The 144,179-nt window shown below is 46.8% G+C and overlaps 1 protein-coding gene across 1 annotated transcript; it reads right to left on the minus strand.

The window, feature by feature from the left end:
* Positions 1-34,377: 34,377 nt before the first annotated feature.
* LOC141219299 (uncharacterized) lies at positions 34,378-98,228 on the minus strand. Its single transcript, XM_073666067.1, has 5 exons — positions 98,147-98,228; positions 93,484-95,351; positions 90,998-91,141; positions 87,299-87,344; positions 34,378-35,750 (listed from the first exon to the last, which is right to left on the minus strand). Exons 1-5 carry the CDS (start codon positions 98,226-98,228, stop codon positions 34,378-34,380), a joined length of 3,513 nt encoding a protein of 1,170 aa, XP_073522168.1.
* Positions 98,229-144,179: the final 45,951 nt, after the last annotated feature.

The raw sequence follows: 144,179 nt of genomic DNA on the forward strand, positions 1-144,179 counted from the left end.
TGGCGAAATCTAAGCCACATGCTAATCTATTTGTTTTTTTATTGTTACTTTTGTATTCTTTGGTGTACTTATGTTTTTTCATTTATGTTCTGCAGTGTACTGATGAAGGTCTGTTGGACCGAAACGTTTTGTTAATTTATGGACTGCATTAAAATTATACTTCTTTGAACAAATCCGAGTGCCGAGGTTATTCTATAGTATTGTATGGGTTCGGCCCCTACTCGAGCACCACTGTCCAGCTGTGCAGCGATTTTCTTTCTACTATGAAAATTGTACATTCACACTGAAGGCATCAAAACTATGAATTAACACATGTGGAATTATATACTTAACAAAAAAGTGTGAAACAACTGAAAATATGTCTTATATTCTAGGTTCTTCAAAGTAGCCACCTTTTGCTTTGATGACTGCTTTGCACACTCTTGGTATTCTCTTGATGAGCTTCAAGTGGTAATTCATAGTTTTGATGCCTTCAGTGTGAATGTACAATTTTCATAGTCATGAAAATACAGAAAAATCTTTAAATGAGAAGGTGTGTCCAAACTTTTGGTCTGTACTATATATATATATATATATATATATATATATATATATATGGATTAGAATGTATATAAGTGGATTACATGAAGTGATAACATTCTATAATATATATACACAGTATAGACACATATATATATAATTAAATCCTCTTCTATTTAGTGAAATACTTTTCCACAATTAGACGTCAGAAGCAGAAGCCGTTGTATCATTTCAGTTTCTATTGTTCTTCTCTTTATGACTCTTTACATTCTTATCGGCATATATGTATCAGTACATTACAGCTGGAGATGATTTATTGCCGTTCATGTGATACAAATTAGGCAATGTCTGGAATCCCACTAATGGTTGGACTAGGACGGCCATTATATTAGTGGTCTGCAGGTTCTGAGCCTATAACTCAGATACAACCAGGGGGGAGTACGGGATTTCCAGGAGGGCCGCAGGCAGAACACTTGTATTTCTTATAATATATGATAAACTGTTCTCCGCTGTTTCAGCGCAGTAATAGCCGGGTATTATAGAAACCGACTGCTGACTGACACACAAGGTGACATCAATGGTCTCAAGGATTGAAAGTTGATCGCTCCATTCTCAGGGGGTCTTGTGTGTAAGGCTATGTTCACACATCATGTTTTTTTCTGCAGCAAAACCTGATCTCTTGCCAGATGTTTGTTCAGGATTTTTCTTGCTGTTTTGCTTATTTTTTGGTGCATTTTTGCTGCGTTTTTTTCACTGTCCTTTTGTCTCTTAGATGTTTGTACATAACGTTCAGTGAAAAAAAAGATAAAAATTTCTGGTTTTGGCGCAAAAAACGCTGAAAAAAAACATTGAAAAACCTGACACCTGCATTTTTGGTGCGTTTTTTCAGCGTTTTTTTCACCACCCATTACTTCAATGGGTAAAAAAACACTGAAAAAAACGCTGAAAGAAGTGACATGCTCTATTTTGCAAAAAAAACCATGATGTGTGCATGAGATTTCTGGAATCTCATAGACTTTGCGGGTACTGCAAAACGCAGCTGAAAATTAGCATAAAAAAACGCATTAAAAAAAAAACACTGAAAAAAAACATGATGTGTGAACATAGCCTAAAGGTTGGTAAACCCTTAAAACATAATGCAATGAAGACTGGTCTGATCCTCACAGTCCTCTACTTCTGAGATTTGTAGAATCTCATTCACACCTTCACTCAAGTGTAGGTACAAAACAGGGATCCAGGTCTCTAATAAATCCACACCTCATCCACCATGAAACTCCAGCTGCCTTCCGTCCAGCGCCGGACTGGGGTGTCTGGGGCCCACCAGGGACATTGACTCCAGGGGCCCACCCACCCGGGCCCACCCTTCAGCTATTTGCAGATACCTGTTAGCCGTTATCCCCATTATATTGGCGGCTCCGGCCCATCACTGTGCGCTCACCAGAAATGCCATGTACAATTACTGGAGTTTGCATTAAAGGGTTTTTATTGGTGAAGTTCTCAGCGATGCACAGGTTGGGAAGGGGGTCACTTATTTATTGGTGGAATCCGCGCTGTCAGGAGATTGTGGCACTTTGAGTATTTGGTGAGATTTTCACCTCTGTATTTATTAAGACAAATCCAGGAGTGGAGCGATCCGAGGTCATGGTTTATGCATTTCTCACCCACTCCTGGTTTTGTCTTATAAATACAGAGGTGAAAATCTCACCAAATGCCAACTTGCTTTCTCTGGTGAACCTCTGTAACTACATCTCTGCTGCTGTGTAATAGTCACAGGACAGGGAGGGGTTAAACATCCAAGTATTTAATATCTATTGGAAATAAAGAGGTTTCCCCTTATTGATATCAGATAAAACAAATGATCAACCACAATCCACTCTACCAAGACCAATATTACCAGATAGAAGGCAGAAATACCACCACACCGTGACCAGATCACATATTACCACCACATAGTGCCCAAATAATGCCACATACAAGGCACAAATAACGCCACACCATGACCAAAGCACATAATACCACCACATAGTGATCAAATGCTACCAGATACAAGGTATAAATACTGACACACCATGAGACCACATATTACCACCACATAGTGACCGAATAATACCACATAGAAGGGACAAATATCGTCATGTCATGACCAAAGTACATAATGCCACCACATAGTGACAAATAATACTAAAATAATAAAAATGTAAAAAAGCTCTGTATATTGGGTCAGTGTACAGGTTATACAGTGATCACCAGTGACATTATACACAGGAGCTCTGTATGTAGTGTCAGTGTACAGGTAATGCAATGATCACCATTGATATTATACACAGGAGCTCTGTATATAGTGTACAGGTTATACAGTGATCACCAGTGACATTATACACAGGAGCTCTGTATATGGTGTATAGTGTACAGGTAATACAGTGATCACCAGTGACATTATACACAAGAGCTCTGTATGTAGTGTCAGTGTACAGGTAATACAGTGATCACCATTGATATTATACACAGGAGCTCTGTATATAGTGTCAGTGTACAGGTAATGCAATGATCACCATTGATATTATACACAGGAGCTCTGTATATAGTGACAGTGTGGAGGTAATACAGTGATCACCAGTGACATTATACACAGGAGCTCTGTATATAGTGTATAGTGTACAGGTAATACAGTGATCACCAGTGACATTATACACAAGAGCTCTGTATGTAGTGTCAGTGTACAGGTAATACAGTGATCACCATTGATATTATACACAGGAGCTCTGTATATAGTGTCAGTGTACAGGTAATGCAATGATCACCATTGATATTATACACAGGAGCTCTGTATATCGTGACAGTGTGGAGGTAATACAGTGATCACCAGTGACATTATACACAGGAGCTCTGTATATAGTGTATAGTGTACAGGTAATACAGTGATCACCAGTGACATTATACACAGGAGCTCTGTATATAGTGTCAGTGTACAGGTAATGCAATGATCACCATTGATATTATACACAGGAGCTCTGTATATGGTGTCACTGTGCATGTATAGGTAATACACATACTCACAAGTTCTTTATCTGCCGCAGACCTATATATCACATCTTCTATGCAGGACTTATCTCTGCAGAAAATAACATAGTTAGCTATAACTGATCACTTCCAGAGCACAATCCACACTATTCCCAAGATTTCTACACTACATGAAATGACAAAAAAGCAACATAGTGCGACACTACACAGTAACAGAGCTCCAGCGTCATTCTGTGCCGGCTCATCTGTCAGCAGACATACTCATCTGATGGCAAAGATGTAGCAGAGCTGAAGACAGAAGACCTATGGATTACGTTGGAGTGAGGATTTTTCTTTATTAAAGATGGAGTCCCTAAATGTGTTTTATTTTTAATAAAAAAAAAAGCTGTCTTTTTTTTTTTCTGTTTACTAGAAATTCATGGTGGCCATGTCTAATTGGGCGTGACACCATGAATTTCGGGCTTAGTACCAGCTGATAATACAAAGCTGGCCTGGTACTAACCCTATTATTACCCAGGGTGCCACTCACCACCAGGGCCGCTGGAAGAGCCGGGTAAAGCACCTGGAAATGGTGCTATGTTGAATGCGCCATTTTCAGGGGTGGCTGCGGGCTGCAGTCTTCAGCGTGGGGGCCAAGAACGCTTGGGCCTTACCATGCTGTGAATCCCAGCCCCCAGCTGCCTTGTTTTATCTGGCTGGCGATCAGCATATGGCGGGAGCCCACGCATTTAAAAAAAAATAAATGTTAAATAAGTTTAAAACAAATATTCGTCTTCTCTGTCTTGTGATCGCCAGCCAAGGTAAAGCCAGGCAGTGGGGGGGGGCAGGCCGTAGCTGTCTGCTTTATCTGCGGTGAGAATCAGAAATTCTGTGGAGTGCTACATCGTTTTAAACATTTCTTTTCACACTTCTATATGTGACAGACCCAACAGCCAATCGCAGATGCTGTCAAAGTGGATGAGCGTCTGTGATTGGCTGTTCGAGTAATGTACAATTAGCCCATATATTCTAGTATGCTACTATGTATGGGCTGCTTTCAGGTTACTCAAGCAGCCAATCACAGACGCCCATTCTCTGTGTCAGCGTCTGTGATTGGCTGTTGGGACTGTCACACATATAGAAGTGTGAAAATAAATAAATAATAAAACAAAAATGACATAGCGCTCCGCAGAATTTTTGATTCTCAGCGCAGCTAAAGCAGACAGCTACGGGCTGCCACCTCCAGCTGCCTGGCTTTACCGTGGCTGCTGATCAAAAGTCAGGAAAGCCCTAAGGTTTTTTTTTTATTTAAAAAAATAATTTAAAAAAAATGCATGGGCTCCCGCCATGTTTTGATCGCCAGCCAGGCAAAACCAGGCAGCTGGGGGCTAGGATTCGCGTCCAGATGAGCTGCAGGCCTGCGCTGCCTGGGGCGACGCCGGGTCCGTCCTCCACAGTGCGCAGAGGAAGCAGTCCCAGGGCGATGACCCCATCACCCTGAGACTGACCTCCTGCGCACGTGTGGCGCCCCTGAGGGTTCGGTCGCCACAGAGGTATTGCACCTCAACCAGAGGTGTGGTATCTCACTCTCAGGTAAGGAAGGAGTACAGCCCAGGACCCTAACACTATATCCACTACACCACATTTACGGGGGACAGGGCGAGATTGCTCCTACGGGAGAGCACAGTCCCTGATCCCTGTCTGGAGTGGGGAGGAACCACTTAGAGAGGGGGAACTATGTAGTGGATGGGTGGAGGACGTAGATCCTGGGAGCACTGTGGTAGGAGGTATAATAGGAAGGAACCATCTTGGTTCAGTCAGTCAGTGGGGAAGTTCCAGTCAGTCAGACTGAGGTGCAGGCAGGGGGCAGAGCCTCTGTATGAGCTCTGCTCCATAGGCAGGCCCTGCCAAGAGGCCTGAGCCTGGAAAGAGAGAAGAGAGGAAAGGGGAGCAGGAAGGCTCCAGGAACGAGGAGAGAAGGGACCCTAGGGGTACAGGCCATGAAGCAAGCCACCCGTACGCCCGCTGCTGCCAGGAGGTAGGGGGGTCAGGCCAAAGAAGTGGAACCGGGTCCCCCAACCAGCAGAGACAACAAGGCTCAACTGGGAACCGGAGGCTGCAGCACTTCAAGTACAGCAGGCCGCCCACACCAGCCACCAGGAAAGTAGCCACATAGGGCCAGGGGATGGAACACAAGTCGCCCGCCAAGGCCCGAGGACACTGGACAGAGGTGCCGCTAGGTGTGAGGTTCAAGGAGAGAGGCCAGAGAGGACACACAGAAGGGGGTCCTGCTAAGTGCTCCAGAGCTACCTGGGAGTCGACTGAGCCCCTCACTCGGTGAACACAGGACGACGCGGGAAGTTATAAACCTGCAGTGATAACGTGGAGTGAAAGAACTGTGAGTAAAGACCCTGAGACTGCATTGCAAAGACTCCGCGTTGTCACTACTGATTCCCTGCACTATCTCCACCATCATCTCTACACGCTGCCCTGAAGCTACACTCCACCTGTGGGGAGTCACATCACCTAGCTGCACATACCACCAGCCTCAGCGGACTACCAATAACCGCAATCCACAGGTGGCGTAGTCGGACATTGACATTAGTGCACATAGACTACTACCCTGGTTTGACCGCCCTGGGTCACGGACCGGGTCACCACCATGGTGACTACAACCCCCAGCATCTACAAGGCCCGGCTCCGGGTGTGCCCAAGGCCCAGGGGGCGCATCACACGCGCCGGCAGTATCGTGCTGCACAGAGGAGGCAGAGGGGCACTGCAGCAGCAGGCAGAGCAGGGAGATCGCTCTCCCTGCTTTGCCGCTGCAGAGGGCCCATCACTAATCATATCAGCAGTGCTGCCGATATGATTAGCGAACCGGGGGTGCCCTCTGTTCTCTGTACAGGTCCCAGGGGGGTAGGGGGTGGGGCTTGGGGGCGTGACCATTTGGACCCGGGGCCCACTGGGGGTTTTTCCGATCCTCCGGTGGGCCAGTCCGCCCCTGCTTCCGTCTCACCTACCACAAAATGATATAGCAGGAAGACATGTGCTCCCAATAGTGAAGCTCTGTGGAAAGCTTCTCTTATACTTACAGAATAAAGCCTTTTTTACCTAGCCTACTAGAACTCCTGTTTTGCAATGAGGGTCAAATACCCTAAGATATGTGTTATTTCATCAAATCAAGGAGTGTAAGTATAAAATGATGTCATATTAAGATTCAATTGATTCTTTAATAAGTTATTTCTAGAGTACCTCTGTTTAATATATTCATGAATTTATTTAATTTCTATTTATACTTCTTAATTCTATTAGTTTTATTACAATTTTTGAATGAGATTCCTATGACTGAAGTAGTGGCGGAATTTTTTTTTTAAAATAATATTTTTTATTGATTTTAACATATAACATAAGTATGTAAATGTACATTCCAATGCATTATTCTTAGCTTAAGTATTCATCATTTCAGTTTTGATTATCACCTTACTAATTGTATGGTCTAAGTACAAAGTAAACATTGAAGAAAAAAAACAAAACCCCTCCCCATTGCCGTCCCTCTTCCCCAACATGCAGGAAACACTTGTATATTTCTTGTGTGCACCTCTCCTTTCTTTTCGTCTTCTTCTTAATCCCTTAAACATTATTGAATATTTAGTCTGTATCCATATTTTATACTACGTCTTAACCTGTATCCCTTCCACCTTTTCCATCAACATTCAGATCAACTATTTTCCACTTCCCCAATGTTCCACCCAAGTCTTCCAGTATGGACCAACTGGTCTGTTCAAAGGGTTTCATAATTCCCTGAAGTTCTTGGTTTGTGTAATGTCTAAGTAAGAAGCTTTTCCATTTCATTATGAGCGATTTTATACTCTTTTCCTTGTTACGCTCGGCTTCCAACCATTCTAAGTGAAACAAAGTTTTGATTTGTGCCATTATAACTTTCCGATTTGGAAAGGAATCGCTCAACCAATCCTTTAATAGGCTTCTTTTGGCTATCATACAAATTAAGTGGAACATTGGAGTTAATGTGTCCTTTCCTTTTTGTTGTGGGGCTTCTTCTCCTTTCCAGTAATGGAAGAGGAACGGTAATGGGTGCAATGATATGTTCCCAATACCTATATTTTCCATCATATGTTTTATATCTTCCCAGAATTCCTGTACTTTAGGGCATCCCCAGAGTCCATATAACAGATCAGATTTTCCGAGTTTGCATTTTGGACAATGTACCAGACGATCCCTCATTGTTCTAGATACTGGTATGTTGAAGGCCAGTACAGCTCTGTGCAAAATCCTAAATTGTGTGTCTCTCCAGACCTCACTTAAGATGTTTTTCCGTACTGCCTGCCAACCCGCCAGCATTTTTTTCCCGATTTCCTCACCCTCTATTTGTTTGGCCCAGGATCTGAATGTTTTCTCTATGTCTATTTTTCCAAGGATGCCTTTCAGATTTCTGTATATTGCGGATATATTGCATGTACCTGTTCGGTCAAATAATAGATTATCCATTGCATTCCTTCTCGTCTCTTCACTCACATTTAGCAAATGCGTCATAATTGTCCCTTTTATTTGTCCGAATTGTAGGAATTGTTGTTCACTTAGCTTGAATTTTAATATTACCTCTTCCCTACTCAGCCACCTATTTTCTTCTTCATGTAGTAGATTAGCTATTTTATGGATCCCCCTCACCCTCCATTCCTGAAATAGTTTGTTCTCTGCTATTTGTTGGAACACAGGATTTCCCCCTATGGGTAAATCTCTCGATATTCTCCATGAGAATTTAAGTTTTCTCCTAAGTTCCTTCCATGTAGCTATTGTATCCCGAAACACTATTGAGTTTTTTATTTTTTTAGGCATTAGGCTTTGTGGCGTGTGTAATAAGGCGATTAAGTTCCACGGGTACGCATACGATTTTTCCAGGACCGTATCAGAGAACCCACTAGTGTCTTTAAACCAATCTACTATGTGACGGGAAATACACGCTAGATTATATCCTCTTATGTCTGGCAAGTTTACCCCTCCCTCTTCCCTGGAAGCCATCAGTGTATTCAGTTTTATACGAGGTCTTCGACCTCTCCATATAAATTTCCTAATAGCCGAGTATACTTTCTGCACATCTACATGTTTTAGGAGAACAGGAATGGTCTGCAGTGGATACATGAGTTTCGGAAAACTCATCATTTTTAAAAGGTGAATCCTGCCCAATAGACTCAAAGGCAAATTTTGCCACCGTTCTAATTCCTGTTGAATTTTGGAGATGACTGGAGGAAAGTTTAAGTTATATATCGACTCTGGTTTTCTCCCCAGCTTGATACCCAGATATGTTATATGTGTTTTGGATATTGGAATACTGCACATTTCCTTTTCCACCATACTACTTCTGCCTCTATTTGTTAAGTGGAGAATTTCGCATTTGCTTTTATTTAGAGTGAATCCCGAATACCTACCAAAATTTTCCATAAGATCCAGGACCCCTGGCAGATCTCTTGCCACCTCAGCCATGTAAAGTATGATATCGTCTGCGAAATACGAGGCCTTAAGCTTCATGCCCCCTATTGGTATCCCTTCATACACTTCATGTTGTTCTAGGTATCGCGCAAGGGGTTCTAATGCCAGATCAAACATTAGCGGGGACAAAGGACATCCCTGACGTGTTCCCTTTTCAAGAGGGAAATTTGCCGATAAATGACCTGGGGTTTGAATTCTTGCTGCGGGGTTAGCATATAGGGCTTTTATAACATTTCTGAAGTTTCCCACAAGCCCAATTTGTCCAAAACTTGACCTACCCAGCTCCACTTCACCTTATCAAAGGCCTTCTCTGCGTCTAGTGTAACCAGAGCCGGCTTACCTCGACTGTTTTCTTCTTTATTTATTGCATCTATGGCTAACAATGTACGTCTTACATTTGTAACTGCACTCCTACCTTTCACAAAGCCCACCTGTGCGGGTGTTACTAATGTTGGGAGTATCTCTGCTAATCTGTTTGCCATGAGTTTGGATATTATTTTAACATCTTGATTTATCAAGGATATAGGTCTATAAGATGCTGGGTCCTCCACATTTTCCCCTTCTTTTGGTATTAAGCTAATATGAGCCACATTAGTGCCCACCAACAGATCCCCCCCTGTAACAATTCGTTATACCATGCAGTCAAAGTAGGGGTTATTTGTTGGGACATGACCTTATAAACATCGCCCGTGAACCCATCCGGCCCAGGTGCTTTTCCAGCTGGCAATCCCCCAATGGTACTCTTCACCTCCCCCTCTGTAATGGGAGCATTTAGCATATTTAACTGTGGCTCTGAGACACAAGGTATGTTCATTTTTTTTAGAAAGTCCTCACCCTACTTGTGCCCTTGGCCTCTTCTAAATATAACTTATCATAATACTCCCGCAGGGTTGAGTTTATTTCCCTAGGGTTATCCACCATTAAACCATCTCTTGTCTTAAGCTTTAAGATATTACTCTTTCCCTTCTTGCCCTTTGCCAAGTTTGCTAATCGCTTTCCTGCTTTATCTCCAAATCTCCTCAACTCTATTTCCATTTGCGTCTTTCTAAATAATTCTTTTTTTTCCGCCCATATGTCAAAATCCCTTTTGGCCTCCCTCCATTCATCCCTATTTTAGCTGTTTTTTGTTGTTGAAAGTACAAGCATTTCTCCCTTAATTTCCTACTAAATTCCTCATATTTAGTGTTTGTTGGTTTTTGTAATGTATGCACATACGCTATTAGTTGCCCTCTCAGGATCGCCTTTCCTGCTTCCCAGTATGTTTGTGGTTTCAGACCATCCACCGAATTGTGGTAAGAATACTCCTCCCACCATTGCTGTAATATCACTTTAAACCGCTCGTCTCCAAGAAGAAACGATGGGAATCTCCATATGTAGTCCGTTCCCCTTGGATATTGCTCAATTAAATTTAGAGAGATTGGCGCATGATCCGAAATCACCATTTCCTCAATTTTTGACTTTTTGCATCTGTCTAGTAGCCCTCTACTCACCAATATATAGTCAATTCTAGACCAAGTTTGATGTGGGTGGGAAAAGTGTGTAAATTCTCGTTCATTGGGTGATTCCAACCTCCAAATATCCGACAAATCTGTGTCCTCTATGAACTCTGCCAATAGAGTTGATTTCCCACTAGCTTTTCCCCTCTTGTCCTCACGTGACTCAGTCGATCTTCCTCTATAGACTGTGTGTTGTTGTAATCTCCTCCTACTATCATGTTCTTTGTTGTGTTTTGTAATATCTTAAAACGTAGTTGTTCAAAAAAAGTTTTTTGCTCTGTGTTGGGCGCATATATATTGATTCCACCAATTTCTTCCTCATTTCTTTCTAGCTTTAGCATTATGTACCTTCCATCTGTATCCCGTTCTACCTGCGTTACTTTGTACGGTAGATTTTTGTGCAGCCATATTAGAACACCTGCCTTTCTTCCCACCCCCTCTGAACCATACACGTCTCCCACCCACAATTTTTTCATCCTAAACATATCTTCATTTCTCAAATGCGTTTCTGCAATAATGCAATATCTGCTTCTAGTTTCTTTACATGTCGCAGAACCATCATTCTTTTAGTCAGGGCTCTAAGCCCCTTTACACTCCATGATACAATGTGCATACTATGATATTTTCATTTTTGATTATATGTTGGCTGCTCACACCAAATAATCACAATTTTGTTCTGACTTACATTGTGTTCCTGCATGTCTCCCCTTTGAACAAAAAACAAGTTAACAACCAACAACAAACAATCACTCAATAGCATTTTTCTGTGACTTCCTTTTTCTGGCTTATTCCCCCACAAGCTTCTCCCCGGCAATATTTCTTTCGTTAAACCACCTCTAAGTTCTTTAAGTGGTCACCCCCTCAAGTGACTACAAATAGGAGAGTCCTTGGGTCGCCAGTCTTATTAAAGTGTCCTTCTCCCTGCTTCATCCCCTCCATAGTGTATTACTTATAACGCGCCCCCTGGGCCAGTGCTGTTTGGGGGATTACCCGGAGCCGGATCAGATGGGGGTTGTAGTCTCCGAGCGGCTGTGACCCGGTCCGTGCCCAGGGTGTCAAGCTCAGTGTGTGGCAGTCCTACAGATGTTGCTGGATGTTCTTTAGTGTCGACTACGCCACCCGTTGATTTGCGGTCAATACGGCCGCCGCTGCAGAAGGGTCCGCTGAGGCTGGTGGTGTTTGTGCAGCTCTGGTAGTATAACCCCCAACGGGAGGGGTATAGCCTCAGGGGGTCAGGTGTAGAGGATGGTGGTTGTGGTGGTGCAATGTGGACGGTAAGAAGACTCAGAGTCGGGCTGTGCAGTTCAGGGTTTTTACTTACTGCTGTTGTGCTGGTCACTCCGGCCTTGAGTGACCGCCCGAGCCGTGCTGCGTCCACCAGGTCCTGGACTCGGCCAACCCCCAAGCAAGTCTGGAGCGTGGTCCTGAGCTCCCTTTCTCACTGTCCTTACTACAGCCTTCCCCACCAGGGATCCACTTATATCCGGCTCCCTTGGGCCTCTTGTTGGGTAACCTTTTCTCTGGGTTCCCTGACCCTATACTCGGTTTGCCTTCTGAGTGGATTTAGTGAGGGGCTGCTCCACTGGTAATGTTGCAGCCTCCGGTTCTTAGTCGAGGGTAGTTTCTCTCCTCCACTAATTTGGGATCCGGTTCCCTTGCGTGCCAACCCTTCACCCTTCTGCTTTTATTCTGGGCTCTTGGGGTTCCTTCTTCTCCCCCTCTGGGTCCTCCTTTTCTCCTCTCTCTCTTGGCCTTGGAGCTGGCTGACTGTTGACTGTCCTTCCCTCTACAAAAGACCCTGTCTCTAGATGGTGCCCACCTTATATACTCCCTCTATGTGTGAGCTCAGGTGACCAGCACCCAATGAGCTCCTAGCGTTACCCAGACTGCTCCCCCTATCTGCCCCTACACTACTGGGATGTTCCACCCCCCTCCCACTCCAGCCAGGGACAGACACTGTCGTACCTGCACATATATCTAGTGGGAGTACCATCGATCTGTCCCCCGGAAATGGGATGTGTGTAGTGCATGCAGCCTACTGAGCTCAGTTCCACACTCCATCCTTACCCGGGAGTGGAATACCACACCTCTGGCTTGAGGTGTAATACCCCTGTAGCAGCCGAATCCTCAGGGTGCTACACTTATCTGCTTCAATATCCACTTCCTGGATTATCTTGTGATGTCTGGGTGTTCTTTGCCTTTGGATCTGTGGGCTCAACCTCCAATTTTCGGATTCCTCTTCTCTCTCTGTACTTTGTTCTGCTTTTCTCCCCTGCTTCGGCGATGTTCCGACCTCTGTTTCATCTTGTCCGTTTTTCCTCAGCAGCTTCGATATGTACTCTTCTGCATCCTTCGGATTTTGAAGGCTTTTTGTTGAGCCATCTGTGTGCCTTACTTTCAATATGGCCGGGTACAGTAATTGGAACTGTATATGATTTTTAAATAGTCTAGAACCACAGTCACTGAACATTCTGCGCCGTTTATTAACCTCCACAGAATAGTCATTGAAAATGATAATTTTGTGTCCTTGAAAAGTTAACGGCTCTCTTCGACGTCTAAACGCTCGCAGAATGTTTTCCTTATCGTTAAAGTCCAAGTACTTGGCTATTGCTTGCCTTGGTCTCTGGTTTGTCTCTGGCGTATTGTTCGGTCTTTGAGGGCCTATTCGGTGCGCCCTTTCTACCCTCCTGTGAGAGGTTATTCCCAGAGCCTCTGGTAAATCATCTTCAAATATTCTCTGAAGTTGTCTGGGCTTGATAGTCTCCCGGAGTCCAACGACCCTTAAATTATTCCTACGTGATCTGTTTTCAAGATCTTCAATGCGATCTACCAAAATATGAACTTTCTTCTGCAGTAAACTGATGTCTTTATCAGCCTGTTCATTTATATCCTCCAGGCGCCCAATTCTGCCTTCTGCCTCCTCTATTCTCACTTCATGTTGTGAGATGTCTTCTTTAAGACCCATCAGCTTCTGTTTCATTACATTCTCAAGGGAAACTCTTATCTGTGGGGTGAGGTGTTCGATTACTGATTCAGTAAGTTCTTTGTAGTTTATACTGCTGAAGTCTGCCTGCATCTCTCCCATTAGCTGGCCAGACTCTCTCTGTCCTCTCCCATCTTCTCTCACCCCCATCTCCTGCTGGGAGTCTGTACACAATTCCTCCCCTCTTGGCTTCTGTGCTGGCGTCTGTGATAACGGCAAGGCACACTGAGAATCTTCATTGTTGGCCATTTTGGATGTCTCCTGAATCTCCCCTGTCATACCACTCACCGGGGTTTTACTGCTGCGGAGGAGATAACGTTCCATCGGCTGGTTAATCTGCTTCTCACTGTTCTGTGCTTTTGATCCTATGTTTTCTTAACAGGTTTTACTGCTTTGAGGGGGTGAAATCTGCCAGGGCTGCGGAGCTATTTCTTCTTATCGCCTCTCAGTCAGGGCCTGACCCGGAAGTCAAAGTCGAGTTATATTTTATCGTCCACCGGTTTTCGCATGGATCCGGCAAAAATTCAGGAGGTACTGGATCGGAAGCATCCTGAGGATTTAAAGGCGTTACAAAGGTTTTTAGGTTTCGCCAACTACTACCGCAAGTTCATCAAAAACTTTTCTGTAGTAGCCAAACCTCTGACGGATATGACCAGGAAAGGGACAGACTATTCTAAATGGTCCAGTCCAGCCAGGGAGACATTTAATACCCTAAAGGAGTGTTTTGCATCTGCGACGATTCTCATACGACCTGACGTCACTCAGCCATTCATTGTAGAAGTTGACGCGTCTGAAGTGGTGGTGGGGGCTGTTTTGTCGCAGGGTGCGTGTCCTGGTAAATGACGTCGCCCACTGAGAGAAATTATGACATTGGTAACAGAGAACTGTTGGCAATCAAGTGGGCTTTTGAGGAGTGGCGTCATTTTTTGGAGGGGACATTTCATCCGGTTATGGTAATCACGGATCATAAAAATCTGGTATATCTAGGGTCTGCAAAACGTCTAACGCCCAGACAAGCAAGATGGGCGTTATTCTTTACCAGGTTTAACTTTTTTGTCACTGTCACGTAAAGGCTGGGGAACAAGGGCATTAAGGCGGATGCCTTATCTCGCTGTTTTCCTGGAGGTGGAGATAATTGTGAACCGGTTCCTATACTTCAAAAAGGGGTTGTGGTTGCATCTACAGGTGCTTCTCACAAAATTAGAATATCATCAAAAAGTAAATTTATTTCAGTTCTTCAATACAAAAAGTAAAACTCATATATTATATATAGTCATTACAAACAGAGTGATCTATTTCAAGCATTTATTTCTATTAATGTTGATGATTATGGCTTACAGCCAATGAAAACACAAAAGTCATTATCTCAATAAATTAAAATAATTAACAAAAAACACCTGCAAAGGTTTCCTAAGCGTATAAAATGTCCCTTAGTCTGTTTCAGTAGGCTCCACAATCATGGGGAAGACTGCTGACTTGACAGATGTCCAGAAGGCAGTCATTGACACACTCAAGGAGGGTAAGCCACAAAAAGTCATTGCTAAAGAAGCTGGCTGTTCAATGATCATAGAGTGCTGTATCCAAGCATATTAATGGAAAGTTGAGTGGAAGGAAAAAGTGTGGTAGGAAAAGGTGCACAAGCAACCGGGATAACCGCAGCCTTGAAATGACTGTTAAGAAAAGGCCATTCAAAAATGTGGGGGAGATTCACAAGGAGTGGACTGCTGCTGCAGTCATTGCTTCAAGAGCCACCACACACAGAGGTATCCAGGACATGGGTTACAAGTGTCGCATTCCTTGTGTCATGCCACTCATGACCAATAGACAACTCCAGAAGCGTCTTACCTGAGCCAAGGAGAAAAAGACCTGGACTGTTCTCAGTGGTCCAACGTGTTGTTTTCAGATGAAAGTAAATTTTGCATTTTATTTGGAAATCAATGTCCCAGAGTCTGGAGGAAGAGTGGAGAGGCCACAATCCAAGCTGCAGGAGGTCTAGTGTGAAGTCTCCACAATCAGTGATGGTTTGGGGGGCCATGTCATCTGTCGGTGTAGGTCCACTGTGTTTTATCAAGACCAAAGTCAGCGCAGCCGTCTACCAGGACATTTTACAGCCCTTCATGCTTCCCTCTGCCGACAAGCTTTTTGGAGATGGAAATTTCATTCTCCAGCAGGACTTGGCCCCTGTCCACACGGCCAAAAGTACCAATACCTGGTTTACACACAACAGTATCACTGTGCTTGATTGGCAGCAACATCGCCTGACCTTAACCCCATAAAGAATCTATGGGGTATTATCAAGAGGAAGATGAGAGACACCAGAGCCAACAATGCAGACGAGCTGAAGGCTGCTATCAAAGCCACCTGGGCTTCCATAACACCTCAGCAGGGCCATAGGCTGATCCCTCCATGCCACAGGCTGATCGCCTCCATGCCACATTGCCGCATTGATGCACAAGGAGCCCCGACCAAGTATTGAGGGCATTTGCTGAACATACATTTCAGTAGGACAACATTTCGGATTTTAAAATCATTTTTCAAGCTGTTGTTATAAAGTATTCTAATTTACTGAGATAATGACTTTTGTGTTTTCATTGGCTGTAAGCCATAATCATCAACATTAACAGAAATAAACACGTGAAATAGATCACTCTGTGTGTAATGACTCTATATAATATATGAGTTTCACTTTTGTATTGAAGAACTGAAATAAATTACCATATTTTTCGGACTATAAGACGCACTTTTTTCCTCCAGAATTTTGGAGGAAAGTGGGGGGATGCGTCTTATAGTCCGATATACATAAATACTGTTGCTGTGGGTGGTGGGGTATGTAGGGGAAGCGACAGCGGCGGAGTAGCGAGGCACAGGAGGCAGCAGCCTGCAGCAGCCTACACTGTGCCTGTAGTGCGACTCCTGGTATGTATGGCCCCCCTCATCGTGGTATGCTTGGCACCCCCTGATCCTCGTAGCACTTCACAGAAAGAAAATAAACAATTACACTCACCTCCTCTCTCCTCCAGCGCTGTGTCCCACTCTGTGCCGGAATAGTCACTGCTCCCCATGAGAGAATATTTTGTGTGCCTGGAGTTTTCTGTTTATCCCTGTCTGTGCTGCCCTGTTTGTCGGGTGGGTGTACTTCGGTGCACAGTAGTGCCCCTCTTCCCCGAGTGGGGGAGAACAAGCAGAGGGTTAACTCAGGAGTTAGAGCGAGGGTGGAGGCCTCGGCATCCTCACCTTCAGAGGTATCCCGGGGAATAGGGTGAGCTAGGGTGCCCCCTAGTGTTAGGGTCAGAATAGGAGCCCCTGATCCCTGGTCACCTGACAGCTGTGTCGTGAAATGGATCCTTTAACTAAGGCTCTGATCACATCGACAAAATGACACCAACCACGACCGATGGATCCTGTAACTAAGGCTCCGATCACATCTACAAGATGTCACCAACCACGACCGATGGATCCTGTCACTAAGGCTCCGATCACATCTACAAGACGTCACCGACCACGACCGATGGATCCTGTAACTAAGGCTCAGATCACATCTACAAGACATCACCGACCACGACCGATGGATCTTGTCACTAAGGCTCTGATCACATCTACAAGACGTCACCGGCTACGACCGATGGATCCTGTCACTAAGGCTCTGATCACATCTACAAGACGTCACCGACCACGACCGATGGATCCTGTAACTAAGGCTCCAATCACATCTACAAGACGTCACTGACCATGACCAATGGATCCTGTAACTAAGGCTCCGATCACATCTACAAGACGTCACCGACCATGACCGATGGGCCTGTAACTAAGGCTCCGATCACATCTACAAGATGGCACCAATCATGACCGATGGATCCTGTAACTAAGGCTCCGATCACATCTACAAGACGTCACCGACCACGATCGATGGATCCTGTAACTAAGGCTCCGATCACATCTACAAGACGTCACCGACCACGAGCGATGGATCCTGTAACTAAGGCTCTGATCACATCTACAAGACGTCACCGGCCACGACCGATGGATCCTGTCACTAAGGCTCTGATCACATCTACAAGACGTCACCGACCACGACCGATGGATCCTGTAACTAAAGCTCCAATCACATCTACAAGACGTCACCGACCATGACCGATGGATCCTGTAACTAAGGCTCCAATCACATCTACAAGACGTCACCGACCACTACCGATGGATCCTGTAACTAAGGCTCCGATCACATCTACAAGACATCACCGACCACGAGCGATGGATCCTGTAACTAAGGCTCTGATTACATCTACAAGACGTCACTGGCCACGACCGATGGATCCTGTCACTAAGGCTCTGATAACATCTACAAGACGTCACCGACCACGACCGATGGATCCTGTAACTAAGGCTCCAATCACATCTACAAGACGTCACCGACCATGACCGATGGATCCTGTAACTAAGGCTCCAATCACATCTACAAGACGTCACCGACCACGACCGATGGATCCTGTAACTAAGGCTTCGATCACATCTACAAGATGGCACCAATCACGACCGATGGATCCTGTAACTAAGGCTCCGATCACATCTACAAGACGTCACCGACCATGACCGATGGATCCTGTAACTAAGGCTCCGATCACATCTACAAGACGTCACCGACCACGACCGATGGATCCTGTAACTAAGGCTCCGATCACATCTACAAGACGTCACCGACCACGAGCGATGGATCCTGTAACTAAAGCTCCGATCACATCTACAAGACGTCACCGACCATGACCGATGGATCCTGTAACTAAAGCTCCGATCACATCTACAAGACGTCACCGACCATGACCGATGGATCCTGTAACTAAGGCTCTGATCACATCTACAAGACGTCACCGACCACGACCGATGGATCCTGTAACTAAGGCTCCGATCACATCTACAAGACGTCACCGACCATGACCGATGGATCCTGTAACTAAGGCTCCGATCACATCTACAAGACGTCACCGACCATGACCGATGGATCCTGTAACTAAGGCTCCGATCACATCTACAAGACGTCACCGACCACGACCGATGGATCCTGTAACGAAGACTCTGATCACATCTACTAGACATCATAAAATCACTAGATTACACCTCGGAAGTGACATCATATGTAAAACAAAAAAACGCTTACTCAATAAAATTCTTTATGCATAAATCTCGTATAACATAATTCAAAAAATACATAAAACAAAACTATATACATATATATGTATATACATATACATGTATATTTTTATATTATTCACAGCTACATAGACATTATTGCATTAAATACAATTAATCAAAGCTATATTGATGAATCATATACTGCTATACAGAAAGGTTTTTTCCTTAGAATATAATAGTGCATCAAATCTATTCTATTAGTTCTTTTTAAATGAATCCTCCTCTATTAGATAAAATTTCATATAATGCCATAAGTCCCCACAGTCCCTCTTCATATCTACTCAACTCTCCTCCTCCAAAACCAGCTTCTCCACCATCACAGAAGATCAACTTTCCTCTCCAAGTAACATCTCACCACCTGTGAACTTGACCCAATCCCGTTCCACCTCATCCCAAACCTGCAGTCTTCATCCCAACCCTAACCCACCTCTTCAACCTATCACTAGCAACCGGTGTCTTCCCCTCATGCTCCAAACATGCCTCGATCACACCCATCCTCAAAAATCCATCCCTTGACCCATCCTCTCTGTCTAGCTATCTCCCCATATCACTTCTCCCCTTTGCCTTAAAACCACTGGAACAACACGTCCATCTTGAGGTGTCCTCCCACCTCTCCTCCTGCTCCCTCTTTCACCGCCTCCAATCTGGCTTCTGACCGCACCATTCTACTGAAACGGCCCTGACTAAAGTCACCAACGACCTACTGACCACTAAATCCAAGCGACACTACTCTGCCCTTCTCTTTCTGGACCTGCCATCTTCCTTTGACACAGTAGACCATTCCCTCCTACCAGGGGTGGATTAAGAGTAGTCAGGACCCCGGGCAATTTAGAAGGCGTGGGCCCCCCCGGGCACCTGATGTATCACGTGACATGTCACATGATCCCCTTTGATAGATCATGTGATAGGTCATGTGAGTAACACACAGATGCTTTGATCACATCTGTAGACGGAAAATTACGGAATTTTTTTCCATTATTTACAGCACTATACATAACATAGCGCTATACATAATAGAGCAGCGGTGGTAGATTATTTTTCCCAAGGGGCCACAAGAGAGACCATGACTGTTGTGGAAGCCGAACCAATAGGCTGAAATTAATTCTGCTCCATATTAATAATATTAATAAAATAATAAAAAATAATATTAATTGTATGACATAATACTGAGCAGTTTTAAGTATGCTGACATCCCCCTATATACTGTATGAGCCCCCATATAGCTTCCTAGATACAGTATGAGCCCCTACACAGCCGTATACATACATTTTGAGCCAACACGCAGCCCCCTACACATAGTATGAGCCCCCGTACTGCCACCTACATACAGTATGAGCCCCCACATAGCCTCCTAGATACAGTATGAGCCCCCACATAGCCCTCTATATACAGTAAGAGCCCGTACATAGCTCCCTATATACAGTGAGAGCCCGCACATAGCTCCCTTTATACAGTATGAGCCCCCACATAGCTCCCTATATACAATAGGAGCCCGCACATAGCTCCCTTTATACAGTATGAGCCCCCACATAGCTCCCTATATACAGTAAGAGCCCATACATAGCTCCCTATATACAGTAAGAGCCTGTACATAGCTCCCTATATACAATAGGAGCCTGCACATAGTTCCCTATATACAATAGGAGCCCGCACATAGCTCCCTATATACAATAAGTGCCCGCACATAGCTCCCTTTATACAGTATGAGCTCCCACATAGCTCCCTATATACAGTAAGAGCCCATACATAGCTCCCTATATACAGTAAGAGCCCGCACATAGCTCCCTATATACAGTAAGTGCCCGCACATAGCTCTCTTTATACAGTATGAGCCCCCACATAGCTCCCTATATACAGTAAGAGCCCATACATAGCTCCCTATATACAGTAAGAGCCCGCACATAGCTCCCTATATACAATAAGAGCCTGCACATAGCTCCCTATATACAATAAGAGCCCCCACATAGCTCCCTATATACAGTAAGAGCCCATACATAGCTCCCTATATACAGTAAGAGCCCGCACATAGCTCCCTATATACAATAAGAGCCCGCACATAGCTCCCTATATACAATAAGAGCCTGCACATAGCTCCCTATATACAATAAGTGCCCGCACATAGCTCCCTATATACAGTAAGAGCCCGTACATAGCTCCCTATATACAATAAGAGCCCACACATAGCTCCCTATATACAGTAAGTGCCCGCACATAGCTCCCTTTATACAGTATGAGCCCCCACATAGCTTCCTATATACAGTAAGAGCCCATACATAGCTCCCTATATACAGTAAGAGTCCGCACATAGCTCCCTATATACAATAAGTGCCCGCACATAGCTCCCTATATACAATAAGTGCCCGCACATAGCTCCCTATATACAATAAGTGCCCGCACATAGCTCCCTTTATACAGTATGAGCCCCCACATAGCTCCCTTTATACAGTATGAGCCCCCACATAGCTCCCTATATACAGTATGAGCCCGTACATAGCTCCCTACTCTGATCGACTGTCGGTTCCACAGCCAGCTCAGAGAATGGTCGAATGCAAAATGCAGCTGCCTGGGAGACACCTCTGACCATCGCATGAGGTGGCCCGAAGGCGCCCCCCTGACGAATGTACCCAGGTCACGTGCCCCCCCCGATTCCCCTAGGTATGGCCCTGTACAGTCTATATGACAATACATGACTGGTATCTATAGTACAATCAGGGAAGTTTCCTTCTGTCAGAAGCCTCTATAGACTGCGCCAGTGCAATACCTGCACAGTCCGGCCGCAGACAGAAAGACGCATCCACATCCCAGACAGGGATGAGGAGTGCGGAGCCAGAGATCGCGGTATGCATAAGCACTGAGCGCATACCGCGATCTCCAGCACCATAAACACATACTTTTTCGGTCCGGTCATCTCTGGAGAGGCCGGGGGAAGAGTGTGGCGCCAAAATCGGCGCCTGCGCATAGCGCGATTTTTGGCGGCATTTTAGTGAAGACAAATATGCACAGTGTCTTCAACAAAATGGACAGCGTGGCATGCGCATGCGCGTAGTCTGGTGGCATTTTGTTGAATACACTCTGCACAATCGTATTCATTATAATTAAAATGGATATCGCGCTATGAGTGAGTGCCGATTCCGGCGCAATTGTTAGTGAAATAACGCAGGCGATGCGCTGCAGTGGAGAGGTGGAAAAGCAAGTAGGAGTCTTTTTTTTTTTTAATTAATTTATGGATGGGGTAGTATATACCAGGATGGAGGAGTATATACCAGGATGGGGAGGGGGGCATAGACCAGGATGGGGTAGTATATACCAGGATGGGGGAGCATATACCAGGATGGGGGGGGAGCATGGACCAGAATGGGGGAGCATATACCAGGATGAGGAAGCATACACTAGACTGGAGGAGTATATACCAGGATGGGGGAGCAGGCTTGGGGAGCATACACCAGGATGGGGTACCAGGATAAGGGGGAGCCATGGACCAGGATGGGGTCATATATACCAGGATGGAGGAGTATATACCAGGATGGGGAAGGGGGCATGGACCAGGATGGGGTAGTATATACCAGGATGGGGGAGTATATACCAAGATGGGGGACCAAGATGGAGGAGCATATACCAATAAAAAAGCTTGCCACCCGGGCGTAGAACGGGTTCAATAGCTAGTATGATATACTGTGATACAGACATCAGATATTATATACTATACACATTGTTATATCCCATCTGATGTCTGTACCACAGTATACCATACACTAATCTGCATACTGGATGACATTTTTTGTACGGGGATATACACTGTACTGATCACACCTGGACCTGCACACAGGACCTCACATATTATATATGGAGCAGTATAGTATGTGATGTCCTGTAGGTTCAGGGTTGATCAGTCAGTGCAGGATCCTATATGGATGTCTGTGGATGCTCAAATGGGGCTCAGTGTGATTTATTGCAGGACTGGTGACGCTTGAGCCAATGACTCAGAGTGACCTGATCTGCAGCAAAGGTCAGACTCCAGCAATAAGTCACACAGAGCCCCAGCAGAGCGTCTGCAGACCTGACACTAAGGGATCTGTGTGAACTCATCAAGAGAAGAGCAGCGTCCTGCAGCCCCCTCCTCAATCCTCATATTTACCGCCATCCACTGAGGTCTCCTGCATGAGCTCCTCTCCGGCAGGCTGATGCTCCTCTCCGGCAGGCTGATGCTCCTCTCCGGCAGGCTCATGAGCTCCAGGCGCCGCTGTGTAATGTCAGCTCTGGAGACGCAGCACACAGCGTGCAGGGGGCGTGTCTGTCTCCCTGATGCGGCTGGCGTCTAAGGCACAGTGCGGTCCCCCTCTGCCGAAAACATTATAATGAGGGCAAATTGGCCATGGGCCCCCTGGAGGCCCAGGCCCAGGGCGGTAGCCCAGATTGCCCTTATTATAATCCACCTATGCCTCCTACTACAGACTCTCTCATCTCTTGGCATCACAAACTTGGCCCTATCTTGTATCTCCTTATATCTAACAGACTGGACATTCAGCGTCTCCCACTCCCACACCACCTCCTCACCTCGCCCCCTATCTGTCAGTGTTCCCCAAGGCTCAGTTCTAAGACCCCTGCTCTTCTCCATCTACACCTTCGGCCTGGGACAGCTCATAGAGTCTCACGGCTTTCAGTATCACCTCTATGCCGATGACACACAGATCTACCTCTCTGGACCTGATATCACCTACTTACTAACCAGAATCCCCCAATGTCTGTCTGCTATTTCATCTTTCTTCTCCAGATTTCTAAAACTTAATATGGATAAAACTGAATTTATCATCTTTCCACCATCTCGCTCAACCCCCCATCTATCAAAGTCAATGGCTGCCCACTCTCCCCAGTCCCGCAAGCTCGCTGCCTCGGGGTAACCCTTGACTATGATCTCTCCTTCAAACCTCATATCCAAGCCCTTTCCACTTCCTGCCGACTCCAGCTCAAAAATATTTCCCAGATCCGCACATTCCTGAACGACGAATCTGCAAAAACACCCGTGCATGCCCTCATCATCTCCCGCCTCGACTACTGCAACCTCCTGCTCTGTAGCCTCCCTTCTGCCACTCTAATCTATCCTAAACTCTGCTGCCCGACTAATCCACCTGTCCCCCCACTATTCCCCGGCCTCTCCTCTCTGTCAATCCCTTCACTGGCTCCCCATTGCCCAGAGACTCCAGTTCAAAACCCTAACCATGGCATACAAAGCCATCCACAACCTGTCTCCTCCATATATCTCTGACCTAGTCTCCCGGTACTTACCTGCACGCAACCTCTGATCCTCACAAGATCTCCTTCTCTACTCCCCTCTCATCTCCTCTTCCCACAATCGCATACAAGATTTCTCCCGTGTATCCCCCCTACTCTGGAACTCTCTACCCCAACACATCAGACTCTCGTCGACCGTGGAAACCTTCAAAAGGAGCCTGAAGACCTACCTGTTCCAACAAGACTACAACCTGCAGTAACCCTTGCTCCACCACACTGCTGCACGATCAGCTCTACCCTCACCTATTGTATCCTCACCCATCCCTTGTAGATTGTGAGCCCTCGCGGGCAGGGTCCTCTCTCCTCCTGTACCAGTCGCTGACTTGTTTTTGTTCCAATTATTGTACTTGTTGTTTGCTATGTATATCCCTTTTAAACATGTAAAGTGCCATGAAATTAAGGGTGCTATAATAATAAATAATAATAATGCGACTTATCTAATCTAATCTAATTTAATATAAACTAGTGATTGTATGATGACTGCATTGTTGAAAAAAGCCTGGGACAGGCTGAAACATCCTTTGGAATTGGCAATGAAATAAAAGAGCAATTATTCACTGAACACGTGAGTGCCGGGAATTACTTCCTTTCTGCATATTCTACTCCACGTGCACCACCACCACCGATCCACCATCCCTGTATTCATATTGGGATACGAGCACACATTTTTCACCATCGCTGCAACAAGTCGGATTTTCAATTAGGAAGAAGCCGCTAGAATTATGGCGCAATCCACAATATCAACAGATTTCCTGAAAATCCCAACAAGTGAGTTCAAAAGACGGGACTTTGAGAGGGGAAACTAAGAGGTTGATTTCATACGAGTTGCATGCTGAAACACTTGTAGAATATTATCGAGAAAAGAAAATACAGCAGGACTTAAGGGTTTAACCTACGCTCGACGCTGTTTTCAGAAGATAATATATTCTGCGATGATTTTGAGCAAGTGCTTAATAAATGCTCTATGGATTTGATGTTACTAACTATTGACAGATTGCATAAAGCCATCGCTGACCTTAAAGTTCAGAGTGCTAATATTGAAGAGCAATTAACCTCCTGTTTGAAATCTGATAAACTTTCCATTATGAAGGAATCTTTGTAATTGTGTTCAGGATATTCATTGAAAGGATTTACAAGAGAGAGAAAGAAGGAAATTTACTCGTGACACTGAAGACTATCTTTCTAATAAAGTCTATAGATGGCGAGAGCAAACTTTAAATAGGATTAGAAATCCCAGACAATGTTTTAGGAATGATTTTTATTCATCTGATTCTAGCAGCGAGTTCTCAGGATCCTGGAGGAATCCACGTCCTTTTTCCGCGAGAACAAAGAAGCAGAACATCACAAGAAGAGGAGGAGAACAGGTCGCCATCACCGACACAGCTACACCTGCGATGCAAACAAGATCTCGGTAGAGAGGAGTCCCTTGCTATAAACATTTCATCAAAAACTTTTTCTGCAATTCAGATGCAGGTATTGCAGAAAGGACTTTCATTTGTTGTTATGTCCAAACTTAATACATTTCAACTTGATTTGGACATTAAGTTTCTCCGTAATGTCAGATTAAAACGTATTTTTCAAATGTGATTACACCTGCGCGCACTTTACCTGTATTACAGTTGAAATGCTTTACTGCATCTGAACTGGGATTAAAACAAAGAAGCTTTTTCTCTCCACCCAAAATTCACGTATGCAGATAGACAAAGTGGTCCTTATCCAAGAATGAATTTGGGTTTTAGAGAGAGACAAGCATTGACTTCTTTAACGCATGACGATTCGATCGAAATTAAACCGGCAGCCAAGGGTGGTTCAGTGGTGGTAATGGATCGTTACCAATATAATAAAAAGAAATCTTGCGACAATTGTCAGATCAGACGACCTATGTACCACTGAGCCATGATCCCTTGCCCAAAATTCAGAGGAAAATTTCCAACATGATTGATAAATATAAAAACCTGGGTATTATTGATGATAAATTAGCGGAGTTTTTGGTGAAGACGGATCCCCTTACACCTGTATTTTATATACTGCCAAAGGTGCATACAACCTTAATTGATCCTCCGGGCAAGGCCAATTGTGGCATCAACTAACTCGGTATTATCCCCGTTTATCAATCATGTTGGAAAGGATCCTCCTCACACTTTTAATAAAAAAAAAACAAAAGCATTTCTTCTGGATACTAAAGACTTTTTTGAAAAAAATTAAAATGATTGATGATAGTGGAGATGATACTATATTAGTTACCATTGATGGAGCTAATTTATACACTTCTAGAGAACATCACAAGGGACTTGAGGCGATCCATTGGATTTTGAATTGAAATGAATTTACACACTTCCAAATTGATTGCATTATCGGGTTTTTTTTTATTCTAGTCCTCAATGAGAACTATTTCCTCTTTCAGGACACTTTCTATTGTCAACGGAGGGGTTTGGCGATGGGTGCTAATGTGGCCCCCCCATATGCAAATGCATATATGGCATTCTTTGAAGAACGATTTATATACAAACATACTTTATTTCAAACACACGTGAAAACATGGCATAGATATATTGACGATGTCATTTGCATATGGGAGGGGCCACACTAGAGGCAATGCAAGATTTTGAAAAATATCTGAATAATATTTGGGATGAATTAAAATTTACCACGACACACGATTTGGGAAGAATAAATTTTTTTAGATACATCAATTATTAAAAATGGTAATAGTCTGGATACAGATTTATATAGAAAAAAAATACAGACAAAAATAGTGTTTTATACTTTGAAAGTGCGCACTCTTATTCTCTTAAGAGGGCTATCCCTAAATCACAGTTACAAAGGATACGCAGAATTGTGTCCGAACCATCTCTTTGTGAACAGAGACTTACTGAAATGCGACATGATTTTATGGCGAGAGGTTATCCACGCCACCTGTTAGAGAAAGTTAAAGAGGATTCTCTGTCTAATAAAAGATCTAGAAGTGCATTATCACACAGGATACCTTTTGTCAGGGATTATCATCCAATCAATTTAAAAGTTGATCATATTGTTAAAAAACATCGGCATATCTGACATCATGCGTATCCTCAGATATCACAGTTTGAGAATCTCCCATTGATTTGTAACAAAAAGTTGACTAATATTAAAGATAAATTAGTGCGTGCGGACCTAGGTAGTGAAAAGAGAGAATCTAAACAAACCTTTATTTCTAGTAGGAAAAAACGGTACATATCCATGTTTGGGATGTTTCCAATGTAATAATGTTGCTAAAGGAGAATTTTTTTTTTTTATGACTCTCAAACCGGAAAACCACGAAAAAGAAAAGTTTTTTTTTACTTACCTCTCCAATAACGTGATTTATATGATAAAATGTCCCTGTGGTTTAGCTTATAGTGGAGAAACCCCGCAATCAGTTGGTACAAAGATTAATAAGCACAAATCCACAATAAGGTGCGGAGATATTACCTTTATTGGTATTGCCATTACCTCTTCCAGCACATTTTCAGGAAAAAAAAACACACACATACTATCGCACAATTAAAATACCAAGTGCTGGAACAGGTGATAATTCCTAGAATTCCTAGGAGGGGTGGTAATATAAAGACAATGCTCCTCCGAAGTGAGGCGTATTGGATACATAATGTAAAAACGTAATCCCCGAATGTATTAATAAAGGTTATGAAATGAGTCGCAATATATGAAATTTTATCTTTTATTTTTACCTTAAATTTGTTTGTGATTAAAAAATATACCGTATTTTTTCGGACTATAAGACGCACTTTTTTCCTCCAAAATTTTGGAGGAAAGTGGGGGTGTCTTATAGTCCGAACTGTGCCCCGTACTATATATCTATGGCTGTGGGTGGTGAGGGGTGTGGGGGGAGCGGCGGCGGGGCACAAGAGGCAGGAGCCGCCTGCTGCAGCCTACACTGTGCCCGCTGCTAAAGAAAATGAATATTCACTGCTCCGCACGCCCATGGGCGTGGAGAACAATGAATATTAATTTTCCTCAAAAGCGCACACTGTAGCCGCAGTGCGGCTCCTGCTGCCTCTGTCCGGTTTGTGTTCCCGCTATTAAAGACCATGAATATTCACCAAAATCCACTCCCATGGGTTGTAGTGAATATTCATGGTCTTTAATAGTGGGCACAAAGACCGCCGTCCGCAGCAGGAGCTGTACTGCAGGTACCGTGTGAGTTAATGGTCACTGCTCCACACACACACAGTTCTGGCGCAGGGAGCAGTAACTATTCTAGAACAGCATCTCACACTGTGAGGGCACATGGCAGGGACGCCATGCACGCCTTTAATAGTGAGTGTCGACAGCAGAGTGGGACGTAGCGCTGGAGGAGAGAGGAGGTGATTATAATTGTTTATTTTTGTGTGTGCAGCGTGATGGGGATCAGGGGGTGGCCTTGTATACTAGGATGAGGGGTGCCATGCATACCAGGATGAGGGGTGCCATGCATACTGTTACGGATCCGGATGGTGGAACCTCTGTGCTGCGGAACAAGGAGGGACCCAGAGGGGCGTAACTAAGTATCAACTCGGACCGACCAAGGTCGTACGGCGGCTAACGACTCCGTGACCAGGGAGGGACCGAGCAGAGGGACCAGGTGCTACTCTGGGGACGACCTTGTAAGAGAGCAGGTGACTCCAACGCGTCAGATGGCTGAGACCGACCGATACTGCAGATGGGCACAGCAGGCAGGCTGATGAGAGATCCGGGTAGATGAAGTGGCAGAGACAGCAGGCGACAGGCGGGAGCCTCCAGGTAGGCTGTCAGGTGGTCACGGCAAGTGAGAGGCAGGAGCCTCTAGGTAGGCTGTCAGGTGGTCACGGCAAGTGACAGGCGGAAGCCTCTAGGTAGGCTGTCAGGTGGTCATGGCAAGTGACGGGCAGGAGCCTCCAGGTAGGCAGACAGGTGGTCACGGCAAGTGACGGGCAGGAGCCTCCAGGTAGGCTGACAGGTAACAGGCAGGTGCTTCCAGGTAAGCAGGTGGGCAAAGCCCATAGACAGACTGGCGGACTGGACGGAAGACAGACTGTCGGGCTGGAGAGTAGTCAGGCTGGCGGACTGGACTGATAGTCGGGCTGGCGGGCAGGACTAGTAGTCAGGCTAGCAGCGGGACCTGAGGGCTGAAGCAGAGGTAAGTACACTGTGCATCAATTATTGCTCGGGCACCTCCATTTTGGAGGAGGTGCTTTATATATGGGAGGACCTCCGGCAATTGGCCGGGGACTCCTTAGGGCGGCGCTCGCGGCCCCTTTAAGAGGGGGGGAGCGCGCGCGCCCTAAGCACAGTGCCCGGGAAGCTGCGCACGCCGGCAGAAGCAGGAAGAGGAGCGCTGGAGGACGCCGGGCAGGGAGCGCGGCGGTGAGAGGGACGGCGTCTCTACCTGGCAGGGAGCAGAGACGCCGATGCTACACATACCAGGATGAGGGGTGTCATGCATACCAGGAAGAGGGATGAGGGGTGCCATGCATACCAAGATGAGGGGGACCATGCATAACAGGATGAGGGGTGCCATGCCTACCAGGATGAGGGATGCCTAGCATATCAGGATGGGGATCAAGGGGTGCCATGCATACCAGGATAGGAGATTGGGGTGCCATGCATACAAAGATGGGGGATTGGGGTGCCATGCAGACCAGGATGGGGATGAGGGGTGCCACGCATATCAGGATGGGGTTGAGGGGTGCCATGCATATCCGGATGGTGATGAGGGCCACGTATAACAGGAAGGAGGGGGCCATACAGACCAAGATGGGGAATATTAACAGAATTGGGGGACATTACCCCTATAACAGTGTCAGCAGCCGACCCCCTCCCCCTTAACAGGCCATCATGACCACATTTTTTGCTTACATTTTTTTTTCTATTTTCTTCCTCTAAAACCTAGGTGCATCTTATAGTCCGAAAAATACGGTATTTCTTTGTTTTAGACAACATTGTTGCGCTGATTAAATATTGATGAATCCCTACTTGATGTAATTTCAATGATGATACTCGACACAGTCCAAGTGGAAGTTATTTTCATAAGATAATTTACGTATGATATAATAATAATAATAATAATATAATGAGATAATCATGTTTCAACTTCATATTAGTAAATTGAATAGAAATAAATCTAATAGAGGATTAATTTAAAAATAACTAATAGAATAGATTTGATACACTATAATGTTCTAAGGAATAAACCTTCTGTATAGCATATGATTCCTCAATATAGCTTTGATTAATTATATTTAATGTAATAACGTCTACGTAGCCGTGAATAATATAATAATTCAAAAAATACATAAAATAAAAAATAAATTATGTTATACGGGATTCATGCATAAAGAATTATATCGGGTAGGTGGTTTTTTGTTTTACATCTGATGTCACTTCTGAGGTGTAATCCTTTATAAACTAGTGATTGTATGATGACTGCATTGCTGAAAAAAGCCTGGGACGGGCTGAAATGTCCACTGGAATTGGCAATGAAATAAAAGATGTGACAAAGTCACTGGTAAAGTGCTGGAGGGGAGATATGTTTTCCTGAGGCAATTAGCTTTAGTGAAATAAAGCCGTTAAGTTTCCTTCAGCATGTTATTTGCTGAGAAGGGTTAAGTCGCCACTTGTAAAATGTATGTCTTTATAAGAACAACCATAGAGCGGGGGGAGGTTGTTCTCCATATCTCCACCTGAAGGTGCGGTCTGGGGTCTAAATACAAGGTCTGCTGAGGCATTACTTGTTCAGTTAGTCTGGGGAGGCAAACTCCAGACATGTTTGTGTTGAGCTGACCTGAACCTTGTGCAGTTGCTAGACTCTGAGCAGGTGGACCCCTGCTAACACAAGGACTGTGTTTTGCGTGACCATTTTATTTTTTTGTTTTCCCGTTTTGCCCAAAGGGCTGTTTTATTTTCATTGACTCAATGTTGGTTTATGCCACATTCTAATAAACCAACAAGAGATTTAAAGAAAGCGTACCTGTGTCTACCTCCGTGTGCAGCTGAGTGAGCGATCTAGTGAGCAATTATTCACTGAATACGTGAGTGCCGGGAATTACTTCCTTTCTGCATATTCTACTCCACGTGCACCACGCTAACGGAGTGTCGATCCACCATCCCTGTATGCAGGGTTCTAGTGATCTGCCTACCGTCAGGAAATAGTCTAAGTATGGAATTATTATGGTGTTCTGTTCACAAAGATTCGCTGTCATCTCCACTATGATCTTTGTAAATACTCTCGGAGCCATGGACAGACCAAAAGGCCGGGGCCCTGAACTGAAAATGTCTGATTCTCTAGTTTATGGATAAGGCCACTCTCAGGAATTTTTCAGCTTCTGCATGGATTGAAACATGGTAGTATGCATCTTTTCTCATTAAGACATACCACAGAAGAGTCCGCATAATCACGCAGCTAATACACCACCACAACGGGGAGACTAATGGACGATTAACGAGAGGGCATCGCAAAAACAACTGAGAAAAATGACCAAGGAAAAAATAGCGACATAAAGCCCATAAACATTACTTAGATGTAAAAAATATATAAATCTCTATTGAATATATCTTAGCTAAAAGTCAATTAGATTACATAAGGAGTAGTAAACACCAATGACCATGTACAGAAAAGAGAACAGACATATCACACAGCCAGCCCTTATGGCCCGACAATATTATCGATGATTAAATAAATATGCTCCAATCCATAACACTGCTCTAATATTCCCATCCATCTAGGGTAGTTTATAAGTCATGATTCCGTATGAAGATAAAATATATAGCTACCTTGGATACAGGAAGCCAGGAGCGTACCAACGGCCGGGTAGTGTACATCCACCCCAACGCGCGTTTCGGCGAACCTTCGTCAGGGAGTATGTGTCAGTGTCAATGTGATCCCTTTTAAATGTGCCCACGCCAATCACCACGTGTGTAAAAAACCGGATGTCCATAGTCTGATCGATAGGTTTGAGGACCTTTGATGATGCATACCGCGTCATGATAGGCGGGGCGGCCCGCAGCGTCGGCATCACGTGGCACCCGCGTCACAGTCAGCTATAGTTCTGAAAGTGCCATCCAGATTCTTTATCAAGAAAGGGGGGGAATATAATCCCTTTCCTTATTCTTCTATGGGTACCACCAAGAGGACCAAAAACTCTGCCTCCAGGACTAACTATTGCTTGGAAGACCTTCAGAGATCGTGTCACCATGAAGGTTCGCAGGGGTGGAAGGATAGTCTGGAATTCCAATTTTAGGTCTGCTTCCACTATCCCTAGAATCCAGACATGGGATGAATTTTATTCGTACGCATGGAGGAAGAGGGAAAGCATTCCTCCTTCCGGGGGAATGACATCACTGGGAAGACTTCCTTCCCCCTGAAGGCGACCCCCCAAACATGAAACCTTTTTTTTAGTCTTCTGACTTCCTATTTTCCCTGATTCCCTAGGAGGTATTTTCCGGCTGTATCTTCTATTCCAAAAGGAACTCATGTATTCTGGGATAGACAAACTTGGGAATCCTTTCTTTTTATCTCCAGCTTTGTCCAAGATGTCATCCAGAACTTGACCAAAAAGAAAGCCCCCATCACATGGGATTGAACACAGTTTGGTCTTTGACTGGACATCCCCAGGCCAACTTTTTACCCATAGCGCCCTACGAGTGGCAATAAAGAGGCCCGCTAACCTGGCTGCCAGCCTCACTGAGTCTGTTGAGGCATCTGCAATAAAAGCTGCTGCTCCCTGCATCAGCCAGGATCTTTTCCCTTGGGACATTATCCTTCGGTTGACCTTCTAGTTGTTGCAACCAGATAATCATAGATCTGGCTGTACAGGTCGTAGAGACCGCTGGCTTCAGGGCACCCACCGAGGACTCCCAGGTGTGTCTTAAGTAACCATCTGCTTTTCTATCCAGATGGTCTTTCAGAATACCCACATCCTCAAAAGGCAAGGTAGATTTTCTGGATGAATTGGCCACTGCTACGTCTATCTTTGGGATCTTATTCCACGAGTCTTGTTTTGGCATCTTCTCTTAGAAGATGATGGTAGTGAACCCTTTCTCTTCATTTTTTCCTCTTAATGAGAGCCTGAATCTTTTCATTAATTATAAATATGCGCCTCTTTTTTTTGCCCTAATCCACAAAACATGAACTCTTGTATGGATTTGGGGGTCTTAGGATCTGAGATGCCCATGGTAGCTCTCACAGCCTTAATCAACCTATCTGCGACTTTTATAGGAAAGCATGGCCTACCCCCTGTATCGCCATTAAAGAATGAAAAGGAACAAGAATCCAATCCACATTCACCTTCTGACTTTATAGATTCATCTAAATCAGGTGATAATTTTTTGGACCCCTTCCTTCCCTTTCTATTCCTTTTTTTATGAATAAGGGTCTCAAGGGAATCCTTAACTTGTGCCCTGATCACGGATCTCAAATCCATGAAGTTAGTGGATTCTTCACATGCGGTTTTCTGTATACAATCTGCACAGTCTTTTCTGCCACAAGTCAGGTAACTTATCCCTACAAAGGGTTCACTCCTTATTCTTTTGTGCCACATTTCTTAAGCCGTTCCTAGTAATTAGAGACAAGAAAAAGGGACTTAATTACCATGGTGAAATTTCACAAAGATCAGTCAGCATTCTGGAGTTTAATAAGGGTACCAGATTCAGAGGCTGGATCAAATCACACCATTATTCGTGGTAGGTTGTACTGTCACTTCTGCAACTCATGAGACTGCCATTGCTGCGTGAACTCTGATCCTGGCACTGACGTTCCTCCATATCACGTGGGGAAGGAGATCCAGAGCAAACCCACTCTTTTGGCAGTCAGGCGTGATTTTAAAAGAGGGACCAGCCACAGCAACTCCCCCACCCCCTTGTGCATGCCTTCTCCAGACCCCCTGGAAGTGAAATCCAACACTTCAGGTCAGAAGTCTCTGGCATGCTCTTCATCAGGGCGCACCAATCCCAGGGCGTCCTGCACATGCGCAAGCCTGGGACTTTGTTGGGGCCAGCAGGCATCCAAAAGGACTTCGGCGCTCGCATCTACATGAGCCCTCAAGTGACCAGCGGTGGCGCTTCCAGGACCCGACACCAGCACTATATACAAGGAGCCTTTCTTCCAGGCAAGGCCTGGGTAAGTTTCTCCTTTAACTTTCCTCTCCTGATTCTTCAGCTTCAGGTTCCCTCATGGACAGGAAACAAAAATGATGCGGGGTAGAGGTGCAGCCCTCTTATTCAGTACGCTTCCTGTCCTTATTGGGTGAATTCCCTCTCTCGTGTGGCACTGGTCATGGGGGAAAGGAAAATTTTAGAAATTGTTCTGGTATTCAGTGAGATATTAATGACAATCTTATTTATCAAAGGAAGTGTACTCATTATTCTGAGCAATTTTATTAAAAATTTTAAAACACACAGTGTACATGATTACAGTTTCTTTCCTGTATGACTTCCCTCATGTCTAACAAGATACGATTTATTTACAAAAGATTTCCCACATAGTGAACATGAATACGGCTTCTCCCCAGTGTGACTTCTCTCGTGCATCACAAGACTTTTTTTACTTGTGAAGGCCTTCCCACATTCCAAACATGAAAATGGCTTTATTCCTGTGTGAATTCTCTCATGTCTAACACATTTTGATTTCTCTGTAAAGCATTTTCCACATTCTGAACATGAATACGGCTTCTCTCCTGTGTGAATTCTCTGATGTTTTATAAGACTCCCTTTATCTGTGAAGGACTTCCCACATTCTGAACATGAATATGGCTTCTCACCTGTGTGAATTCTCTGATGTGTAATAAGACTCCCTTTATCTGTGAAGGACTTCTCACATTCCGAACATGAAAATGGCTTTTCTCCCATGTGAATTCTCTCATGTGTAACACATTTTGATTTATCTGTAAAGCATTTCCCACATTCTGAACATGAAAATGGCTTTTCTCCTGTGTGAATTCTCTCATGTCTAACACATTTTGATTTATCTGTAAAGCATTTCCCACATTCTGAACATGAAAATGGCTTCTCTCCTGTGTGAATTCTCTGATGTATAATAAATCTTGACTTAGCTGGAAAGCATTTCCCACATTCTGAACATGAATACGGCTTCTCTCCTGTGTGAAATGTCTGATGTCTAATAAGACTCCCTTTATATCCAAAGCATTTCCCACATTCTGAACATGAATATGGCTTCTCTCCTGTGTGAGTTTTCTGATGTCTAATAAGAGTCCTTTTATCATTAAAGCATTTCCCACATACTGAACATGAAAATGGTTTTTCTCCTGTGTGAATTCTCTGATGTATAATGAATCTTGATTTATCTGTAAAGCATTTCCCACATTCTGAACATGAATACGGCTTCTTCCCAGTGTGACTTCTCTTGTGCAACACAAGACTTAATTTACTTGTGAAGGCCTTCCCACATTCTGAACATGAAAATGGCTTCTCTCCTGTGTGACTTCTCTGATGTATAACAAGTTTTGTTTTATATGTAAAGCATTTCCCACATTCTGAACAGGAGTATGGCTTTTCTCCTTTGTGTTTTCTTTGTGTCTGAGCTGAGCTTTTAGTAAGTTGCTTGTCACACTGAAATCTTGTATCCACTGTGTCACCTGGACTTTTGGTAATAATGTGAGATTGCTCAGGAGATGATTCCTCATGATCAGGAGGATTATAAGAAAGTGAAGTGCTGTGAAGTCCAGGAGGTGCAGGAAGGGTGATGAGGTTTTCTCCATTAGAGTGCTTCCTGATATCTTCTTTTTTATAATTTAGTGATAAACCTTTATTCTCACAAGTATTTCCTATAAGAATGAAAGATAGATTTGTGTTGTTAAAAAAATCATATCCAAAGAGATTTACACATTTATTTTCTGGATCTCACAATGAAGACCCTCGTCAGTGAAAGTACCGGTAATAAGGAGGACAACTACATGTCATAACATTAACACAATGACAGGTAAAGTGAATAACACTTATAATCTGGTGATATTGGCACAAGTCAGGGGTGGCAGAGATTAGACGGCAAATAAACAGTTCTTAAAGGGAACCTGTCATCAGGATTTAACCCCTTAATGTACCACCAGTGCCATTTCACTCTCTCAAGCTTCCCATCATGCTCTTAGTGTAGAAAAGTGTCCACACAATTAAAAATTGATTTTAATCTTACATTACCGCATGCAAATGAGATCGACTAATCATAAAGGTGGGCCTCATAAAGGTGGCCGCCGTAATCATGTCCACAGTATGCCTAAGGACTAGTGTTGAGCGAGTATGTTCTATCAACCCTTTCGCCGAGTATGCTCGGGCCGAGCACCGAGTATTTATAGCTGCTCGGTGATATGGTTGAATCCCTCCCGTGTGCATGATTTGCGACTGTTTGACAGCTTTATTACATGGGAGAAATGTCTATTTCTTACACATTCCTCACATGTAATAAAACTGTCAAACAGTTGCAAATCATGCACCCGGGAGCGATCTAACCTTATCACCGAGCAGCTGTAAATACTCGGAGCTCGGCCCGAGCATACTTGGACAGAACATACTCGCTCAACCCTACTAAGGACATGATAAGAACCCTTATAAGAATGAAATAGCACCGAAGTCATATTACAGGGTTAAATCCTAATTACCGGACCCAGGGGAGTCCTTCTTCCAATGTCTGAGAAGAAAAATCTACAGTGGTAGAAAGAGGAACGATTCCAGTATGTGAGCAACCTGTAGTGCAAATGGGCCTCCATGTCTCCTCTGGAGCCTCCTTATTCCATTAACCACCCTACACCACGGAGCCTCTTATCCCCTGGAGCCTCCCTACACCACGGATCCTCCTTACCACCTGGAGCCCCTACACCACGGATCCTCATCATCCCCTGGAGCCTCCCTACACCACGGATCCTCCTTATCCCCTGGAGCCTCCCTACACCACGGATCCTCCTTATCCCCTGGAGCCTCCCTACACCACGGATCCTCCTTATCCCCTGGAGACTCCCTACACCATGGATCCTCCTTACCCCCTGGAGCCTCCATACACCACGGATCCTCCTCATCCCCCGGAGCCTTCCTACACCACAGAGCCTGCTTATCCCCTGGAGCCTCCCTACACCACAGAGCCTACTTATCCCCTGGAGTCTCCCTACACCACGGATCCTCCTTATCCCCTGGAGTCTCCCTACACCACGGATCCTCCTTATCCCCTGGAGCCTCCCTACACCACGGATCCTCCTTATCCCCTGGAGCCTCCCTACACCACGGATCCTCCTTATCCCCTGGAGCCTCCCTACACCACCGATCCTCATCATCCCCTGGAGCCTCCCTACACCACGGATCCTCCTTATCCCCTGGAGCCTCCCTACACCATGGATGCTCCTTATCCCCTGGAGCCTCCCTACACCACGGATCCTCATCATCCCCTGGAGCCTCCCTACACCATGGATCCTCCTTATCCCCTGGAGCCTCCCTACACCACGGATCCTCCTTATCCCCTGGAGCCTCCCTACACCACGGATCCGCCTTATCCCCTGGAGCCTCCCTACACCATGGCTCCTCCTTATCCCCTGGAGCCTCCCTACACCATGGATCCTCCTTATCCCCTGGAGCCTCCCTACACCACGGATCCTCCTTATCCCCTGGAGCCTCCCTACACCACGGATCCTCCTTATCCCCTGGAGCCTCCCTACACCACAGAGCCTGCTTATCCCCTGGAGCCTCCCTACACCACAGAGCCTGCTTATCCCCTGGAGCCTCCTTACACCACAGAGCCTGCTTATCCCCTGGAGCCTCCCTACACCACGGATCCTCCTTATCCCCTGGAGCCTCCCTACACCACGGATCCTCCTCATCCCCTGGAGCCTCCCTACACCACAGAGCCTCCTTATCCCCTGGAGCCCCCCTACACCACAGAGCCTCCTTATCCCCTGGAGCCTGCCTACACCACGGATCCTCCTTATCCCCTGGAGCCTCCCTACACCATGGATCCTCCTTATCCCCTGGAGCCTCCCTACACCACGGATCCTCCTTATCCCCTGGTGCCTCCCTACACCATGGATCATCCTTACCCCCTGGAGCCTCCCTACATTACTTGGTCTATATGCAGCTGAACCTACTGCACATGTGATACATCCGCCCCTGCCCAAAACACTAAATATATGTCCTTAAAAATTATGTTTAAAGGGAAACTGTCCGTTCCCTGTGCCCCCAGAACCCGCAGCAGATGTGTCTGCAGATATAAACTCTCCGCCTAACATCTCTATTACATTAAACACACAAACAGATCTTTAGAAAAAGTTTTCTATTTCTAAAGTTTATGATATGTAAATGAGGCCTTTGACTTGTCGATGAGGCGTTCGTGACCCCAGAGTAGTCGCCCCACTTAGCATGTCATCACGGCTTTGGGGGCTTGAGAACATGACAAACCTACCGCATGCGCGCGGCTTCTCCTCCTCACTGCATTGAGCCTCTGACGCCGGGTGTACGCGTCCCATTACTGAGATAGGAGAGGACAGTCACTACTGGTCAGAGTCCATGTAGATGGGAGGAGCTCGGCCTCTAGCCCCGCCCTCCTCTCCCCTCCCCCTACACAGAATCTTATCAGGAGCGGCCGTCACCTCCGATCTCAGTGATGGAACAATGTTTCCTAACTGAATAGAGATTTTACCCCGGAACCGAGAATCCTGAGACGGAAGAAGAAATACGCAGATTTCTGTGGAGACTCCGGGGAGAAAGTTTCCTGTTTCCATCTCGTCTATTCTTACAATTCATGAAGTTTATTCCTCTTATTCTTGTGTAATAAAGACTGATCAGGACGTTGTGTATATTATATGGGAACAATGAGGAATACTGTCACCATGTAACAATACATCGCTTATGGTTTATGGCCGCCAGGATTTGGTAACACAAAAATGTCTGACAAGAAACAAAGTATTTATTGTAGAAAAGTCCTAAAAGAAAATGAAATAAATATATTGTTATTGGCTTAGATTAGTTGTATTACCGCAGTTACAGCGACCCTCCACCCCGGGACTGAACACTACACATTTCCCTGTACAGTCCCCTATGGGGTCCTCTGCCCTCCGCTGCCCCCTCAGCTCAGATCGGTGGTCCCTTCCCCCGGCTTCCAGGACGGCCAGTGCAGTGGTATGGGGAGGGCAGTACTACGTCTACCCCACCCTCCCCTGCCTTCCTGTGCTGTGACCTATGGGGCAGCGCCACATCCTATTAATCTCCCAGCAGTCTGCGGGGCGTCACCAGTTACAGATGTATTCTGCACCTGCTTTCATTGCTCCTGTTTGTCTTTGGTAACCTTGTCTGGCTTCCATAATACCCCGGGATGACTTAGGTCTCCATCTACAGGACCATTCTTACTCGGCTTCCTGATTCTGACCTCGTCCCGCTTCTTGATTGTCTAGCACCTGCCATCTTTGGGTCAGATCTGACATGTCGACCTTCTTCTGCCAGCTCGCTCTACCAGCCAGCACTACTATGTGGAGCCGCCCCGGTGTCTGTGCTGTAAGTCCAGATCACTGTACAGTGGTAAAAAGATGGAAGCCGGGAAACCTCTGGGACCGGCTGTATGGAGACTGTCTGTAAGCGCCTTATTATTAGGACCTGCCAGGTTTCCTCCTTCGGTTCACCATTACAGGAGGCAAATGGAGGACACAAGGAAGGGAGTCTATATATGATAACCGTATAGTCACTTCTCAGTCTCAGGGCGGACGGTCGTTTTATCACTCAACTTGTGCAGCTCATGAAGAGAGAAAAATTCTAAAAAATAACAGCAGAATAAAGATGATAAAGTAACAAGATGAGAAATACAACTCATCCCCCACAAAAAAGCTCCTCATACAGCGAGGTCAGTAATGAGAAATAAACGATCAAGAATGGAAGAAACAATCCAACAGAGGCCGGACAGACATCTGTCTGAGATGGTGAGTCCTGCATTGGTGAGTTCTGCATTTATTGGTAAAAAACAAAAACAAAAAAACTTAAAACTTTCGGAACCTGGATGAGGACGTCTTCTTACCTTCTTTTGGTAATTTATGTATTTTACTGTTGGAAAGAGAATTATTTATTCACGTTAGAGGCTCAGATGGGGGGACGATTCCTAGACGACATCTTGTTTGTCTGGAGAGACCGAGAGTGAAGATTCTTCTAAAGGGACGTTCCCAAAATCACAATGTGCTCTTATAATAAAGTACACCCTGGTTATTGTGAATATAACCCCTGTATAACATCTGGCCTGTCCTGCACATATCACCCCCTGAGTATGCCCCCCAGGATCTATATACCCAGCAGTTGAAATTGTAACCAATACATACCGAGGAGCCACATGTTATATACTGGGGGGTGGGACAGGGCTGGATGTTATACACCGGGGGGGACAACAGGGCCTGAAGGAGAAGCCTGAATGCAGTGATTAATGCGGGTGGCCCAATACTATTCTCCATATAGTGAATCTCTCCATATTACAAGATTCACCATAAATGAGACGCTGACAGGGGATATAATCCGTGCATGGTAAAGGGCGCCCCCTCTGGGCAGTATTTAGTCTCCATGTTTATACGTTGGTTGAACCAGAACTCAAAAACCGACATGATGTAAGATAACGACAACTCTAGATGCGGCCATCGCAGCTGTTTGTAGATACGAGCTCCTAATCCCTTTTATGATGAAGCAATTCTCCACCCGGCACAGAGGACTAAACATCTGTCATGTACTGTCACCTACCTGGTGGCCTCCGCTTGCCTCTGACTGAGACCGGTGTTCTGGTCCTCCTACATCCAAGATGGCCTCCATAGTGGCAGAGGGACGACAGCAGTATGTCTGACCCACACCTCCATAGCACGGCACTTACTGACTTACCATAGGGGTCTTCATGCCACCGGGCGGCCGGCCTGGATGAGGAGGGACCAGAAAGCCGGCCTCAATGTCGGAGGCAGTGGGAGGCAAACAGAGGCGACAGGTAGGACGACTCTACATGTGACATGTGTCGTCACTCGTCAGCACCAGGCAGAGGCTGCTACATCCCCGAGATCCATAGGACGGGAAGATTCATCACCTGGAGCACAAGCTCAGTCATTTATATGGCAGCAGGGACTTGTGGAAGAAAAATATGGACGTAAAGGATGGAAAGAATATTATAGAAGGTAAAGGAAAACTAATATGTGATTCCTAAATCATAAAGAATAGGTGTGAAGGCGGCCCCGTTATTCATCGGTGCACAGCCGGACTCTACAGGAGCAGCCGCGCCATCACCGGACGCTTCTGCTGTGATGAGGACAGCGGATAAAGCTTCACTGCACCGGAGACTCCACACGATATCACACACCGGTCATCATCATCATCACACGCCGGTCATCATCATCATCATACGCCGGTCATTATTACATACCTGTGGAAACATCTACCGGAATCTCCTCCTTCCCGTCACTCACACACGGCTGATCCCCCCTCGTCATCGCTTCTTCTTCTGTCTCGTCCTTCACTTTATTCTTAGTTGGATCTTCCTCCTGATATATCAGATGTAACAATCAGCACAATACAAGAAACCACCAAAATCTGTGACATCTATGACCTCAATCAGAAATGTCCCCCCATATACAGATCCGGTACAGGGCTCAGCGCCGTCTACCTGATGACTCTCCGGGACATTGTGATTCTCCTCTGGACAGTCCTGGGGATACAGAGGACGGGGACATCTCTCTGGTGGATTTCTCCTCCTGAATCCATCTGTAGGAAACACAGAGTAACAGAATAGATTGTGTCATGTGTGGCAAAGTCACTGGTAAAGTGATAGAGGGAAGATATATTTCATGGAGGCTATTAGCTTCTGTGAATTGAAACCATGAAATTTGCTCCAACATGTTACTTGCTTAAAGAGGTTAAACTTCCATGTTAAAAGGGAGTGTTTTTTGTGAATGATCATTGTGAAGGGTGGGAGGTCATTCACCATATCTCCATCTCAGAGTGTGGTCTTTGATTTAAATACAAGTCCTACTGAGGCATTCAGTGTTCAGTGTCTGGAGAAGCTAGCTCCAGAGAGGATCTTGTGTTTGTTTTTCCTGAACCATGTGGAGTTGCTGAACTCTCAGCAGGTTGATCCCTGCTATCACAAAGACTGTGCTTTTGTGTTACCATTTTGCTTTGTTTCCTGTTTTGGCCAAAGGGCCGTGATTTCTTTTATGGACTCAGTGTTGGTTTATGCTGCACTTTAATAAACCAACGAGAACTTTTTGGCCAAAGGGCCGTGATTTCTTTTATGGACTCAGTGTTGGTTTATGCTGCATCTTAATAAACCAACGAGAAGTTTTTAAAGAAACAGTGTACCTGTGTCTACCTCCGTGTGAGCGATCTACCACACATGTTATGATGAAATTACGGGAGTAGTAGTAGGTGACCACAGAACAGACATGACAGTCTCCCCTCCTCACCCTGCTGATCGGCCCATATTGCGATCGCCTCTTGTGCTCCTTGTATAACCTCAACCTTAATATCAACCAGATCTTCACCCTAAAAATAAAAATGTAAGATGAGCTCAGGTCCCATCACTTCATGGTCAGATGTTGTGGGGACTTCAGTGTCATCTACCTGATGATCCTCCGGGATGTTGTGATTCTCCTCTGGACAGTCCTGGGGATACAGAGGACGGGGACATCTCTCTGGTGAATTTCTCCTCCTGGATCCATCTGTGGAGACATAGAGACTGAATACATGACCTGCCGTGTATCTGTCTATATATGAGACTCGTCTCTCAGAACCAGTAATTCTATGTTTATGTATCAGGGAATAAATTACATTGTTGTGATCCTCACCACCGGTACCGAGGTCCCAGCACATTGTGGGCCTCAAGTATGAAGTGATAATCAGCGAGGCCAAAGCCTAATGCTCTGCACTCGGAGGATGAGGACCCTGAGGAGAGGGACAGAGAAGACCCTCGTCAGTCAGATGGAGGAGCCGTACTAAGAAACACAACTTCTCCAAGTTTCGTCTCCAGGGATGGAACCACAGAGGAGCTGGAGCAAGCTCCACATTTCTATCCATCGGTTTCTTCTCTCCTAATTCACCATTATGGAGATTGGGGGAAGGACGGTGACCATTTACCAGTGATTGTTTTTTGAGAGCTCATGATGTCATCATGAGGACACGGCCTCCCTCCTGGACAGGATCCTCTGGGATCACTCTAAGAGGAGAGAGCCTTCCGTTCTATTAAAAGATGAGTTACCGCTTTCTTATTCTTCTTTAAATAGAGATAAATCTCCACATCCGCCTCCATAAAAACACTAAAATAGGCAGCAAGCGCTGAAAAGTTCTTCGTTTGTCTCTGAAGGAGGAAAAAAGGGCACATGTAAGGCTGACGGATGAAGTCACAGAACCCGGAAGGACGGTGTTGTGGGGAGCACCCGGTACGCAGCGGTCAGTACCTATCAATGTGTAGAAAGGACAACTAGAGAGCCGGCACCGGGGTCATGGGCGCTTACTGATGCACACGGGGAGCCAAGGAGAGATTGTCTGGTCAGACTCCACAGAAAAGCTCCATAATACATATTCTTCTGACAAACATCCCTTTAACCCCGTCACTCTCGCGTCTGTTTTCACCTTCCTGACCGGGCCAATTTTTTACAGTTCTGACCTCTGTCACTTTATGGAGGTAATAACTCTGGAGCTTCAACGGATCCCGCTGATTCTGAAACTGTTTTTTCGTGACACATTGTGCTTTATGTTAGTGGTAAATTTAGGATTTGGCCTTTTTTTTTGCCTTTATTTATGAAAATATCGAAAATTTTACAAAAAAAATGTTGGACTTTTAATTTTTATGCCTTTTAACCAGATATGTATTAACTATTTTGTATGGTATAACTAACATTTACCACATGTCTACTTCACATCAGATTTATTTTTTTTATTTTTTTTGTTAAAAGTTTAATCAGCAATTTCTTATTTTTCAAACAAAATTTACAAAACCAATTTTAAGTTTCCTCCTTTCTCCCCCTTTTGCATTTTAAGTCTGCAGTCCTGCTCCCCAATACTTATATCTATGGCCAGTTTGACGTCAATCAGCCGTTACTAACATGTCGCATTTAAGGGATCGCACTCATCGGGTGAAATAAAATTGGTCGGATCTTCCTGAACAGTAGGATGATTGTCTTGCGAGTACGATGCGACTTCTCTCACCTGTCTCGCATCTGTATGACATCCGTATCAAACGCGTTTATAACATCAGCTTTTACAGACGGTCATTCTCTGACATTTCAGGGTAATTTTCTAACTAATAAAACATTTTTTATAGATCTAGAAAGATAGAAATGAGTCAGTGAGATATATCATCAGTGCAGGGCGTGTGGAGCTGCTGTACATGGATTTAGCTAATAATTAAAGAATTTAAAGTAAAAAAAGCAAAGGGGGAAAGCGGACAGCTGATGCTTATAGTCTGGGAAGCGGGTAATAAACATTAATTAACAAAGATCTTCCCAGGGGATTAATATTAACATCTGCGTAGCCTTTACTGGTTATTAACAAGGGGTGACCCCCTCCCAAAAAATGATGTGGGGGCCCCTTCTATTTTTAATAACCAGAAAAGGCTAGGCAGACAGCTGCAGGCTGGTATTAATAGCCTAGGAAGGGGCCATGCATATTGTACCCCCTCCCAAACTAATAACATCAGCCTGCAGCCGCCCAAAAAATGGCGCATCCATTAGCCTCGGCTCTTCCCACTTTCCCTGGTGCAGTGGCAAATGGGGTAATAATATTGGGGTTGATGTCAGCTTTGTAATGTCAGCTGATCTCAAGCCCAAGGTTAGTAATGGAGAGGCGTCTACAAGACACCCACATTACTAACCCCCATCATTTTAAGTAAAAAACACACACACAGAGCAAAGTCCTTTATTTGAACAAAACACTTCCCGACCCTTTTACCCATTTAATAATATCCAAAGAAAAATTTTAAAAAATCAAAGTCATCCTCAACTGTCGGCAGATAATCCATACTGATGATGTCCCGTGACGAAGTCCAGCTCTGCTACATCTGTATGGTGTGTTGAGCGATGGCTCAGCACGCCAGCCAGGACACACTGGTCAGTGCAGCGAGCAGTGACGTCAGTAAGGTGACCAGAGCTCATCGGCTATGAACTCCGGTGACCTTAGTCAGAGCAGCGCTAGACACTGCAGGAGCATTCTCACGCTACTGGCTTGCTGAGCGGTCACATCAAACAATCCAGATGTAGCACGGCTGGGGATTTTTGTTGGACAGCATCACATAAGGATTATCTGCGGACAGGTGAGGATTATTTTGTATTTTAATTTGATCTTTATAAAGGGTAAAAGAGGGTCTGGGAGTGTTCATTTCAATTAAAGGACTTTGCTTTGTGTGTGTGCTTTTTTAACTAAACTTACGGGGTTAGTAATGGGGGTGTCTTATAGACGCCTCTCCATTACTAACCCCTGGGCTCGATGTCAGCAAACATTACAAAGCTAACATCAACCCCAATAGTATTACCCCACTCGCCACCGCACCAGGGCAAGTGGAAAGAGCCGAGACTAGGCGCCAGAAATGGTGCATCTTATGGATGCACCAATTCTTGGGCAGCTGAGTGCTGATGTTCTTGCACTGGGAGGGGGACAATATCCAATTCCCAGGCTATTAATATCAGCCGGCAGCTGTCTGTTTAGCCTTTGCTGGTTGGGTCCCTGGTTTCCTGCACTGCTGGTAACATTACCATTATGTCTATCTATTGTGTCCTATTGCACTTGGTCTGTTGATGCTTATTTGTATCACCTTTGCCCAGCATACTGACTGAACCTATCACTTTATATGTTTATTACTATATCCTTTATGTCTATGAGGTATAATGTTTACTTGTGATAGTGTTTCTCTAGTCAGAAACTTTTTCATTCTAATGATATAAATAACTGATATTATATATTACTTATGTGATGTATGCTATGGACCTTTACGCATTAGTATACTCTCTAACATATAATTGGACCCATATTTAGTATATACTTAATAGGATAATTTCACCTTTGGTCGGGGCCTTAGATGTAGCAGTGCAGTACACCAAGTGTTATATCCAGGTATACCACCATTGTTCTTCCTGAACTTGTACCTCACTTTTCGTATATATTGTATTTGTATATGAATACATATGGTATTCCTCTATATGTTTTTTTTTTATTTGTTAATAATAAAGATATATTTTTAGCCCTTTGAAGAAAACGCTTCATCTCTTTAGTGACAGTAATTAACAGAGGCTGAAGTTACAGTTCTATCCAAAGGCTTAACCTTCTCCCCGACAATTGAGTTTGACGTTCATAGAACTTTATTAGATGTGAATAAATTTGTGAGAACTTTCACTTTGCGTTGTCATTTCATGGTCAATGAACAGAATGAGAACATGGAGAACTCGTTACAAGAAGTTTCTCATGATGATGTTCCCAATAGAACTGGAACTTTTGATGAAGAGTTCACTTCTTGATCATAAAACTCCAGCGATTCACCACAACAGACAGTTACTTTCAATCGTTTGTTATAAAAAAATCTCCATTACTATCCGGTCAAGTCTCGTCCACCAGTCTTGGATGTTTTCTAGGAAATGATTGAAGATGAACTACTTACATTAAAAAGGAACACAAAATTTCAAGGACAGAAATATCATAATCTAATGATATCAGAGCAACGAGCTCTGAAAGAACTTAACGAGAACTCTGACCTCCTCATAAGGAAAGCAAAGGACGATCCGCTGTTATATTGAATGTGGGACTTTATGAAAAATTCCATTGGGAAATCTGCAGACAAAATGTGACCGATGCTCTAAGGAAGGAGAAAGATTCTGAAAGAAGCCGCCGAGGACGAAGACTCAAGACTGATGAAGACGACAGCGGAGAAACCACGACTCACAGATCAGAAGAGAAGAATCAGGGAATGAAAGCTGTGAGAAAATGTAGAGAAAACCAGAGCAAGTCTGGAGAAAAATCATCTATTATAGGACGAGGCCGAGAGACGTCATCACATCCACCGGAGCCAACAAGAGTCTCCTCTCACCTGGTGATGTCAGAGGCCGGAGCTCCTCCATCATCACCTCCTGGTACCGATCCTGGTGTCCTTCTAGATACTCCCACTCCTCCATGGAGAGATAGACAGCGACGTCCTGACACCTTATAGGAACCTGACAACAACGACACCGTCATCACCCAGAATCCTCCAGTGCTGTCCTGTATAATGTCCCAGCAGTCACCTCTCCGCTCATCACCCAGAATCCTCCAGTGCTGTCCTGTATAATGTCCCAGCAGTCACCTCCAGTCATCACCCAGAATCCTCCAGTGCTGTCCTGTATAATGTCCCAGCAGTCACCTCCAGTCATCACCCAGAATCCTCCAGTGCTCTCCTGTATAATGTCCCAGCAGTCCCCTCTAAGCTCATCACCCAGAATCCTCCAGTGCTGTCCTGTATAATGTCCCAGCAGTCACCTATAAGGTCACCACCCAGAATCCTCCAGTGCCGTCCTGTAAAATGTCCCAGCAGTCACCTCTCCGATCATCAACCAGAATCCTCCAGTGCCGTCCTGTATAATGTCCCAGCAGTCACCTCTCCTTTCATCACCCAGAATCCTCCAGTGCCGTCTTGCATAATGTCCCAGCAGTCACCTCTACGGTCATCACCCAGAATCCTCCAGTGCTGCCCTGTATAATGTCCCAGCAGTCACCTCTCCGCTCATCACCCAGAATCCTCCAGTGCTGTCCTGTATAATGTCCCAGCAGTCACCTCTCCGCTCATAACCTAGAATCCTCCAGTGCTGTCCTGTATAATGTCCCAGCAGTCACCTCTCCGGTCATCACCCAGAATCCTCCGGTGCTGTCCTGTATAATGTCCCAGCAGTCACCTCTCCGCTCATCACCCAGAATCCTCAAGTGCTGTCCTGTATAATGTCCCAGCAGTCACCTCTCCGGTCATCACCCAGAATCCTCCAGTGCTGTCCTGTATAATGTCCCAGCAGTCACCTATAAGGTCACCACCCAGAATCCTCCAGTGCCGTCCTGTAAAATGTCCCAGCAGTCACCTCTCCGATCATCAACCAGAATCCTCCAGTGCCGTCCTGTATAATGTCCCAGCAGTCACCTCTCCTTTCATCACCCAGAATCCTTCAGTGCCGTCTTGCATAATGTCCCAGCAGTCACCTCTACGGTCATCACCCAGAATCCTCCAGTGCCGCCCTGTATAATGTCCCAGCAGTCACCTCTCCGCTCATCACCCAGAATCCTCCAGTGCTGTCCTGTATAATGTCCCAGCAGTCACCTCTCCGCTCATCGCCCAGAATCCTCCAGTGCTGCCCTGTATAATGTCCCAGCAGTCACCTCTCCGCTCATCACCCTGAATCCTCAAGAGCTGTCCAGTATAATGTCCCAGCAGTCACCTATCTGCTCATCACCCAGAATCCTCCAGTGCTGTACTGTATAATGTCTCAGCAGTCACCTCTCCGCTCATCACCCAGAATCCTCCAGTGCTGTCCTGTATAATGTCCCAGCAGTCACCTCTCCGCTCATCACCCAGAATCCTCCAGTGCTGTCCTGTATAATGTCCCAGCAGTCACCGCTCCGCTCATCACCCAGAATCCTCCAGTGCTGTCCTGTATAATGTCCCAGCAGTCACCTCTGCGCTCATCACCCAGAATCCTCCAGTGCTGTCCTGTATAATGTCCCAGCAGTCACCTCTCCGGTCATCACCCAGAATCCTCCAGTGCCGTCCTGTATAATGTCCCAGCAGTCACCTCTCCGCTCATCCCCCAGAATCCTCCAGTGCCGTCCTGTATAATATCCCAGCAGTCACCTCTCCTGTCATCCCCCAGAATCCTCCAGTGCTGTCCTGTATAATGTCCCAGCAGTCACCTCTCCTGTCATCCCCCAGAATCCTACAGTGCTGTCCTGTATAATGTCCCAGCAGTCACCTCTCCTGTCATCCCCCAGAATCCTCCAGTGCTGTCCTGTATAATGTCCCAGCAGTCACCTCTCCTGTCATCCCCCAGAATCCTCCAGTGCTGTCCTGTATAATGTCCCAGCAGTCACCTCTCCGCTCATCACCCAGAATCCTCCAGTGCTGTACTGTATAATGTCCCAGCAGTCACCTCTCCGCTCATCACCCAGAATCCTCCAGTGCCGTACTGTATAATGTTCCAGCATTCACCTCTCCGGTCATCACCCAGAATCCTCCAGTGCTGTCCTGTATAATGTCCCAGCAGTCACCTCTCCGCTCATCACCCAGAATCCTCCAGTGCTGTCCTGTATAATGTCCCAGCAGTCACCTCTCCGCTCATCACCCAGAATCCTCCAGTGCTGTCCTGTATAATGTCCCAGCAGTCACCTATCTGCTCATCACCCAGAATCCTCCAGTGCTGTCCTGTATAATGTCCCAGCAGTCACCTCTCCGGTCATCACCCAGAATCCTCCAGTGCTGTCCTGTATAATGTCCCCGCAGTCACCTCTCCGGTCATCACCCAGAATCCTCCAGTGCTGTCCTGTATAATGTCCCAGCAGTCACCTCTCTGCTCATCACCCAGAATCCTAAAGTGCTGTCCTGTATAATGTCCCAGCAGTCACCTCTCCGGTCATCACCCAGAATCCTCCAGTGCTGTCCTGTATAATGTCCCAGCAGTCACCTCTCCAGTCATCACCCAGTATCCTCCAGTGCTGTCCTGTATAATGTCCCAGCAGTCACCTCTCCGCTCACCACCCAGAATCCTCCAGTGCTGTCCTGTATAATGTCCCAGCAGTCACCTCTCCGCTCACCACCCAGAATCCTCCAGTGCTGTCCTGTATAATGTCCCAGCAGTCACCGCTCCGCTCATCACCCAGAATCCTCCAGTGCCGTCCTGTATAATGTCCCAGCAGTCACCGCTCCGCTCATCACCCAGAATCCTCCAGTGCTGTCCTGTATAATGTCCCAGCAGTCACCGCTCCGCTCATCACCCAGAATCCTCCAGTGCTGTCCTGTATAATGTCCCAGCAGTCACCTCTCCGCTCAGCAGCTCAATCATCTTGTTGCTGAGCTCTAGGATCTTCTTCTTCCTCTCATGCATCGGGGGGTGCGGGGGAGGCTCTGTGATGGGGCCCGGGCTCCGCCCTCCTGACTCCTGGAGATGGATGATGGGAGTCACACCCTCCCCCGGTGTCTTCCTCACTATTGTGTAATCCTGTGTATGGAGAAAAGTGGTAAAACACAAAACCCCAGAGAGATAATGAAATAGTTGTGGTTTTCTAACCCAAAACCTAATTACAGGTTCCTATTAACACTTTCACCCACGAGACTGTTTTCACCTTTCTGATTAGGCCAATTTTTTCAATTCTTATTAGTTTGACTTTAATTTTGATCAAAATTACTCAGTGACCCTATTTGGGCCATGTGTGAACACGCTCTTGCGTGCTGCATGTACTCATTTATATTCCAGTTAATTTCTTTAGTTTTTTTTCAGTTAAAGGGGTCCTCCCATCTCCAAGATCCCATCCCAATATGTAGTAGGTGTAATAATAATAATAATATTAGCAAATACCTTCAATTAGAAATGTAGTATAGTATTTTTGGTTCGCTAGCTCTCTTACCCCATGTGCAGAGTATCGCAGGACCTCAGGTATCCATGGTTACGACCACTAGCAGCTAGCCAACTAACTGTGATTTTATCAGTGGACGTAACCATGGATACCTAAGGTCCTGCGATGCTCTGCACATGAGGTAAGTGGCGAATCAAAAATACTATACTACATTCCTAATTAGAGGCATTTGCTAATATTACTATTATTACACCTACTACATATTGGGATAGGATCTTGGAGATGGGAGTACCCCTTTAAGTGTGCACAAGTGTGGTAATCTCATGTGGTGTATGGCAGGGGGCTGCACTCCTCGCAGTATACAATGTATCTCGCTGTGGACAGTTTTCTGTCAGGAGAAGAGTCCTCTCGTCTCAAATTAAACTCCACAATATAATATTTTTCCAGTAAATGCCTCCAGGTAGAGGGTGAAGATGGTGGTAGTAGTCTGTGTGACGCGCCCCCTGGGACATATTCCTTTTTGAGGGGAATACCCGGCACCGGATCAGATGGGGGGGGTTGTAGTCTCCGAGCGGCTGTGACCCGGCCCGTGCCCAGGGCGTCAAACTCAGTGTTATGTGGCAGTCCTACAGATGTTATTAACAGTTCTTTTGTGTCGACTACGCCACCCGTTGTGATGCGGTCACTGTGGCCGCCGCTGCAGCAGGGTCCGCTGAGGCTGATGGTGGGTGCGCAGCTTGGTGGGATAACCCCCAACGGGAGGGGTATAGCCTCAGAGGGGACAGGTGCAGAGGATGGGGGTTGTGGTGGTGCAGTGCAGACGGCAGTGAAGACAGAGTCGGGTTGTGCAGTTAAGGGTGTTTACTTACTGCAGATGTTGTACTGGTCACTCCAGCTTCGAGTGACCACCCGAGCCGTGCTGCGTCCACCAGGTCCTGGATCCAGCCAACCCCCAAACAAGTCCGGAGCGTGGCCCTGAGCTCTCCTTCTGTCCCGTTCTCTGGCCGTCCCCACCAGTGATCCACCTAGGTCCAGCTCCCTCGGGCCTTCTGTTGGGACACCCTTGGCCCTGGGTTCCCTGACCCTTCATGTGGTGTGCTTTCGGGGTGGATGTGGTGGGTGACCGTGGCAAACGCTGCCCACGGTCTCCGGTCTCTGGCTGGGGAATGTTTTTACCCCCACCAGCTTGGGTTCCGGTACCCTGATGCCGACTCTTCACCCGGGGATTTTAGTTGGGATCTTGGAGTCCTTTCTGCTTTCCCCTCTGGGTACTCCTTCTCTGCTCCTCTCTCACTCAGGGTCTCTCTTCTCCTCTGCTCCTGACTTGTTCTCTGCATCTGACTGACCCTGTTCTTAGTTGGTGCCCACCTTATATACACCCTCTATGTGTGAGCTCAGGTGACCAGCACCCAATGAGCTCCTAACTTTACCCAGGCTGCTCCCCCTATCTGCCCCTACACTACTTGGGATGTACCACCCCCCCTCCCACTCCAGCCAGGAACAGACTCGGTCGTACCTGCACATTTCTAAGTGGGAGTACCGTCGGCCTGTTCCTCGGGAATGGGATGTGTGTAGTGCATGCAGCCTACCGAGCTCAGATCCACACTCCTTCCTTACCCGAGAGTGGAATATCACACCTCTGGCTTGAGGTGCAATACCCCTGTAGCAGCCGAATCCTCAGGGTGCTACATGTGCACCCGAGCCCCAGTCATAAAGAAGCCTAAAGAACTTAAACAGAAGTCCCTTTACTGGGGATAATGGGTCAAATTCTTAGGCTGTGTGCCCACGATGCGTTTTTGAAGCGTTTCTGCAGCAGCAAAAACGCTGCAGAAACGCTTCAAAAACGCTTGGTAGAAGGTCCGCCATGTCCCCCAATGATAATCCGCGTGTGCTCTGCACATGCTGCTCTAATTTCCACTTCCGTTTTTTCATGGTGAAAAAAACGCAGCACCACCAATTATTTTGCAGAAGCGCTGCGTTTTCGCCGCCATTGACTTGCATTGAAACGCTTCAAATCTGCAAATATGTAAAACTACTTGCAGAATTAAAGCGCATTTGCTGCGATTTTGGAACACAAGACTGCAGCAAATGGGAAGTGACCTCATGCGGGGGCGTTCCAGCCATCCCATAAATCCAGGAAGACGAGAATCCCATACCATTCCTGTCTTCCTGGATCATGGCTGAGCACCTGGGGTGGTACAAGATGGACCTGAATGTCCCGGTCATGATTGGTGTCTGCGCTGGAAACCTGCGCGGTGTCAGCATGGGCTCTGTGCGGTGTCTGCTGTTGTCAGCGGGTGTCTGCATGCAGGCAGACATAGGTCTATGTGACACTACAACTCCCTTCGGCCTATGTCTGTCCCCCGTCCACTAGTGGCAGCAGGATCAGCTCGATGGGAGCAGTAGTTCCCATCAGCCTGATCCTGCTGTTAAAATTGCCCTAATGTGTCCGTAAAACTGCCCCATATGTTATTTTTGGCCCCCATAGGTTTATATTTTTGCCCCTATACATTTTTTATTTTTTGTATGCCCCCATTTTTTTTTTTTTTGGCAACCTATTTTGTTTTATTAATTTAAAGTCCCCATTTTTTTTTGTTTGGTCCCCAATTAATTTTAAAAATACATTTCATTGGTGGCCAGTGGTTGCCTAAAGAAATTTAGTTTATACATTACCTGTTCCCGCCGATCGCCACCTAAAATAAAGTAAAAAATAAAAAAAATACACCTATACTCACCTATACACCTAATTCCCCGAAGCCCTCAATCTCCTGTAATAAAATATAAAATAAAAAAACACAATTTTATCCTTACCCCTCCGTAGTAATCCACGAGTGTCCCATGAAGATCTCCAGTTTAGAGCAGCCACATAAAATGTGACCGCTCTAAACCGCTGCCACCGCTACAATGACGGGGCTGTAAAGCAGCCCCGTCATTGCATAAGTGAGTTCACTGGATTTCAGGCAGCGCTGCTCTGGTGAGCTCCTTTACGGCCCCGCTGACCGTGAGAAATTCCCACGGTACAGCAGGGCCGTAAGGGGGGTCACCGGAGCTGCGCTGACTGAATGCACTCTGGTGACCTCAGTCAGTGCCTCACACTGCCGGGAGCGGACGTGTTCCCAGCAGTGTGAGCTTACAGCAGCCATGACAGCTGTCACATCTCCAGATGTGACAGCTGTGCATTGGAGATCATCGCAGGAGCATGGACAGGTAATTATTTTTTTTTAGTAAATTAATAATTAAATAAAATTGTGTGTTTTATTTCAAATAAATAATTCTTTTCTGGGTGTAGTGTGTGTTTTTTCTTTTTAACTCTTTGTAGGTTAGTAATGGGGGTGTCTTATAGACGCCCCTCATTACTAACCTGGGCTTTATGGCAGCTGGTGCTGACATGAACCCCACTACTATTACCCCCTGCCACCGCACCAGGGCAGCGTGGAAGAGCGAGGCTAAGCGTCAGATTTGGCGCAAAAATATGATGCGCAAAATCTGGGGCGGCTGAGGGCTGGTATTATAGCCTGGGAGGGGGCCTATAACCTTGGCCCCTTTCTAGGCTATTAATATCAGGTCACAGCTGTCCGCAGAGCCTTTGCTGGCTCCAATTTATAGGGGAACACTATGTCATTTTTTTTTTTTGGGTCCCCCTGTAGAATGGACAGTAAAGGCTAAGCTAACTGCTGCGGCCTGATATTAATAGCAAGGGAAGGGGCCATGATCCCTGGCTACTTCCCAGACTATATCAGCCCTCAGCCGTCTGCTTTCCCTCTGCTGGTTATTAAAAATACACGTGAACCCACCCATTTTTTTTTTTAAATACATTGAAATGTAAGATTATTGTACAGCGTATGCGTGACCAAGCATACATTGAAATGGGTCTGTGTGTGTTTCCGGTATGTGTGGAAAAAGTCATCACCATTCGTACCGGAGATTCTGACGTGTGAAAGAGCCGTAATTGGATACTGGGTGAGGAGTGTGTGTGGGGGGGGGGGGTTTGTGCCCATGTATACACACGCGTACATATCTGCATTGAGTATGTATGTGTATATATATTTTTTATATTAATTACAGGGGCTGCAGTTCTTGTGGCATCCTGAATACTTCCAAAATGATGAATAGGGGTTTGACTAGGAAATTACATTATTGGCCTTTTTTTTTTCCACTAACTTTATTTGGCTTCAAAAACGCTTAAAAAACGTTTACAAAACGCATCAAAAAAGCGTCAAAAACGCATCAAAAACGCACATAGAATCTGCATGAATTTTTCTGGCAAGGAGATGCAGAAATGGTCAGGAAAATTTCTGCTTCATTTCTGCATCGTGGGCACAATGCCTTATTCACAAACGGTAGGGAGCTGAGGTACAGGATGATACTCAGGCTGAGTTCACACGATGCGTTTTTAATGCGTTTAAGCTGCGTTTTTGCAGCTGCGTAAACGCATTAAAAACGCATGGTAGAAGGGCAGCAATGTTCCCCAATTGAAATGCGCATGTGCTGTGCCCATGATGCGGATTTTTCCGCAGCGTAAACGCTGCGCTCAAAAATCCGCAGCATGTCCATTAATTTTGCGGAAACGCTGCGTTTTCGCCGCCATTGACTTGCATTAGAACGCGCCAATTCCGCAAGACTGCATCTGTACTTGCGTAATTGGCGCGTTCTAATGTGCGGATGGTACCCGGGTGTGGAGGAGAGGAGAGTCTCATCAGCACCCAGGTACCATTAAAAAATCTGTAAAAAAAAGGATAAAATAAAAAATAAATGTATATTTACCTTCTGTCGGCCCGCGCACCGCTCCTGCTTGGTTCTCGGCACTTTGCAGTGAGTTGAAGGACCTGCGCTGACGTCAGAGTCATGTGACGGGTCACGTGACGCTGATGTCGGCAGGTCTTTCAATTCAAAGTGGCCGGCGAGGGAGAACGGAATGAGCGGGACACCGAGGGCCATCAGAGGGTAAAGTATACATTTATTTTTTATTTTTACCACTCTCTCGGTTCACACTATATAAATCCATGCCGGTTGCATGGATTTATATAGAGTGACCTAGTTGTCAAGCACTTTCCAAGTGATGCTAAAATCGCCTGGAAAGCGCTTGTCAATCCACATGCAGAAACGCATGGGGGAACGCATGTGAATCCGCATGTATTCTGCAGGAAAAACGCATGCACAATCCGCATGCATTTTTCTGGCAAGGAGATGCAGAAATGGTCAGGAAAATTTCTGCTTCATTTCTGCATCGTGGGCACATAGCCTTATTCACAAGCGGTAGGGAGCTGAGGTACAGGCTGACACTCATGGTTGAATATTGTTGTGCACCTGCAGACAGGCAGATCCTGGAAACCTCTGGTTTCATCAAATCTGAATATTTCTTCCTCAGCGCTGTGCTCTGTTTCTGCCCTGAGGTAATTCTTCCTAATATGAAGACTATCAGCTCCCCTTATTGTGTCTGTCCCCTTTTTAAGCGCAGCAGTCAGGGAGAAGGTAGGTAACTCCTTCACCTACAAAATGGCTTCCTCTTCTCAAAATGTCTGACCACCAACTGCCTCTTCAATCCTTAACTACCTCACAGGATTTAACTCCTCCCACTCTCATGTGACTGTTAGAGCTGCAGTCATTGGCTGACTGCCCAAAGGTGTTTTTCCAGAAGCTTCTGCATATTAAACAGAGCTGGATCACATGATCAAGCCTGTTAGAGGAAGATTAACCCTTTTTGTGCTGCCTGTCAGCAGGTCTCACCATTTATATAAAATGCACAGTTTACACAAAAAAACACAGCATTTATATGAAACACACTATATATCCGGTATCCCATAGGGATAGGATCTTGGATATGGGAATACCCCTTTAATTCTTCTGAATATTAAGTTATATCATTAATATTAACTCCCTTTACCCCCGAGGGTGGTTTGCACGTTAATGACCAGGCCAATTTTTTCAATTCTGACCACTGTCACTTTATGAGGTAATTACTCTGGAACGCTTCAACGGATTCCCCTGATTCTGAGACTGTTTTTTCGTGACACATTGTTCTTCATGATTGTGGTAAAATTTCTTCGATATCACTTGCGTTTATTTGTGAAAAAAAATGGAAATTTGGCGAAAATTTGGAAAATTTTGCAATTTTCAAAATTTGAATTTTTATGCCCTTAAATCAGAGAGATATGTCACACAAAAGAGTTAATAAATAACATTTCCCACATGTCTACTTTACATCAGCACAATTTTGGAACCAAAATTTTTTTGTTAGGGAGCTATAAGGGTTAAAAGTTGACCAGCGATTTCTCATTTTTACAACAAAATTTATAAAACCATTTTTTTAGGGACCACATCACATTTGAAGTGACTTTGAGGGGCCTTTATGACAGAAAATATCCAAAAAGAGACACCATTCTAAAAACTGCACCCCTCAAGGTGCTCAAAACCACATTCAAGAACTTTATTAACCCTTCAGGTGCTTCACAGGAATTTTTGGAATGTGGAAGAAAAAAATTAACATTTAACTTTTTTAACAAAAATGTTACTTTAGACCTAATTTTTTTTTTTTTCGCAGGGGTAACAGGAAAAAATGGACCCCAAAATTTGTTGTGCAATTTCCCCTGAGCACGCAGATACCCCATATGTGAGGAAAAACCACTGTTTGGGCGCACTGCAGGGCTCGGAAGGGAAGGAGCGCCATTTGACTTTTTGAATGTAAAATTTGCTTGAATAATTAGCGGACGCCATGTTGCGTTTGGAGAGCCCCTGATGTGCCTAAACAGTGGAAACCCCCCACAAGTGACCCCATTTTGGAAACTAGACCCCTCAAGGATTTTATTAAGGGGTATAGTGAACATTTTGAACCCAGAGGTACGACACAGAATTTGATAATATTAGGTCATCATATTGAATAAGTTGTCATTAGTGCTCGCTACATGATTTTGCAGCAGGTACTCGGGTATGCACCATGTATCGCGAGTGCTCGAGTCCCCGCTCGCATGTTTCATGGTTATTAGACACCCAAAAAAAACCATGCGGGGATCGCTCGTGCATGGCAGGCAATCCCCGTGAGGTTTTTTTGGCCACAATGCATATGGGGCGGAGACTCGAGCACCCGCTATACTCGGTGCATACCGGAGCACCCGATGCAAACTCAGGTAGCAAGCACTTGCGCTCGACATTAGTCGCCATATCGTCATCTTTTTTTTTTTTACTTTTGAAAAAAATCCCAACCCCATCACAACCCTAACCCCAAACCCAGCCCTAACCCCATCACAACCCTAACCCTAGAGTTTATTTTTTACGCTGTCCCTCATGCGGTATAAGTGATTAGACGACTTTATTCTTCGGGTCGGTGCGATTACAGTGATACCAGAATGATATCGGGTTTTTATGATTGACAGCTGTCACACACTAAAAGACGTATTTTTTTTTTTAAATCTAGTTTTTGCATCGCCATATTTTGAGAGCTATAATTTTTCCATATTTTGGCCGACAGAGTCATGTGACAGCTTGTTTTTTGCGGGACGAGTTGACGTTTTTATTGGTGCCATTTTCAGGCACGTGACATTTTTTGATCACTTTCTATTCCAATTTTTGGGAGGCAGAATAAACAAAAAACAGAACTTCCAGAATTTTTTTTTATGTTTTTTTTTTTATTGTGTTCCGCGTGTGGTAAAATTGATAAGGCAGCTTTATTCTTTGGGTCAGTACGTTTACAGCGGTACCACATTAATATCATTTTTCTATGTTTTGGCGCTTTTACACAATAAAAGCAATTTTATAGAAAACAATTTTTTTTTGCATCGCTTTATTCTGAGAGCTATAACTTTTTTATTTTTCGGCTGATGGAGCTGTATCGTGGCTTGTGTTTTTGCGGGACAAGATGGTGTTTTCAGCGATACCATTTTTATTTACATTCGCCTTTTTGATCGCGTGTTATTACCTTTTTTGCTTGGCGCTATGGTGATAAAGCATTGTTTTTTGCTTCGTTTTTTTTTTTTTTTTTTTACCGTGTTCACTGAAGGGGTTAACTAGTGGGACAGTTTTATAGATCGGGTCGTTCCGGACACAGCAATACCAAAAGTGTACTTTATTTATTTTTATGTAAATATGTGTATTTAATTAATAATTTTTCCTTTCTTTGTTGTTGTTTACCTTGTCTCTGGACGGGACATCAACTTTTCCTGCCCGGATCGCTGATCTAATACTCTGGATTGCTTGCATCAGGTGCTGTATGTACGGTGAATGTCATGAAGAGGTTAAATGGAATCTGTCACCAAGTTATTGCCACTGACTGGCAGCTTTCTGCCTATGCACAGTGTACAGAGAGCGGCCAATCAGGGCTGTGGGTGGAGCTATACAGAGCTCAGAGCACTACTAGAGCTACAGCAAAAAAAACAGGGATTTCATCAGAACTGCAGAGAGCAGCCCAGTAAGCGACCGATCACTGGAATCAGGGTCTCTGCCCCCACATCATGCTGCTCTCAGATCAGATAGCAAAACCTGATGTCGGACTTGTTACATAACACAATAAAGCTGATAGAAATGTAGAGGAGTTACCTCTCCGCTCAGCAGGGAGATGATCTCCAGGGTGAAGTGTAATAATCTTCTGGTGGTCTCGTCCTCGTCCATCCTCGGGGTCATTCAGGAGAAGGAGGGATGAACACTGGATCAGCTGGAGGGATCTCGTCCTGCCGGCTGATAACAGAGAGCAAGAGCTGCACACAACTAGGACGGAGATCTGCACTGAGAGCTAGAGGACCTGTGGTGACATCACTGCCATGTGATCAGGGGGCGGGGCTCAGGAGAGAAGTGAAGGACCTGTGATAATGATGATGTCACCACAGCTCCTCCCCCTCAGTGCAGCAGACGCTTCATACTTATTCTGCATCTCTGTTCTCTCTGTTATCAGCCATTATACAGAGACCTGCGCCCAGGAGACATTATATACAGAGCAGAGAACATTCCCCGCAGATTATATTCCTGGAGACAGAACAGGATCTGTGTGACGTCAGCACTGAGGGGATTCCAGGAGGAGACCAGAGGCCGAGAGACCGGATCCATCAGTGATCGGAGCCTTAGTTACAGGATCCATCGGTCGTGGTTGGTGACGTCTTGTAGATGTGATCGGAGCCTTAGTTACAGGATCCATCGGTCGTGGTCGGTGACGTCTTGTAGATGTGATCGGAGCCTTAGTTACAGGATCCATCGGTCGTGGTCGGTGACGTCTTGTAGATGTGATCGGAGCCTTAGTTACAGGATCCATCGGTCGTGGTCGGTGACGTCTTGTAGATGTGATCGGAGCCTTAGTTACAGGATCCATCGGTCGTGATCGATGACGTCTTGTAGATGTGATCAGAGCCTTAGTTACAGGATCCATCGCTCGTGGTCGGTGACGTCTTGTAGATGTGATCGGAGCCTTAGTTACAGGATCCATCGGTCGTGGTCAGTGACGTCTTGTAGATGTGATCGGAGCCTTAGTTACAGGATCCATCGGTCGTGGTCGGTGACGTCTTGTAGATGTGATCGGAGCCTTAGTTACAGGATCCATCGGTCGTGGTCGGTGACGTCTTGTAGATGTGATCGGAGCCTTAGTTACAGGATCCATCGGTCGTGGTCGGTGATGTCTTGTAGATGTGATCGGAGCCTTAGTTACAGGATCCATCGGTCGTGGTCGGTGACGTCTTGAAGATGTGATCGGAGCCTTAGTTACAGGATCCATCGGTCGTGGTCGGTGATGTCTTGTAGATGTGATCGGAGCCTTTGTTACAGGATCCATCGGTCATGGTCGGTGATGTCTTGTAGATGTGATCGGAGCCTTAGTTACAGGATCCATCGGTCGTGGTCGGTGACGTCTTGTAGATGTGATCGGAGCCTTTGTTACAGGATCCATCGGTCGTGGTTGGTGACGTCTTGTAGATGTGATCGAACCGACCACGACCGATGCTGAAATCACATGTCCTCTCTATATTAAAAGCAGCCATTTTCTCTCAGTGCCATTTTATGCATGTCACTCATGATAAACATTACTCCTGCACCCAGCTCCTGTTTAATGGGAGATATTCGCAAGATAGATGGAAGCTTGTTTGGAAGTCAGATAGTGTAGTGTCTGCTTTATACCTGTGAAATCAATCTTGCAGCACATTTTTCTTTTTTTTTGTGCAATTGCTGAGATTCAGACAGAAACAGCAGGGCCCATGGCATAGAACTGTGTTGTGCACTGCTTGTATTGTGCTGTATGCACCCGTATGCCTTAAATCTATTTTTTCACTTGCTAATATGATCAAGCAAGCCCTTGTAGCCCACCTTTTGATTTTGTGGGGTTGAAATTCTGCTGTATGCAGACTCTGCAGAGCTTCTCAGTGCAGAGCACAAAAACCTCTTTTTTTTTCATTTGCCAATGTGATAGTGCAAGCTGTGTTAACCTACTTTGACATTTTTTGGTGAGTGAAATTCAGCTGTATGCACAGTAAAAAATATATATTTTTTGTGTTGCTAGGCAGAGTCCACAAAAAAAAATTTTGTGTCGGAAACGTGATACACTTTGCTAAAAGCCACCTACTATTTTTTTGGCGTTGAACTTCAGCTGTTTTCAGAGTAAAAATAATGGATTTTTTGTCTTGCTAGGCAGAATACAAAAAATATTTTTTTCTCTGACAAACATGATACACTCTGCTATAAGCCAGCTATTAATTTAAAGGCAGGGGACTTGAGCTGTTTTCAGAGTAAAAAAAAATATTTTCTCTGTTGCTAGCCAGACTACAAAAAGTATTTTTATCTGTCGCAAACATGATACACTCTTCTAAAAGCCACCTACTACTTTAGTGACATTGAGCTTCAGCTGCTTTCAGAGTAAAAATAATAGATTTTTTCTGTTGCTAGCCAGGGAACACAAAATAGTTTGTTCTCTCGCAAATGTGTTATACTCTGCTATAAGCCACCTAGTCCTTTATTGGCAGAGAAATTCAGCTGTATGCAGAGTAAAAAAAAACTATTTTTTGCTGTTCCTAACGTGATACAGCAGGCTAGATCCGAGTTTGAAATATCTTGGCGCATATATTCTATGTTATACAGGCCTCATCCACAGTAAAAAAAAATATTTTCTTCTGTTCCTAACGTGATGCAGCAAGGGACATCTCAGTTTGAAATTGTTTGGAGAATATCTCATATGTTATACAGGCCTCATCGACACTAAAAAAAATACTTTGTTTGGTTCCTAACTTTATACAGCAGGGGACATCTCAGCTTGAAATTGTTTGGAGAATATCTTGTACGTTATACAGGACTCATCGACACTAAAAAAATACTTTGTTTGGTTACTAACATTATACAGCAGGAGACATCTCAGCTTGAAATAGTTTGGAGAATATCTCATATGTTATACATGCCTCATCGACACTAAAAAATACTTTCTTCTGTTAGTAACGTTCTACAGCAAGCCATATCTTACCTTGTCATTTAGTGCCGCTGAAATTCAGGTGTGTGCAGAGCTGTTGCAAAGGAAAAAAATCTAATTTTGTTTTGCTAATAGCGTGCTCCTACCACAGTATCTGAACAACATTAGTGGGAAAAAGAGAGGTCGTGGTGGAAGGGGGAATAGGCTTGGTGTTAAGGGGACGGTTACAAACAACTTTATTAAATATTGGAACGCAACCGAACCCGGAGTCCGTAATGCAGCCTGGAGGACTGCGGCCGAACACCTTCCGGGTAGAAGGAAAAAACAACCAACTAATATATATCAGTCCCTCTCGTGTTACAGCACACCGGGACGGGAATAGGGATTCGCACTATCTCCGTTAACAGCACGAGAGATGTGCGACAGGTAATGTAGCTGTAGCCCTGTTAACTGCACAGGGGTTACGCAGTAGGGGCTACGCAGTAGGCGCTAGGATGCGTGTGTGATACACGCCGGCGTATACGTGCTCCCAGCCGGCGTGCTACCGGACTGAGGAGTAACTCTCCACGTGGCTTACAGGCGCTTCCGGGGATACGGCGTCTGCAGACGGCTCGGGGTGTATGGCGACCCCTTTGTCGGAGCCAGACTGCCAGACGAAGCTACCTGCCTCCCTCCATCTAAGGCTGCCTATTCCCCGCTAAACCTGCCTAACCGAAGCTAAGGCACACTTGGAGCCCAAACGACCAAGCATCCACACAACAACACCATCACAGCTCAATGATCAGAGCACGCCACCATGTTTGTGGGCCGGCTATTTAAAGATTAAGCCCTGCCCACCATCGCACTATTGGAGACGTCACCCGCAACCAATCAGGCGGTGCCAGGTCACCGGATCAGCTGACTCCCAAACTACCAATCACGGTCCGCCATGTCACGGGCATGCTCAGTGCAGTGAATCCTGGACTTAGGCTGTAACAGCCCTGTTTCCCTCCGCAACCTTCACTTCATGTTGCTAGGAACAAAGACCCAGAAGACAACTTGTCCATCTCGTGCACCAGCTAGGTGTTAGGACTGATGACGATGCTGAGCAGCATCAGCCCTGGCTGGACCAGAATGAGAAACCACAAAATCCACTGATGGTTCTGAACCCATTTCGAATCCAGCAAACGCCCGACGCCTAAGACTTGGTGTGCAAGGTATATGTGGGGTTGGTGGTAATGTTATTGAAAGCACTAGTGAACCAACACCATCATGTCCTATCCAAAGACAACTGACAACTCCTGTTACTGGATGGCCTACTCCACTTGAAAGTAGGGAGGGACTGTTTGAATGCGATGAAGTGCTCATTGGAGTAGGACCTTTTCTGTCTACGCTCAGCAACCCTGGAGGCCTGTCACAGTTCCTTGGTTAGGCTGGTGTGCCAGGGTTGCCTGTTCATTGTGCAAGCTTTGGTATGTGTGAGGGGGGTGACCGAATTGAGAGCTGCAGCTGTTGTGGTGTTATATAATGTGGCAGCAACATCTGCATCATGTAAGGAACTGATGTCTGTAAGAGGGAGGAGAGTGAGTGTAGGTCAAGGTGTTTGAGGTTTCTGTGAGGGTATGCTAGTTTGTGGAGTGGGGATTGTTGCCCTGGAGAGGAGATGGTAGAGAATGTAAGTAGGTTGTGGTCAGAAAGAGGGAGGGGTGAGTTAGAGAGGTTAGACAGGGAACAGAGATGGGTGAAGATGAGTTCCAGAGTGTGGCCATCTTTGTGAGTGGCTGTGGAAGACCACTGAGTAAGGCTGAAGGAGGAAGTGAGGGATAGGAGCTTAGAGGCACCTGAGAGAGAAGTGTTAATGGGGATGTTGAAGTTGCCCATGATGATAGTGGAGATGTCAGCAGAAAGGAAATGAAGTAGCCAGGTGGTGAAATGGTCTAGGAAGGTGGTGGCTGGTCCTGGGGGGTAGTAAATGACAGCCAGTTGGAGGTTGGTGGGGGAGTAGATGCGCACACAGTGCACTTCAAAAGAGGGGAGAGTAATAGAGGGTGGCAGTGGGATTAGGGTGAAGGAGCAGTTATCTGGCAGGAGAAAGCCAACTCCTCCACCATGCTTGCCAACGGGGCAGGGGTGTATGGGAAAGGTGGAATCCACCATATGAAAGTGCAGCTGGAGAGGCTGTGTCCGAGGGGGTGAGCCAGGTTTCGGTGATGCCGAGGAAGGATAATTTGCTAGTTATGAAGTTATCATGGATGTAGGAAAGTTTTTTGCAGAAGGAGCGAGCGTTCCAGAGAGCTCCTGTTAGTGGGATTGGGGAAGTGGGGGCTGGGCGGATGTGTATGAAGTTAGAAGGGTTGTGAGAGTTTGTGATAGATCGTGGATAGGAGGTAGAAGTGACTGTGGGGATGTGGTGAGGAGGGCAAGGATTTGGGAGATTGCCAGCAGTGAGCAGGAGCAGAGAAAGTGTTAGTAGGTGGGAGCAGGAGGGAGCATCAGGTGGCTGTCTGTGCTTAGAGACACAGAATTGAAATGTTGAGGAATAGTTCAGAGGAAGAGGTGAAATGAATAGGGAGGATGGAGGGAGAGATGAAGAGTTCATTACTAGGTGTAGGGATTAGTGGTGGTTGTAAGAAGTGAAGGATTAAGGGGGTGAGAGAGAAGACAAACACAAACATTGTTTACAGTGTCCAAGTATCCAGTTACCTTCAGTTCCTTTCAGGTTCAATTCAGGTATAATTCATATCTCACACTTAAGCAATACACTTAAGGCAATGCACTGCAGACACGTCTATGGCAGACTCCTTGTCTATGTGCTATAGAATGCAGTCAGGTGTGAACCAGAGTGGAGTGTTCTGTGCTCATTTTGATCAGCTGATTAAGACTAAGCCAGATGCAGGGTATTCAAGGGCCAAGGAAATATAGTCATAAATAAGAGTGGTGTGTAGTAGTTAGTTGACAAACATACCATGTGTATATAGAAGCAGAGGAAGGGAGAAGTCAGGATGGGAAAGCTGGGTCATGTACCATGTGTATATAGAAGCAGAGGAAGGGAGAAGTCAGGATGGGAAAGATGGGTCACGTACCTGTAGGAGGAATGGATAAACAGAGATGCTAATTAGTGTGCTAATCAAATGCTTGAAATGTTGCCTTTTAGGCTCGTGTAGATGGAATCTTTCCGCAACCTGATGGTGGTGGCCATCCCTTGGTATTCGGTCCCCAGCTGCCACTATTTCTCCCGGTGTGCCGTTCCCGCATTACACAAGTATGTGTCCCAGAAGATTACCCGTGCCCTCAACAACGCAGTTACTGGGAAGATCCGCCTAACCATGGACACGTGGACAAGTGCTTATGGGCAGGGACTGTACATCTCACTGACGGCACACTGGGTTAATATAGTGGAAGCCGGGACCCAGTCAGACCTTGGGACTGACCACGTCCTCCCGCCGCCGAGGATTGCGGACCCTGGGTCAATCAGGGTTGCCCTCACATTCTACAGCTCCTGCACCTCCTCAGCCTCCACATGACCACATCAGTCGGAAGCTTGAATCACTGCACCACTGCCTCGACCAAGTGGCAACAGGCCAAGCGTCAACGGTTTCTCAAAACCTACCCGGATATGCCTGAGCTGCTTGTCAAACTACACGGTGTGTGTGCCCATTTTCGAAAGTCACCTACAGCTTACGCCGCCCTCGCCGTGTTTCAGCAGCATTTGCAGCTTTCAGCTTACCAACTGGTATGCGATGTCACCATGTGTTGGAACTCGACGTTGCATTTGTTGGGAAGGATTTGTGAGCAGCAGAGGGCAGTTTTTGAGTACCAGCTTCAACACGCCCATCGTTATTCAGGTCAGCATCATAAGAGCTGATGAGTGGGCATGGATGTCAGACATCTGTGCCATCCTCCAAAACTTTGAGGACCCCACAAAGATGGTGAGTGGCAAAGACCCCATAATTAGCGTCACCATCCTGCTTCTCTGTCTACTGAAACGCTTGCTGCTCACAATTAAAGAGGATGCATTGCAGGCGGAGCACGATGAGATGGAGAAGGAACCATACAGGGTGATGCCACACAGCCCAGTCTCATCTCGTCCCAATGTGGATTGGGTGATAATGAGGAAGAGGAGGAGGAACAGGAGTTGCTTTCCTGCGCTATAGACGGTACTACACACACGACATTCATACCGTCTGTTCAGCATGGATGGTCTGAGGAGAGGGAGAACGAGGAGGAGGAGAGCATGTGACGTGCCCCCAGGGCCGTGTGTGCACGTGTGTGGGTTACCCGGAGCCGGGTCTCTGGGGTTTGTAGTCTCCGTGGCGGCGACCCGGTCCCGTGGCTCAGGGTGGTCAAACAGTGGCAGTCTTTTATAGGGGTTTTAAGGTTTAATGTCCGACTACGCCACCCGTGGATTGCGGTCAGGGTGTACCGCCGCTGCGAGGCAGACCGCTGAGGCTGGTGTGGTGTGCGCAGCAAAGGAAGGGATAACTCCCCACGGGAGGAGTATAGCCTCAGGGCAGAGAGTGTGGATGATGGGAGTGATGGTGCACGGGTGAAGCAGGAACGACTCAGAGTCTTCGCAATGCAGTTTAGGGTCTTTACTGATGATAATAAGGCAGACCCTCCCGGGAGTACTGGCTAGCATAAGGGGCCTGGTCAGTCTGTGAACAAGCAGGAGCTCCCCTGGCCAGGTGGAGTTGTAGGCCTCCCCGTCTGACTGCACTCTTCCTGGCTACCTTGCTGTAAGCGAGTGGAAGTAGCCCAAGTCCCTGAATATACCGTGTGGTGCTCACCCGTATGGGTGGTGACTTGGGGCCTCCTGATAGCCTCTGCTCCTCGATGCCGGTGCTGGTCCCTTGCTCGTGACTGAGCCTCCGGGCTTCTATGGCCAGAGGACCTGAAATCCCCTGCCGTCGGGTTTCTGTTGCTGGGTATATATAAGTCCCCACAGCCTCGGACTCCTGTGTCCGGATCTTGGCGTCTTCTGCCAGGATGAACTCCGCTTAGCTCAAGTCCATGGTCTTCAGCTCCTGCTCCTACAGAGCTCCTCGCTGTTACTCTCCCTGTGTCTGGAACAAACTCCAGGCTCTGACTCCCTAACCCCGCCCCCGATCCAGTTTATATAGGGCAGGTTCCTCCCCTATCTGGTCTGGGACAGAAGGTGTTGCATGTTTAAGGGCTCCTGACCAGGGAACCTCCCACTTGCTCTCAGACGTGATATTTCTATCACTGTGGCAACCAGACCCCTGGAGTGCCACACATGGACAGTCATTCTCTTGTTCGCAGTCTGGCACACATGGCTGACTTTATGTTCCTTTGTCTTTCCTGTGGCCCTCACGTTATACACATTTTGGCTGACAGTAATTACTGGTTGGTCACACTTCTAGACCCACGCTACAAGGAGAACTTTATATCTCTCCTTCCAGTGGCGGAGAGGTCTAATAAAATTTTGCAGTGCCAGAAGGCCCTTTTTGTGGAATTATTAAAAAAATTCCCATCTGAAAATGCTGGCGGCAGAGGTCACAGTTCTTGGACAACCAAGGAGTATGGGGATGGAGACAAATGCGATGCAGCAGAGGCAGGGGAACACTGTTAAAGGAGTGGAACAGTTTTCTCAGACCCTCCCTGCGCCCAGGCCCTGATGCGCTGGGCACTCTGACAAGGAGGGAAAAGTTTTGGAAGATGCTGAAGGACTACCTTGCCGACCGTACCAATGTCCTCCGTGATTCCTCTGTGCCTTATAACTATTAGGTATCCAACTGGACATGTGGCATGAACTGGCTCTCTACGCCTTGGAGGTCCTGGCTTGCCCTGCCGTTAGAGTTTTGTCAGAGTGGGTTTTTAGTGCCGCCGGTGGCATTATAACTGATATGTGCATCCGCCTGTCAACTGAAAATGCTGACAGGCTGACTCTTATAAAAATGAACAAGGGCCGGATGGGGCCAGACTTCTTAACACCACTGAATGATAGCAGCGGAACATAAAGTCAAATCCAGTGGCTTTTTTGGGAGGTCTATTCCCATGCACCTCTTCACACCCAGACATGGATATACGCTTCCCGATTTTGTCTATTTTCTGTTGTCCTCCTCCTTCTCATCCTCCGCCACCATATCACCAGGATGACCGTGATGCAACACCCACATCATTTTTTTTAAGGGTGTTTCTTTATGATGCTTGCAGGAAATTTTTTTAGTGGCCTACCTCTAACATTCTGTATGTCACACAGTATGTTCATGTAAATGTTTTTCAGCCCATGCATTACCACTATAAGAGACCCACTCCTTTATAATGGGAACATTTTTTTTACTAAGGCTTTCCTTTCTCTTCAAAGGGTTATTGGGGTGCGTCCAAATTTTTGGCAGCCCTTGCAGTCACTGTATATGCAATAACAGTATAGGAGACCCATTCCTTTATAATGGGAACATTTTTTTAAACTGAGAACCTCCTCTATGTCTCTGCAAAGGTGTATTGTTTTTTTTCTCAAAATTTTCGGCAGGCCTTGCAGTCACTGCATACGCAATAACAGTATAGGGAACACGCTCCTTAATAATGGGAACAACAAAGCACAGCCAGCTAATGGCCCTCTAACAATAGTGAGGGCTGACTGCTGGCCCTTTAACAATGCTAAGGGCCGCCAAATGGCCCTATAAAAATAGGCTTTGTGACTTTCAGAGTCCCTCCTTCATAAATGAAACAGGATGTGTCTGATCATGTCTCACATACAACATGGGCAGATAAGTTAGTAAAATGTTAAAATGATATTTACCGGTGAATGTATTTTTCACCATGGAAAGCGATGCAAAAGTACAAAAATGCATGTGAATATAGCCCAAGGTATGGAGGAGCACTTTTTTGTGTGGTTTTTTTTGCCTTGTATGCAAGCCATTACCCTAGAAAGAATGTCCTTAACGTTTTTTTTCCGGGAAAATCCATTTTGGCTTTGTTTTTGTATGTTTTATTGTGAGTCCGTAAAAGTGGCGTAATACTCTGACAACATTGTTCACAGCAGTGACCTGGGATTCAGAGATGCTTCCAGGGGTTTTCCCATGTAATTTGAGCACTGTTCCCATCGATTTGGGCAATTTTTAGGCCCCCTGCAGACCTCCGAGTTGGGGGCCGCCAGAAGAATGCTCGAGGTTCCCATTGACTTAGATTGGGCTCATTGCTCTAGTCGAGCACCCGAGCATTACGATTTACTCGACCCGAGCAATGAGCACTTCCAGCATTTTAGAGCTTGCTCATCACTAGTAACAAGCTAATTTAGTAATAGAGAGCAAACTCTCCTAAATATTCAGACAGAGCTTTGGGGAAGGATTTATGCAGGGGCGGGGAGCATTTATGTACATTTTGTCCAAGTGCCATTTTTTCAAAATGCCTGGCCATTTAACATAGCAGAAATCGTAGGAGACAGGTAAGACATTCACAGAAACCTACTTCCAGATCATTTGCACTGCAACAAGTACTCACCATATTTACTTGTATAATTTCTATTCTGGCAACTGCACTCACATCCACAGTCCTTGCACACACTATTTGCACTCCATCCATATCAGCCCTTCTCTCCCTTCCTATGTACTGTACTCACACTCTTTTCACAATTCTAAACTGCACAAATACATTTACTCCCACCATACAACACAAGAGACATTCTCACAAATCACTTAACCATCTGCTCACTTTCTTTATCCTGCTTCTCCTTGTCTCCTGGCCCTTCTTGTAGTAGTAAGTTGAACCCCTCCCCACTACATTCAAACACCCTGCAAATCTCATTAATATTGTTTGAATGCCTTCTGTCTCTTTTAACTGTACCCTCTGGAATTCACAGTCTTCGTGTAATAAGCTCTCCTACATCCATAACTTTTTCCTTTTAAATTCCCTTAACCTTCTGGCTCTTGCTGAAGCATGGATCCAGCAGTCGGAAACCACCGCCGCTGCTACTTCCTCGTATGGTGGCCTACATTTTTCACATACCTACAGACCTGAGAGCAGGCAAGGTGCAGGTGTTGATCTGCTCCTATCAGTCAAATATACTTTTCAGCTTATCCCCCCAGCACCCTCACTTATGTTCCCTTCTTTGGAGGTCCACACTGTAAGACTCTACAGACCCTGGTTGTACATTGATTCAACGTGTTTTAAGTTATACCGGCGTGGTGGCTCAAACTTAAACATTAAGTCATTACATATTCATGTGAACTAACAAAGAGGGATAATAAATAAAAAACAAGAAAAGAAGTTAAAACTAAAAAGGGTAAGGGTAACATCAGAGAGGCTCCTGAAATATAGACTTAGCTCTCCACTATAAGGTCAAGGTAATCAGCGGAAGATTTAAACTCTAGCCAGTAGTACCATGTTTTATAAAATTCATTATGGGACTTATTGATCGTGGAGGTGAGCTCCTCTCAAAATGATAATAATAATCTTTATTTTTATATAGCGCTAACATATTCCGCAGCTCTTTACATACATTATCATCGCTGGCCACATTGGGGCTCACAATCTAAATTCCCTATCAGTATGTCTTTAGAGTGTGGGAAGAAACCGGAGAACCTGGAGGAAACCCACGCAAACACGGGGAGAACATACAAACTCCTTGCAGATGTTGTCCTTGGTGGGATTTGAACCCAGGAGCCCAGCGCTGCAATGCTGCAGTGCTAACCTCTGAGCCGTCGTGCTCATTTATTTTGGAGAATCATAGTGAGATTGTTGGGATAGTGTTATTTTTCTATAGCAAGGTAATACATGCTCTAGCAGATGTGATCAAATATCTCAGTATCGAGTTTTTATATGTTTTTAAAGTAATGTCACTGTGATGGAGAAGGACGAGAGCTGGGTCAAAGTCTGAAATAAGATCAGTAAATTCATGAATCACTAGTTGTACTTTTCCCCAAAAAGGAGAAAGGAGTTTACAGGTCCAGAAAATATGTAGTAGGTCACCCTCCTCCTCCACACATCTCCAACACATTGGACTAGCATCTGGAAATATAGCGTGTAGGGGAGTTGGGGCGAGGTGCACATCGCTGGAGCCATGATCAGGCTCTAATGTTGTCACACTGTCACAGAATACTGGAGGTAGGGGGCCTAAGCTGACCCTAAGCTGGGGCCCTGACTAATCCCTCATCCTGGAGGTACTGTTAAAGGTACAGAGGTCCAGGCCGCCAGCGTAACCCCTACCTCCTGAGGATCCCTGCACCACAGTAATCTAGTCCTGAGAAGGACCCCGATCACAACAATAGGGAACCAGCAATAATATGCCCACACACAGTATTTAGACGAACGAGACAGTACAAGGGAAAAACCAAAACCACCTTGCATACAACTTCAACAAAACTACAACAGAGGGAACACCAACGGGAAAGGAGATAAATGATAAAGCGAGGAAAGGGAAATAACACTTTCAAATACACTTATCTCAGCAACTCCAAACACCACGATCCGCTCTGTAAGTCTGAATGAAAAGCTTTCACCGACACCTCACAAACAGACCTGCAGGAATATAAAGGAGTCTCACTAACGAAGCATTGATTGCAGCTGGGCGAGGCTGGACCTCAGCTAGCCCAGAGAGAGAGAGAATTAACTCCTTCACTGCCGAGAAAACACAAAGCACCAACAAGTCAGCTGCGAGAAGTCAGGCTGTGTACTCGTGACGATCTTCGTGGCAACACACCCGTGACAAATGTCCCTGCTGAGGGCATACTGGTCGTGACTTAAAAGCAATACATCAACTTTATCACACAATACACTTTATCACACAATACAGTTGCGATACATTGTCTTGCTGTGGTCACATTATGTAAACCCAGAAGAAGAAAGCTACTCAGTGATATAGTAATTGTCGCTTGATGTTTCTTATGTATGAATTCTGCCCATTGCCTTCCATTATGTTCCACGCTAACCTTGAACGAGATGACAAGGCTTTACACTCCGATTCTCTATTATTAGTTGTATTATATTACAAACTGAGTAGATGTATCCATGATTATACACCGATAATAATATGTTTCTACATAACTTGTTCTTATAATTTCTGATTGGTGGCCAATTGCGGAGTGCTGTTCGTGATCGGCCACATCAACGTGACGTTTTCCCAAATTACCTTTGTGGTTATAAAGGAAGCCGTCTATTTTGGTTAAACTTTCTTATACTTATGACATTTGTCCGAGTGCTTATGTCGTCTTCACTGGACAGAGTGTAATAGGTCTGGGAGGTGGAACCTCTGAGCTACTATACAAAGGGCAGTCCTTGTAAGGAAGCGGGTGGCTCCCAGGGAAGGCGGGTAGGTAGACACGGCAAGTGACAAGGACAGTCTCAGGGTAGAAGGGCAGGGCGGTCACAGCAAGTGACGGGGACAGTCTCTTGACAGGCGGGTGGTCACGGCAAGTGACAACAGGGTAAGAGTCTCTAGGCAGGCAGGGGGTCACGGCAAGTGACGGCAGAGCCTCCAGGTAGGCTAGCAGACAGGTAGCAGGTGAGCGCTCCCAGGTGAGCGAGTAAGAGTCTCTGGACAGGCAGGTGGTCACAGCAAGTGACGGCTAAGCCTCCAGGTAGGCTAGTAGGTGGGTAGCAGGTATCAGGCAGGTATCTGGCAGGTACTTCCTGGTCCGCAGGCGGACTGATCCATAGACAGACTGGCAGGTGCTGGTAGGCAGACTATCGGACCACAGGATTGCAAGCAGGTAGACAGAAATCAGGCAGGTATCAGGCAGGTATCAGGCAACGGGACCTGAGGGCTGAAGCAGAGTTGAAAAGCTTTGCAACAACATTGCTCGGGCACCTCCATTTTGGAGGAGGTGCCTTATATATAGTGAGGTACTCCGGCCATTGGCCGGGGACTCCTTAGGACGGCGGCCCCTTTAAGAGAGAGGGAGCAACACTTTCCTGGCTCCAGACCAGCAAGGGGAGTTTCTCCCCTTGGCAACTGGGATCTGGAGGCGGGGTTAGTTAGTCTTAGTGTGAGGAGTTGAAGTCAGGACGTCGAGGAGAGAGGAGCTGGGGACTAGAGCTGCGCAGCAGCTCACCCCAGAAGAACCAGCACAGAGGAACTGGACACCGGAGTCCGAGGCTGTGGTGGCACCGAAGGCCCAGCAGCAGAAACCGGAGGGCAGGAGACTGCAGGTCTCCTAGCCCCATCAGACGCCCGGAAGCTCAGCAGCACCGCAGGGCCCAGCGCCGCCACGTGGGAGCGACGCATCAGCAAGGCCCGAGCTGCCTGCCATACGGGTGAGCACAAAGACGCGGGGACGAGGGCCACCGCACAGCTACAAGCAGCAGGGTCAAATAGTTTAGTGGAAAGGGAAGGCCTCCAACTTCACCTGGCAACGAGGATTCTTTACTTGCTTCCAGGCTGCCCGGACTTCCACTTCTAGCCAGTACCCTAGTCCCGGCTTGTGTAATCACCACCAGTAAAGCTATGAGGAAACCGCCATTAAGTTGTAGACTGATTATTGCTGCGCCATCAACCCCTGCACTACAACGCCCAGCATAACCCATAACATCTACACTGCCCTGGAGCTAAGCTCTACCTGTGGAGAGCCACACCATCCCTGCTGCAGTAACATCAGCTCCAGAGGACCTGCTCCGCAGCGGCGGCTCCCTTAGCCGCATACCACAGGTTGCATCACAAACTTTATACAATCACTATAAATCCCCTATCAATAACCCCTTTTTATTGACCGCCCTGGGTCACGGACTGGGTCACCGCCACTGTGACATCCCCCCAGCATCTACCGGCCTGGCACCAGGTACCCCAGGGCCCAGGGGGCGCGTCAACTTGGCGTCACAAACAGGATTCACGAAGCCCGGTATAACCAGGTCCTGTGTGCCATAGACTTTATTGAACTGTATTATCACATGGTTTGCCGCCCGCCGAGGGCAAACAAGAGGCCCCGATCCGGAACCGCCGGGTAAGAGATCCTTCCGCCTGCAGAGCAGCATACTGGTGCGTGAGGAGATGCCCAGGACCTGGCTAAGGTTCACTAGGGGGGAGGAAGATGCCCAACATGGAGGATTCAGCCGCAGGCGCGGCCGCCGCCACTGTAATGCCGTTATCAGTGCCGTACATACCGGGGGCGGCGTGGTTGCCCCAGTACTCAGGGGAGTCGCACACCCTGAACGACTTTGAGGAGAGACTGCGCAGTTTGTTTAAAGTGTACCCCCTGTCTGAGGAGCAAAAAGTCAGCATCCTCATAGGACAGCTAATCGGTGCAGCCCAGAGAGAGGTGAAGTCCTGGCCAGGCAGAGATAAAGGCACTGTAAAAGAAAATTAAACATTGACAAATCCCCCGGCCCAGATGACACACCAACCACAACCGATGGATCCAGTAACTAAGGCTCCAATCACATCTACAAGACTACAGTGACTAGGACCAATGGATCCTGTAACTAAGGCTCAGATCACATCTACAAGACGTCACCGACCACGACCAATGGATCCTGTAACTAAGGCTCAGATCACATCTACAAGATGACACTGACCACGACCGATGGATCCTGTAACTAAGGACCCGATCACATCTACAAGACGTCACCGACCACGACCGATGGATCCTGTAACTAAGGCTCCAATCACATCTACAAGACGTCACCGACCACGACCAATGGATCCTGTAACTAAGGCTCCAATCACATCTACAAGACAGACACCAACCATGACAGATAGATCCTGTAACTAAGGCTCAGATCACATCTACAAGACAACACCAACCACGAACTATGGATCCTGTAACTAAGGCTCAGATCACATCTACAAGACAACACCAACCACGAACTATTGATCCTGTAACTAAGGCTCCAATCCCATCTCATTGACGGCACCAACCACAACCGATGAATCCTGTAACTAAAACTCAGATCAAATCTACAAGACATCACCAACCATGACCCATGCATCCTGTAACTAAGGCTCTGATCACATCTACAAGACGTCACCAACCGCGACCAATGGATCCTGCAACTAAGGCTCTGATCACATCTACAAGATGATAACAACCAAGAATGATGGATCCTGTAACTAAGGCTCTGATCACAGCTGTTAGACATCACCAACCACGACCGATGGATCCTGTAACTAATGCTATTTCTCCATTTTAGTTTATTCCCCCTACCTTCACACCCCGGTGCTTCCCTCTGCTATTTGTGAAAGAATATTTTGTGTGCCTGGAGTTTTCTGTTTATCCCTGAAGAAGAAGTGGAGGGCTAACTCAGGAGTTAGGGTGAGGGTGGCGGCCTCGGCATCCTCATCTTCAGAGGTATCCCGGGGAATAGGGTGAGCAGACTTACGCACTGTAGTTTTTCAGAACCCTAACACGTCAGGTTTGGGGACCGTTACTTCCAGGCAACCCCTAGTAGAGGCCAAGATTGTTCTCTGGGGGGTGTGACAGGGTTGTAGTTTTCAGGGAGGCCTGTAAGCTTTACTTCCGGTTACTTCCTACCTCCGCAAGTACCGAGGAGCAACAGGTGGGGATAGTAATCGCGCTCCTTTAAGGTGACCCCCAAGCATGGGCTTTTTCTCTCCCGCCGGACTCCCAGTCTCTCTGGACAGTGGAGGAATTTTTTCTTACCCTGGGTCTAATATACGTCGACGCCGACCGTGTCTCCCTGGCTGAATCCATGCTACGTCAGCTGCAGCAGGGAGACCGGCCGGCAGAGGAGTATTGCTCTGAGTTTCGGAGTTGGTCCACGTACACTAAGTGGAATGACCCCGCACTCCATAGCCAATTTTGTCAAGGGCTGTCTGCATGGTTAATGGATACCCTTGCATTATATGAGACTCCAGTCTCCCTTGAAGTGGCCGTGTCTCTGGCGATCCAGGTTGATCGCCGTCTTCGCCAGAGACACAAAAGGACACCCCAATGTGCGGGAGATCCAGGGCTAAGGGAACCCTGGTCTGAGTCATCTGAGAAGCCCATGCAGTTGGGTGGGGCAACTCATTCTAGGGATCAAACTGGAGTTTGGGCATAAAGGGGCTGTGTGTGATTTTACTGTGGAGGGAGGTGTCATTACATAGGTGCTTGTCCTTCCTTACCTCGCCGTAAAACAGCCGCCGGAAAACCAATGAACTCGGGTTGCGGGGAGGTTGGCAACCCAGGTGTACGTGTCGCCTCCGTGAGTGGTTCTCAATTCTTCCTACCGGCCGAGATCCATCTGGGCAAAAATAAAGTGACCATTTCAGCCTTTCTGGACAGTGGGCGGGGTTTAATTTGATTGACGCTGAGTTCGTCCAGGCCCAGGGCCTCAAACCGCAAACACTGTCCAGACACATACCCTTGAGCCGGGGGTATTTTTCTCAAGTAATCCGAGGGTTACATTTACAGGTTGGGGCCATACACTCAGAATGTATTGACTGTTTTGTGCTAGAGGGCCTGCCCTCTCCTGTGGTTCTGGGACTACTGGGGCTCACACTGCACAACCCTGTAGTAGACTGGCAGACGCAGGAGGTGGTTAAATGGAGCAAGTATTGTCATGGTCACTGTTTTGGCACTCGGCTGGCTAGGGTGGATACCCAGTCCGTGCCTAAATACCTGTTAGACTTTGAGGATGTGTTCTCGGAACAGGGGTGTCAAAAACTCCCTCCCCATCGTTCTTATGACTGCGCTGTTAATCTGGTTCCTGGAGCCAAGCTGCCAAAGAGCAGACTGTATAGCATCTCGGGTCCGGAGAGGCACTATATTGTGGAAATTTTGGCTAAGGTCATATCAGACCATCCTCATCCCCTGTTGCTGCAGAGTTTTTCTTTGTTAAGAAGAAAGATGGGGGGTTATGCCCCTGCTTATATTTCCGCAAACTCAATCTGATCACGGTCTGGGATTCATATCCGCTCCCTCTCATCCCGGACCTATTTAATCAGATTGTGGGTGCAAAATGGTTTTCTAAACTGGATCTCAGGGGGGCATATAACCTCATTCGTATTAAAGAGGGGAACGAGTGGACGACGGCCTTCAACACGCCTGAGGGTCCTTATGAAAACCTTGTGATGCCCTTCGGGTTAACTAATGCTCCAGCTGTTTTTCAGCATTTTGTTAATGACACCTGGCAGGAAGATTTGTGGTGATCTATCTTGATGACATATTAATTTATTCACTTGACCTTGAGTCACATCAGGTACATGTCAGGCAGGTCCTTCAGATACTCAGAGACAATAAATTATTTGTCAAGCCAGAGAAATACATGATTTTGGTTGAGGAAATCCCTTTTTTGGGTTATATTTTATCGTCCACCAGTTTTCGCATGGATTCGGCAAAAATTCAGGAGGTACTGGATAGGGAGCGTCCTGAGGATTTAAAGGCGTTACAAAGGTTTTTGGGTTTCGCTAACTACTACCGCAAGTTCATCAAAAACTTTTCTGTAGTAGCCAAACCTCTGACGGATAGGACCAGGAAAGGGACAGACTATTCTAAATGGTCCAGTCCAGCCAGGGAGGCATTTAATACCCTAAAGGAGTGTTTTGCATCTGCGCCGATTCTCATACGGCCTGACGTCACTCAGCCATTCATTGTAGAAGTTGACGCGTCTGAAGTGGTGGTGGGGGCTGTTTTGTCGCAGGGTGCGTGTCCTGGTAAATGACATCCGTGTGCATACTTTTCTAAAAAGCTGTCGCCCGCTGAGAGAAATTATGACATTGGTAACAGAGAACTGTTGGCAATCAAGTGGGCTTTTGAGGAGTGGCGTCATTTTTTGGAGGGGGCATTTCATCCGGTTATGGTAATCACGGATCATAAGAATCTGGTATATCTAGGGTCTTCAAAACGTCTAACGCCCAGACAAGCAAGATGGGCGTTATTCTTTACCAGGTTTAACTTTTTTGTCACTGTCACGTATAGGCTGGGGAACAAGGGCATTAAGGCGGATGCCTTATCTCGCTGTTTTCCTGGAGGTGGAGATAATTGTGAACCGGTTCCTATACTTCAAAAAGGGGTTGTGGTTGCATCTACAGGTGCTTCTTATAAAATTAGAATATCATCAAAAAGTAAATTTATTTCAGTTCTTCAATACAAAAAGTACAACTCATATATTATATAGAGTCATTACAAACAGAGTGATCTATTTCAAGCGTTTATTTCTATTAATGTTGATAATTATGGCTTACAGCCAATGAAAACACAAAAGTCATTATCTCAATAAATTAGAATAATTAACAAAAAACACCTGCAAAGGTTTCCTAAGCATATAAAATGTCCCTTAGTCTGTTTCAGTAGGTTCCACAGTCATGGGGAAGACTGCTGACTTGACAGATGTCCAGAAGGCAGTCACTGACACACTCAAGGAGGGTAAGCCACAAAAAGTCATTGGTATAGAAGTTGACTGTTCAATGTTTATAGAGTGCTGTATCCAAGCATATTAATGGAAAGTTGAGTGGAAGGAAAAAGTGTGGTAGGAAAAGGTGCACAAGCAACCGGGATAACTGCAGCCTTGAAATGACTGTTAAGAAAAGGCCATTCAAAGATTTGGGGGAGATTCACAAGGAGTGGACTGCTGCTGGAGTCATTGCTTCAAGAGCCACCACACACAGAGGTATCCAGGACATGGGCTACAAGTGTCGCATTCCTTGTGTCAGGCCACTCATAACCAATAGACAACACCAGAAGCGTCTTACCTGGGCCAAGGAGAAGAAGACCTGGACTGTGGCTCAGTGGTCCAACGTGTTGTTTTCAGATGAAAGTAAATTTTGCATTTTAGTTGGAAATCAAGGCCCCAGAGTCTGGAGGAAGAGTGGAGAGGCCACAATTCAAGCTGCTGGAGGTCTAGTGTGAAGTTTCCACAATCACTGATGGTTTGGGGGCCATGTCATCTGCTGGTGTAGGTCCACTGTGTTTTATCAAGACCAAAGTCACCGCAGCCGTCTACCAGGACATTGTAGAGCACTTCATGCTTCCCTCTGCCGACAAGCAGGGTAGTTTATAAGTCATGATTCCGTATGAAGATTAAATATATAGCTACCTTGGGTACAGGAAGCCAGGAGCGTACCAACGGCTGGATGGTGTACATCCACCCCAACACGCGTTTCGGCGAACCTTAGTCAAGGAGTATGTGTCAGTGTCAATGTGATCCCTTTTAAATGTGCCCACGCCAATCACCAAGTGTGTAAAAAACCGGATGTCCATAGTCTGATCGATAGGTTTGAGGACCTTTGATGACGCATACCGCGTCATGATAGGCGGGGCGGCCCGTGGCGTCGGCATCACGTGGCACCCGCATCACAGTCAGCTGACCGCGGCGCAGGTCGTCACGATGTAGCAACCTAGAAACAGAAGTTTTACAGCCGATTGTTTTGACTTCATCTTGAAGGGTTGATACACCAGAAATCTGTTCAGACCTCTCAAATTTACTATAGTTCTGAAAGTGCCATCCAGCTTCTTTATCAAGAAAAGGGGGGAATATAATCCCTTTCCTTATTCTTCTATGGGTACCTCCAAGAGGACCAAAAACTCTGCCTCCAGGACTAACTATTGCTTGGAAGACCTTCTGAGAGGTGTCACCATGAAGGTTCGCAGGGGTGGAAGGATAGTCTGGAATTCCAATTTTAGGTCTGCTTCCACTATCCCTAGAATCCTGACATGGGATGAATTTTATTCGTACGCATGGAGGAAGAGGGAAAGCATTCCTCCTTCCGGGGGAATGACATCACTGGGAAGACTTCCTTCCCCCTGAAGGCGGCCCTGCAAACATGAAACCTTTTTTTTAGTCTTCTGACTTCCTATTTTCCCTGATCCCTAGGAGGTCTTTTCCGGCTGTATCTTCTATTCCAAAAAGTACTCCTGTATTCTGGGATAGACAAACTGGGGAATCCTTTCTTTTTATCTCCAGCTTTGTCCAAGATGTCATCCAGAACTTGACCAAAAAGAAAGCCCCCATCACATGGGATAGAACACAGTTTGGTCTTTGACTGGACATCCCCAGGCCAACTTTTTACCCATAGCGCCCTACGAGTGGCAATAAAGAGGCCCGCTAACCTGGCTGCCAGCCTCACTGAGTCTGTTGAGGCATCTGCAATAAAAGCTGCTGCTCCCTGCATCAGCCAGGATCTTTTCCCTTGGGACATTATCCTTCGGTTGACCTTCTAGTTGTTGCAACCAGATAATCATAGATCTGGCTGTACAGGTCGTAGAGACCGCTGGCTTCAGGGCACCCACCGAGGACTCCCAGGTGTGTTTTAAGTAACCATCTGCCTTTCTATCCAGATAGTCTTTCAGAATACCCACATCCTCAAAAGGCAAGGTAGATTTTCTGGATGAATTGGCCACTGCTACGTCTATCTTTGGGATCTTATTCCACGAGTCTTGTTTTGGCATCTTCTCTTAGAAGATGATGGTAGTGAACCCTTTCTCTTCGTTTTTTTCTCTTAATGAGAGCCTGAATCGTTTCATTAATTAGAAATATGCACCTCTTTTTTTTTTTGCTCTAATTCACAAAACATGAACTCTTGTATGGATTTGGGGGTCTTAGCATCCGAGATGCCCATGGTAGCTCTCACAGCCTTAATCAACCTATCTGTGACTTTTATAGGAAAGCATGGCCTACCCCCTGTATCGCCATTAAAGAATGAAAAGGAACAAGAATCCAATCCACATTCACCTTCCGACTTTATAGATTCATCTAAATCAGGTGATAGTTTTTTGGACCCTTTCCTTCCCTTTCTATTCCTTTTTTTATGAATAAGGGTCTCAAGGGAATTCTTAACTTGTGCCCTGATCACTGATCTCAAATCCATGAAGTTAGTGGATTCTTCACATGTGGTTTTCTGTATACAATCTGCACAGTCTTTTCTGCCACAAGTCAGGTAACTTATCCCTACAAAGGGTTCACTACTTATTCTTTTGTGCCACATTTCTTAAGCCGTTCCAAGTAATTAGAGACAAGAAAAAGGGACTTAATTACCATGGTGAAATTTCACAAACATCAGTCAGCATTCTGGAGTTTAATAAGGGTACCAGACTCAGAGGCTGGATCAAATCACACCATTATTCATGGTTGGTGGTACTGTCACTTCTGCAACTCATGAGACTGCCATTGCTGTGTGAACTCTGATCCTGGCACTGCCGTTCCTCCATATCACGTGGGGAAGGAGAGCCAGAGCAAACCCACTCTTTTGGCAGTCAGGCGTGATTTTAAAAGAGGGACCAGCCACAGCAACTCCCCCACACCCTTGTGCATGCCTTCTCCAGACCCCCTGGAAGTGAAATCCAACACTTCAGGTCAGAAGTCTCCGGCATGCTCTTCATCAGGGCACACCAATCCCAGGGCGTCCTGCACATGCGCAAGCCTGGGACATTGTTGGAGCCAGCAGGCTTCAAAAAGGACTTCGGTGCTCGCATCTACATGAGCCCTCAAGTGACCAGCGGTGGCGCTTCCAGGACCTGACACCGGCACTATAGCCAAGGAGCCTTTCTTCCAGGCAAGGCCTGGGTAAGTTTCTCCTTTAACTTTCCTCTCCTGATTCTTCAGCTTCAGGTTCCCTCATGGACAGAAAACCAAAATGATGCGGGGTAGAGGTGCAGCCCTCTTATTCAGTACGCTTCCTGTCCTTATTGGGTGAATTCCCTCTCTCGTGTGGCGCTGGTCATGGGGGAAAGGAAAATTTTAGAAATTGTTCTGGTATTCAGTGAGATTAATGACAATCTTACTTATCAAAGGGGGTGTACTCATTATTCTGAGCAATTTTATTAAAAATTTTAAAACACACAGTGTACATGATTACAGTTTCTTTCCTGTATGACTTCTCTCATGTCTAACAAGATACGATTTCTTTACAAAAGATTTCCCACATAGTGAACATGAATACGGCTTCTCCCCAGTGTGACTTCTCTCGTGCATCACAAGACTTAATTTACCTGTGAAGGCCTTCCCACATTCCAAACATGAAAATGGCTTTTCTCCTGTGTGAATTTTCTGATGTTTAATAAGAGTCCCTTTATCTGTAAAGCATTTCCCACATTCCAAACATGAAAATGGCTTTTCTCCTGTGTGATTTCTGAGGCTGGTGACTCGGATAAACTTATCCTCAGAAGCAGAGGTGACTCTTGGTCTTCCTTTCCTGGGGCTGTCCTCATGTAAGCCAGTTTCTTTGTAGCGCTTGATGGTTTTTGCAGCTGCACTTGGGGACACTTTCAAAGTTTGCCCAATTTTTCGCACTGACTGGCCTTCATTTCTTAAAGTAATGATGGCCACTCATTTTTCTTTACTTAGCTGCTTTTTTCTTGCCAGAATACAAATTCTAACAGTCTATTCGGTAGGACTATCCGCTGTGTATCCATCTGACTTCTGCACAACACAACTGATGGTCCCAACCCCATTTATAAGGCAAGAAATCCCACTTATTAAACCTGACAGGGCACACCTGTGAAGTGAAAACCATTTCCGGTGACTGCCACTTGAAGCTCATCAAGAGAATGCCAAGAGTGTGCAAAGAAGACATCAAAGCAAAAGGTGGCTACTTTGAAGAACCTAGAATATAAGACATATTTTCAGTTGTTTCACAGTTTTTTTGTTAAGTATATAATTCCACATGTGTTAATTCATAGTTTTGATGCCTTCAGTGTGAAGGTACAATTTTCATAGTCATGAAAATACAGAAAAATCTTTAAATGAGAAGGTGTGTCCAAACTTTTGGTCTGTACTGTATATTTTTTATATTATTCACAGCTACATAGACATTATTGCATTAAATACAATTAATCAAAGCTATATTGATGAATCATATACTATTATACAGAAAGTTTTTTTCCTTAGAATATAATAGTGCATCAAATCTATTCTATTAGTTCTTTTTAAATTAATCCTCCTCTATTAGATAAAATTTCATATAATGCCATAAGTCCCCACAGTCCCTCTTCATATCTACTCAACTCTCCTCCTCCAAAACCAGCTTCTCCGCCATCACAGAAGATCAACTTTTCTCTCCAAGTAACATCTCACCACCTGTGAACTTGACCCAATCCCGTTCCACCTCATCCCAAACCTGCAGTCTTCATCCCAACCCTAACCCACCTCTGCAACCTGTCACTAGCAACTGGTATCTTTCCCTCATGCTCCAAACATGCCTCGATCACACCCATCCTCAAAAATCCATCCCTTGACCCATCCTCTTTGACTAGCTATCACCCTATATTGCTTCTCCCCTATGCCTCAAAACTACTGGAACAACACGTCCATCTTGAGCTGTTCTCCCACCTCTCCTCCTGCTCCCTCTTTCACCGCCTCCAATCTGGCGTCCGACCGCACCATTCTTCTGAAACTGCCCTGACTAAAGACACCAACGACCTACTGACCGCCAAATCCAAGCGACACCACTCTGCCCTTCTCTTTCTGGACCTGTCATCTGCCTTTGACACAGTAGACCATCATCTCTTGGCATCACAAACTTGGCCCTATCTTGGATCTCTTCATACCTAACAGACCGGACATTCAGCGTCTCCCACTCACACACCACCTCCTCACCTCGCCCCGTATCTGTCAGTGTTCCCCAAGGCTCAGTTAAAAGACCCCTGCTCTTCTCCATCTACACCTTCGGCCTGGGACAGCTCATAGAGTCTCACAGCTTTCAGTATCAGCTCTATGCCGATGACACACAGATCTACCTCTCTGGACCTGATATCACCTCCTTACTAACCAAAATCCCACAATGTCTGTCTGCTATTTCATCTTTCTTCTCTAGATTTCTAAAACTTAATATGGATAAAACTGAATTCATCATCTTTCCACCATCTCGCTCAACCCCCCATCTATCAAAGTCAATGGCTGTCCACTCTCCCGAGTCCCGCAAGCTCGCTGCCTCGGGGTGACCCTTGACTCTGATCTCTCCTTCAAACCTCATATCCAAGCCCTTTCCACTTCCTGCCGACTCCAACTCAAAAATATTTCCCGGATCCGCATATTCCTGAACCACGAATCTGCAAAAACACTAGTGCATACACTCATCATCTCCCGCCTCGACTACTGCAACCTCCTGCTCTGTGGCCTCCCTTCTAACACTCTAATCTATCCTAAACTCTGCTGCCCGACTAATCCACCTGTCCCCCCGCTATTCCCCGGCCTCTTCTCTCTGTCAATCCCTTCACTGGCTCCCCATTGCCCAGAGACTCCAGTTCAAAACCCTAACCATGGCATAAAAAGCCATCCACAGTCTGTCTCCTTCATATATCTGTGACCTAGTCTCCCGGTACATACCTGCACGCAACCTCTGATCCTCACAAGATCTCCTTCTCTACTTTCCTCTTATCTCCTCTTCCCACAATCGCATACAAGATTTCTCCCGTGCATCCCCCCTACTCTGGAACTCTCTACCCCAACACATCAGACTCTCGTCGACCGTGGAAACCTTCAAAAGGAGCCTGAAGACCTACCTGTTCCGACAAGACTACAACCTGCAGTAACCACCGCTCCACCACACTGCTGCACGATCAGCTCTACCCTCACCTACTGTATCCTCACCCATCCCTTGTAGATTGTGAGCCCTCGCGGGCAGGGTCCTCTCTCCTCCTGTACCAGTCGCTGACTTGTTTTTCTTCAAATTATTGTACTTGTTGTTTGCTATGTATACCCCTTTTAAACATGTAAAGCACCATGGAATTAATGGTGCTATAATAATAAATAATAATAATAATGCGACTTATCTAATCTAATCTAGTTTAATATAAACTAGTGATTGTATGATGAGTGCATTGTTGAAAAAAGCCTGGGACAGGCTGAAACATCCTTTGGAATTGGCAATGAAATAAAAGAGCAATTATTCACTGAACACGTGAGTGCCGGGAATTACTTCCTTTCTGCATATTCTACTCCACGTGCACCACCACCACCGATCCACCATCCCTGTATTCATATTGGGATACGAGCACACATTTTTCACCATCGCTGCAACAAGCCGGATTTTCAATTAGGAAGAAGCCGCTAGAATTATGGCGCAATCCACAATATCAACAGATTTCCTGACAATCCCAACAAGTGAGTTCAAAAGACGGGACTTTGAGAGGGGAAACTAAGAGGTTGATTTCATACGAGTTGCATGCTGAAACACTTGTAGAATATTATCGAGAAAAGAAAATACAGCAGGACTTAAGGGTTTAACCTACGCTCGACGCTGTTTTCAGAAGATAATATATTCTGCGATGATTTTGAGCAAGTGCTTAATAAATGCTCTATGGATTTGATGTTACTAACAATTGCAGATTGCATAAAGCCATCGCTGACCTTAAAGTTCAGAGTGCTAATATTGAAGAGCAATTAACCTCCTGTTTGAAATCTGATGAACTTTCCATTGTGAAGGAATCTTTGTAATTCTGTTCTGGATATTCATTGAAAGGATTTACAAGAGAGAAAAAGAAGGAAATTTACTCGTGACACTGAAGACTATCTAAATAATAAAGTTTATAGATGGCGAGAGCAAACTTCCAATAGGATTAGAAATCCCAGACAATGTTTTAGGAATGATTTTTATTCATCTGATTCTAGCAGCGAGTTCTTAGGATCCTGGAGGAATCCACGTCCTTTTTCCTCGCGAACAAAGAAGCAGAACATCACAAGAAGAGGAGGAGAGCAGGTCGCCATCACCGACACAGCTACACCTGCGATGCAAACAAGATCTCGGTAGAGAGGAGTCCCTTGTTATAAACTTTTCATCAAAAACTTTTTTTGCAATTCAGATGCAAGTATTGCAGAAAGGACTTTCATTTGTTGTTATGTCCAAACTTAATACATTTCAACTTGATTTGGACATTAAGTTTCTCCGTAATGTCAGATTAAAACGTATTTTTCAAATGTGATTACACCTGCGCGCACTTTACCTGTATTACAGTTGAAATGATTTACTGCATCTGAACTGGGATTAAGACAAAGAAGCTTTTTCTCTCCACCCAAAATTCACGTATGCAGATAGACAAAGTGGTCCTTATCCAAGAATGAATTTGGGTTTTAGAAAGAGACAAGCATTGACTTCTTTAAGGCATGACGATTCGATCGAAATTAAACCGGCAGCCAAGGGTGGTTCAGTGGTGGTAATGGATCATTACAAATATAAAAAAAAGAAATCCTGCGACAATTGTCAGATCAGACGACCTATGTACCACTGAGCCATGATCCCTTGCCCAAAATTCAGAGGAAAATTTCCAACATGATTGATAAATATAAAAACCTGGGTATTATTGATGATAAATTAGCGGAGTTTTTGGTGAAGACGGATCCCCTTACACCTGTATTTTATATACTGCCAAAGGTGCATACAACCTTAATTGATCCTCCGGGCAAGGCCAATTGTGGCATCAACTAACTCGGTATTATCCCCGTTATCAATCATGTTGGTAGGATCCTCCTCACACTTTTAATCAAAAAAAACCCAAAAGCATTTCTTCTGGATACTAAAGATTTTTTTGACAAAAATTAAAATGATTGATGATAGTGGAGATGATACTATATTAGTTACCATTGATGGAGCTAATTTATACACTTCTAGAGAACATCACAAGGGACTTGAGGCGATCCATTGGATTTTGAATTTAAATGAATTTACACACTTCCAAATTGATTGCATTATCGTTTTTTTACTCTAGTCCTCAATGAGAACTATTTTCTCTTTCAAGACACTTTCTATTGTCAACGGAGGGGTTTGGCGATGGGTGCTAATGTGGCCCCCCCATATGCTAATGCATATATGGCATTCTTTGAAGAACGATTTATATACAAACATACTTTATTTCAAACACACGTGAAAACGTGGTATAGATATATTGACGATGTCATTTGCATATGGGAGGGGCCACACTAGAGGCAATGCAAGATTTTGAAAAATATCTGAATAATATTTGGGATGAATTAAAATTTACCACGACAAACGATTTGCGCAGAATTAAATTTTTTTAGATACATCAATTATTAAAAATTATAATAGTCTGGATACAGATTTATATAGAAAAAAAAATACGGACAAAAATAGTGTTTTATACTTTGAAAGTGCGCACTCTTATTCTCTTAAGAGGGCTATCCCTAAATCACAGTTACAAAGGATACGCAGAATTGTGTCCGAACCATCTCTTTGAGAACAGAAACTTACTGAAATGCGACATGATTTTATGGCGAGAGGTTATCCACGCCACCTGTTAGAGAAAGTTAAAGAGGATTCTCTGTCTAATAAAAGATCTAGAAGTGCATTATCACACAGGATACCTTTTGTCAGGGATTATCATCCAATCAATTTAAAAGTTGCTCATATTGTTAAAAAACATCGGCATATCTGACATCATGCGTATCCTCAGATATCACAGTTTGAGAATCTCCCATTGATTTGTAACAAAAAGTTGACTAATATTAAAGATAAATTAGTGCGTGCGGACCTAGGTAGTGAAAAGAGAGAATCTAAACAAACCTTTATTTCTAGTAGAAAAAAACGGTACATATCCATGTTTGGGATGTTTCCAATGTAATAATGTTGCTAAAGGAGAATTTTTTTTTTTATGACTCTCAAACTGGAAAACCACGAAAAAGAAAAGTTTTTTTACTTACCTCTCCAATAACGTGATTTATATGATAAAATGTCCCTGTGGTTTAGCTTATAGTGGAGAAACCACGCAATCAGTTGGTACAAAGATTAATAAGCACAAATCCACAATAAGGTGCGGAGATATTACCTTTATTGGTATTGCCATTACCTCTTCCACCACATTTTCAGGGAAAAAAAAACACATATTATCGCACAATTAAAATACCAAGAGCTGGAACAGGTGATAATTCCTATAATTCCTAGGAGGGGTGGTAATATAAAGACAATGCTCCTCCGAAGTGAGGCGTATTGGATACATAATGTAAAAACGTTATCCCCGAATGTATTAATAAAGGTTATGAAATGAGTCGCAATATATTCAATTTTATCTTTTATTTTTACCTTAAATTTGTTTGTGATTAAAAAATATACCGTATTTTTTCGGACTATAAGACGCACTTTTTTCCTCCAAAATTTTTATAGTCCGAACTGTGCCCCGTACTATATACCTATGGCTGTGGGTGGTGAGGGGAGCGGCGGCGGGGCACAAGAGGCAGGAGCCGCCTGCTGCAGCCTACACTGTGCCCGCTGCTAAAGAAAATGAATATTCACTGCTCCGCACGCCCATGGGCGTGGAGAACAATGATTCATTTTCCTCAAAAACGCGCACACTGTAGCCGCAGTGCGGCTCCGGCTGCCGCTGTTCGGTTTATGTTCCCGCTATTAAAGACCATGAATATTCACTACAATCCTCTCCCATGGGTTGTAGTGAATATTCATGGTCTTTAATAGTGGGCACAAAGACTGCCGTCCGCAGCAGGAGCTGTGCTGCAGGTACTGTGTGAGTTAATGGTCACTGCTCCACACACACACAGTTCTGGCGCAGGGAGCAGTAACTATTTCAGAACAGCATCTCACACTGTGAGGGCGCATGGCAGGGACGCCATGCGCGCCTTTCATAGTGAGTGTCGACAGCAGAGTGGGACGTAGCGCTGGAGGAGAGAGGAGGTGATTATAATTGTTTATTTTTGTGTGTGCAGTATGATGGGGATCAGGGGATGGCCTTGTATACTAGGATGAGGGGTGCCATGCATACCAGGATGAGGGGTGCCATGCATACCAGGATGAGGGGTGCCATGCATACCAGGATGAGGGGTGTCATGAATACCAAGAAGAGGGATGAGGGGTGCCATGCATACCAAGATGAGGGGAACCATGCATACCAGGATGAGGGGTGCCATGCCTACCAGGATGAGGTGTGCCTAGCATATCAGGATGGGGATCAAGGGGTGCCATGCATACCAGGATAGGAGATTGGGGTGCCATGTATACAAAGATGGGGGATTGGGGTGCCATGCAGACCAGGATGGGGATGAGGGGTGCCATGCATATCAGGATGGTGATGAGGGCCACGTATAACAGGAAGGAGGGGGCCATACAGACCAGGATGGGGAATATTAACAGAATTGGGGGACATTACCCCTATAACAGTGTTAGCAGCAGACCCCCTCCCCCTTAACAGGGCATCATGACCACATTTTTTGCTTACATTTTTTTTTCTATTTTCTTCCTCTAAAACCTAGGTGCATCTTATAGTCCGAAAAATACGGTATTTCTTTGTTTTAGACAACATTGTTGCGCTGATTTAATATTGATGAATCCCTACTTGATGTAATTTCAATGATGATACTCGACACAGTCCAAGTGGAAGTTATTTTCATAAGATAATTTACGTATGATATAATAATAATAATAATATAATGAGATAATCATGTTTCAACTTCATATTAGTAAATTGAATAGAAATAAATCTAATAGAGGATTAATTTAAAAATAACTAATAGAATAGATTTGATACACTATAATATTCTAAGGAATAAACTTTCTGTATAGCATATGATTCCTCAATATAGCTTTGATTAATTATATTTAATGCAATAATGTCTATGTAGCCGTGAATAATATAATAATTCAAAAAATACATAAAATAAAAAATAAATTATGTTATACGGGATTCATGCATGAAGAATTATATCGGGTAGGTGTTTTTTTGTTTTACATCTGATGTCACTTCTGAGGTGTAATCCTTTATAAACTAGTGATTGTATGATGACTGCATTGCTGAAAAAAGCCTGGGACGGGCTGAAATGTCCACTGGAATTGGCAATGAAATAAAAGATGTGACAAAGTCACTGGTAAAGTGCTGGAGGGGAGATATGTTTTCCTGAGGCCATTAGCTTTAGTGAAATAAAGTCGTTAAGTTTCCTTCAGCATATTATTTGCTGAGAAGGGTTAAGTCGCCACTTGTAAAATGTATGTCTTTATAAGAACAACCATAGAGCGGGCGGGAGGTTGTTCTCCATATCTCCACCTGAAGGTGCGGTCTGGGGTCTAAATACAAGGTCTGCTGAGGCATTACTTGTTCAGTAGGTCTGGGGAGGCAAACTCCAGACATGTTTGTGTTGAGCTGACCTGAACCTTGTGGAGTTGCTAGACTCTGAGCAGGTGGACCCCTGCTAACACAAGGACTGTGTTTTGCGTGACCATTTTATTTTTTTGTTTTCCCGTTTTGCCCAAAGGGCTGTTTTATTTTCATTGACTCAATGTTGGTTTATGCCACATTCTAATAAACCAACAAGAGATATAAAGAAAGCGTACCTGTGTCTACCTCCGTGTGCAGCTGAGTGAGCGATCTAGTGAGCAATTATTCATACGTGAGTGCCGGGAATTACTTCCTTTCTGCATATTCTACTCCACGTGCACCACGCTAACGGAGTGCCGATCCACCATCTCTGTATGCAGAGTTCTAGTGATCTGCCTACCATCAGGAAATAGTCTAAGTATGGAATTATTAGGGTGTTCTGTTCACAAAGATTCGCTGTCATCTCCACTATGATCTTTGTAAATACTCTTGGAGCCATGGACAGACCAAAAGGCCGCGGCCCTGAACTGAAAATGTCTGATTCTCTAGTTTATGGATAGGGCCACTCTCGGGAATTTTTCAGCTTCTGAATGGATTGAAACATGGTAGTATGCATCTTTTCTCATTAAGACATACCACAGAAGAGTCCGCATAATCACGCAGCTAATACACCACCACAACGGGGAGACTCATGGACGATTAACGAGAGGGCATCGCAAAAACAACTGAGAAAAATGACCAAGGTAAAAATAGCGACATAAAGCCCATAAACATTACTTAGATGTAAAAAAATATATAAATCTTTACTGAATATATCTTAGTTAAAAGTCAATTAGATTACAAAAGGAGTAGTAAACACCAATGACCATGTACAGAAAAGAGAACGGACATATCACACAGCCAGCCCTTATGGCCTGACAATATTATCGATGATTAAATAAATATGCTCAAATCCATAACACTGCTCTAATATTCCCATCCATCTAGGGTAGTTTATAAGTCATGATTCCGTATGCAGATAAAATACATAGCTACCTTGGGTACAGGAAGCCAGGAGCGTACCAACGGCTGGGTGGTGTACATCCACCCCAACGCGCGTTTCGGTGAACCTTCGTCAGGGGGTATGTGTCAGTGTCAATGTGATCCCTTTTAAATGTGCCCACGCCAATCACCACGTGTGTAAAAAAACGGATGTCCATAGTCTGATTGATAGGTTTGTGGACCTTTGATGACGCATACCGCGTCATGATAGGCGGGGTGGCGTCGGCATCACATGGCACCCGTGTCACAGTCAGCTTACCGCGGCGCAGGTCCTCACGATGTAGCAACCTAGAAACAGAAGTTTTACAGCCGATTGTTTTGACTTCATCTTGAAGGGTTGATACACCAGAAATCTGTTCAGACCTCTCAAATTTACTATAGTTCTGAAAGTGCCATCCAGCTTCTTTATCAAGAAAAGGGGGGAATATAATCCCTTTCCTTATTCTTCTATGGGTACCTCCAAGAGGACCAAAAACTCTGCCTCCAGGACTAACTATTGCTTGGAAGACCTTCGGAGAGGTGTCACCATGACGGTTCGCAGGGGTGGAAGGATAGTCTGGAATTCCAATTTTAGGTCTGCTTCCACTATCCCTAGAATCCAGACATGGGATGAATTTTATTCGTACGCATGGAGGAAGAGGGAAAGCATTCCTCCTTCCGGGGGAATGACATCACTGGGAAGACTTCCTTCCCCCTGAAGGCGGCCCCCCAAACATGAAACCTTTTTTTTAGTCTTCTGACTTCCTATTTCCCTGATCCCTAGAAGGTCTTTTCCGGCCTTATCTTCTATTCCAAAAGGTACTCCTGTATTCTGGGATAGACAAACTGGGGAATCCTTTCTTTTTATCTCCAGCTTTGTCCAAGATGTCATCCAAAACTTGACCAAAAAGAAAGCCCCATCACATGGGATTGAACACAGTTTGGTCTTTGACTGGACATCCCCAGGCCAACTTTTTACCGATAGCGCCCTACGAGTGGCAATAAAGAGGCCCGCTAACCTGGCTGCCAGCCTCACTGAGTCTGTTGAGGCATCTGCAATAAAAGCTGCTGCTCCCTGCATCAGCCAGGATCTTTTCCTTTGGGACATTATCCTTCAGTTGACCTTCTAGTTGTTGCAACCAGATAATCATAGATCTGGCTGTACAGGTCGTAGAGACCGCTGGCTTCAGGGCACCCACCGAGGACTCCAGGTGTGTCTTAAGTAACCATCTGCCTTTCTATCCAGATGGTCTTTCAGAATACCCACATCCTCAAAAGGCAAGGTAGATTTTCTGGATGAATTGGCCACTGCTACGTCTATCTTTGGGATCTTATTCCATGAGTCTTGTTTTGGCATCTTCTCTTAGAAGATGATGGTAGTGAACCCTTTCTCTTCATTTTTTTCTCTTAATGAGAGCCTGAATCTTTTCATTAATTAGAAATATGCGCCTCTTTTTTTTTGCTCTAATCCACAAAACATGAACTCTTGTATGGATTTGGGGGTCTTAGGATCCGAGATGCCCATGGTAGCTCTCACAGCCTTAATCAACCTATCTGCGACTTTTATAGGAAAGCATGGCCTACCCCCTGTATCGCCATTAAAGAATGAAAAGGAACAAGAATCCAATCCACATTCACCTTCCGACTTTATAGATTCATCTAAATCAGGTGATAGTTTTTTGGACCCTTTCCTTCCCTTTCTATTCCTTTTTTTATGAATAAGGGTCTCAAGGGAATTCTTAACTTGTGCCCTGATCACTGATCTCAAATCCATGAAGTTAGTGGATTCTTCACATGTGGTTTTCTGTATACAATCTGCACAGTCTTTTCTGCCACAAGTCAGGTAACTTATCCCTACAAAGGGTTCACTACTTATTCTTTTGTGCCACATTTCTTAAGCCGTTCCAAGTAATTAGAGACAAGAAAAAGGGACTTAATTACCATGGTGAAATTTCACAAACATCAGTCAGCATTCTGGAGTTTAATAAGGGTACCAGACTCAGAGGCTGGATCAAATCACACCATTATTCATGGTTGGTGGTACTGTCACTTCTGCAACTCATGAGACTGCCATTGCTGTGTGAACTCTGATCCTGGCACTGCCGTTCCTCCATATCACGTGGGGAAGGAGAGCCAGAGCAAACCCACTCTTTTGGCAGTCAGGCGTGATTTTAAAAGAGGGACCAGCCATAGCAACTCCCCCACACCCTTGTGCATGCCTTCTCCAGACCCCCTGGAAGTGAAATCCAACACTTCAGGTCAGAAGTCTCCGGCATGCTCTTCATCAGGGCACACCAATCCCAGGGCGTCCTGCACATGCGCAAGCCTGGGACATTGTTGGAGCCAGCAGGCTTCAAAAAGGACTTCGGTGCTCGCATCTACATGAGCCCTCAAGTGACCAGCGGTGGCGCTTCCAGGACCTGACACCGGCACTATAGCCAAGGAGCCTTTCTTCCAGGCAAGGCCTGGGTAAGTTTCTCCTTTAACTTTCCTCTCCTGATTCTTCAGCTTCAGGTTCCCTCATGGACAGAAAACCAAAATGATGCGGGGTAGAGGTGCAGCCCTCTTATTCAGTACGCTTCCTGTCCTTATTGGGTGAATTCCCTCTCTCGTGTGGCGCTGGTCATGGGGGAAAGGAAAATTTTAGAAATTGTTCTGGTATTCAGTGAGATTAATGACAATCTTACTTATCAAAGGGGGTGTACTCATTATTCTGAGCAATTTTATTAAAAATTTTAAAACACACAGTGTACATGATTACAGTTTCTTTCCTGTATGACTTCTCTCATGTCTAACAAGATACGATTTCTTTACAAAAGATTTCCCACATAGTGAACATGAATACGGCTTCTCCCCAGTGTGACTTCTCTCGTGCATCACAAGACTTAATTTACCTGTGAAGGCCTTCCCACATTCCAAACATGAAAATGGCTTTTCTCCTGTGTGAATTTTCTGATGTTTAATAAGAGTCCCTTTATCTGTAAAGCATTTCCCACATTCCAAACATGAAAATGGCTTTTCTCCTGTGTGAATTCTCTCATGTCTAACACATTTTGATTTCTCTGTAAAGCATTTCCCACATTCTGAACAGGAATATGGCTTCTCTCCTGTGTGAGTTTTCTGATGTCTAATAAGAGTCTTTTTATCAATAAAGCATTTCCCACATACTGAACATGAAAATGGCTTCTCTCCTGTGTGAATTCTCTGATGTATAATAAATCTTGATTTAGCTGGAAAGCATTTCCCACATTCTGAACATGAATACGGCTTCTCTCCTGTGTGAGTTTTCTGATGTCTAATAAGAGTCTTTTTATCAATAAAGCATTTCCCACATAGTGAACATGAAAATGGTTTTTCTCCTGTGTGAATTCTCTGATGTATAATAAATCTTGATTTAGTTGGAAAGCATTTCCCACATTCTGAACATGAATACAGCTTCTCCCCAGTGTGAATTCTCTCATGCATCACAAGACTTAATTTACTTGTGAAGGCCTTCCCACATTCCGAACATGAAAATGGCTTTTCTCCTATGTGAATTCTCTCATGTATAACACATTTTGATTTATATGTAAAGCATTTCCCACATTCTGAACAGGAATATGGCTTCTCTCCTGTGTGAGTTTTCTGATGTCTAATAAGAGTCCTTTTATCTGTAAAGCATTTCCCACATACTGAACACGAAAATGGTTTTTCTCCTGTGTGAATTCTCTGATGTATAATAAATCTTGATTTATATGTAAAGCATTTCCCACATTCTGAACATGAATACAGCTTCTCCAAAGTGTGACTTCTCTTATGCATCACAAGACTTAATTTACCTATGAAGACCTTCCCACATTCCGAACATGAAAATGTCTTTTCTCCTGTGTGAATTCTCTCATGTATAACACATTTTGATTTATATGTAAAGCATTTCCCACATTCTGAACAGGAATATGGCTTCTCTCCTGTGTGAGTTTTCTGATGTCTAATAAGAGTCCCTTTATCTGTAAAGCATTTCCCACATACTGAACATGAAAATGGTTTTTCTCCTGTGTGAATTCTCTGATGTATAATAAATCTTGATTTACATGTAAAGCATTTCCCACATTCTGAACATGAATACGGCTTCTCTCCTGTGTGAATTCTCTGATGTTTAACAAGATTCCCTTTATCGGTAAAGCATTTCCCACATTCTGAACATGAATATGGCTTCTCTCCTGTGTGAATTCTCTGATGTCTAATAAGATTCCCTTTATCTGTAAAGCATTTCCCACATTCTGAACATGAATATGGCTTCTCTCCTGTGTGACTTCTCTGATGTATAACAAATTTTGTTTGATTTGTAAAGCATTTCCCACATTCTGAACAGGAGTATGGCTTTTCTCCTTTGTGTTTTCTTTGTGTCTGAGCTGAGCATTTAGTAAATTGCTTGTCACACTGAAATCTTGTATCCACTGTGTCACCTGGAATTGTGGTAATAATGCGAGATTGCTCAGGAAATGATTCCTCATGATCAGGAGGATTATAAGAAGGTGAAGTGCTGTGAAGTCCAGGAGGTGCAGGAAGGGTGATGAGGTTTCCTCCATTAGAGTGCTTCCAGATATCTTCTTTTTTACAATTTAGTGATGAACCGTTATTCCCACAAGGATTTCCTGTAGGGATGAAAGATAGAAAAAAAATCACATCTAATCTACAACACAAAAGGGATTTCTATTCTAAATGTATTTTCTGGATCTCACAATAAAGACCCTCGTCAGTGAAAGTACCGGTAATAAGGAAGACAACTACATGCCATAACATTAACACAATGACGGGTAAAGTGAATGACACTTATAATCTGGTGACATTGGCACAAGTCAGGGGTACCAGAGATTAGACAGCAAATAGACAGTTCTTAAAGGGAACCTGTCATCAGGATTTACCCCCTTAATGTACCACCAGTGCCATTTCACTCTCTCAAGCTTCCCATCATGCCCTCAGTGTAGAAAAGTGTCCACGCAATTAAAAATTGAGTTTTAATCTTACATTACCGTATGCAAATGAGATTGACTAATCAGAAAGGTGGACCTCATAAAGGTGGCCACCGTAATCATGTCCACAGTATGCCTAAGGACTAGTGTTGAGCAAGTATGTTCTATTAACCCTCTCGCTGAGTATGCTCGGGCCGAGCACCGAGTACCGAGTATTTATAGCTGCTCAGTGATAAGGTTGAATCCCTCCCATGTGCATGATTTGCGACTGTTTGACAGCTTTATTACATGTGAGGAATGTCTAGTTCTTACACATTCCTCACATGTAATAAAACTGTCAAACAGTTGCAAATCATGCACCCGGGAGCGATTTAACATTATCACCGAGCAGCTGTAAATACTCGGAGCTCAGCCCGAGCACTCTCGGACAGAACATACTTGCTCAACCCTACTAAGGACATGATACGAACCCTTAGAAGAATGAAATAGCACCGAAATAATATTACAGGGTTAAATCCTAATTACCGGACCCAGGGGAGTCCTTCTCCCAATGTCTGAGAAGAAAAATCTACAGTGGTAGAAAGTGGAACGATTCCAGCATGTGAGCAACCTGTAGTGCAAATGGGCCTCCATGTCCCCTCTGGAGCCTCCTTATTCCATTAACCACCCTACACCACGGATCCTTCTTATCCCCTGGAGCCTCCCTACACCACGCATCCTTCTTATCCCCTGGAGCCTCCCTACATCACGGATCCTCCTTATCCCCTGGAGCCTCCCTACACCACAGAGTCTGCTTATCCCCTGGAGCCTCCCTACACCATGGATCCTCCTTATCCCCTGGAGCCTCCCTATACCACGGATCCTCCTTATCCCCTGGAGCCTCCCTACACCACGGAGCCTCCTTATCCCCTGGAGCCTCCCTACACCACGGATCCTCATCATCCCCTGGAGTCTCCCTACACCATGAATCCTCATCATCCCCTGGAGCCTCCCTACACCACGGATCATCCTTATCCCCTGGAGCCTCCCTACACCACAGAGCCTGCATATCCCCTGGAGCCTCCCTACACCACAGAGCCTGCTTATCCCCTGGAGCCTCCCTACACCACAGAGCCTGCTTATCCCCTGGAGCCTCCCTACACCACGGATCCTCCTTATTACCTGGGGCCTCCCTACACCACGGATCCTCCTTATCCCCTGGAGCCTCCCTACACCATGGATCCTCCTTATCCCCTGGAGTCTCCCTACACCATGGATCCTCCTTATTCCCTGGAGCCTCCCTACACCATGGATCCTCCTTATCCCCTGGAGCCTCCCTACACCACGGATCCTCCATATCCCCTGGAGCCTCCCTACACCATGGATCCTCCTTATCCCCTGGAGCCTCCCTACACCATGGAACCTCCTTATTCCCTGGAGCCTTCCTACACCATGGATCCTCCTTATCCCCTGGAGCCTACCTACACCATGGATCCTCCTTATCCCCTGGAGCCTCCCTACACCACGGATCCTTCTTATCCCCTGGAGCCTCCCTACACCACAGAGCCTCCTTATCTCCTGGAGCCTCCCTACACCACAGAGCCTCCTTATCCCCTGGAGCCTCCCTACACCACAGAGCCTCCTTATCTCCTGGAGCCTCCCTACACCACGGATCCTCCTTATCCCCTGGAGCCTCCATACACCACAGAGCCTCCTTATCTCCTGGAGCCTCCCTACACCACGGATCCTCCTTATCCCCTGGAGCCTCCCTACACCACAGAGCCTCCTTATCCCCTGGAGCCTCCCTACACCATGGATCCTCCTTACCCCCTGGAGCCTCCCTACACCACGGATCCTCCTTATCCCCTGGAGCCTCCCTACACCACGGATCCTCCTTATCCCCTGGAGCCTCCCTACATTACTTGGTCTATATGCAGCTGAACCTACTGCACATGTGATACATCCGCCCCTGCCCAAAACACTAAATATATGTCCTTAAAAATTATGTTTAAAGGGAAACTGTCCGTTCCCTGTGCCCCCAGAACCCGCAGCAGTTGTGTCTGCAGATATAAACTCTCCGCCTAACATCTCTATTACATTAAACACACAAACAGATGTTTAGAAAAAGTATTGTATTTCTAAAGTTTATGATATGTAAATGAGGCCTTTGACTTGTCGATGAGGCGTTCGTGACCCCAGAGCAGTCGCCCCACTTAGCATGTCATCACGGCTTTGGGGGCTTGAGAACATGACAAACCTACCGCATGCGCGCGGCTTCTCCTCCTCACTGCATTGAGCCTCTGACGCCGGGTGTACGCGTCCCATTACTGAGATAGGAGAGGACGGTCACTGCTGGTCAGAGTCCATGTAGATGGGAGGAGCTCGGCCTCTAGCCCCGCCCTCCTCTCCCCTCCCCCTACACAGAATCTTATCAGGAGCGGCCGTCACCTCCGATCTCAGTGATAGAACAATGTTTCCTAATTGAATAGAGATTTTACCCCGGAACCGAGAATCCTGAGACGGAATAAGAAATACGCAGATTTCTGTGGAGACTCCGGGGACAAAGTTTCCTATTTCCATCTCGTCTATTCTTACAATTCATGAAGTTTATTCCTCTTATTCTTGTGTAATAAAGACTGATCAGGACGTTGTGTATATTATATGGGAACAATGAGGAATACTGTCACCATGTAAAAATACATCGCTTATGGTTTATGGCCGCCAGGATTTGGTAACACAAAAATGTCTGAAAAGAAACAAAGTATTTATTGTAGAAAAGTCCTAAAAGAAAATGAAATAAATATATTGTTATTGGCTTGGATTAGTTGTATTACCGCAGTTACAGAGACCCTCCACCCCGGGACTGAACACTACACATTTCCCTGTACAGTCCCCTATGGGGTCCTCTGCCCTCCGCTGCCCCCTCAGATCGGTGGTCCCTTCCCCCGGCTTCCAGGGCGGCCAGTGCAGTGGTATGGGGAGTGCAGTAATACGTCTACCCCACCCTCCCCTGCCTTTCCTGTGCTGTGACCTATGGGGCAGCGCCACATCCTATTAATCTCCCAGCAGTCTGCGGGGCGTCACCAGTTACAGATGTATTCTGCACCTGCTTTCATTGCTCCTGTTTGTTTTTGGTAACCTTGTCTGGCTTCCATAATACCCCGGGATGACTTAGGCCTCCATCTACAGGACCATTCTTACTCGGCTTCCTGATTCTGACCTCGTCCCGCTTCTTGATTGTCTAGCACCTGCCATCTTTAGGTCTGATCTGACATGTCGACCTTCTTCTGCCAGCTCGCTCTACCAGCCAGCACTACTATGTGGAGCCGCCCCGGTGTCTGTGCTGTAAGTCCAGATCACTGTACAGTGGTGAAAAGATGGAAGCCGGGAAACCTCTGGGACCGGCTGTATGGAGACTGTCTGTAAGCGCCTTATTATTAGGACCTGCCAGGTTTCCTCCATCGGTTCACTGTTACAGGAGGCAAATGGAGGACACAAGGAAGGGAGTTGTAACATACCTGGCGGCGTCCTTGCATGGTGGTCCATCTCCCACTGTGCAAGAGAGCGCACTTGATCTCCTGTCCAGAATGTCTCTCTGGCTTCCCTCCATGCTGTCTGTTTGTGTCTGTCTCTGCTGCTTAAGGGCGGCGCCCGATCACTTCCTGCTTTTTGTACCTGCTGTGGGTCACGCCCCTTGTGCGTCCTCAGCCTATTGCTGTCTGACACTTGGTATATAGCTCAGCAGCTCCCTTCTATCCCTGCCTGAGCATAGTGTTTCCTTCAGTGTGTGCTTGCACTCTGAAGGTGCCAGGTCCCGTCTTTGTTTCCTTGTCTGCCTTTCCTGGAGGCTGTATTTCCAGGCCTGTCTGAACTTAGTCCTGTATGTCTCCTGCTTTGCGGTATCAGCTCCCGTGTCTGAACTGTGTCCTGTATGTCTCCTGCTTTGCGGTATCAGCTCCCGTGTCTGAACTGACTCCTGTATGTCTCCTGCTTTGCGGTATTAGTTCCCGTGTCTGAACTGAGTCCTGTATGTCTCCTGCTTTGCGGTATTAGTTCCCGTGTCTGAACTGAGTCCTGTATGTCTCCTGCTTTGCGGTATCAGCTCCCGTGTCTGAACTGAGTCCTGTATGTCTCCTGCTTTGCGGTATTAGTTCCCGTGTCTGAACTGAGTCCTTTCTGTGTTCTCTTGTCTGTCCCGTCTGAACACGCTCCTAGCCTGTTCCTCCCGCCTTCTAGGGGCCGATTACCTAGACCCGCTCCTGTATCTTGTCTGTCCTGTCTGAACACGCTCCTTGCCTGTTCGTCCCGCCTCTCTGGGGGCAGTATTCCCAGACCCGCTCCTGTATCCCGCTGCAGTGTCGGTCTCCTCCGTACACTCAGTTCCAGTCTGAACTCTCTCCTATCCTTTACCTGTTTTGCCTCTATGTCCGTTCCCTTCCTTTTTCTGCAGAGTCTGAACTCGTACCTAACTCCTGCCTGTTGTCTCTGTACTCCCGTTTGTGAGTTTGTGGTCCACTCGCTACTTCACTGCAAGTACCCTGTGGGTGTCTGGCTCTGTATTTCCCTTCCTGTCTGTTCCGTGTGAACAGAGTCCTGTCCTGCCCTGCTTCTGCCCGCTGCTCCGGCAGTCCTGTCCTGCCCTGCTTCTGCCCGCTGCTCCGGCAGTCCAGTCCTGCCCTGCTTCTGCCCGCTGCTCCGGCAGTCCTGTCCTGCCCTGCCTGTACCCCTCTGCCTGTAATGTTCCTGAGTCCCAGTGTGTACTGGGCCCTATCCCGCCTGTGTTCCTACCTGCTAGTGCCTCCCTGTCTGCACTCTAGCTGTGCTTGCCTGTAACCCTCTGCCTGTATTGTTCCTGAGTCCCGGTGTGTACTGGGTCCTATCCCGCCTGTGTTCCTACCTGCTAGTGCCTCCCTGTCTGCACTCTAGCTGTGCTTGCCTTTACCCCCCTGCCTGCATACCCGCCTGCCTGCATACCAGTCTGTGTGCCAGCCTACCAGCCTGTTCCTGTATTCCCCTGTGTGGGTCAACAGCCGTGTCCGGGGTCTGTCCTGGAGTAGCACCTGGTCCCTCTGCTCGGTTCCTCCTTGGTGCACTGGCGTCGTATGCCGTCGTGCGACCCTGGTCGGATCGGGTGAATACTTAGTCACGCCCCTCCAGGCATTCACTCTCCGGCACGGTCCAGTGGAATCACTACCAATCACACGCACACGCCGCTTAGCCCGGGCGTGTGCATAACAGCATGCTCAGGCCATGGTTTCCGTTGAGCCCCACGGCCTTCGCTCTTTGAGAAGTTTTTCCAGCGAATACATGCATTAAAATAAATAAATAAATTTTTTTTCCCTTAGCTGAGTTCCAGGCGAATTAAGCACCGTCCAGATGGATCTATCAGCTCTCGTTCCTGCGGATCCGCCACGTTACTATGGGGATCCAAGACAGTGTCGTGCATTTGTGGAGCAATGCATGCTACACTTTAAGGCCTACCCTCTTTATTTTCCTTCCGATTGGGCTAAAGTGGCCTTTATGATGTCTTACCTGGCGGGTGATGCCTTGGAATGGATCAACCCCCTATATGAAACACAGGATCCGATCCTCCGGGACCTAATGGCCTTCCTGGTGGCCTTTCTAATGGTCTTCGATGATCCTAACCCGGAGGCTCCTGCTGAAGCTTCACTTCCCAATATCCCGGAGCAGCCCCAATGGGTAATGTGTGTGGGTAGCGCAATAGTCCTCCAGCCCAATGAGACTACTGCCCACCCAGAATCCTCACAGGGTGACTACGCTTTCCGGAATACTTCTCTCAACCTCAAGAGGCAGTCCAGACGTGCTAGACTTAGAGGCAAGCCGTCACGCCAGGGTCTGTCCTCCCTGAGACCTCCTGACCCCAACCTTGAAGTCCCTACTGAAGCTTCATCTCCCTGTATCCCGGAGAAACCCCAATGGGTAATGTGCGTGTGTAGTGCACCAGTTCTCCTGCCCGAAGAGACTTCTGCCCATCCAGACTCCACACAGGAGAACTTCCTGCACCCGGCATCAGTTGCTTCTCTCTCTTTAACCGGTGTGCATGTCCAAGGATGCTCCAAAGCTGTGGTTACCTCAGAGTCTGTGCACCTCTACTACCTGGCGGAGGATCCCCTGTTGCCTCCAGAATCCTCCGGGATACCTCTCGATGACAAATGGAGAGAGACTTCTCTACACCCGGTACTCAATACTTTGTCCGCTTCGTCCTGTGAGCCTGACAATGGGTACCCCAAAGTGGTAGTTACCCCCGAGTCTCTACACCCCTCCGACCAGGCGGAGGATCTCCAGTTGTCTCCTGAACCCTTCGGGGTGCTACCTGGTAGCGAAAGGACAGAGACTCTCCTATACTCTGTACCTGATACCTCGCTCGCTTCGTCCAGTGAGTCCAACCTAGTGTACTCCGAAGCAGAGGTTACTCCCGAGTCTCTACACCCCTCCGACCAGGCGGAGGACCTCCAGTTGTGTTCAGAACCCTTTGGGGTGCCACCTGGTGGTGAAAGGACAGAGACTCTCCTATACTCTGTACCTGATACCTCGCTCGCTTCGTCCAGTGAGTCCAACCTAGTGTACTCCGAAGCAGAGGTTACTCCCGAGTCTCTACACCCCTCCGACCAGGCGGAGGACCTCCAGTTGTGTTCAGAACCCTTCGGGGTGCCACCTGGTGGTGAATGGACAGAGACTTTCCTATACTCGGTACCCGATACCTCGCCTGCTTCCTCCAGTGAGTCCGACCTAATGTACCTCGAAGCAGAGATTACCCTCAAGTCTCTGTCCCCCTCCAACCCAGTGAACGACTGGTCCTCGAATTCCCTGCGGAAGATTCTGGCAGGCCTGAAGAAGAGGGGGCGTAAGGGGGGAGGTACTGTAACATACCTGGCGGCGTCCTTGCATGGTGGTCCATCTCCCACTGTGCAAGAGAGCGCACTTGATCTCCTGTCCAGAATGTCTCTCTGGCTTCCCTCCATGCTGTCTGTTTGTGTCTGTCTCTGCTGCTTAAGGGCGGCGCCCGATCACTTCCTGCTTTTTGTACCTGCTGTGGGTCACGCCCCTTGTGCGCCCTCAGCCTATTGCTGTCTGACACTTGGTATATAGCTCAGCAGCTCCCTTCTATCCCTGCCTGAGCATAGTGTTTCCTTCAGTGTGTGCTTGCACTCTGAAGGTGCCAGGTCCCGTCTTTGTTTCCTTGTCTGCCTTTCCTGGAGGCTGTATTTCCAGGCCTGTCTGAACTTAGTCCTGTATGTCTCCTGCTTTGCGGTATCAGCTCCCGTGTCTGAACTGTGTCCTGTATGTCTCCTGCTTTGCGGTATCAGCTCCCGTGTCTGAACTGACTCCTGTATGTCTCCTGCTTTGCGGTATTAGTTCCCGTGTCTGAACTGAGTCCTGTATGTCTCCTGCTTTGCGGTATTAGTTCCCGTGTCTGAACTGAGTCCTGTATGTCTCCTGCTTTGCGGTATCAGCTCCCGTGTCTGAACTGAGTCCTGTATGTCTCCTGCTTTGCGGTATTAGTTCCCGTGTCTGAACTGAGTCCTTTCTGTGTTCTCTTGTCTGTCCCGTCTGAACACGCTCCTAGCCTGTTCCTCCCGCCTTCTAGGGGCCGATTACCTAGACCCGCTCCTGTATCTTGTCTGTCCTGTCTGAACACGCTCCTTGCCTGTTCGTCCCGCCTCTCTGGGGGCAGTATTCCCAGACCCGCTCCTGTATCCCGCTGCAGTGTCGGTCTCCTCCGTACACTCAGTTCCAGTCTGAACTCTCTCCTATCCTTTACCTGTTTTGCCTCTATGTCCGTTCCCTTCCTTTTTCTGCAGAGTCTGAACTCGTACCTAACTCCTGCCTGTTGTCTCTGTACTCCCGTTTGTGAGTTTGTGGTCCACTCGCTACTTCACTGCAAGTACCCTGTGGGTGTCTGGCTCTGTCTTTCCCTTCCTGTCTGTTCCGTGTGAACAGAGTCCTGTCCTGCCCTGCTTCTGCCCGCTGCTCCGGCAGTCCTGTCCTGCCCTGCTTCTGCCCGCTGCTCCGGCAGTCCTGTCCTGCCCTGCTTCTGCCCGCTGCTCCGGCAGTCCAGTCCTGCCCTGCTTCTGCCCGCTGCTCCGGCAGTCCTGTCCTGCCCTGCCTGTACCCCTCTGCCTGTAATGTTCCTGAGTCCCAGTGTGTACTGGGCCCTATCCCGCCTGTGTTCCTACCTGCTAGTGCCTCCCTGTCTGCACTCTAGCTGTGCTTGCCTGTAACCCTCTGCCTGTATTGTTCCTGAGTCCCGGTGTGTACTGGGTCCTATCCCGCCTGTGTTCCTACCTGCTAGTGCCTCCCTGTCTGCACTCTAGCTGTGCTTGCCTTTACCCCCCTGCCTGCATACCCGCCTGCCTGCATACCAGTCTGTGTGCCAGCCTACCAGCCTGTTCCTGTATTCCCCTGTGTGGGTCAACAGCCGTGTCCGAGGTCTGTCCTGGAGTAGCACCTGGTCCCTCTGCTCGGTTCCTCCTTGGTGCACTGGCGTCGTATGCCGTCGTGCGACCCTGGTCGGATCGGGTGAATACTTAGTCACGCCCCTCCAGGCATTCACTCTCCGGCACGGTCCAGTGGAATCACTACCAATCACACGCACACGCCGCTTAGCCCGGGCGTGTGCATAACAGGAGTCTATATATGATAACCGTATAGTCACTTCTCAGTCTCAGGGTGGACGGTCGTTTTATCACTCAACTTGTGCAGCTCATGAAGAGAGAAAAATTCTAAAAAATAACAGCAGAATAAAGATGATAAAGTAACAAGATGAGAAATACAACTCATCCCCCACAAAAAAGCTCCTCATACAGCGAGGTCAGTAATGAGAAATAAACGATCAAGAATGGAAGAAACAATCCAACAGAGGCCGGACAGACATCTGTCTGAGATGGTGAGTCCTGCATTGAGCAGGGGGCTGGATACGGGGACCCTGGAGGTGGTCCCCTCCAACCAGAACATTCTAGGATTGTAAGTTGTTTGGTCATTTTATCTGTAAATCATTTTCCCCATTATCGGCCTTACAGATACATTTTTTCTTTATTGATACTGAGTTTTTGTTTTTTTTTTACTTTCTCGTCCTCTCATTTCCGGAGTCATAATGTTATTGGTCACTAAGCTGCGCAGTTCTCCTGCTATTCACCCTATAAATGTAAGGAAATACTGACAACTGGGCGTTACCATTGTTCCCCTACATTGTCCAATCAGCGCTGAGTGTCAGAAGTGTGGGGACACATGTATGGAGAACGGTGACACCCGGTTATCATGTCATTCATAAATGTCGGAGGAACGGCCGGGAATCTGAGCAGCAGTTTCTTTCTTTGGTAACAATTCTTGTCGGAAAAAGAATTTCATCCAATTTATTGGTAAAAAAAACAAAAACAAAAAAACTTAAAACTTTCGGAACCTGGATGAGGACGTCTTCTCACCTTCTTTTGGTAATTTATATATTTTACTGTTGGAAAGAGAATTATTTATTCACGTTAGAGGCTCAGATGGGGGGACGATTCCTAGACGACATCTTGTTTGTCTGGAGAGACCGAGAGTGAAGATTCTTCTAAAGGGACGTTCCCAAAATCACAATGTGCTCTTATAATAAAGTACACCCTGGTTATTGTGAATATAACCCCTGTATAACATCTGGCCTCTCCTGCACATATCACCCCCTGAGTATGCCCCCCAGGATCTATATACCCAGCAGTTGTCATTGTAACCAATACATACCGAGGAGCCACATGTTATACACTGGGGGGTGGGACAGGGCTGGATGTTATACACCGGGGGGACAACAGGGCCTGAAGGAGAAGCCAGAATGCAGTGATTAATGCGGGTGGCCCAATACTATTCTCCATATAGTGAATCTCTCCATATTACAAGATTCACCATAAATGAGACGCTGACAGGGGATATAATCCGTGCATGGTAAAGGGCGCCCCCTCTGGGTAGTATTTAGTCTCCATGTTTATACGTTGATTGAACCAGAACTCAAAAACCAACATGATGTCAGATAACGACAACTCTAGATGCGGCCATCGCAGCTGTTTGTAGATACGAGCTCCTAATCCCTTTTATGATGAAGCAATTCTCCACCCGGCACAGAGGACTAAACATCTGTCATGTACTGTCACCTACCTGGTGTCCTCCGCTTGTCTCCGACTGAGACCGGTGTTCTGGTCCTCCTACATCCAAGATGGCCTCCATAGTGGCAGAGGGACAACAGCCGTATGTCTGACCCACACCTCCATAGCACGGCACTTACTGACTTACCATAGGGGTCTTCATGCCACCGGGCGGCCGGCCTGGATGAGGAGGGACCAGAACGCCGGCCTCAGTGTAGGAGGCAGTGGGAGCAAACAGAGGCGACAGGTAGGACGACTCTACATGTGACATGTGTCGTCACTCGTCAGCACCAGACAGTGGCTGCTACATCCCCGAGATCCATAGGATGGGGAGATTCATAACCTGGAGCACAAGCTCAGTCATTTATATGGAAGCAGGGACTTGTGTAAGGAAAATATGGACGTAAAGGATGGAAGGAATATTATAGAAGGTGAAGGAAAACTAATACGTGATTCCTAATCATAAAGAAGAGGTGTGGAGGCGGCCCCGGTATTCATCAGAGCACAGCCGGACTCTACAGGAGCAGCCGCGCCATCACCGGACGCTTCTGCTGTGATGTGGACAGCGGATAAAGCTTCACTGTACCGGAGACTTCATACAATATCACACACCGGTCATCATCATCATCACACACCGGTCATCATCATCATCACACGCCGGTCATCATCATCATCATCACACGCCGGTCATTATTACATACCTGTGGAAACATCTACCGGAATCTCCTCCTTCCCGTCACTCACACACGGCTGATCCCCCCCGTCATCGCTTCTTCTTCTGTCTCGTCCTTCACTTTATTCTTAGTTGGATCTTCCTCCTGATATATCAGATGTAACAATCAGCACAATACAAGAAACCACCAAAATCTGTGACATCTATGACCTCGATCAGAAATGTCCCCCCATATACAGATCCGGTACAGGGCTCAGCACAGTCTACCTGATGACTCTCCGTGACATTGTGATTCTCCTCTGGACAGTCCTGGGAATACAGAGGACGTGGATATCTCTCTGGTGGATTTCTCCTCCTGAATCCATCTGTAGGAAACACACAGTGACGGAATAGATTGTGTCATGTGTGGCAAAGTCACTGGTAAAGTGATAGAGGGAAGATATATTTCATGGAGGCTATTAGCTTCTGTGAATTGAAACCATGAAATTTGCTCCAACATGTTATTTGCTTAAAGAGGTTAAACTTCCATGTTAAAAGGGAGTGTTTTTTGTGAATGATCATTGTGAAGGGTGGGAGGTCATTCACCATATCTCCATCTCAGAGTGTGGTCTTTGATTTAAATACAAGTCCTACTGAGGCATTCAGTGTTCAGTGTCTGGAGAAGCTAGCTCCAGAGAGGATCTTGTGTTTGCTTTTCTTGAACCAAGTGGAGTTGCTGAACTCTCAGCAGGTGGATCCCTGCTATCACAAAGACTGTGCTTTTGTGTTACCATTTTGCTTTGTTTCCTGTTTTGGCCAAAGGGCCGTGATTTCTTTTATGGACTCAGTGTTGGTTTATGCTGCATTTTAATAAACCAAGGAGAAGTTTTTAAAGAAACAGTGTACCTGTGTCTACCTCCGTGTGAGCGATCTACCACACATGTTATGATGAAATTATGGGAGTAGTAGTAGGTGACCACAGAACAGACATGACAGTCTCCCTCCTCACCCTGCTGATCGGCCCATATTGCGATCGCCTCTTGTGCTCCATGTATAACCTCAACCTTAATATCAACCAGATCTTCACCCTAAAAATAAAAATGTAAGATGAGCTCAGGTCCCATCACTTCATGGTCCGATGTTGTGGGGACTTCAGTGTCATCTACCTGATGATCCTCCGGGATGTTGTGATTCTCCTCTGGACAGTCCTGTGAATACAGAGGACGGGAACATCTCTCTGGTGGATTTCTCCTCCTGGATCCATCTGTGGAGACACAGAGACTGAATACATGACCTGCCGTGTATCTGTCTATATATGAGACACATCTCTCAGAACCAGTAATTCTATGTTTATGTATCAGGGAATAAATTACATTGTTGTGGTCCTCACCACTGGTACCGAGGTCCCAGCACATTGTGGACCTCAAGTATGAAGTGATAATCAGCGAGGCCAAAGCCTAATGCTCTCTGCTCTGCACTCGGAGGATGAGGACCCTGAGGAGAGGGACAGAGAAGACCCTCGTCAGTCAGATGGAGGAGCCGTACTAAGAAACACAACTTCTCCAAGTTTCGTCTCCAGGGATGGAACCACAGAGGAGCTGGAGAAAGCTCCACATTTCTATCCATCGGTTTCTTCTCTCCTAATTCACTGTATGGAGATTGGGGGAAGGACGGTGACCATTTACCAGTGATTGTATTTTGAGAGCTCATGATGTCACCATGAGGACACGGCCTCCCTACTGGACAGGATCCTCTGGGATCTCTCTAAGGGGAGAGAACCTTCCGTTCTATTAAAAGACGAGTTACCGCTTTTTTATTCTTCTTTAAATAGAGAGAAATCTCCACATCCGCCTCGATATAAACACTAAAATAGGCAGCAAGTGCGCGGAAAGTTCTGCGTTTGTCTCTGAAGGAGGAAAAAAGGGCACATGTACGGCTGACGGATGAAGTCACAGAACCCGGAAGGACGGTGTTGTGGGGAGCACCCGGTACACAGCGGTTAGCACCTATCAATGTGTAGAAAGGACAACTAGAGAGCAGGCACCGGGGTCATGGGCGCTTACTGATGCACACGGGGAGCCAAGGAGAGATTGTCTGGTCAGACTCCACAGAAAAGTTCTATAATACATATTCTTCTGACAAACATCCCTTTAACCCCGTCACTCTCGCGTCTGTTTTCACCTTCCTGACCGGGCCAATTTTTTACAATTCTGAGCACTGTCACTTTATGGAGGTAATAACTCTGGAGCTTCAACGGATCCCGCTGATTCTGAAACTGTTTTTTCGTGACACATTGTGCTTCATGTTAGTGGTAAATTTAGGATTTGGCTTTTTTTTTGCGTTTATTTATGAAAATATCGAAAATTTTACAAAAAAAATGTTGGACTTTTAATTTTTCTGCCTTTAAACCAGATATGTATTAACTATTTTGTATGGTATAACTAACATTTACCACATGTCTACTTCACATCATATTTATTTTTTTGGGTAAAAGTTTAATCAGCAATTTCTTATTTTTCAAACAAAATTTACAAAACCAATTTTAAGTTTCCTCCGTTCTCCCCCTTTTGCATTTTAAGTCTGCAGTCCTGCTCCCCAATACTTATATCTATGGCCAGTTTGACGTCAATCAGCCGTTACTAACATGTTGCATTTAAGGGATCGCACTCATCGGCTGAAATAAAATTGGTCGGATATTCCTGAACAGTAGGATGATTGTCTTGCGAGTACGATGCGACTTCTCTCACCTGTCTCGCATCTGTATGACATCCGTATCAAACGCGTTTATAACATCAGCTTTTACAGACGGTCATTCTCTGACATTTCAGGCTAATTTTCTAACTAATAAAACATTTTTTTTATAGATCTAGAAAGATAGAAATGAGTCAGTGAGATATATCATCAGGGCAGGGCGTGTGGAGCTGCTGTACATGGATTTAGCTAATAATTAAAGAATTTAAAGTAAAAAAAGCAAAGGGGGAAAGCGGACAGCTGATGCTTATAGTCTGGGAAGCGGGTAATAAACATTAATATACATAGATCTTCCCAGGGGATTAATATTAACATCTGCGTAGCCTTTACTGGTTATTAACAAGGGGTGACCCCCTCCCAAAAAAATGATGTGGGGGCCCCTTCTATTTTTAATAACCAGAAAAGGCTAGGCAGACAGCTGCAGGCTGGTATTAATAGCCTAGGAAGGGGCCATGCATATTGTACCCCCTCCCAAACTAATAACATCAGCCTGCAGCCGCCCAAAAAATGGCGCATCCATTAGCCTCGGCTCTTCCCACTTTCCCTGGTGCAGTGGCAAATGGGGTAATAATATTGGGGTTGATGTCAGCTTTGTAATGTCAGCTGATCTCAAGCCCAGGGTTAGTAATGGAGAGGCGTCTACAAGACACCCACATTACTAACCCCCATCAGTTTAAGTAAAAAACACACACACAGAGCAAAGTCCTTTATTTGAACAAAACACTTCCCGACCCTTTTACCCATTTAAAATTATCCAAAGAAAAATAAAAAAAAAACTAAGTCATCCTCAACTGTCGGCAGATAATCCATACTGATGATGTCCCGTGACGAACTCCAGCTCTGCTACATCTGTATGGTGTGTTGAGCGATGGCTCAGCCCGCCAGCCAGGACACACTGGTCAGTGCAGCGAGCAGTGACGTCAGTAAGGTGACCAGAGCTCATCGGCTATGAACTCCGGTGACCTGAGTCAGAGCAGCGCTAGACACTGCAGGAGCATTCTCACGCTACTGGCTTGCTGAGCGGTCACATCAAACAATCCAGATGTAGCACGGCTGGGGATTGTTGTTGGACAGCATCACATAAGGATTATCTGCGGACAGGTGAGGATTATTTTGTATTTTAATTTGATCTTTATAAAGGGTAAAAGAGGGTCTGGGAGTGTTCATTTCAATTAAAGGACTTTGCTTTGTGTGTGCTTTTTTAACTAAACTTACGGGGTTAGTAATGGGGGTGTCTTATAGACGCCTCCCCATTACTAACCCCTGGGCTCGAAGTCAGCAAACATTACAAAGCTAACATCAACCCCAATAGTATTACCCCACTTGCCACCACACCAGGGCAAGTGGAAAGAGCCGAGGCTAGGCGCCAGAAATGGTGCATCTTATGGATGCGCCAATTCTTGGGCAGCTGAGTGCTGGTGTTCTTGCACTGGGAGGGGGACAATATCCAATTCCCAGGCTATTAATATCAGCCGGCAGCTGTCTGTTTAGCCTTTGCTGGTTGGGTCCCTGGTTTCCTGCACTGCTGGTAACATTACCATTATGTCTATCTATTGTGTCCTATTGCACTTGGTCTGTTGATGCTTATTTGTATCACCTTTGCCCAGCATACTGACTGAACCTATCACTTTATATGTTTATTACTATATCCTTTATGTCTATGAGGTATAATGCTTACTTGTGATAGTGTTTCTCTAGTCAGAAACTTTTTCATTATAATGATATAAATAACTGATATTATATATTACTTATGTGATGTATGCTATGGACCTTTACTCTCTAACATATAATTGGACCCATATTTCGTATTTACTTAATAGGATAATTTCACCTTTGGTCTGGGCCTTAGATGTAGCAGTGCAGTACACCAAGTGTTATATCCAGGTATACCACCATTGTTCTTCCTGAACTTGTACCTCACTTTTTGTATATATTGTATTTGTATATGAATACATATGGTATTCCTCTATATGTTTTTTTTATTTGTTAATAATAAAGATATATTTTTAGGCCTTTGAAGAAAACGCTTCATCTCTTTAGTGACAGTAATTAACAGAGGCTGAAGTTACAGTTCTATCCAAAGGCTTAACCTTCTCCCCGACAATTGAGTTTGACGTTCATAGAACTTTATTAGATGTGAATAAGTTTGTGAGAACTTTCACTTTGCGTTGTCATTTCATGGTCAATGAACAGAATGAGAACGTGGAGAACTCGTTACAAGAAGTTTCTCATGATGATGTTCCCAATAGAACTGGAACTTTTGATGAACAGAGTTCACTTCTTGATCATAAAACTCCAGCGATTCAACACAACAGACAGTTACTTTCAATCGTTTGTTATAAAAAAAAAATCTCTATTACTATCCGGTCAAGTCTCGTCCACCAGTCTTGGATGTTTTCTAGGAAATGATTGAAGATCAACTACTTACATTAAAAAGGAACACAAAATTTCAAGGACAGAAATATCATAATCTAATGATATCAGAGCAACGAGCTCTGAAAGAACTTAACGAGAACTCTGACCTCCTCATAAGGAAAGCAAAGGACGATCCGCTGTTATATTGAATGTGGGACTTTATGAAAAATTCCATTGGGAAATCTGCAGACAAAATGTGAAGGAAGGTGAAAGATTCTGAAAGAAGCTGCCGAGGACGAAGACTCAAGACTGATGAAGACGACAGCGGAGAAACCGCGACTCACAGATCAGAAGAGAAGAATCAGGGAATGAAAGCTGTGAGAAAATGTAGAGAAAACCAGAGGAAGTCTGGAGAAAAATCATCTATTATAGGACGAGGCCGAGAGACGTCATCACATCCACCGGAGCCAACAAGAGTCTCCTCTCACCTGGTGATGTCAGAGGCCGGAGCTCCTCCATCATCACCTCCTGGTACCGATCCTGGTGTCCTTCTAGATACTCCCACTCCTCCATGGAGAGATAGACAGCGACGTCCTGACACCTTATAGGAACCTGACAACAACGACACCGTCATCACCCAGAATCCTCCAGTGCTGTCCTGTATAATGTCCCAGCAGTCACCTCTCCGCTCATCACCCAGAATCCTCCAGTGCTGTCCTGTATAATGTTCCAGCAGTCACCTCTCCAGTCATCATCCAGAATCCTCCAGTGCTGTCCTGTATAATGTCCCAGCAGTCACCTCTCCGCTCATCACCCAGAATCCTCCATGGCTGTCCTGTATAATGTCCCAGCAGTCACCTCTCCGCTCATCACCCAGAATCCTCCAGTGCCATCCTGTATAATGTCCCAGCAGTCACCTCTCCGGTCATCACCCAGAATCCTCCCGTGCTGTCCTGTATAATGTCCCAGCAGTCACCTCTCCGCTCATCACCCAGAATCCTCCAGTGCTGTCCTGTATAATGTCCCAGCAGTCACCTCTCCAGTCATCATCCAGAATCCTCCAGTGCTGTCCTGTATAATGTCCCAGCAGTCACCTCTCCGCTCATCACCCAGAATCCTCCATGGCTGTCCTGTATAATGTCCCAGCAGTCACCTCTCCGCTCATCACCCAGAATCCTCCAGTGCCATCCTGTATAATGTCCCAGCAGTCACCTCTCCGGTCATCACCCAGAATCCTCCAGTGCCGTCCTGTATAATGTCCCAGCAGTCACCTCTCCGCTCATCACCCAGAATCCTCCAGTGCCGTCCTGTATAATGTCCCAGCAGTCACCTCTCCGCTCATCACCCAGAATCCTCCAGTGCTGTCCTGTATAATGTCCCAGCAGTCACCTCTCCGGTCAACCCCCAGAATCCTCCAGTGCTGTCCTGTATAATGTCCCAGCAGTCACCTCTCCGCTCATCACCCAGAATCCTCCAGTGCCGTCCAGTATAATGTCCCAGCAGTCACCTCTCCGGTCACCATCCAGAATCCTCCAGTGCTGTCCTGTATAATGTCCCAGCAGTCACCTCTCCGATCATCACCCAGAATCCTCCAGTGCTGTCCTGTATAATGTCCCAGCAGTCACCTCTCCGGTCATCACCCAGAATCCTCCAGTGCCGTCCTGTATAATGTCCCAGCAGTCACCTCTCCGGTCATCACCCAGAATCCTCCAGTGCTGTTCTGTATAATGTGTCACCCTGGCCTGGATGCCACAAAATGTATTAAAGCTGTGTCTGAGAGCAAGGGGGAGGTTCTCTCGTCAGGGGAACATTAGCATGCAATGCCTCCTGTCTCAGGCCAGTAGGGGGAGCTGGCTGCCCCTATAAAAGCTGGTACTGGGGGCAGGGTTAGAGAGAACTGGATGACCTGTCTCAGCACTGAGACGTGTCCCAGAGTGGAGCAGGGACAGAAAGTTGATTGCACCTAAGAGGAAGTGTGGCAGGAGGAGAGCCACAAGCCAGAGACAAGAGGCGATGAGAGCCTGTCTTGGCAGAGAAAAGACTTAACTTTACCAGACTTTGGTGTCTGAGGCTGGGAGGATTCCACATTCTCCAGCAGATAACCAGTCTGCAAGGGACTGTACATTCCTTGGCCTAAGAAGCCTGGAGGCCCTGCCACAACCGAAGGGACCAGTAAAGCCGTACAAGGCTGGGAGCAGAAAGGAACCCACGTCGCAGGCCATACAGGCGAGAAAACACGGAAAGCTCGGAAACGTGGGCTGTTACCCTATAAGGAGGAGATAGCCAGAAGGAGCGCAGAAAGCACGGTAGGCCTACACCCTCACCCTGACCAGGGCCAATTTCCCCGTTGCTCTCAGACATCCAGGTCCCCTCCTAGCTGGGACTGTTTGTGGGTCAGTTTACCTGTTTAGTAAAGACCCTGGACTGCAACCTGTTGTCTGTGTGCTCCTTGCTCCTCCAGCACTACCGGCACTGGAACTCTCACTACCATCACTCCCACCATCCACCACACTGCCCTGGGGCCGCACTCTTCCCGTGGGGAGTCACACCATCCCTAGCTGCACACCTCATCAGCCCCAGCTGTCTGCATGCAGCGGCGGTTCCTAATAACCGCAATCCACGGGTGGCGTAGTCGGACATTATCAATAGTGCATAGCAGACTACCACTGGCCTGACCACCCTGAGCCACGGAACCGGGTTGCCACAACTACCACCATCGTTTCCTATTGCCCGGATCCGAGTGCCCCACGGCCCAGGGGGCGAGTCAGCTTTGGCGTAGTCGGCAGGATTTCGTGCCCGCAACCACCGGGTACTGCGTGCCTGAAAAAGACTTTTGTAACTTACCTGTGGCGAAGTTTCCCGCCGTCCGGAGTCGTTTCCCGCCATCCGGAGCCGATTCCCGCCATCAGACGCCATCTTGGACCGTTTCCCGCCATCTTCTGCCGTCTTCCCGCCATCCGCAGCTGCTTCCCGCCATCGGACGCCATCTTCAGGACGCCGCGCGGGAAGAAGAGGGGCGTGGACATCAAAACCGCGCGAGATCCGAAGCTCCGCCCCACGCACCGACGCTGCGCAAGGTCCTGGAAGGGAGAGAGAGCGACGCTGACGTCATCAGGACGCGATGCCAGGTCCTCGTCCATAGCAGCAGCAGCGGAGCCGTGGCCTACAGAAGAGGATCGTCGGAAGGTAGGCCACGCTTAACTAGGGGGGAGGAAGATGTCAGACACAGAGGCCCCCACTACCACCAACGCAGCTGCAGCAGCGGTGATGCCCTTTTCCCTGCCCTACATCCCTGGAGCGGCCTGGCTGCCCAAATACTCAGGGGAGCCCCATGCCCTAACTGACTTTAAGGAAAGGCTATACAGTTTGTTCCACGTTTACCCCCTGACAGAGGAACAGAAGGTCAGCATATTAACAGGGCAGTTAACTGGCGCAGCCCAAAGGGAGGTAAAATCATGGCCCACTGAGGAGAAAAGGACTGTGAAGGGTATTCTGGCCCGGCTGCGGGGTACCTTTGACACACGTACCTCCGCTGAGATTAAAATGAGGTTCTATGGATGTAAGCAGCGGGCACAGGACAGCATCAGAGACTATGCCCTAAATCTGCAGGAAGCCTTGAGGGCTATTCAACAAACTGACCCTGGCAGTGTGCAGGAAACGGATAAGCTGCTAACAGAACAATTCATAGAAGGACTGCTGTCTAGTGCCCACAGGGCCCAACTGCGCCTCATGTTCTTTCAGAACCCCGACCTGACCTTTGCCCAATTTAAGGACAGGGCCATAAGGGTGCTCCGTGAATCTGCAACCAGTGGCGCTATAAACCCCCGGCGCCCTGCTCTCACCTACCACCAGGAGGCGGCACCCTCCTCTATGGACCCCGTGGGGGCTGATGCACAGGCCCTGAACCAAGCCCTGTCGAAAGACCTGCACCACCAAGTCCAGGAGCTGACCAGGAGCGTCGCGGCGTTGACCAGGACCGTCCAGGCGTTGCAAGTGGACCCGTCAAGACCCATCGAGCTGGCTTCAAGTCCGGAGGATGTCCCGTGGCGTCGACAGAGGAGGATCCCGTCGTTCCGAGGGAGGCCCACAGACCGCTACGCAGAGGATGGACAGCCCATTTGCCGTCGATGCAACCAGCCCGGACACATTTCCAGGTACTGTAATTTAAACGGGTCCAACCTGGGGCAGAGGGCCAACCCCCAGGCATAAGATCACTAGGCCCTTATAATTGGCGTGATAAGTATGTTGGGGGGCGCCCGGTTTTACCCGTGGTGCTGGACGGTATCCCCATGAGCGCCTTGCTGGATACTGGGTCGCAAGTAACCACTATCCCTTATGTACTTTTTAAGCAGTATTGGACTGATGCTGATATCACACGGTATCCAGACAGTAACTTGAGCATCATCGCCAGTAATGGCTTACCCGTGCCGCAGATGGGGTTCAAGGAGATGACCATTAAAATTGCTAAAGTTGAACTGCCAGCACAGGGAGTGATTATTGTGGACATTGACCGTCGTGAAAGTCACCCTAAAATAACTGTGGGTACTAATGTAATTGAAAATTGTCTTTCAGAGGTAATTGTAATTCTACAACAGGTGGCGGTGAATGCTAGTTCCAGCCAACAGAGAGTCCTCAACAAGGAGATAAAAGCCCTGATGAGACGGCAGCAGGTAGAACTGTCTGGTGGTGAGATCGGTAGCGTAAGACTGAGTGACCCATTCCCCATTTCCATGCCTCCCAAAAGTGAAATGATGATCTGGTGTCGGACTGCAATCGGGTTGAGAGGTAGAGACTACCAAGCAATGGTAGAACCCGTGTACTCAGACAGCAGGCCCACCATTTTGACAGCCCGGGGGGTGGTTGATGTCTGTCATGGGAGGGTGCCCGTTCGCATCCTCAACATTGGGGAGAGGGAAGTACACTTACCCAGGTACGCTACACTCGCCAAACTGTTTGTTGTCGAACACCAAGCTATCAGGGCCGTGGAAGCCTTGCCTCCATCTCCACAGGCGGAGGGTAATGGCTCCCAGAAACAAAAGGAGGACTGGTGCCAGAAACTCCATGTGGGTGCTGACTCCACTCCCCTGCACCAAAAACAAGGAGTCTACCGGGTGGTACAGGAGTACGAGAGAGTCTTTAGTAAGCACCTGCTAGACTTCGGCAGAGTAAAAGAGATAGAACACCACATCCCCACAGGGAGCCACCCACCAATAAAAGAGAGGCACAGACCTGTACCCCCTGCACATTATCAGAACGCAAAGGGCATGCTAAGAGAGATGAAAGAAGCTGGGGTTATTAGAGACAGCTGTAGCCCCTGGGCAGCCCCCTTGGTTCTGGTCAAAAAGAAATACGGCACCATGAGAATGTGCGTCGACTATAGACAAATCAACCGTATCACCCACAAAGACGCATATCCGCTGCCTAGAATAGAGGAGTCTTTAGCCGCACTAAAATCAGCTAACTTCTTTTCTACTTTGGACCTTACTAGCGGGTACTGGCAGGTTCCTGTGGCAGAGGCTGACAAGGAGAAGACCGCCTTCACCACCCCGATGGGACTCAGTGAGTTCAACTGTATGCCCTTCGGACTCTGCAACGCACCAGGGACCTTCCAGAGGCTGATGGAATGCTGTCTAGGGCACCGAAACTTCGAGACGGTCCTCCTTTACCTGGACGACGTGATCGTCTATTCAAAGACCTACGAGGACCACCTAAAGCACCTGGCCGAGGTGTTCGAAGCCCTGGCAGGCTATGGCCTGAAGGTGAAACCATCGAAGTGTCACCTGCTGAAACCAAAGGTCCAGTACCTAGGGCACGTGGTAAGCGCGGAAGGAGTGGCCCCCGACCCTGACAAGGTCACGGCAATCAAGAGCTGGCCAAGCCCCTCGAACATCAAAGGGGTGAGACAGTTTCTCGGGTTGGTAGGCTACTACCGAAGGTTCATCCCCGGGTTCACTAAGATGGCAGCTCCTATGCAGGACCTCCTGATCGGACAGTCTAAGTCCAGGAGCCAAAAGCCGCCCTTCAAGTGGGATAAACCGGAAGAGGAGTCCTTCCGCCAGCTAAAGATGGCTCTCACAGGGGACGAGATCCTGGCCTACCCTGATTATGGCCAGCCTTTCATTCTCCACACAGATGCCAGTAATGTGGGACTGGGAGCCGTACTGTCCCAAAACCAACGGGGCAGAGAACGGGTGATCGCGTACGCCTGCCGGAAGCTGAGACCCACTGAGAGGAACCCGGAGAATTACAGCTCCTTCAAGCTAGAATTCTTGGCAGTGGTGTGGACCGTGACGGAACGCTTCAAGCATTACCTGGCCTCCGCAAAGTTCACCGTGTACACGGACAACAATCCGTTGACACACCTGGACAATGCAAGACTGGGTGCCCTGGAACAGCGGTGGATGGCCCGTCTCTCCAACTATGACTTCATGATCAAGTACCGGGCAGGCAAAACCAATGCCAACGCAGACGCCCTGTCGAGGATGCCTCACTTACCTGAAGGTGACGAAGACCCAGAAGAGCTGGAGGAGGTAGAACTCCCCGCGTTTCACCGATATGGAGCCGCTCAACACTCTCACCGCGTGAAGGAGGAGGATCTAACAACTGTGATGATGAATCCCCTACCTCACCACAGCTGGGCCGAGACCCAAGATAGTGACCCTGCAGTCCGCCTGGTGAAAGATCTGCTGACCCGGGAAGACGCCCGCTTAGATCCAGATGCCCGAGAGGAAGTCAAGCAGCTATGGAAGGAGAAGAGCAAGCTGTTCCTCTACGAAGGCAAGTTGTGCAGAAGGATTGTCAACCACCGGACGCATGAGCTGACCTGGCAAGTCGTGGTCCCAAGGAGGGATGCAGCTATGGTCCTGGGGGCTTACCATGACAGAGCGGGACACTTCGGTTGGAAGAAACTGGAGTTCCTACTAAGAGGAAGATTCTTTTGGGTCGGCATGAGAGGAGCTGTAGAAAAATGGTGCAGAGACTGTGGCCCTTGTCACCTAAGGAGGAAGGACCGTGCCAGCCAGAAGACACCCTTGAGGCCCATCGTCACCACGCAGCCTCTTGAGCTGGTAGCTCTGGACCATGTCAAATTGGCTCCAAGCCGGTCCGGATACATCTACGCCCTGACAATCGTGGACCACTATTCCCGTTTTCTAGTGGTGGTCCCGGTAAAGGACTTGACAGCCCAAACAGAGGCCAGATCAGGGTCCAGCGTTCGAAGCTGAAATCTTCCAGGAGTTCTGCAACCTCTATGGCTGTAAGAACATTCGTACAACGCCTTACCACCCCCAAACCAACGCGATGTGTGAGAAAATGAACAATATAGTCATTGATCTCCTGAAGACGTTGCCCCTGGAGGAACGCAGCCTGTGGCCAGAAAAACTGCCGGACCTGATAGACATGTACAACAATATCCCGGTGAATGCTACAAACTGCACCCCGGCTTACCTGATGCGAGCTAGACCAGGTAAGCTGCCCGTAGACCTGGAGATGGGAGTCCTAATACCTGAGGACACCGCCCCGGATGCGGACTGGGATACGGAAAGGCAACTGCAGTACAAGAAGGTACAGGAGAGTGTGGAGAAGAGCCTGGCCCAGGTGAGAGAGAGGCAAGAAAGACTTTTCAATCAACACGCCCCTGCTGGTCCCCTAGAACCTGGTGAGCAAGTCCTAAAGCGAAAAAGAAGGCTACATAAGTTGGACGACCAGTGGGAAAGGGAACCCTACACCGTACTGCAGTCTGACCACGACAACCCAAAGGTGTGCGTAATCACCAAGGACGGAGGAGAAACCACTAGTGTCGTCTCCAGAGACCACCTCAAAAGGTGCCCCGAGCAACTCTGTAGTGCAGAAGAAGATCAGAGTGACCTTGAACCTGCAGAGGACAAGGAAGAAATGATCAGCACCGTTCTCGGAGAGTTCCCTCAGTCCTGGACTCGCATAAATGATGCCATAGTGGTACCCGTCCTGCATTTCCTGCAACCGGCACAGCAACAACCAACACCAGAGCCGGAAGGTGAAGAGGAGCAAGCGGTTCCAGAGGCAGAAGAGCCTGTACCAGCAGCCCAGGAGAGTCAACCCTCTGCTGACAGTGAGCCTGCCATGCCTGCGGTAAGCCAAAGAATCCGCAGACAGCTGCCTGCCCTACCTGTACACCCAGCTGGCACCTGTACCCCTAATGCTAGTAGGGAAAGCCAGGTTGGTCCACCACCAGACAGTGGGCTACGTAGGTCAACCAGGAGCACAAAGGGGCAGATACCCGCTCGCTGGAGAATATAGAGCGCACTAAGATTGTAAATAACCCTGTTACCAAATGTTGAATTGTTTGCCAAGTTACCTGCGTGATTATTAATAGCGTGTTTCAGTTTCTTGCAGTTACCGTAAGGACTCAAAGGTTATGGACTTTTTATAACCGGGACCTTGTATGGACTGCGTTCAGAGCCTAACCCAGGAATGAACTAAGACTGTAAAGGACTTGGGGTAGGACAGACCCCCACCTGGTTAAGGCTCCCCGTTGTGTTGGTGATATGGACGCCCGGTCACAGACCACATTGTGACCTTAAGAACTCAATTTGTGCATCATCTGTCTATTAATGTTTTATAGTTATGCATATTGTCTTTGTTTACTGTTTAGTCCCGGAGTACTAAATTTCACTAGGGGGGAATGTGTCACCCTGGCCTGGATGCCACAAAATGTATTAAAGCTGTGTCTGAGAGCAAGGGGGAGGTTCTCTGGTCAGGGGAACATTAGCATGCAATGCCTCCTGTCTCAGGCCAGTAGGGGGAGCTGGCTGCCCCTATAAAAGCTGGTACTGGGGGCAGGGTTAGAGAGAACTGGATGACCTGTCTCAGCACTGAGACGTGTCCCACAGTGGAGCAGGGACAGAAAGTTGATTGCACCTAAGAGGAAGTGTGGCAGGAGGAGAGCCACAAGCCAGAGACAAGAGGCGATGAGAGCCTGTCTTGGCAGAGAAAAGACTTAACTTTACCAGACTTTGGTGTCTGAGGCTGGGAGGATTCCACATTCTCCAGCAGATAACCAGTCTGCAAGGGACTGTACATTCTTTGGCCTAAGAAGCCTGGAGGCCCTGCCACAACCGAAGGGACCAGTAAAGCCGTACAAGGCTGGGAGCAGAAAGGAACCCACGTCGCAGGCCATACAGGCGAGAAAACACGGAAAGCTCGGAAACGTGGGCTGTTACCCTATAAGGAGGAGATAGCCAGAAGGAGCGCAGAAAGCACGGTAGGCCTACACCCTCACCCTTACCAGGGCCAATTTCCCCGTTGCTCTCAGACATCCAGGTCCCCTCCTAGCTGGGACTGTTTGTGGGTCAGTTTACCTGTTTAGTAAAGACCCTGGACTGCAACCTGTTGTCTGTGTGCTCCTTGCTCCTCCAGCACTACCGGCACTGGAACTCTCACTACCATCACTCCCACCATCCACCACACTGCCCTGGGGCCGCACTCTTCCCGTGGGGAGTCACACCATCCCTAGCTGCACACCTCATCAGCCCCAGCGGTCTGCATGCAGCGGCGGTTCCTAATAACCGCAATCCACGGGTGGCGTAGTCGGACATTATCAATAGTGCATAGCAGACTACCACTGGCCTGACCACCCTGAGCCACGGAACAGGGCTGCCACTACTACCACCATCGTTTCCTATTGCCCGGATCCGAGTGCCCCACGGCCCAGGGGGCGAGTCAATAATGTCCCAGCAGTCACCTCTCCGGTCGTCACCCAGAATCCTCCAGTGCTGTTCTGTATAATGTCCCAGCAGTCATCTCTCTGGTCATCACCCAGAATCCTCCAGTGCCGTCCTGTATAATGTCCCAGCAGTCACCTCTCCAGTCATCACCCAGAATCCTCCAGTGCTGTCCTGTATAATGTCCCAGCATTCACCTCTCCGGTCATCACCCAGAATCCTCCAGTTCTGTCCTGTATAATGTCCCAGCAGTCACCTCTCCGCTCAGCAGCTCAATCATCTTGTTGCTGAGCTCTAGGATCTTCTTCTTCTTCCTCTCATGTATCGGGGGGTGCGGGGGAGGCTCTGTGATGGGGTCCGGGCTCCGCCCTCCTGACTCCTGGAGATGGATGATGGGAGTCACACCCTCCCCCGGTGTCTTCCTCACTATTGTGTAATCCTGTGTATGGAGAAAAGTGGTAAAACACAAAACCCCAGAGAGATAATGAAATAGTTGTGGCTTTCTAACCCAAAACCTAATTACAGGTTCCTATTAACACTTTCACCCACGAGACTGTTTTCACCTTTCTGATTAGGCCAATTTTTTCAGTTCTTATTAGTTTGACTTTAATTTTGATCAAAATTACACAGTGACCCTATTTGGGCCATGTGTGAACACGCTCTTACATGCTGCATGTACTCATTTATATTCCAGTTCATTTCTTTAGTTTTTTTTTTCAGTTAAAGGGGTCCTCCCATCTCCAAGATCCCATCCCAATATGTAGTAGGTGTAATAATAATAATAATATTAGCAAATACCTTCAATTAGAAATGTAGTATAGTATTTTTGGTTCGCTAGCTCTCTTACCCCATGTGCAGAGCATCGCAGGACCTCAGGTATCCATGGTTATGAGCACTAGCAGCTAGCCAACTAACTGTGATTTTACCAGTGGACGTAACCATGGATACCTAAGGTCCTGCGATGCTCTGCACATGAGGTAAGTGGCATAGCGAATCAAAAATACTATACTACATTTCTAATTAGAGGCATTTGCTAATATCAGCTGAGGGCTGATATTATAGCCTGGGAGGGGGCCTATAACCTTGGCCCCTTTCTAGGCTATTAATATCAGGTCGCAGCTGTCCGCCTAGCCTTTGCTGGCTCCAATTTATAGGGGGACACTATGTCATTTTTTTTTTTTTTGGGTCCCCCTGTAGAATGGACAGTAAAGGCTAAGCTAACTGCTGCGGCCTGATATTAATAGCAAGGGAAGGGGCCATGATCCTTGGCTACTTCCCAGACTATATCAGCCGTCAGCTTTCCCTCTGCTGGTTATTAAAAATACACGTGAACCCACCCATTTTTTTTTTTTTAAATACATTGAAATGTAAGATTATTGTACAGCGTATGCGTGACCAAGCATACATTGAAATGGGTCTGTGTGTGTTTCCGGTATGTGTGGAAAAAGTCATCACCATTCGTACCGGAGATTCTGACGTGTGAAAGAGCCGGAATTGGATACTGGGTGAGGAGTGTGTGTGTGTGTGGGGGGGGGGTGCCCATGTATACACACGCGTACATATCTGCATAGAGTATGTATGTGTATATATATATTTTTTATATTAATTACAGGGGCTGCAGTTCTTGTGGCATCCTGAGTACTTCCAAAATGGTGAATAGGGGTTTGACTAGGAAATGACATTATTGGCCTTTTTTTTCCCACTAACTTTATTTGGCTTCAAAAACGCTTAAAAAAAGCATAAAAAAAAGCATCAAAAACGCACATAGAATCCGCATGCATTTTTCTGGCAAGGAGATGCAGAAATGGTCAGGAAAATTTCTGCTTCATTTCTGCGTCGTGGGCACATAGCCTTATTCACAAGCGGTAGGGAGCTGAGGTACAGGATGACACTCATGGTTGAATATTGTTCTGCACCTGCAGACAGGCAGATCCTGGAAACCTCTGGTTTCATCAAATCTGAATATTTCTTCCTCAGCGCTGTGCTCTGTTTCTGCCCTGAGGTAATTCTTCCTAATATGAAGACTATCAGCTCCCCTTATTGTGTCTGTCCCCTTTTTAAGCGCAGCAGTCAGGGAGAAGGTAGGTAACTCCTTCACCTACAAAATGGCTTCCTCTTCCCAAAATGTCTGACCACCAACTGCCTCTTCAATCCTTAACTACCTCACAGGATTTAACTCCTCCCACTCCCATGTGACTGTTAGAGCTGCAGTCATTGGCTGACTGCCCAGAGGTGTTTTTCCAGAAGCTTCTGCGTATTAAACAGAGCTGGGTCACATGATCAAGCCTGTTAGAGGAAGATTAACCCTTTTTGTGCTGCCTGTCAGCAGGTCTCACAATTTATATAAAATGCAGTTTACACAAAAAAACACAGCATTTATATGAAACACACTATATATCCGGTATCCCATAGGGATAGGATCTTGGAGATGGGAATACCCCTTTAATTCTTCTGAATATTAAGTTATATCATTAATATTAACCCCCTTTACCCCCGAGGGTGGTTTGCACGTTAATGACCGGGCCAATTTTTACAATTCTGACCACTGTCACTTTATGAGGTAATTACTCTGGAACGCTTCAACAGCTCCCCCTGATTCTGAGGTTGTTTTTTCGTGACATATTGTACTTCATGATAGTGGTAAAATTTCTTCGATATCACTTGCGTTTATTTGTGAAAAAAATGGAAATTTGGCGAAAATTTTGAAAATTTTGCAATTTTCAAAATTTGAATTTTTATGCCCTTAAATCAGAGAGATATGTCACACAAAAGAGTTAATAAATAACATTTCCCACATGTCTACTTTACATCAGCACAATTTTGGAAGCAAATTTTTTTTTTTATTAGGGACCTATAAGGGTTAAAAGTTGACCAGCGATTTCTCATTTTTACAACAAAATTTACAAAACCATTTTTTTAGGGACCACATCACATTTGAAGTCACTTTGAGGGGCCTTTATGACAGAAAATACCCAAAAGTGACACCATTCTAAAAACTGCACCCCTCAAGGTGCTCAAAACCACATTCAAGAACTTTATTAACCCTTCAGGTGCTTCACAGGAATTTTTGGAATGTGGAAGAAAAAAATTAACATTTAACTTTTTTCACAAAAATGTTACTTTAGACCCAATTTTTTTTATTTTCGCAGGGGTAACAGGAAAAAATGGACCCCAAAATTTGTTGTGCAATTTCCCCTGAGCACACCGATACCCCATATGTGAGGAAAAACCAATGTTTGGGCGCACGGAAGGGCTCGGAAGGGAAGGAGCACCATTTGACTTTTTGAATGTAAAATTTGCTTGAATAATTAGCGGACGCTAATTATTATTATTTAGTGAATCCTGCTTTGAGCAGGGGGTTGGACCAGATGACCCAGGAGGTCCCCTCCAACTCTACCATTCTATGATTCTATGATTCTATGACGCCATGTTGCGTTTGGAGAGCCCCTGATGTGCCTAAACAGTGGAAACCCCCCACAAGTGACACCATTTTGGAAACTAGACCCCTCAAGGATTTTATTAAGGGGTATAGTGAACATTTTGAACCCAGAGGTACGACACAGAATTTGATAATATTAGGTCATCATATTGAATAAGTTGTCATTAGTGCTCGCTACATGATTTTGCATCAGGTACTCGGGTATGCACCATGTATCGCGGGTGCTCGAGTCCCCGCTCGCATGTTTCATGGTTATTAGACACCCAAAAAAAAACATGCGGGGATCGCTCGTGCATGGCAGGCAATCCCCGCGAGGTTTTTTTGGCCACAATGCATATGGGGTGGAGACTCGAGCACCCACGATACTCAATGCATACCCGAGCACCCGATGCAAACTCAAGTAGCGAGCACTGACGCTCGACACTAGTCGCCATATCGTCATCTTTTTTTTTTTAATTTTGAAAAAAATCCCAACCCCATCACAACCCTAACCCCAGCCCTAACCCTAGCCTAACCCTAGCCTAATCCTAACCCTAGAGTTTATTTTTTACGCCGTTCCTCGTGTGGTATAAGTGATTAAGTGACTTTATTCTTCGGGTCGGTGCGATTACAGCGATACCAGAATCATACCGGGTTTTTATGATTGACAGCTGTCACACACAAAAAGACGCATTTTTGTAAAATCTAGTTTTTGCATCGCCATATTTTAAGAGCTATAATTTATCCATATTTTGGCCGACAGTCATGTGACGGCTTGTTTTTTTGCGGGATGAGTTGACGTTTTTATTGGTGCCATTTTCAGGCACGTGACATTTTTTGATCACTTTCTATTCCAATTTTTGGGAGGCAGAATAAACAAAAACAGAACTTACAAAAAAAAAATTTATGTTTTTTTTTTTATTCTGTTCCGCGTGTGGTAAAATTGATAAGGCAGCTTTATTCTTCGGGTCAGTATGTTTACAGCGGTACCACATTTATAGCATTTTTCTATGTTTTGGCGCTTTTACACAATAAAAGCTATTTTATAGAAAACAATTTTTTTTTGCATCGCTTTATTCTGAGAGCTATAACTTTTTTATTTTTCGGCTGATGGAGCTGTATCGCGGCTTGTGTTTTTGCGGGAAAAGATGGTGTTTTCAGCGATACCATTTTTATTTACATTCGCCTTTTTGATCGCGTGTTATTACCTTTTTTGTTTGGCGCTATGGTGATAAAGCATTGTTTTTTGCTTAGGTTTTTTTGTTTTTTTTTACCGTGTTCACTGAAGGGGTTAACTGGTGGGACAGTTTTATAGATCGGGTCGTTCTGGACACAGCGATACCAAAAGTGTACTTTATTTATTTTTATGTAAATATGTGTATTTAATTAATAATTTTTCCTTTCTTTGTTGTTGTTTTTTTAAAATGTTTTTACAAATTTTAAAAACTTTTTTTTTTTCACTAATTGACCTTGTCTCTGGACGGGACATCAACTTTTCCTGCCCGGATCGCTGATCTAATACTCTGGATTGCTTGCATCAGGTGCTGCATGTACGGTGAATGTCATCAAGAGGTTAAATGGAATCTGTCACCAAGTTATTGCCACTGACTGGCAGCTTTCTGCCTATGCACAGTGTACAGAGAGCGGCCAATCAGGGCTGTGGGTGGAGCTATACAGAGCTCAGAGCACTACTAGAGCTACAGCAGAAAAAACAGGGATTTCATCAGAACTGCAGCGAGCAGCCCAGTAACTGACCGATCACTGGAATCAGGGTCTCTGCCCCCACATCATGATGCTCTCATATCAGATAGATGTTGGAGTAGTTACATAACACAATAAAGCTGATAGAAATGTAGAGGAGTTACCTCTCCGCTCAGCAGGGAGATGATCTCCAGGGTGAAGTGTAATAATCTTCTGGTGGTCTCGTCCTCGTCCATCCTCGGGGTCATTCAGGAGAAGGAGGGATGAACACTGGATCACCTGGAGGGATCTCGTCCTGCCGGCTGATAACAGAGAGCAAGAGCTGCACACAACCAGGACGGAGATCTGCATTGAGAGCTAGAGGACCTGTGGTGACATCCCCGCCATGTGATCAGGGGGCGGAGCTCAGGAGAGAAGTGAAGGACCTGTGATAATGATGACGTCACCACAGCTACTCCCCCTCAGTGCAGCAGACACTTCATACTTCTCTTGGATCTCTGTTCTCTCTGTTATCAGCCATTATACAGAGAACTGCGCCCAGGAGACATTATATACAGAGCAGAGAACATTCCCCGCAGATTATATTCCTGAAGACGGAACAGGATCTGTGTGACGTCAGCACTGAGGGGATTCCAGGGGGAGACCAGAGGCCTAGAGACCGGATCCATCAGTGGTCGGTGACGTCTTGTAGATGTGATCGGAGCCTTAGTTACTGGATCCATCGGTCGTGGTCGGTGACGTCTTGTAGATGGATCAGAGCCTTAGTTACAGGATCCATCGGTCGTGGTCGGTGACGTCTTGTAGATGTGATCAGAGCGTTAGTTACAGGATCCATCGGTCGTGGTCGGGGATGTCTTGTAGATGTGATCGGAGCCTTAGTTACAGGATCCATCGGTCGTGGTCGGTGACGTCTTGTAGATGTGATCGGAGCCTTAGTTACAGGATCCATCGGTTGTGGTCGGTGACGTCTTGTAGATGTGATCGGAGCCTTAGTTACAGGATCCATCGGTCGTGGTCGGTGACGTCTTGTAGATGTGATCGGAGCCTTACTTACAGGATCCATCGGTCGTGGTCGGTTACGTCTTGTAGATGTTATCGGAGCCTTAGTTACAGGATCCATCGGTCGTGGTCGGTGACGTCTTGTAGATGTGATCGGAGCCTTAGTTACAGGATCCATCGCTCGTGGTTGATGACGTCTTGTAGATGTGATCGGAGCCTTAGTTACAGGATCCATCGGTCGTGGTCAGTGACGTCTTGTAGATGTGATCGGAGCCTTAGTTACAGGATCCATCGGTCATGGACGTCTTGTAGATGTGATCGGATCCTTAGTTACAGGATCCATCGGTCGTGGTCGGTGACGTCATGTAGATGTGATCGGAGCCTTAGCTACAGGATCCATCGCTCGTGGTTGGTGACGTCTTGTAGATGTGATCGGAGTCTTAGTTACAGGATCCTTCGTTAGTGGTCGGTGACGTCTTGTAGATGTGATCGGAGCCTTAGTTACAGGATCCATCGGTCGTGGTCGGTGACGTCTTGTAGATGTGATCGGAGTCTTAGTTACAGGATCCATCGCTCGTGGTTGATGACGTCTTGTAGATGTGATCGGAGCCTTAGTTACAGGATCCATCGGTCGTGGTCAGTGACGTCTTGTAGATGTGATCGGAGCCTTAGTTACAGGATCCATCGGTCATGGACGTCTTGTAGATGTGATCGGATCCTTAGTTACAGGATCCATCGGTCGTGGTCGGTGACGTCATGTAGATGTGATCGGAGCCTTAGCTACAGGATCCATCGCTCGTGGTTGGTGACGTCTTGTAGATGTGATCGGAGTCTTAGTTACAGGATCCTTCGTTAGTGGTCGGTGACGTCTTGTAGATGTGATCGGAGCCTTAGTTACAGGATCCATCGGTCGTGGTCGGTGACGTCTTGTAGATGTGATCGGAGTCTTAGTTACAGGATCCATCGGTAGTGGTCGGTGACGTCTTGTAGATGTGATCGGAGCCTTAGTTACAGGATCCATCGGTCGTGGTCGGTGACGTCTTGTAGATGTGATCGGAGCCTTAGTTACAGGATCCATCGGTCGTGGTCGGTTACGTCTTGTAGATGTTATCGGAGCCTTAGTTACAGGATCCATCGGTCGTGGTCGGTGACGTCTTGTAGATGTGATCGGAGCCTTAGTTACAGGATCCATCAGTCGTGGTCGGTGATGTCTTGTAGATGTGATCGGTGCCTTAGTTACAGGATCCATCGGTCGTGGTCGGTGACGTCTTGTGGATGTGATCGGAGCCTTAGTTACAGGATCCATCGCTCGTGGTTGATGACGTCTTGTAGATGTGATCGAAGCATTAGTTACAGGATCCATCGCTCGTGGTTGATGACGTCTTGTAGATGTGATCGGAGCCTTAGTTACAGGATCCATCGGTCGTGGTCAGTGACGTCTTGTAGATGTGATCGGAGCCTTAGTTACAGGATCCATCGGTCATGGACGTCTTGTAGATGTGATCGGATCCTTAGTTACAGGATCCATCGGTCGTGGTCGGTGACGTCTTGTAGATGTGATCGGAGCCTTAGCTACAGGATCCATCGCTCGTGGTTGGTGACGTCTTGTAGATGTGATCGGAGTCTTAGTTACAGGATCCTTCGTTAGTGGTCGGTGACGTCTTGTAGATGTGATCGGAGCCTTAGTTACAGGATCCATCGGTTGTGGTCGGTGACGTCTTGTTGATGTGATCGGAGCCTTAGTTACAGGATCCATCGGTCGTTGTCGGTGATGTCTTGTAGATGTGATCGGAGCCTTAGTTACAGGATCCATCGCTCGTGGTTGGTGACGTCTTGTAGATGTGATTGGAGCCTTAGTTACAGGATCCATCGGTCGTGGTCGGGGACGTCTTGTAGATGTGATCGGAGCCTTAGTTACAGGATCCTTCGTTCGTGGTCGGTGACGTCTTGTAGATGTGATTGGAGCCTTAGTTACAGGATCCATCGGTCGATGTCGGTGACGTCTTGTAGATGTGATCGGAGCCTTAGTTACAGGATCCATCGGTCGTGGTCGGTGACGTCTTGTAGATGTGATCGGAGCCTTAGTTACAGGATCCATCTGTCGTGGTCGGTTACGTCTTGTAGATGTGATCGGAGCCTTAGTTACAGGATCCATCGGTCGTGGTCGGTGACGTCTTGTAGATGTGATCGGAGCCTTAGTTACTGGATCCATCGGTCGTGGTCGGTGACGTCTTGTAGATGGATCAGAGCCTTAGTTACAGGATCCATCGGTCGTGGTCGGTGACGTGTTGTAGATGTGATCAGAGCGTTAGTTACAGGATCCATCGGTCTTGGTCGGTGACGTCTTGTAGATGGATCAGAGCCTTAGTTACAGGATCCATCGGTCGTGGTCGGTGACGTCTTGTAGATGTGATCAGAGCGTTAGTTACAGGATCCATCGGTCGTGGTCGGGGACGTCTTGTAGATGTGATCGGAGCCTTAGTTACAGGATCCATCGGTCGTGGTCGTCTTGTAGATGTGATCGGATCCTTAGTTACAGGATCCATCGGTCGTGGTCGGTGACGTCTTGTAGATGTGATCGGAGCCTTAGCTACAGGATCCATCGCTCGTGGTTGGTGACGTCTTGTAGATGTGATCGGAGTCTTAGTTACAGGATCCTTCGTTAGTGGTCGGTGACGTCTTGTAGATGTGATCGGAGCCTTAGTTACAGGATCCATCGGTTGTGGTCGGTGACGTCTTGTTGATGTGATCGGAGCCTTAGTTACAGGATCCATCGGTCGTTGTCGGTGATGTCTTGTAGATGTGATCGGAGCCTTAGTTACAGGATTCATCGCTCGTGGTTGGTGACGTCTTGTAGATGTGATTGGAGCCTTAGTTACAGGATCCATCGGTCGTGGTCGGGGACGTCTTGTAGATGTGATCGGAGCCTTAGTTACAGGATCCTTCGTTCGTGGTCGGTGACGTCTTGTAGATGTGATTGGAGCCTTAGTTACAGGATCCATCGGTCGATGTCGTTGACGTCTTGTAGATGTGATCGGAGCCTTAGTTACAGGATCCATCGGTCGTGGTCGGTGACGTCTTGTAGATGTGATCGGAGCCTTAGTTACAGGATCCATCTGTCGTGGTCGGTTACGTCTTGTAGATGTGATCGGAGCCTTAGTTACAGGATCCATCGGTCGTGGTCGGTGACGTCTTGTAGATGTGATCGGAGCCTTAGTTACTGGATCCATCGGTCGTGGTCGGTGACGTCTTGTAGATGGATCAGAGCCTTAGTTACAGGATCCATCGGTCGTGGTCGGTGACATGTTGTAGATGTGATCAGAGCGTTAGTTACAGGATCCATCGGTCGTGGTCGGTGACGTCTTGTAGATGGATCAGAGCCTTAGTTACAGGATCCATCGGTCGTGGTCGGTGACGTCTTGTAGATGTGATCAGAGCGTTAGTTACAGGATCCATCGGTCGTGGTCGGGGACGTCTTGTAGATGTGATCGGAGCCTTAGTTACAGGATCCATCGGTCGTGGTCGGTGACGCCTTGTAGATGTGATCGGAGCCTTAGTTACAGGATCCATCGGTCGTGGTCGGTGACGTCTTGTAGATGTGATCGGAGCCTTAGCTACAGGATCCATCGCTCGTGGTTGGTGACGTCTTGTAGATGTGATCGGAGTCTTAGTTACAGGATCCTTCGTTAGTGGTCGGTGACGTCTTGTAGATGTGATCGGAGCCTTAGTTACAGGATCCATCGGTTGTGGTCGGTGACGTCTTGTTGATGTGATCGGAGCCTTAGTTACAGGATCCATCGGTCGTTGTCGGTGATGTCTTGTAGATGTGATCGGAGCCTTAGTTACAGGATCCATCGCTCGTGGTTGGTGACGTCTTGTAGATGTGATTGGAGCCTTAGTTACAGGATCCATCGGTCGTGGTCGGGGACGTCTTGTAGATGTGATCGGAGCCTTAGTTACAGGATCCTTCGTTCGTGGTCGGTGACGTCTTGTAGGTGTGATTGGAGCCTTAGTTACAGGATCCATCGGTCGATGTCGGTGACGTCTTGTAGATGTGATCGGAGCCTTAGTTACAGGATCCATCGGTCGTGGTCGGTGACGTCTTGTAGATGTGATCGGAGTCTTAGTTACAGGATCCATCAGTAGTGGTCGGTGACGTCTTGTAGATGTGATCGGAGCCTTAGTTACAGGATCCATCGGTCGTGGTCGGTGACGTCTTGTAGATGTGATCGGAGCCTTAGTTACAGGATCCATCTGTCGTGGTCGGTTACGTCTTGTAGATGTGATCGGAGCCTTAGTTACAGAATCCATCGGTCGTGGTCGGTGACGTCTTGTAGATGTGATCGGAGCCTTAGTTACTGGATCCATCGGTCGTGGTCGGTGACGTCTTGTAGATGGATCAGAGCCTTAGTTACAGGATCCATCGGTCGTGGTCGGTGACGTCTTGTAGATGTGATCAGAGCGTTAGTTACAGGATCCATCGGTCGTGGTCGGTGACGTCTTGTAGATGGATTAGAGCCTTAGTTACAGGATCCATCGGTCGTGGTCGGTGACGTCTTGTAGATGTGATCGGAGTCTTAGTTACAGGATTCATCGGTAGTGGTCGGTGATGTCTTGTAGATGTGATCGGAGCCTTAGTTACAGGATCCATCGGTCGTGGTCGGTGACGTCTTGTAGATGTGATCGGAGCCTTAGTTACAGGATCCATCTGTCGTGGTCGGTTACGCCTTGTAGATGTGATCGGAGCCTTAGTTACAGGATCCATCGGTCGTGGTCGGTGATGTCTTGTAGATGTGATCGGTGCCTTAGTTACAGGATCCATCGGTCGTGGTCGGTGACGTCTTGTGGATGTGATTGGAGCCTTAGTTACAGGATCCATCGCTCGTGGTTGATGACGTCTTGTACATGTGATCGAAGCATTAGTTACAGGATCCATCGCTCGTGGTTGATGACGTCTTGTAGATGTGATCGGAGCCTTAGTTACAGGATCCATCGGTCGTGGTCAGTGAAGTCTTGTAGATGTGATCGGAGCCTTAGTTACAGGATCCATCGGTCATGGACGTCTTGTAGATGTGATCGGATCCTTAGTTACAGGATCCATCGGTCGTGGTCGGTGACGTCTTGTAGATGTGATCGGAGCCTTAGCTACAGGATCCATCGCTCGTGGTTGGTGACGTCTTGTAGATGTGATCGGAGTCTTAGTTACAGGATCCTTCGTTCGTGGTCGGTGACGTCTTGTAGATGTGATCGGAGTCTTAGTTACAGGATCCATCGGTTGTGGTCGGTGACGTCTTGTTGATGTGATCGGAGCCTTAGTTACAGGATCCATCGGTCGTGGTCGGTGATGTCTTGTAGATGTGATCGGAGCCTTAGTTACAGGATCCATCGGTCGTGGTCGGTGACGTCTTGTAGATGTGATCGGAGCCTTAGTTACAGGATCCATCGGTCGTGGTCGGTTACGTCTTGTAGATGTTATCGGAGCCTTAGTTACAGGATCCATCGCTCGTGGTTGATGACGTCTTGTAGATGTGATCGAAGCATTAGTTACAGGATCCATCGCTCGTGGTTGATGACGTCTTGTAGATGTGATCGGAGCCTTAGTTACAGGATCCATCGGTCGTGGTCAGTGACGTCTTGTAGATGTGATCGGAGCCTTAGTTACAGGATCCATCGGTCATGGACGTCTTGTAGATGTGATCGGATCCTTAGTTACAGGATCCATCGGTCGTGGTCGGTGACGTCTTGTAGATGTGATCGGAGCCTTAGCTACAGGATCCATCGCTCGTGGTTGGTGACGTCTTGTAGATGTGATCGGAGTCTTAGTTACAGGATCCTTCGTTAGTGGTCGGTGACGTCTTGTAGATGTGATCGGAGCCTTAGTTACAGGATCCATCGGTTGTGGTCGGTGACGTCTTGTTGATGTGATCGGAGCCTTAGTTACAGGATCCATCGGTCGTTGTCGGTGATGTCTTGTAGATGTGATCGGAGCCTTAGTTACAGGATCCATCGCTCGTGGTTGGTGACGTCTTGTAGATGTGATTGGAGCCTTAGTTACAGGATCCATCAGTCGTGGTCGGGGACGTCTTGTAGATGTGATCGGAGCCTTAGTTACAGGATCCTTCGTTCGTGGTCGGTGACGTCTTGTAGATGTGATTGGAGCCTTAGTTACAGGATCCATCGGTCGATGTCGGTGACGTCTTGTAGATGTGATCGGAGCCTTAGTTACAGGATCCATCGGTCGTGGTCGGTGACGTCTTGTAGATGTGATCGGAGTCTTAGTTACAGGATCCATCGGTAGTGGTCGGTGACGTCTTGTAGATGTGATCGGAGCCTTAGTTACAGGATCCATCGGTCGTGGTCGGTGACGTCTTGTAGATGTGATCGGAGCCTTAGTTACAGGATCCATCTGTCGTGGTCGGTTACGTCTTGTAGATGTGATCGGAGCCTTAGTTACAGGATCCATCGGTCGTGGTCGGTGACGTCTTGTAGATGTGATCGGAGCCTTAGTTACTGGATCCATCGGTCGTGGTCGGTGACGTCTTGTAGATGGATCAGAGCCTTAGTTACAGGATCCATCGGTCGTGGTCGGTGACGTCTTGTAGATGTGATCAGAGTGTTAGTTACAGGATCCATCGGTCGTGGTCGGTGACGTCTTGTAGATGGATCAGAGCCTTAGTTACAGGATCCATCGGTCGTGGTCGGTGACGTCTTGTAGATGTGATCAGAGCGTTAGTTACAGGATCCATCGGTCGTGGTCGGGGACGTCTTGTAGATGTGATCGGAGCCTTAGTTACAGGATCCATCGGTCGTGGTCGGTGACGTCTTGTAGATGTGATCGGAGTCTTAGTTACAGGATCCATCGGTAGTGGTCGGTGACGTCTTGTAGATGTGATCGGAGCCTTAGTTACAGGATCCATCGGTCGTGGTCGGTGACGCCTTGTAGATGTGATCGGAGCCTTAGTTACAGGATCCATCGGTCGTGGTCGGTGACGTCTTGTAGATGTGATCGGAGCCTTAGTTACAGGATCCATCGGTCGTGATCGGTGATGTATTGTAGATGTGATCGGTGCCTTAGTTACAGGATCCATCGGTCATGGACGTCTTGTAGATGTGATCGGATCCTTAGTTACAGGATCCATCGGTCGTGGTCGGTGACGTCTTGTAGATGTGATCGGAGCCTTAGCTACAGGATCCATCGCTCGTGGTTGGTGACGTCTTGTAGATGTGATCGGAGTCTTAGTTACAGGATCCTTCGTTAGTGGTCGGTGACGTCTTGTAGATGTGATCGGAACCTTAGTTACAGGATCCATCGGTCGTGGTCGGGGACTTCATGTAGATGTGATCGGAGCCTTAGTTACAGGATCCTCCGTTCGTGGTCGGTGACGTCTTGTAGATGTGATTGGAGCCTTAGTTACAGGATCCATCGGTCGAGGTCGGGGACGTCTTGTAGATGTGATCGGAGCCTTAGTTACAGGATCCATCGGTCGTGGTCGGTGACGTCTTGTAGATGTGATCGGAGTCTTAGTTACAGGATCCATCGGTAGTGGTCGGTGATGTCTTGTAGATGTGATCGGAGCCTTAGCTACAGGATCCATCGCTCGTGGTTGGTGACGTCTTGTAGATGTGATCGGAGTCTTAGTTACAGGATCCTTCGTTAGTGGTCGGTGACGTCTTGTAGATGTGATCGGAGCCTTAGTTACAGGATCCATCGGTTGTGGTCGGTGACGTCTTGTTGATGTGATCGGAGCCTTAGTTACAGGATCCATCGGTCGTTGTCGGTGATGTCTTGTAGATGTGATCGGAGCCTTAGTTACAGGATCCATCGCTCGTGGTTGGTGACGTCTTGTAGATGTGATTGGAGCCTTAGTTACAGGATACATCGGTCGTGGTCGGGGACGTCTTGTAGATGTGATCGGAGCCTTAGTTACAGGATCCTTCGTTCGTGGTCGGTGACGTCTTGTAGATGTGATTGGAGCCTTAGTTACAGGATCCATCGGTCGATGTCGGTGACGTCTTGTAGATGTGATCGGAGCCTTAGTTACAGGATCCATCGGTCGTGGTCGGTGAAGTCTTGTAGATGTGATCGGAGTCTTAGTTACAGGATCCATCGGTAGTGGTCGGTGACGTCTTGTAGATGTGATCGGAGCCTTAGTTACAGGATCCATCGGTCGTGGTCGGTGACGTCTTGTAGATGTGATCGGAGCCTTAGTTACAGGATCCATCTGTCGTGGTCGGTTACGTCTTGTAGATGTGATCGGAGCCTTAGTTACAGGATCCATCGGTCGTGGTCGGTGACGTCTTGTAGATGGATCAGAGCCTTAGTTACAGGATCCATCAGTCGTGGTCGGTGACGTCTTGTAGATGTGATCAGAGCGTTAGTTACAGGATCCATCGGTCGTGGTCGGGGACGTCTTGTAGATGTGATCGGAGCCTTAGTTACAGGATCCATCGGTCGTGGTCGGTGACGTCTTGTAGATGTGATCGGAGTCTTAGTTACAGGATCCATCGGTAGTGGTCGGTGACGTCTTGTAGATGTGATCGGAGCCTTAGTTACAGGATCCATCGGTCGTGGTCGGTGACGCCTTGTAGATGTGATCGGAGCCTTAGTTACAGGATCCATCGGTCGTGGTCGGTGACGTCTTGTAGATGTGATCGGAGCCTTAGTTACAGGATCCATCGGTCGTGGTCGGTGATGTCTTGTAGATATGATCGGTGCCTTAGTTACCGGATCCATCGGTCATGGACGTCTTGTAGATGTGATCGGATCCTTAGATACAGGATCCATCGGTCGTGGTCGGTGACGTCTTGTAGATGTGATCGGAGCCTTAGCTACAGGATCCATCGCTCGTGGTTGGTAACGTCTTGTAGATGTGATCGGAGTCTTAGTTACAGGATCCTTCGTTAGTGGTCGGTGACGTCTTGTAGATGTGATCGGAGCCTTAGTTACAGGATCCATCGGTTGTGGTCGGTGACGTCTTGTTGATGTGATCGGAGCCTTAGTTACAGGATCCATCGGTCGTTGTCAGTGATGTCTTGTAGATGTGATCGGAGCCTTAGTTACAGGATCCATCGCTCGTGGTTGGTGACGTCTTGTAGATGTGATTGGAGCCTTAGTTACAGGATCCATCGGTCGTGGTCGGGGATTTCTTGTAGATGTGATCGGAGCCTTAGTTACAGGATCCTCCGTTCGTGGTCGGTGACGTCTTGTAGATGTGATTGGAGCCTTAGATACAGGATCCATCGGTCGATGTCGGTGACGTCTTGTAGATGTGATCGGAGCCTTAGTTACAGGATCCATCGGTCGTGGTCGGTGACGTCTTGTAGATGTGATCGGAGTCTTAGTTACAGGATCCATCGGTAGTGGTCGGTGACGTCTTGTAGATGTGATCGGAGCCTTAATTACAGGATCCATCGGTCGTGGTCGGTGACGTCTTGTAGATGTGATCGGAGCCTTAGTTACAGGATCCATCTGTCGTGGTCGGTTACGTCTTGTAGATGTGATCGGAGCCTTAGTTACAGGATCCATCGGTCGTGGTCGGTGACGTCTTGTAGATGTGATCGGAGCCTTAGTTACTGGATCCATCGGTCGTGGTCGATGACGTCTTGTAGATAGATCAGAGCCTTAGTTACAGGATCCATCGGTCGTGGTTGGTGACGTCTTGTAGATGTGATCGGTGCCTTAGTTACAGGATCCATCGGTCATGGACGTCTTGTAGATGTGATCGGATCCTTAGTTACAGGATCCATCGGTCGTGGTCGGTGACGTCTTGTAGATGTGATCGGAGCCTTAGCTACAGGATCCATCGCTCGTGGTTGGTGACGTCTTGTAGATGTGATCGGAGTCTTAGTTACAGGATCCTTCGTTAGTGGTCGGTGACGTCTTGTAGATGTGATCGGAACCTTAGTTACAGGATCCATCGGTTGTGGTCGGTGACGTCTTGTTGATGTGATCGGAGCCTTAGTTACAGGATCCATCGGTCATTGTCAGTGATGTCTTGTAGATGTGATCGGAGCCTTAGTTACAGGATCCATCGCTCGTGGTTGGTGACGTCTTGTAGATGTGATTGGAGCCTTAGTTACAGGATCCATCGGTCGTGGTCGGGGACTTCTTGTAGATGTGATCGGAGCCTTAGTTACAGGATCCTCCGTTCGTGGTCGGTGACGTCTTGTAGATGTGATTGGAGCCTTAGTTACAGGATCCATCGGTCGATGTCGGTGACGTCTTGTAGATGTGATCGGAGCCTTAGTTACAGGATCCATCGGTCGTGGTCGGTGACGTCTTGTAGATGTGATCGGAGTCTTAGTTACAGGATCCATCGGTAGTGGTCGGTGACGTCTTGTAGATGTGATCGGAGCCTTAATTACAGGATCCATCGGTCGTGGTCGGTGACGTCTTGTAGATGTGATCGGAGCCTTAGTTACAGGATCCATCTGTCGTGGTCGGTTACGTCTTGTAGATGTGATCGGAGCCTTAGTTACAGGATCCATCGGTCGTGGTCGGTGACGTCTTGTAGATGTGATCGGAGCCTTAGTTACTGGATCCATCGGTCGTGGTCGGTGACGTCTTGTAGATGGATCAGAGCCTTAGTTACAGGATCCATCGGTCGTGGTCGGTGACGTCTTGTAGATGTGATCAGAGCGTTAGTTACAGGATCCATCGGTCGTGGTCGGTGACGTCTTGTAGATGGATCAGAGCCTCAGTTACAGGATCCATCGGTCGTGGTCGGTGACGTCTTGTCGATGTGATCAGAGCGTTAGTTACAGGATCCATCGGTCGTGGTCGGGGACGTCTTGTAAATGTGATCGAAGCCTTAGTTACAGGATCCATCGGTCGTGGTCGGTGACGTCTTGTAGATGTGATCGGAGTCTTAGTTACAGGATCCATCGGTAGTGGTCGGTGATGTCTTGTAGATGTGATCGGAGCCTTAGTTACAGGATCCATCAGTCGTGGTCGGTGACGTCTTGTAGATGTGATCGGAGCCTTAGTTACAGGATCCATCGGTCGTGGTCGGTTACGCCTTGTAGATGTGATCGGAGCCTTAGTTACAGGATCCATCGGTCGTGGTCGGTGACGTCTTGTAGTTGTGATCGGAGCCTTAGTTACAGGATCCATCGGTCGTGGTCGGTGATGTCTTGTAGATGTGATCGGTGCCTTAGTTACAGGATCCATCGGTCGTGGTCGGTGACGTCTTGTGGATGTGATTGGAGCCTTAGTTACAGGATCCATCGCTCGTGGTTGATGACGTCTTGTAGATGTGATCGAAGCATTAGTTACAGGATCCATCGCTCGTGGTTGATGACGTCTTGTAGATGTGATCGGAGCCTTAGTTACAGGATCCATCGGTCGTGGTCAGTGACGTCTTGTAGATGTGATCGGAGCCTTAGTTACAGGATCCATCGGCCATGGACGTCTTGTAGATGTGATCGGATCCTTAGTTACAGGATCCATCGGTCGTGGTCGGTGACGTCTTGTAGATGTGATCGGAGCCTTAGCTACAGGATCCATCGCTTGTGGTTGGTGACGTCTTGTAGATGTGATCGGAGTCTTAGTTACAGGATCCTTCGTTAGTGGTCGGTGACGTCTTGTAGATGTGATCGGAGCCTTAGTTACAGGATCCATTGGTTGTGGTCGGTGACGTCTTGTTGATGTGATCGGAGCCTTAGTTACAGGATCCATCGGTCGTTGTCGGTGATGTCTTGTAGATGTGATCGGAGCCTTAGTTACAGGATCCATCGCTCGTGGTTGGTGACGTCTTGTAGATGTGATTGGAGCCTTAGTTACAGGATCCATCGGTCGTGGTCGGGGACGTCTTGTAGATGTGATCGGAGCCTTAGTTACAGGATCCTTCGTTCGTGGTCAGTGACGTCTTGTAGATGTGATTGGAGCCTTAGTTACAGGATCCATCGGTCGATGTCGGTGACGTCTTGTAGATGTGATAGGAGCCTTAGTTACAGGATCCATCGGTCGTGGTCGGTGACGTCTTGTAGATGTGATCGGAGTCTTAGTTACAGGATCCATCGGTAGTGGTCGGTGACGTCTTGTAGATGTGATCGGAGCCTTAGTTACAGGATCCATCGGTCGTGGTCGGTGACGTCTTGTAGATGTGATCGGAGCCTTAGTTACAGGATCCATCTGTCGTGGTCGGTTACGTCTTGTAGATGTGATCGGAGCCTTAGTTACAGGATCCATCGGTCGTGGTCAGTGACGTCTTGTAGATGGATCAGAACCTCAGTTACAGGATCCATCGGTCGTGGTCGGTGACGTCTTGTAGATGTGATCAGAGCGTTAGTTACAGGATCCATCGGTCGTGGTCGGGGACGTCTTGTAAATGTGATCGAAGCCTTAGTTACAGGATCCATCGGTCGTGGTCGGTGACGTCTTGTAGATGTGATCGGAGTCTTAGTTACAGGATCCATCGGTAGTGGTCGGTGATGTCTTGTAGATGTGATCGGAGCCTTAGTTACAGGATCCATCGGTCGTGGTCGGTGACGTCTTGTAGATGTGATCGGAGCCTTAGTTACAGGATCCATCGGTCGTGGTCGGTTACGCCTTGTAGATGTGATCGGAGCCTTAGTTACAGGATCCATCGGTCGTGGTCGGTGACGTCTTGTAGTTGTGATCGGAGCCTTAGTTACAGGATCCATCGGTCGTGGTCGGTGATGTCTTGTAGATGTGATCGGTGCCTTAGTTACAGGATCCATCGGTCGTGGTCGGTGACGTCTTGTGGATGTGATTGGAGCCTTAGTTACAGGATCCATCGCTCGTGGTTGATGACGTCTTGTAGATGTGATCGAAGCATTAGTTACAGGATCCATCGCTCGTGGTTGATGACGTCTTGTAGATGTGATCGGAGCCTTAGTTACAGGATCCATCGGTCGTGGTCAGTGACGTCTTGTAGATGTGATCGGAGCCTTAGTTACAGGATCCATCGGCCATGGACGTCTTGTAGATGTGATCGGATCCTTAGTTACAGGATCCATCGGTCGTGGTCGGTGACGTCTTGTAGATGTGATCGGAGCCTTAGCTACAGGATCCATCGCTCGTGGTTGGTGACGTCTTGTAGATGTGATCGGAGTCTTAGTTACAGGATCCTTCGTTAGTGGTCGGTGACGTCTTGTAGATGTGATCGGAGCCTTAGTTACAGGATCCATTGGTTGTGGTCGGTGACGTCTTGTTGATGTGATCGGAGCCTTAGTTACAGGATCCATCGGTCGTTGTCGGTGATGTCTTGTAGATGTGATCGGAGCCTTAGTTACAGGATCCATCGCTCGTGGTTGGTGACGTCTTGTAGATGTGATTGGAGCCTTAGTTACAGGATCCATCGGTCGTGGTCGGGGACGTCTTGTAGATGTGATCGGAGCCTTAGTTACAGGATCCTTCGTTCGTGGTCAGTGACGTCTTGTAGATGTGATTGGAGCCTTAGTTACAGGATCCATCGGTCGATGTCGGTGACGTCTTGTAGATGTGATAGGAGCCTTAGTTACAGGATCCATCGGTCGTGGTCGGTGACGTCTTGTAGATGTGATCGGAGTCTTAGTTACAGGATCCATCGGTAGTGGTCGGTGACGTCTTGTAGATGTGATCGGAGCCTTAGTTACAGGATCCATCGGTCGTGGTCGGTGACGTCTTGTAGATGTGATCGGAGCCTTAGTTACAGGATCCATCTGTCGTGGTCGGTTACGTCTTGTAGATGTGATCGGAGCCTTAGTTACAGGATCCATCGGTCGTGGTCAGTGACGTCTTGTAGATGTGATCGGAGCCTTAGTTACTGGATCCATCGGTCGTGGTCGGTGACGTCTTGTAGATGGATCAGAGCCTTAGTTACAGGATCCATCGGTCGTGGTTGGTGACGTCTTGTAGATGTGATCAGAGCGTTAGTTACAGGATCCATCGGTCGTGGTCGGTGACGTCTTGTAGATGGATCAGAGCCTTAGTTACAGGATCCATCGGTCGTGGTCGGTGACGTCTTGTAGATGTGATCAGAGCGTTAGTTACAGGATCCATCGGTCGTGGTCGAGGACGTCTTGTAGATGTGATCGGAGCCTTAGTTACAGGATCCATCGGTCGTGGTCGGTGACGTCTTGTAGATGTGATCGGAGTCTTAGTTACAGGATCCATCGGTAGTGGTCGGTGACGTCTTGTAGATGTGATCGGAGCCTTAGTTACAGGATCCATCGGTCGTGGTCGGTGACGCCTTGTAGATGTGATCGGAGCCTTAGTTACAGGATCCATCGGTCGTGGTCGGTGACGTCTTGTAGATGTGATCGGAGCCTTAGTTACAGGATCCATCGGTCGTGGTCGGTGATGTCTTGTAGATGTGATCGGTGCCTTAGTTACAGGATCCATCGGTCATGGACGTCTTGTAGATGTGATCGGATCCTTAGTTACAGGATCCATCGGTCGTGGTCGGTGACGTCTTGTAGATGTGATCGGAGCCTTAGCTACAGGATCCATCGCTCGTGGTTGGTGACGTCTTGTAGATGTGATCGGAGTCTTAGTTACAGGATCCTTCATTAGTGGTCGGTGACGTCTTGTAGATGTGATCGGAGCCTTAGTTACAGGATCCATCGGTTGTGGTCGGTGACGTCTTGTTGATGTGATCGGAGCCTTAGTTACAGGATCCATCGGTCGTTGTCAGTGATGTCTTGTAGATGTGATCGGAGCCTTAGTTACAGGATCCATCGCTCGTGGTTGGTGACGTCTTGTAGATGTGATTGGAGCCTTAGTTACAGGATCCAACGGTCGTGGTCGGGGACTTCTTGTAGATGTGATCGGAGCCTTAGTTACAGGATCCTCCGTTCGTGGTCGGTGACGTCTTGTAGATGTGATTGGAGCCTTAGTTACAGGATCCATCGGTCGATGTCGGTGACGTCTTGTAGATGTGATCGGAGCCTTAGTTACAGGATCCATCGGTCGTGGTCGGTGACGTCTTGTAGATGTGATCGGAGTCTTAGTTACAGGATCCATCGGTAGTGGTCGGTGACGTCTTGTAGATGTGATCGGAGCCTTAATTACAGGATCCATCGGTCGTGGTCGGTGACGTCTTGTAGATGTGATCGGAGCCTTAGTTACAGGATCCATCTGCCGTGGTCGGTTACGTCTTGTAGATGTGATCGGAGTCTTAGTTACAGGATCCATCGGTAGTGGTCGGTGACGTCTTGTAGATGTGATCGGAGCCTTAGTTACAGGATCCATCGGTCGTGGTCGGTGACGTCTTGTAGATGTGATCGGAGCCTTAGTTACAGGATCCATCTGTCGTGGTCGGTTACGTCTTGTAGATGTGATTGGAGCCTTAGTTACAGGATCCATCGGTCGTGGTCAGTGACGTCTTGTAGATGGATCAGAGCCTCAGTTACAGGATCCATCGGTCGTGGTCGGTGACGTCTTGTAGATGTGATCAGAGCGTTAGTTACAGGATCCATCGGTCGTGGTCGGGGACGTCTTGTAAATGTGATCGAAGCCTTAGTTACAGGATCCATCGGTCGTGGTCGGTGACGTCTTGTAGATGTGATCGGAGTCTTAGTTACAGGATCCATCGGTAGTGGTCGGTGATGTCTTGTAGATGTGATCGGAGCCTTAGTTACAGGATCCATCGGTCGTGGTCGGTGACGTCTTGTAGATGTGATCGGAGCCTTAGTTACAGGATCCATCGGTCGTGGTCGGTTACGCCTTGTAGATGTGATCGGAGCCTTAGTTACAGGATCCATCGGTCGTGGTCGGTGACGTCTTGTAGTTGTGATCGGAGCCTTAGTTACAGGATCCATCGGTCGTGGTCGGTGATGTCTTGTAGATGTGATCGGTGCCTTAGTTACAGGATCCATCGGTCGTGGTCGGTGACGTCTTGTGGATGTGATTGGAGCCTTAGTTACAGGATCCATCGCTCGTGGTTGATGACGTCTTGTAGATGTGATCGAAGCATTAGTTACAGGATCCATCGCTCGTGGTTGATGACGTCTTGTAGATGTGATCGGAGCCTTAGTTACAGGATCCATCGGTCGTGGTCAGTGACGTCTTGTAGATGTGATCGGAGCCTTAGTTACAGGATCCATCGGCCATGGACGTCTTGTAGATGTGATCGGATCCTTAGTTACAGGATCCATCGGTCGTGGTCGGTGACGTCTTGTAGATGTGATCGGAGCCTTAGCTACAGGATCCATCGCTCGTGGTTGGTGACGTCTTGTAGATGTGATCGGAGTCTTAGTTACAGGATCCTTCGTTAGTGGTCGGTGACGTCTTGTAGATGTGATCGGAGCCTTAGTTACAGGATCCATTGGTTGTGGTCGGTGACGTCTTGTTGATGTGATCGGAGCCTTAGTTACAGGATCCATCGGTCGTTGTCGGTGATGTCTTGTAGATGTGATCGGAGCCTTAGTTACAGGATCCATCGCTCGTGGTTGGTGACGTCTTGTAGATGTGATTGGAGCCTTAGTTACAGGATCCATCGGTCGTGGTCGGGGACGTCTTGTAGATGTGATCGGAGCCTTAGTTACAGGATCCTTCGTTCGTGGTCAGTGACGTCTTGTAGATGTGATTGGAGCCTTAGTTACAGGATCCATCGGTCGATGTCGGTGACGTCTTGTAGATGTGATAGGAGCCTTAGTTACAGGATCCATCGGTCGTGGTCGGTGACGTCTTGTAGATGTGATCGGAGTCTTAGTTACAGGATCCATCGGTAGTGGTCGGTGACGTCTTGTAGATGTGATCGGAGCCTTAGTTACAGGATCCATCGGTCGTGGTCGGTGACGTCTTGTAGATGTGATCGGAGCCTTAGTTACAGGATCCATCTGTCGTGGTCGGTTACGTCTTGTAGATGTGATCGG

Source organism: Phyllobates terribilis, unplaced genomic scaffold (assembly GCF_046119375.1).
Source record: "Phyllobates terribilis strain yellow unplaced genomic scaffold, ASM4611937v1 Scaffold_259__1_contigs__length_2703414, whole genome shotgun sequence".
Classification (NCBI taxonomy): domain Eukaryota; kingdom Metazoa; phylum Chordata; class Amphibia; order Anura; family Dendrobatidae; genus Phyllobates; species Phyllobates terribilis.

What these genes read in the sequence shown, in the direction of transcription:
- LOC141219299 (XM_073666067.1), bottom strand. Translation starts at nt 98,228, where the DNA reads ATGGAAATAGGAAACTTTGTCCCCGGAGTCTCCACAGAAATCTGCGTA. An exon ending in TCAGGATTCTCGGTTCCGGG is followed by an intron (nt 95,352 to 98,146) that starts GTAAAATCTCTA and finishes TCATCCCTACAG; the next exon opens with GAAATCCTTGTGGGAATAAC. An exon ending in TCGTGAGGACCTGCGCCGCG is followed by an intron (nt 87,345 to 90,997) that starts GTAAGCTGACTG and finishes CTCCACTATAAG; the next exon opens with CTAAACCACAGGGACATTTT.